Raw genomic sequence first — 142,801 nt, forward strand, 5'->3', positions numbered from 1 at the left:
AAATTATTTATTAATTTTTAATTTAAAAATAAGTTCATCATGTGCCCTTTATAAAAATTCCTTAATATACGTATAAAAATTAGGTAGCTACCATTTTTCAATAAGAGGTTGAATCAGTTTGAAAATGAAAATCATTCCCGGGTATCCGGTCGCGTCAATATGGATTGACGGACCAATGATTACACGAGTTTTCGAGAGTTCTCCTAATTTTGGAACACTTTCTTGGCTCTTTGCAGGCCATTCTTTTCAAATTAAGGCAGTTTCTTCTTATGACATTCTTGAACGATTGAATCCTAATGGGTTTGAGTTGAATCGTAATGGGCAGAAAAGCAAAAATTGCCTTTTTGAAAAAGCCATTTTAGCGCATGGCTTCAATAGCTTTTGATAATAAAAAAAAACAATGGCAAGTTGGTAAATATCGCTCCCTAAACCAACTGTGGAGATGATTTTTTATATCTTTCGACTGCTTGTATATTTCTTCTTCTTCTTCTTTGGCACAACAACCGCTGTCGGTCAAGGCCTGCCTGTACCCACTAGTGAAGTGAGCTTGGCTTTCAGTAACTTATTGTTACCATAGCAGGATAGTCAGTCCTACGTATGGGGACACGGTCTATTCGAGGCTTGAACCCATGACGTGCATGTTGTTAAGTCGTACGAGTTGACGACTGTACCACCAGACCGGCCCAATGTATATTAGTGATGGGAAAAATGAAGTCTCTGTCAGAATCGATTCCGGCTAGCTCCGAGGTTTTCTGGAATCGGATCCGGATTTTAAGTCCGGAATAAATTTCCGGAATCGATTCTGGAATCAGAATTGGCTGCGGAATCGGTGCCGGAATTGGTTCTGGAATCGGCTGCGGAATCGGATTCGGTTCCGGAATCGAAATCGGCTCCGGAATCGGAAATGGCTCGGTTTTGGCATCTACATAAGCATAGGCATTTGGGTCCAATGATGAGGCATTTGGGTCCAATGATGATGGTCCGTGATGGTCTTTATTGATAGCCGCAAAGAATCAAAATTTACTAGTAAACGATCCATTCTTATGGAGATTCCCGGACTGATTTCGCTTCTGAAATTTCTTATTTCAATTCAAGAAATGATTCTCATTCCTGATCAAATACCAATTCTGGTGTCAATCCTGATTCCTTTACCGGGATAAATTGCGATTCCCAGGACAATTCCGATTCCGAAGCCGATTCTGATTCTGGAGCCGATTCCGAAGCCAACTCTGGAATCGGATCCGAAGTCATTTCCGGAATCGGCTCCGGAATCGACTATGGAATCGTGTAGGCCCAATTCCGTGCTTCCAGCACTATTATCATATCATGAACCCGTTAATTTCTTGCATATGAAGAAAAGCACATGCTTTTTAAAACAATAATTTTGCTTCTTCAAATATGCCTCCAACTACTTAATATCATAAAACCAAAAGCTTATTTTCTAATGTTTATACTTTAATAATTTAAAATTAAAGTATAACAAAATTCAGGCAAAATTAACTGTCCCGCGACTCTCGTTCATTTACAAAATCGGTGTACCCATCACAGAAAAAGTTTGCCGATCGCTGGTTTTAGACATTAAAGTAGTTATTTAATATGATACTGACTAAAGTATTAATTTCAAATTTTAACAAAAGGGGAATTTACTCTGCATTTGATGTGTCAAAGTGGTACAATTTGCTCAAAATATCGTTATTTTTAATTTCAAAAAAGCGTATCTCATATCCTCGTAAGAGAAATACCGCGTGTCTTGGGGACTACCTGTATTTAAATTCTCTTTTTCATCCAATTTCATTTTCAATCCATCGTTGAGCCTATTCTTGAACTGCATTAACTCTGGCCAGTAATTTATTTATTTTGCTTTTAAAAAATTACTGCCCGGCAGAATTGTCGATGCGCGACAATGGTACAGCTTAATCTCAGATTTACTCGTTTTTAGTTGCCGCTGTCCGTCTTGCTCGCAATTGCTTTGGAAGTTAAGTTACTGTCTACATCGAAAATAGACGACGAAAACCCCTGCAACAACGTTTTGCACCTGCACGGCCTTGCTCGGCCAGCGCCCTCTACACGTGAGAGTGAGAATGTGATGAATATCAAAAGTCAAGTTTTTTTTTATATAATATTTCATCACGCAACTCGTCCATTTTAGAGCCCTCTGGGAGATGGAAAGCAAAAGAAATGATTTTTGATTTCCTCAGGGCACGTGTTTTGGCATAATTTAATGGTAAAAAGTGTTTTTTTTTATTTCGCACAGTCTGTCATCCGCGACCGCTCAAGGTGCGTAGAGAAAGGTTCCGTTGACAGACTGTCATTTTGGCGAATTGTTTACATTCTGCCGATTGATTGTTGCCCTTGATGAGTTGGTAAAAAAAAAACGTTTGCCTCTCTTCTTTTAAAATGATTACTAACCTCTTGCTGCTGTTTTTTAATAGCGTTTAGGGTGTTAAACTGATTTATCGTATAAAGCTTTTTTTTACACATTTTGCACAGTTGCCAACGGGGCGAAAGTTTTCGCCCTTCTTGCAACGCGCGTTGGCAGCTTGCAGCCCACCCTGACGCAAACACACACCTTGGTCGATGCAGTGACACGCCAAACTATTGTCAAAAAATCAATCCCCGCCCCCATCTCTTCCCTCGCGCCCGCGTGCTCGTTCGCATGCCCCGTGCCAACCCACCTGTCAGATGCCACGGCTGTCAAACGCGGTGGACAAAAAGGGCACAATTGCGTAAAGAAAGGAACGGAGAAGCAAAAAGGAAAACGGACGAACGTCAATGCCGTGTAAAATGGCCACTCGGACGGGCTAGGCGAAACGATAGATAGATTTATTCTTTCCCGAACCCCCCACCAAAAAAAAAAAGCAGATAAAGGAATAAACCCACCACCACCACCCCAAGAGGAACCTGTTGTGTTGTCCCCCGGGGAAAGCCGCAGATTCTGTACGTGTGCGCGCGTCTGTGTGTGTGTGTGTGCCGAAACCGTACCCCCAAACCAAAAACGTAAGTAGAAGCAGGCTGGCTGGATCTTTGGCCTTCCCGGGGTGGAAAGGGGGAAATCCAATCCTGGCAAGCCATCGCGGCCGCTCTCCCCGTCAACGGGCAGCTTCCATCCCCACGGACGTTGATGGTGAAAGGGTTGCGGCGGAGTCGCGAGCGCAAATTATCTTCCTCTTTTTTTGTGTGGCACGAACCCTCCCCCCCCCCTCCCCCTTCCTCCCATCTGCATCGAAAGGTAGACGGTGGTGGTGGGGAGGCGCCCACGCCACGCAATCCGCTTGGCCTACCTTGCGATGACATCAGTCGCTGCGCTGCGTCCGAAATTCCACCCTGTGTGTGTGTGCGTGTGCTTGTGTCTGTGTGTGTGTATGTGTGCATGTGTACTTGTACGGGTAGCTTTGGGAAGGTTTCCCTGTGCCCAGTGTCTCGTCCACCCCGTGGAACGGTCGTGTCGTGGAAAATCTCACCCGGACGGGCGTGTGTGTGCACACCTCCGTTCGTTGCAGCTTCCGGCGGCGGTGCAACCACTTGGGTAAAGTGGGCGGGAGAAAGGTGAGCGATGGAGGCACGGGTGTGTCACCATTTGCAACCAACTGTTCAGGTGTTCACCGGAGGGGGGTGGAGAAGGAATGGGAATGACAGCTTGGTCAAGAAAAGGCAGAAGCGAATCCACCCACCACCCACCAAACCTCTTTCAAAGGGGGGGAGGTGCGGAGGAGCAGGAACTGATTGGACTTTTCGGACGCATTCCACTGATGAGTCACGATTTTTCTCTCGAATGGGTGCACGTGTCTGTCTGTGTGTGTATGTATGTGCGCGTGCGTGTGTGTGTGTGAATGAGAAAGAGAGTGCGTGTCTTAAGAAAAAAAAAGAAGGAGGCCAAATGTCTTTCTATCGCAATCTTACTTTCTTTCTCACCTTAGTTGTTGTTGTTGTTGCTGCTGCTGCCGTTGCTTACGGTAAAAGAAACAAAAAATAATGGAAATTGCCTCAATGCCAAACGTTTTTTTTTTGTTGCTGTTGCAATTTATAGCAGCAACGCGCAGAAGAAAACAAAAAGCTTCCCCAGATTTGTCTAACTTTCTTTTTTTTCTCCCTGTGTTTTTCCGGTCCGCTGCTGCTGTTCTCTGGGGCGCTTTTCCCGTGCCGCAAAGGATCGTTTTGAGGGTAAACTACCTCCCGAAGTCTCCTGCCGGACGCCGTACGCCGAAAGAAACCACCTCCAAGTGTGTGTGTGTGTGTGTTGCCACCGTGCATCGAGTGCATCGTCATCAACATCAATCAACACACCTCCATCAGTAAAAAAAGACCCGAAAAACCGCACAGTAAAAAAAAAACAGCTGGTGTGCGGCGTGCGCGCGTTTGTGTGCACGCGCACGTGTGTGTGTAAGCATCCGACCCGCTTTTCCGGGGAGCGGGAAGTGTGCGTCAGCCGCATCTGGGCCTTTGTCACCTGCCTCCCCCCGAGGCAGACAGCAGCAGCCGCCGCGATCAAACAACCGCCAGCCGGAGAGTTAGCCTGGAAGACTCGCGACACCGGAAGATGGAGATCCTCACGCAGTCCCAGGTGCACGGTCTGACCACGCCGACGACCGCCGCCCGCAAGAAGGATGCCGAAGCGAAGGAAAACCTCTGGTAAGCCGGCAACCGCGAGGGGTGGTTCTGACCGTTTTTCTTTTTAGATTGCGCTTGCCGCCCCCGGGCAGCAGGCAACAACATCAAATCGAGTTTTCGACCTCCCTTCCGTACGTTTTGGGCCCGTTGCCGGTGGATGGAAAACGCCCCACATGCACGCACCCTTTCTCTTTTTCCCACGCTCCGCTTTCTTTTTACACCGGTTCTTCGCCGGCTGCTGTTGCTGTGCTGCGATTGCGGCTGCCAGATGTCATCTAGACATTTCCCGGTGGAGAGAAGCATTCGATTTTGATTCAAAACGCTCCAATTTCACCACCTACCCGCTGAGTATGCTTTTCTCACACTCGGTCGTGAGTTGTTTTGCTTTTTGCGTATTTTCCGCAGGGGATTTGTTTTATTTTTCTTTGCTGTATGCTGAGCGTGGAGACTGCAGCATCGCGGCACGAATTCGCGTGTTCACGAATTTGAAATGAAAAAATAACACATATATTAAAATTATTATTTTTTCATTGTACAGCGTGTGCTAAAACCAAGTCGAGCGATGATATCGAAAGTAGCAATACAGGTGACCCCCGCGATACGACTGTCACTTGCTGCAAAATGTCAAGAGCGTCACGAAATATTCACCAACAAAAACAATGAACATATCCGTGGTAGCTTGATGCTCATTGCTGATGCTCACTAAAAGTGCGTCATGACATGCTGTGAACCGTGCTGCCAAATGCCACTGTTTCAGTCACCAAAACTCACGACTGAAACGAACTTCAAGTCAGCTCACATACACAACTGCTCGTGCGACCAATCACCTGCTTGGTGGCATTTTGCTTACCACACAACTCTTGATCAATCACTTGGTCGTGACATTTGCTGTCGGTGATAATCACGACATTATTGGAATATACTTGGCGGATGGTCCCAAGCAGCAAAATGAGCATTGTTTCTCGCTCTGTCTGGTTTGATGGTCTGTCGGGTCAAACCGAGCGAGAAGAAACATGCTCATGTAGTTTATCGGAACCACTGGCACGCACCGCATATGATGATCACCGACAGAAAATGTCACAACTATGTTACTAACCAAGAGTTTGGTTGCACAAAATGTCACCAGGCACGTGATGGTCGCACCAATTGTTTGAGTCTCACCTCTGATCATCACAGTAGAGCTCGTGATGCTGACATGATTATGTTTCAGGCAGAATTTGTCATGACTTGTTTGAAAAAAAAAAGTCATGACATAGTGACTGATCAAGCGTTGGTCGCAAAAATGGTCACGAAGCATGCATTGATCACAGCAATCGTTTTGAGTATCACCTCTGATTATCACAATTGAGTAGGTGACGCTGACATGGATTTTGTTTCAGTCAGATTTTTTTATGACATTGACAGTTACATTTTGCAGCACTGGTTTCTAACCGAAGTCGAGGAGTCGATATCTATGACATACGTATATTTTATTTAAAACAATGTACGATAATGTATTAATTTTACTCCAAACGTCGTTTACATGATATAAATATTCAAGAGTGGGTAGTTGGAATTTGTTTTTAAATGTGTATCTAACGGTTATCGATGAGAAATCAAAAACAAAATGCATCGATTTCTTCTCAATGGCAGATTTTAATTGTTAAAATTAAATTGGTCGTATCTGAAAATCGTCGTAACTCGATGGGGGTCCTATCTCGAGGGTTGCCTGTACATCATTATTCAATTTTATGATGATTATGACTTAATGCTCATGTTTAAGCGAACCATATGCTGCAATGATGATATAAAATCATGGAATGATGTAGGCAAATTTGACCAGTAGAATGCAATTTTACGGGCTAGCCTGGTGTAGTTTTTCTTAAACGCATTTTCTCCTCAAACTAAGAAGACAAGCATGATTGATTCATATTCAATTTTGAAATAAAAAGAAGTAAACTCTTAATGCTGCTTTGTCACTAGACGTAAAGTTCATTGTGATAAGGCAATGGAAAATATTTGCTTTTTTAGCTTTTTAAAGATTTTTTTTAATTATGTTTTTAAAGACCACATTAAATATCATTTGAAACAGGTTGCCAATATTTCAACAATGTCATACAGCATTTGAACGCAACAGTTGCTCGAAAGGTGCAGCACATTTGAGGATTTGAGGTACTTTAGCAATACCAAAAACTCATCGGTGGGTCCATCCGTGGTTCAACCTCATTTCTCACTGCAATTACGAGGTAATCAGATGTATTGTAATATTTGACAAATGCCATCGACGTCATCAATTAATGATCGGTTGCTGATAGCGCTGCAGAAAGAGCCCAGTAAAGGGGAATTCGCGTTTGACCCGCGAGTCCAAAGGTAGCTTATATTGTGTATCTTTAACAAAATAGCTAAAAGGATGAAATTGAACACATACAAATAGGAAAAATGAGTCAAAATTCTTTGGCAACAGAAGTAGGAGGCCTGTATATAGACAGCTTTGAACAATTTTAACTATCGGTTTGCTTCTACCGATGTTCTATTAATGAACACACTCCTTGACGGACATTTTGAATCGAATTTAAAGGTCGAATTTTAGCTTTAAGTATCACTTTAGCATATTTAATGGACAGGGAACAGGCGGCTATCGCAACCAACACTCCATGTTTTCCGTTCTGATCGGTGCCGGAACGACGCGTTCATCCGCCGAGCGAGCGTAGTACCATCTAGTAAACGCATGCTGCATTTAAATGAATACTGTTTGCGCCACCCAACACCCACCCAGCACCAAATCAGGCCTACCGATAACGGCTGGAGGGCTGAGAGGGCGAAAGGTTAGGGAGAGGAAGCAGCAGGGAGCGTAAGAAAACACCGTACCGCACGCCAAAAAGGTTCGCGATTAATCCATCGCGAGGTAGAGATAGGTGCGTCTGTGTGTGCAATTTCTGTTTCTGTCAGCGCGAGCTGCTGTGGACAAAATAGAAACGGTAAAACAAACACCACAGACCCCATCCTCCGTGCCGTCCCGTGCCCGTGCGTCACGTGGCATCGGCATGGGTGGACGATGGCGAAGGCGCGAAAGGGGAGCTGGGTGGAAAGTTTGTTCGGACCTCGGCTGTCCGCGCCGAGTATGACTAATCCTGAAGGGAGGAGAAGGGGCCTCGGGGAAGAAGTCTTACGTCATGTTTCTCGCATAAAATGTGCCATCGAATTTGACGATACGTACATACGTACACACACACTCACACACTTCTTCTATATGTCGTCTGTGTGTTGGGTTTTGTCGATGACATTTTTCATGCGATTTTTTTTGTGTATGTTGTGTTCGTCTTTGCTGCTGCAATGTTTGCTTGCGTCGCCTTATCCCTCATTAGCATACGGAGGAGCGGTCGGGCAAACTATGATATCAGCTGGCTGCGCCGGAAGAGCGCACCAACACCACCACCACCATGTCACCTTCAATCGCTTCAGTCAAACCCATACTTATCATCTTTTTTTTCTTCATCTTGGCAAACCAGGTCGTCCATCCTGAGCGAGGTGCAAACACAGAGCAACACGAAGCTGCCGTCGAACAAATCGGTGCTGGTGCTGGGCGACAATGCGAGCGGCAAGACGACGCTGATCGCGAAGCTGCAGGGCGTCGAGGACCCGAAGAAGGGTTCCGGCCTCGAGTACGCCTACATCGACGTGCGGGACGAGTATCGGGACGGTAAGTATCGTGGGGGGCCTCCGTTCAGGGTGGCGTTTTTTAAATGTGGCCAATTTGCAGATGTCACGCGCCTCAGCGTTTGGATTCTGGACGGCGATCCGGGCCATAACAATCTGCTCAAGTTCGCCCTGAACGAACAGAACTTCCCGCACACGCTCGTCATACTGACGCTGTCGATGACGACGCCGTGGAGCTGGGTCGACCAGCTGCAGCACTGGATGAAGATACTGGACGATCACATCGCGGGACTGAAAATCGATCCAGGTAAACTGGGGGAACCGATGGTGCATTACCGTCCGGGAGAAGCAAATCTTTTGTTTTTGGGTTCTGGAAGAAACAGGATATGGCAAAGCTCTCAATTTTATGGCTTAATTTAATTAAATGACACACGCTGCAAAAAAATCACTTTTGTCAGTTTTGTTGTTACCCCTATGCCTTACGGATTCATTTGTTTTAAAATTCTGTTAAACATCATTTTGTTTAGTAGTTTTAGTAGCAAAAGTTTGAATTACAAATTGCACAGAATAAGCAAATTGTAAAAATTGTAATTAAAAATAGCAATACATGAAATTGATTTAGTGTCGTGGTACTGACCTAATCTTTTAATTCATGTAAACCCATTTTGAATTCGCCAAGAGAAATATGCAGTGCAATCTTTCTAAGGCGAATCTGCGAAAGTACAATAATAAATTAGAAACTAAATAATTGGTTAATGATACCCAGCAATACGATTGCTGATATGGTTGTTTTATCTGTTATTATAAAATCCAAGCAAGGTGAAAGCTTTGTAATTTCTAATATTAAAACTAATGGTAAAGATTCGTCAGTTAACAATCGGCAACAGAGTGCGAAAAAATGTGTTATCAGTTAAAGCGATAAAGCAAAAGCAATATTGCTTCTTGATGACTACTCTCAGGACTCAAACATTATTGTAAATATTCTGATGGTATTCTTATGGTACGAAAGCCTCAACGACCGAGAGAAAGTACATTTACGAACTATCAAAATCTGTTATGAACAAGTAATGTCACGACCGACAAAAAGATCATTAATTCCTCATGACAAAGCTTTTAGACGTTTGTTTTACTCGTAACAAGCAATAGTGTAATTATCGTACTCGTAAAAACAACAATCGAGTTTTTTAAGTGTCTGGTTTTTTTCCAAATACGACTTAAAATATTCACCGCCTGCACGATGTTTTTCAACAGCTGTCTCATTTTGTATTGACACCACAATAACCTTTCAATTCTTACATATGATTTTCAACACACCACAGCAAAAAGCTGCCAAACTCAGTCCAGAACTGATGTGGAAGAACTGAAACATTATTGTGTTGCAAGTACAACATGTCACAGCTGTTGAAAAACATCTCGCAAGCATTGAAAAATGTTGTAGACATTGGAAAATGATTCGAAAAACCCTGTAAGGGAACAGGCAACGTATTTAGCATGTTTGAGATAGACAACGACCTCAATATTTATGTTGTGGGTGTCATTATTATGTTATATTCATTATTATTGGTTACGATTTGAATAATGTTAAGAAATGATGATTTTTAACCATATTCCAATCAGAATCCAATTGTTGTCCACCTACAAAAACTTCAAATTCTATTGCACACGGTCCAACCCACTCTGAAACTGACCAATAAGAGCCCTGAAATGGTTTTTTTTTTCTATCGTACTCCAACAGTGTTTTGGACTATATGAAACGCTGTTACATTACACGTTGGTCCTTGGTTCAAACCGGAATTCCGCTTGTAGAAAGTTTCAAAATGTTCCGCTTGCTGTGTGATTTTAGTTGTGATTTTGCGGAAAGCTGCAAAATTTCACCTACTGCACGCCAATGATAAACGATTCACTGTCTGATGAAATAAGAAGCCTTTGAGCAGTGCAATAAAATAGGACCTAATTTGTAGTGCACAATTCTTAACGGTTTGACCAAAGAAATCAATTCGGCTTGATTGATGTTAGTAAAAAAAATCAAAAAAGTGTTTAAAAAAATGGAATCTGCAGCAGCAATTTTCAGTATTTAAGCGAAAACTCCTAGATTTCATCAATGTATTTTACACATTTGAAAAACAAAACAACAACATTTTTTTGTGCAGTGTGCAATAATTGCCAACATACCCAAAATAGTGTCAAAGTGTAATTCTCAAACAAACTTTTTATTAGGCAAAACATATTGCTCATGTTGGTCTTAGCGTTAACGCTCGCTTTTCCTTCCTTGCAGAAGAGAAACAGCAGTGTCAGGCACGGTTAACGACGGAATGGCAGAACTACTGCGAAACGATCGACGATCTCGATCCCGGCTCGCCAATCAAACGCACCAACCGGTTGCCGTCGGTGGACGACGAGCTGGACGCGTTGCCCCTGCCGGAAGGCGTCCTCACGACCAACCTAGGCCTCGACGTGGTCGTCGTCGTTACCAAGGTGAGTTTGGCACGGCGCACGGCACAGCTAAAACCCGCACCACTCTACCTTGCCCCTGTTTGGCTTCCCAAATTGTTCACTCCGCACCAGACCGACTACATGACCACGCTGGAGAAGGAGCTCGACTATCGGGATGAGCATTTCGACTTCATGCAGCAGTGGATCCGGCGGTTTTGCCTGATGTACGGTGCGTCCCTGTTCTACACGAGCGTGAAGGAGGACAAGAACTGCGATCTGCTCTACAAATACCTCACGCATCGGATCTACGGCTTACCATTCCGGACGCCCGCCCTGGTCGTCGAGAAGGATGCGGTGCTAATGTAGGTGGCTTCGCTTCTACTCGCATGTGCAGCTTTCACCTCACTGTCACTCCATTCTCTACTTATTCCTCTTCCCTTAGACCGGCCGGCTGGGATAATATGAAAAAGATCAGCATACTGTACGAGAACATGCAGTCCTGCAAACCGGACGACTACTACAACGATATTATTGCACAACCGCCTTCGAGAAAGGTACGCTTGCGCAAACGCTCGCATAGTGGCGCGTCTCCGGGGTGTGTGATTTTTGGTTTTCTAATGATTTTGCCCCATTTGCAGACTGTTTCGAACCGTGAGAGCGAAATTCAGACGGAGGATGAGCAATCATTCCTTGCCCGCCAGCAGCAGCTGCTCCAGCAGGGCCAGTCGCCGGCGCGCGGCGAATCTCCGCTCCGGTCGCAACCGAACAACGGTACCAAGAGCACTCAACGGACTCCGGTGGCCGCCGGTGCCCAGGGCTCACCAAAGAAGGTGAGAATGCCAGGCTGGTGATGAATTTACCAAAATTTTCCCTCATTTGCCGTCGACCACCTGATCGAACGGGACCTAATTTATTGACTCCTTCTCTCTTGCTCTTCTCTTTCTCCCCGTTCAGGTCGATGGTAAGCTTACACCCGGCACCCAGAGCGGCGAGGGCGTGCTGGCGAACTTCTTCAACTCCCTGCTGCACAAGAAGTCGGTCTCGCCCGGGTCGGCGGCGGCGGCGGCCGCGGCTGGCGGTGTCGCCGGCACCGGCAGCAGCCCGCTCAGTGCGTCCTCCTCGCCCGTCTCCTCGCTGTCGCCGCGCGTCAGCGTGCTGAACGGGACGGGCGAGCCGGTGTCGGCGAGCGACAAGCTTAGCATGCGCACCGATGCCGCCCTCGAGCTGGACCGTCTCGCCCGGAGCGTTAAGAAGGATCTGGACATCTCCGCGACGCAGTCCGACTGTTGAGAGCCGCAACCAGCCGCCACCACCACCACTACCACCACCTTACCTTACACCCCCGGTCGTGTCGGGGGACTTGCGTGATGGGTTGGGTTGATGGGCAATAAACGTCCCTCAGGCGTGTGTGTGTGTGTGCTAGGGGAGCTGTTGTGTGAGGGGGTTTTCTTTTCCCGAACTGTGCTTCTTTTTTTTCGGCTGCTTTCCATTGTTGGCTTTGGCGAGTGGGGCGGTGGTGCAGCACGGGTGAAATACTCGGGGCGCTTGTTGGGGGATTGCACCCCCGCAATGCTGATGGAGAGCGGGAGGCAGGGTCCAGAGGTGGTCGCAAAAGAGAGATGCGTAGGTGGGCTTTCTTTTTTTTTTAAGTGATTCTTTTAAATCGAGCAACCAGCATATGCTGAACGTTGTGATGCAACGAGCCAATATCGGTTCGTGATTTTGCCTCCATTTTTTTCCGTTTGGTATTTCTTTTTTTAAAGGGTTTTCACCGTATGGATGAAACCCCGTTCTAACACACTCACGGTTTCGGCGGAAGGGAGTGGTTTCATTCTTTCGCTTTTTTTTTAAATGTCTTTTTTTTTCTCTCTTTCTCTTGTCAAAACGTCGAAAAATCCCAATCGAATGAGTGTGTTGCTTATGTGCGGGGGGGGGGGGGGGGGGGGGGGGGGGGGAGGGGGAGGGGGATCAAAAATCGCCAACAAAGTGAAAGTGCACTCGCAAAGAAAACGCGTAGAATCGGTGATTATGTTTTTTTGTTGAAAAAATATCGTCTTAATTTTAAATCTGTTATTACTTCTTCGTTTTTGTTCATATTTTCACGGACGAATTTCGTCCATTGGGGAGAGTTAAGCGAGGATAGGCGATGTTGAAATTATCCGTACTACATACCCACATAGTGGCACACACACACACACATTGATACCATATGAAGTTTTTGTTTCCTCTCTCTGCTGCTGTTGAAAACCTCTAATTGGGACAATCGGAAAGCTAATTGGAAACCCGAAATCCAAAAACCCTTACTGCCAATTGGAACCACTCTCACCAGTATTAAGCGAGTTGTGTCCCGATGCGGATGTTACCACCCATCCAACGCCCACTGTAAGCCCCCTATAGCAACACTGATTGCTCTCCTCCTTGAAAATCAAAAACAAAAATACACTCACACCATTTCTCCCTACACACCTGGGGGGGAGTAACAGCATTGTGATAGACGAATATTGAGTATGTGTGTGCGCGAATGTGCGAGTGTGTGCGCGCAGGCTTGGAGGAAATTCTAGCTTAGTGCAATCGGGCTTTGCTTTTGATGTGTCTGTTGGCTTCCATCTTTTTGCACCACCCCGTTTTAAAACCCCTCCTTCGTGTGCATGTGTGTGTGTGTGAGAGTGTGTCATGCCTGCGCCAACCTTATCGCCTCAGCAGCAACCTCCAGGGAATGAAACAAAAGGGTGAAAGTGTGGAATCCCGTTAAGATATTTATGCTAACTTATGCTAGGGGAGTAGCATTCTCTTCTCACACCCCCTTTCACTCTCTCTCTCTCTCTTTATTTTGCGCGCGCTATCGACAGCTTCCCCTCCCATCTTCGCTTACCGATCGCCGCTTACACAGCAAAGAAGCAAAGAAAAGACACCATTTGGGAGGATTTCTGTTTGTTTGTTTAAAACTAACAGGGAGCACGGGCAGACGAAGCGCATTTAACACGTTTGCTTTGGGAGGACATAAACCCCCAAACCCCCCCCCCCCCCCCCACCGGGGTTAAAAGGGAAGGGAGAGAGAGGAAGGGAGGTGCAAGGGAAGCGAAAAGAAAAAAAAATAAGAGGAAAAGAAACCGAATCACAAACGCTCCGATACTAATTAAAGAATTAAAACATTAAAAAAAGCGCACCCATTTTGCACTGCAGCATAACTGCACGTGCAAAACACTGTGGACTCAAAGTGCACGAAAGTGGCGCAGAATACTACCAATAAGGGTGAAATAGAGCGACTAGGAGAGAGAGATAGAGAGAGAGAGAGAGAGGGAAAGAATAAAAAAACGAATTGCGAACGAAGCGAAGGAAGGGGTTTAGTAGTAGCGAAAACACGTACGGTTTAGTAGTTAAAGTTAATATTAATACTATACTATAAAGCAAACAGCAGCATCATCAGCAGCAGCAGATAGGAAAGAAAGATGGAGGATAAGAAAAGTGAGAAGAAGAGAAAAAAAACGAAAAGAAAGAGCGAACAAGCAAACAAGCGAGCATAATACTGCACCCAGATAACCTGCATACTGATAAAATCCTTAATACTTACTCTTAAAAAATATATATACAAACACCCACACACACACATACATACACATAGACCCACACGTACGTACGCTCGGTAAACGGATTGTCCTGACCTTCCTTCTTTTCCCCCAACCATTCAGCTTCACCAACTTTCCACGGAAAAGCGTATGTGTGTTTATGTATGTATTTGCGAGTGGGTGTATGTGTGTGTGTGTGAAATCCAGAAACAAGAAGGAAATTATATCGTCTTATTTATAATTTAACACTATTGCTGCGCTAGGCGACTAAAAAAAAACAACAGAAACCGGGTAGGGGAAGGTCGCAGGACCGGCAGAGGGAGACGATATACAACACCTCTAGTGCAGCTACTAATCAGCCGCGTGAAACGAAGGAAGGAAGAGAGTGGCCAGAAGGGAGCAGCAGAAGTAGCAAAAGGAACAGAAAAGGCAGGGTTCGAGACCGCGAAGCAACGCGCGCAGTGGATATTATTTAAATCGCGACCGAGTGGCATCGTGACCAAGGGAACGCGAATTGTAATGCTGCGAAGCTATCTACTATTGCTATTGCTACTACCCGGGCAACTACTGCGTACACGCTGCACTGCTAGGGTAGAACGGGGTGGAACCAAGACGAGAGGGAAGTTAAAAAAATGGAGGAAAAAAATCATACATGCAAAAACAAAAAAAAAAAAAACAACAGTACTGCGTGTGAGGCTGAACGCGTGGCGGACGGTGGACGAACGGGAGTGTGGCGTCCGTAACACGGAGACGTCTTCGAAAGGACGAAGCAGGTGGCAGTTTGGCGAATAAAAAAAAACAAGCGACACTAATGTACGCGGTATAACAAGCTAAAGCTGCTGAAGGATGGGTTTTTTCTTCTATTTTTTGTTTCCGATTTTGTTATAACTCCATTCAACGAAGTATTGAGGCATGAGGTTCATAAATCACGAAAGCTTCATCCCGGACATGGGCAAATCAGATTCGGAATCGGAATGAATCGTTAAAGTTATTCTATGAATCAGGATCTCTACTTTGGTAGATTCATGAATCTCCAACGTTTCGTAAAGATTGATTGATCCATCAGTGATGACTTCCTGAGGATTCATAAATAATCAACGCCTCATGAATATCTCTTCTCTGTGTTCTCTTCTCTGGCATAGCAACCGATGTCGGTCCAGGCCTGTCTGTAACACTAGTGGACTTTCAGCTTTCAGTGACACATGAATGGATATCTAGGGACATATAAATCTCGCTCTAAACATTTTCCCTTTTTAATCTATTTACTACACTTCACTACATACATCGATTTGTCAGGATTTGTCTTTAATCAATCCCATGATAACGACACGATGCTTAAAAACGATCAAAGATATCCAAACAAACGAAAGATTTGTCCTGTCTTTTTGTGTCTGATACAGTATTTGTACACGAATCTTCAGAGATTCACAATTGTTACGAGGTTCATGAATCATTCTAGATCAATGTTATTCTTCAGAGATTTAAGTCGTAGTTCTTACCGATTATATTGGAAATTCACAATCACTCATCATTGAATGTTTGAATAGTTTTGAGAGGCTTTGGCTCCAACGGAGTTCTTTCGCCTCTATTTAAATGCCTAATCACAAGCACGTTGGACCGGACAGCTTCTGTTGACTCCGAACTTTGGACGACTCCCTACGACTCCAGGCGACTCCGGATGACTTTGACTCAGAACGACTACGATCGACTCTGGACGACTTCTCACTCCAAACGAATCCGGACGACGCCGAACGACTCCGACACTACGCGGAACTAGTTGTTCGGATTTGGCCGGAATCGGATGCTCCAAAGAGCACATCACTTCTTCATACATTCCTGGACATTAGTTAATTTAGCCCGATGAAAGAGTTGCGCAACACAAGGCTTTGATAAACTCTGATATAATTCTTCTCTACGCCAGTGCTCTCCAACTTTGTTAGGCTCACGGACCATTTAGCTTCGTATATACATTTTAATCCTTGGAATTAATCTCCGACATCCAACTAATCCTGATCCTAGTATAAATACATGTAGTTATTCTTCAAGACACAACGGTCAATGAAACTTTGCCACCAATTGCATTTCCTTGTCAATTTCCTGCGATGCACGCGTGTCGAACATCTCTCAAGGTACAACAATGTTTGAGATCAGGATATAACATTGATTACTAAATCCCTGACTCTTTCCAATTTCCGTAAAAACCGTAAAAAACATTATTTGATCTCATGATTAATCTCATACATTTTTGATTCGAGTTAGAAGTCGAACGAGTCATCTTAAACGAATACCACATACCACACACACATTTGGAGGAGTTGATTGTAGTATATTTCGGTTGCTTTAATTCTGCGTATGCCCGAGTCGGACACCGGACAGACATCCGCTAGATGAAGAATATCCGACAGCTGCAGGCAATCCAGAGGGCGCCGGCAGCACTGTAGATGAGCAGCAGCGCTAGCAGCAGCTGATCGACCGGCCCGTACACGTAGTAGAGGTTGGCGAACGCGGCCAGCAGAATGATGGTCACCCCGGCGAGTAGCCCGATGCCGGCCTTGGCCGTGGCCCACCGGTGCTGACCGAGCTGCCGCTTGATGACCGCCTCCTGGTACGCGCAGGTGATCGAGTGCCCGACACCGACCAGCATGCAGCCGACGAAGATCCAGAAGTTGGACTTGGTGGTGTACACGCAGAAGTACCCGAACGACTGGAAGAACAGGCCGAACACGAGCAGCCGGCCGTGCAGCTTGCGAAACCGGAGCTCGCAGCAGAGCAGCAGCAGGGAGGCGCCGGCCCACGCCGATGAGATCACGACCACCGCCAGCAGGGTCATGTGACGGGCCCGGGCCTGCTGCTGGTAGTGGTGCACGCTCAGCCGGGGCAGGATACAGAGGAACAGCACCAGTATGCTGGTGTCGGTCGCTTTGAGCAGGGCGCAGCTGCAGCACCGCAGATCGCCGAGTGCGCTCCGGGTGGACGCCACCAGCCGGAGATTAAGGGTAGGCCGGAAGCCAAGATCGAGTGCGCGCAACAGATCGCACAGCTGGCCAAACCAGCGCCACTTCCCGTCCGTTGCGTCGGCAGTGGACTGCGTGTCGGCATCGCTATCAGTCTCGTGCGTGGTTACGCCCGGTGGGTGCGCTCCGGTAGCTGTGTCCGGCAGCTCGCCGACCGGTTCGTCCTCCTCCAGTATCATCTCCAGGATCTCGACGCCGTCTTGATTGTAGCACTTGCCTTCCCGTCGGTACAGCAGCGACTCCTCGCACTCTCCATACTCACCGCTGTAGTCAAGCGTTGGGTTCGTCAGGAACGCTGGTGGTTCACGTTTCGCTTCCTCCCGCAGTGGAGCGCTGAAGTTGGCCGGATTCTTCCACGTCAGGCTGGTGACGCTCCGGGCCGGTTCCGGGTCGTTCGGCTGTGCTTCGCCCGGTGCGCACGGCTCCTGCTTAGGCTCGAGCGGCACGGCACGGGTCGCGACGTGCGCGTAGTACGACTCGTTGCCCTTCTCCGTGAGACACACGAGCGCGTCCAGGTCGCTGCGCAGCCGACCCTTCTCGCCCGCGATTAGCATCGTCAGGGGCAGCAGGTGCAGCACTATGCCGGCCAGCAGTAGCAGCAGCGCACCGTAGATGTACCCATCCCAGGGCAGCTGCACGCAGAGCAGGAGCAGCAGCATGCTCGAGGCCTGCCCGCACGAGTGCAGAAACTTGATCACGAACATCTCCTTGCGGGCGCTAAAGATCTTGGCCAGCACCTTCCACATGCGGGAAAAGACCAGCTGATAGCCGAAGCCTGCGCGTCGACCGAGGTATTTAGGAGGCGTTTTAGGAAAGGGTGAAATCGCACTGCTGCATGGGTACACTTACCTCCGACGACACTGTACAGCAGGGCCAGCAGTAGATAGTGCGGGGTGGCACACAGCAGCGCAACGAGCCCGCTCGCTGAGATTCCAAGACAGAGGATGGCGACCCCAAGCAGTAGCTGGCGGGTGTTGCGCTCGTTGCTGAAGCGAAACAGGGCACGGTGCAGTAGATTGCAGCCGATCAGCAGCACGGGCGGACAGATGAGGTTCAGCTGTGGGTCGTTGCTTACCAGCGCGCCGAACACGTACACCGGGGTAAAGAGCACTATCTAGATACCCCAGGTACCAGTGGGGGGGGGATGTATGGGAATATGGAGAACACAGGGAGATGGTAAATGATGATGGTAGGGCTTGGGGGGAGATCTCTCTCTCTCTCCTCTGAGACGGAGACCTTTATGGCGCTTACATTCATCAGAAAGATATACAGCAGCAATCGCCACTTCGGCAGTATCAGCACGATCAGATCGAAGACGCGCGGCTCCACCATCTCGTTGATGAACGCTTCCATTGTTGTGGCAGCTGTTGTGGAAGATGGCGTCGTTCGCCGACCGTTACGAGTCCCCGAGGCTCTACTCCCGGATGTCTGATGTTACATAATTGTTTGCCACCCGGCGTCAACTGCTGCGTGTGTGTGTTTCCGGTCGCCTACGGGCATCTATTCCGTTCCGTCACCAGAACGGAACTACACGGACTGCACTGCGAGTACACACACACACTTCAAGACTTTGGAGATCCTCCGGTGACTTGACTCCGGTAGTACACTACTCAGCCTAGATGCACAGCTGGAGAACTGGGATTAGAGCTCTTCTTCTCCTCCTCCCTCCTCTGCGGTGTTGATGGAAGAGGAACTCTGGTTCAACGCACCCAACGGACGGGACGGAAAAATTGGGGAACGTGCTGCTCGCTCAACCCCGTACGGTTCTGTGCTGTATTGTCTCGGCAGGCGACACGATGTGCACAAACCTCAGGCATGGTCGTGTTGGTGTGCAAGCACACCCGCGCCCACCCGTGCCCCCCTGGTGCGCTCTTGGATGTTGATGTTGATGGATCCGTCGGCAGAGGCGGCTTATACCTCTTATCTACTTATCTTATCTCAACCTGCAGGCTCGTAACTCACAATCGGGAGCAGCACAATGGTTGTAAAGACACCGGAACCAGGGGTTTGTTTGTGTGTGTGTTTGTGAGTATCGCTCCCAGCTCCAGCATTTTGCTCGGGGAGGGTGAATCCTACCCTGACTGACCACACACACACACACACTAACAGAGCTTATCACATATCTCTTTACCGGGCTGCGGGCGGGGATTGTTTTCGCCGGACAAACATCTTCAACGGTGACGAACCTAAGCGGGGCGACCTGGGAAGCGCCTACCAACGATAAGATCCGGCTCGCCAGTTTGCAAGCAGTCGGGTGATATGAGGCCAACCTCCCATCCCCTTCCTCCTCTTATCTGCTACAGAATTGGGCGGCGGCGGGATGGTGCGAGCATTTGTGGTCCGCGGATGTTTCCGAACATTCCGATGCTACTGGAGACATTCGGCCCACACGTGCATCCATCGAGAGAGAGAGAGAGAGAGAGAGAGAGAGAGAGAGAGAGAGAGAGAGAGAGAGAGAGAGGGAGAGAGATCATCGATGGTTCCCGTAGGTCTGCTGGACGCCATGTTTTTTTTTCAGGTGTGTCGTTGGGTTTTTGAGTTTCTGACGATACTCGCGTATCGATTATCTAACGACGCCCGGGAGGAGTTGGAACCTGCTGTGCTGGGCAGCAGTGTTGAGCAACGGACCATCGGAGGTAGACATCTTCTCATTAATCTTAATCTGTGTGGGGTGTGTCGTAGGTATCTGCACTCAAGATGCAAGCCGGAGATGTCTATTCATTGCAAGGGTCTTTGATCTGATTGCTCCAGATATGGGTCTTCTTCGGCAGGCTACTGTTTTTTTACATTGAATTGTGCAAACTTTGAAGTCATCGTCATATAAGGTCCGGGTTACAGATCTTGATGTTTGCTGACTTGCTACCGATTTTGTTAACATATATGTGAATGTTTGAAAGGTAGAAGAGTTTGGATATAGCAATAGAGATGTCCTGCAGTGCAATATATGTAGATCAGCATTTTCGTAAGCACAGTGAGAGTAAGAAAAACATATTTCTGTATGTCAATTAAGGATAGCTTTCTTAAATATCACGCAGTTTTGTATGACTTTGAAAGCCTGGGCATCCACAGTAACGTCAAGATTGATTCAATGTAACTCAATTTTTCTGCTCTATTTCGGAGAAGACGCAAGAAAGCAAACAACCATTTTCTGAAATTTTACTAATAGCGCTTGGTTCAATAGAATATATATTTTGACTCGTGTTTTTTTTTGCGGCGTGAAACTCTTATTTTGGTTGCCGATTGATTACTCTCCTACCCTCCATACATCCTAGCAGTTTACTGAGTTTTTGTTTTGCTAATGGCACAATTACCTATCTAACAATTTGGGAGGAAAAGGATATTCTTCTTGGAAATGTACATCGAGCGAATAGACAAAAAGTACCCTTTGGAAACTACCAACACCGAGCTGAGAAAGACACTGAGTGGTGTGAGTAATAAGCATACTGTGTGCATACAGCTACTAAATATGATATTGACGCTTAAGTCTACGGTGCCTTAACCTAAAGACGACCGCGTGACACCTCAACCGGAACCGTGCAACACCCAAAACTGTGTTTGAACATGCTTGACTTTTTTTGTGGGAAATAAATGTTTTTTTGTTTGTGACTTCATTTTCCACTCCAAGTATGCCCGTACGCTTTTCATAAGCAAGAGGAAGCGAAGATTTAATCTAAACAAATCAAACAATTACACAGACACATTTAAAAAGCTCTACGTAGAAAAGGCGCATTCGATTGCCAGCCAGTGAGGCTAAATGTTAGTAGAGAATGGAACCACAGTTCCTAAACTAACCGGGAAAGCGGAGGAAAACGTGTAACAAATACTCAAAAACTGAAGTAACAAACAAAACACTTGAGGGGCTTTTGCACGTAATGCCTCCGACCTATCGAGGTTGACCCTCCCTGCAAGGAATGCACTCTAAACCTTAATTCGCAACCAGTACCTGGAAACAAACACAAAAATCCCCAAAAGAAAAACCTCTCTCCTTTCCCTAAAAAAAAAACAAAAAAAAGAACTAAAAAAGCTTCTGATACTTGAGCCGGTCCTCGACGTCCCGCAGCCGCTGCTGCTCCTGCAGCTTGGCCAGCTCTTTGCCGACGGCGGTTTGCAGGCCCGAGTCCAGCTCGGCCGCCCGCTCGAAGTCGGCCCGGGCCCGGTCGAAGTTCCACGCCCCGGCATGAGCCTTGCCCCGCCGGAACAGTGCCTTCACGCAGTGCGGATCGTACTTGAGCGCCTCGGTGCAGTGCTCGATCGCGGCGTAGTAGTCCCGCTCGAGCAGCTTGCACTGCGAGTAGTTCAGCAGCAGCGGCACCTTCATCTGGGCCAGCTCGATCCATTCCGGTTCGTCGGGTTTTTCCCTTAAAAAAAAATAATAATATAAATTAAATTTATATAAAAAGGGAAAGAGAGAGAGAGAGCGCGGCCCTTACTTGAGCATCAGCTGCTCGATGATGCCGGTCGCGTACGAGTAAGCGTCCCGGGCCGCGGTCAGATCGTTCGCCCGGTACGCGGCATTGCCCTGTTCGCGCAGCCGACCAACCAGTGCCCGCTTCTCGTCGTCGCTCAGCTGCCACGATTCCTTCTCGTACTCGTCCGGGCTCTCGATCGACAGGATCTCGATCGTGAACTCCAGGTCCTGCGGGTGGGTGAACAGCTCGTCCAGGTCCCGGTAGCCGATGCCCTCGTTCTGCACCGTCATGCCGCAGCAGTGCTTGCGCTCCTCGCGCGGCTTCTGCGCGTCCCGGATCGTCTTCGACACGAACGGGTACTGCTGGACGAGCGACCGGTCGCACCGGAACCGGGCCACCTCGTGCAGGGCCATCTGCTGCACGATCGATTCCCACACCTCGAGCTTAAACTTCTTGCCGAGCACCAGCTCCATCGGTTTCTGGCCGTGCGCCCGGCTGTCGTCGATCAGCGTCCGCGCCTCGTCACATTTTCGCGTCTGATAGTGAAACTTTACCTGAAAAAAAAGAAATAGAGGATTGTGGGGGAATGAAAGGGCACCAGCGGGGGGAGTTGGGTGGATTTTGCATGCGCTTACCTTCGTACCGTCCCGAAACGGGACGACCTTGGTGCCCGCATGCACAATGTTTTTCACAATTTTTGGCTCCTGCAAGGTGGAATCCATCACAACAAATATTTTGATGGACGGTGGGATAGGAGGTGAGAGTGCGGGAAACAACAAGTCAAGCTGGTCACATATACACGCACACACACACACGGACGACACAACACTACAGCTGTTTTGGTGGGATGTAGGGCTGACGAGGGCTTTTCACACGGCCTGTGGTGACATTTTCCCTTCGATTTTCTTTGGCAGGCAGACTCACACACGCGAGAGCAGTTGGACAACAAACATTGTGTGTGTGTCTTTCGCTCTGTGTGTAGCGTGGAAAGCGCTACACACAGTGCGCACGTGAGTTTGGCATTTCCACACACATTCACACTCACACACATACATACACAAGCCCAGCTTCCCTTTGCGAGCTAGAAACAACAACACAACCTATTGTTTGTGGGACGTTCTCACGCCACAAGGCTTGCTGTCAGGCGGATTGCATACCTTTCATTGGATTGCGGCGCGTCACAAAAAAATCCAAAACCAAAGTTATGCAAACCGCCAAGCAAATTTTTCACTATGCTATGAAACTGTAGCGGAAAATTGTTTCCCCGTTTTTCATTGTTTATCCCGGATTTCCCTCCTTTCGCTGACGTGAAGCTGAACTGTGTGATATAAACGGCACGAAGTGGCTGTCAAACCGAGCACCGTTTGTTATTGTTTACAGTGGCCGGCAAAAAAAGTGCTCACTACTTACAATTTTGCATTTTTTCCATTATTTCGTGAAAAATTAAGTTACAGGGTTTCACACTTTATCTCAAGACCGCGGGACCTCTTCCCGAATCTGTCTTAGCCAAAGCCAAGATTGCGGTATGATGCTTGAAATCGTTGATGATACCTGAAAACGTTGATGATACCTGAATTCATCGGATGCAATGCTGAATCTGCGGCACATTTCTCGAAACACACTGGTCCGCGCCGAGGACATGCGGTCGAATATTTTTTTACACGGATAACCTTTGTGTACATCAGTCTATTAGAAACACTCAATTATCCTTTTCGTTTTTTTAACCAAAAAAAGACAATTTAATAAAATGAGTGAATGCATATTTGTTTAATTAAAATATTTACAAATGTTAAGAAAGTAGTTTGAACTGTTTAAATAATCTTTTCTGGTAAAAACACGAAAAAATAATTCACTGTTTTCAGTACACTGATGTACACAAAGGTTATCCGTGTAAAAAAATATTCGACCGCATGTCCTCGGCGCGGACCAGTGTGTTTCGAGAAATGTGCCGCAGATTCAGCATTGCATCCGATGAATTCAGGTATCATCAACGTTTTCAAGCATCATACCGCAGTCTTGGCTTTGGCTAAGACAGATTCGGGAAGGGGTCCCGTGGTCTTGAGATAAAGTGTGAAACCCTGTATTGTGCTGCTTTATTTATTGAAACATTGTTCGTTTAATTGAAACATTGTTCGGTTTCTATTATGAATGTGCAGTACCCTACCGTGACAAAAACGAAAAGTTTGCTTTCAGAAAAAAAAAATTACACCTACACACCTAAAATCTGCCACAAATTCTCGATAGCACCAAGATTTATACTATGTGGAGGACATACAAGATGTTTTATTCGAAACGAGTTGAGAAATGTTTTTTTACTATTGATTGTGTGTTGTTGAGATTTCAGCCTGTAGGAACAAGTTTTTAACTTTCAAAACCTGTCTTTTTAAGAAAAATTCCAAAATATTCATTAAGGATGCTTATATAGGTATCAGCCCTCGTTATACCTTCGATTCACATCAGTTTTCCCGCAACTCCCGAAGAAAAACACACCCTTGCTATCACATTGCCATTTTATTAATTTACCGTTCGTTAGATGTGATGTCCTTCAAACTCCTCGCCCGATCTATAGCAAGGCTAACAGAACCAATTGGCTTCAATATGATTAAGAATATATTTGGACAGATGAGTCCAAACTAGAACTGATGTTCAAAAATATCTAGACGCGATCCAACAAACGATGATGTATGAAGGGTGCAATGTGATGACCTGGAGGAGGGTGGGGGGGGGGGGGTGGTTCTATACGATAAGTGGAGAGCATGGTCTGAATCTATGGCATAATACGGTATAATGAGAGGTAATACCTAAGTAAGCATTCTGCGTGAATAATGATCCAACAGGAAGACGACTCAAGACATAACCGAAGATTCTTTTTCATTTTGTTTTTCAATCGAATCTAATAAAACTCCTTGAATGGTCCCACTCAGCCCTAAATTTAATCCTTATTTTATTTATTTATCAAAACAATTTATCAAAAAATAAAGCAGTACAATAACTTAATTTGTCACGAAAAAAAAATACAAAATTGTAAGTAGTGGACACTTTATTTTGCCGGCCACTGTACATCCAGCTTCAGCTGTAGCTCCGCCGGGCAGACAAATCGGGCAGACAAAAATAAAGAAGAAAAACAAAGTGCATGTCTCACGATCAGTTCTACTACCTCGCGGGTGGGACCGGGCTGAAAGGGCCCCACCAACGGTTTCTATTAGTTTATTTATTGCTGTGTTTGTTTGTTTTTTTTTTTCGTCACTGTTTTGTCGCGCGCGCACATTAGAATCTATGATAAATCAACAACATCGTCTAACACATGACAACGATGATTTCGCTCCAGTGTGTGTATGTGTGTGTCTGGTATGTTTTTGTGATTTTTTTTTCTTCTGTTGGGTAAATTGCTTCACTAGTTTCCGTATGGCTAATGCTTCCCCGATTGCTTCGCCCCCTCTCTCCTCCAGGTCCGGAAAGCGCCCTCTCCCCCCCCACCTTCTCACTCACACTGGTTTGGCTCGTGCGTCCCGTTGGGTAGCGTCCCCTGCCACCTCTCCGCCGTCCGCCGGCCTCATTTTGATATGTTCACCACGTTCTGAAAGATGTCGGTACAGTCCTGGTCTAGCAGTAGGTTCTCCACCTGCTCATCCGACAGACCATCCTTTGCAGGGTCCGCGCGCTGGAAGAGAAAAAAATCGCTCCCGGCCGACTCGTCCCGCGCCACCTCCGACTCGCTGTTGCGCCGCTCGAGCGTCTTGCCGATGCGCTGGATGCCCTGCGCGAACACGTCCTTCACCCGGTCGCCCGTGTCGATGATGATGTCCAGGCTCTGGCGCCGCCCGCTGCTGGCAAACGTGGAGGAGGAGTTGGCGGAGCAGCAGCCGGCGGCTGCCGAACCGGGCGTCCCGCCCGATGCGGCCCCGCCGTGCCCGCTAGTCGAGCCCGACCCGACCACGCTGCTGCCCGTCTTCGCGATCCAGCCGGCAATGCCGTCGGTGCGGCGCAGCACACTCCCACCGATCCCCTCCGGTGCGTCGTACGTTTCCATCTTGATGATGCGCGTCTTCGCCTTCGGGCTGTCCTCCGACGACGAGTCGGTCGTTTCGTCCTGCGGCGTCGGGGCGTCCTCCAGCACGAGCGAGTTGTGCTGCGAGTAGCCGGAGCTGCTGCTGTTCGAGTTCGACAGCCGGATCTCGGTCCACTGCTCGATGTCCTCCGACGACATGTTGGTGATGTCGTCGATCGTCGGGTTCGGCGAGAACTGGTAGTTGTCCGAGTCGCTTTCCGCGCTCGGGCTCGTCTTGCGCGCAAAGTCTTTCAGCAGATGGGGACAGTCGAGCTTGTCCAGATACTTCTGCTTGATCGGGCTCGCCTTGATCGACAGCTTGGCCGGGAACTCAAGGTACTCGTCGGCACTGTCGATGCGCCGGTGGTCGGTGCCGAGGGTCGCCGGTCCCTGCTGGCCGAAGGGCAGGTGCATCGAGGCGAGCATCTTGCCGGTGGCGTGGCCGGCCGGCCCGACCGGCGGCACGGCCGACGACGAGGACGAGCCGGACCCGCCGCCATCCTCGTCCAGGCTGCTGGCCCGCCGGGCCTTCCGCTGCCGGTGGATCTCCTCCGAGATGCGCTCCAGGTTGGACAAGGCCTCGTTGTACCGTAGCTTCGATTCCGCCACCTTCGTCTCGAGCTCCACCACCTTCTGCTTCTGCTCGAGCAGCACCGCGTTGTAGTTGGCCCGCAGCTCGTAGTACGGTCTGGAATTTGGGTGGATGGAATTTTCATGAGCATTTACTCGGAACCAGTGCTGCAAAATGTCACGAGCATCACGAGATGATCAGCAACGAAACACAATCAACATATCCGTGGTAGCTTGATGCTCATTGCTGATACTCAATGAAAGTGTGTCATGATATGCCGAACGCGACACGTGAATGCTTCCGTCCAACGCGATACTCTGACTCAAAAGCTAAGCTTAATGGCGTCACAAGCATAATCATGACCTTTTCTGGCTGTGAACAGTGCTGCCAAATGCCACTTAGTGACCAACACTCATGGCTGAAACGAAGCTCAAATCAGATTACGTACACAACAGAGATGATCAGGGGTGAGACTCAAACAGTTGGTGGACCAATCACATGCTTGGTGACATTTTGTTTAGCACACAACTCTTGGTCAGTCGCAACATTTTGTGTCGGTGATCAACACGATAGTCATGGGAGTCTCATTGAGTCATTGAGTCTCACCTCTGATTATCACAGTAGAGCTTGTGACGCTGACATGATTTTGTTTCAGCCGAAATTTGCCATGACTATGTCAGTAATGTTTTGCACAACTGATCACAGTAAACAAAAAAAGTCATGACATAGTGACTGAGTAAGCGTTGGATTAAAAAATGTCACGAAGCATGCATTGATCACACGAATCGTTTAGAGTATCACCTCTAGTCATTTTTACTGAGTACGTGACGCTGACGTGGATTTGGTTTCAATCGGAATTAGTCATGACTATGTCAGTGACATTTTGCAGAACTGAACACAGTAAAAAAAAAGTAATGCAAAAATGTCACGAAGCATGCATTGATCACCTCAATCGTTTTGAGTATCACCTCTGATTATCAAAATTGAGTACGGATTTTGTTTCAGTCAGATTTTTCTATTACATTGGCAATGACATTTTGCAGCACTGGTTAGAACCCGCAAGCACAGAAACAATATTCTAGTTCAACAACTCGACAGCTCTGAGTGTACCGCTGCACAAAGCTGACAAAACAAAAACAAAACAAAAAAATACTTACAGGAACAGCAACTCGTGCTGGTAAGCAATAATGTTCATCAACAAAAGATTGCGCCGGATATCGAAACTAGCTAACCGAAGAAAACGCAAACGACAAACAAGGCGTGGGGAGGAGAAAAAGGAAAATTGATAAAAAGAAAAGGAAGGCAAAACAAAACAAAATCATAATTATAAACCTGAGAGCTACTAAATGGGAGGGCAGTCCCTTACCTGGACGCCCGGATGGCGCCCTTGAGCTGCGAGTGCAGCTTGCACACCCGGTTGTTGGCCACCTCCAGCTTGAGCTCGCTTATCTTCAGCACGTTGCGCATCTCGGTACACTCGTTCTGGCTCTCGTTGACGCGCGTGGTCGCGTGCGTCAGCATCTCCTGGCACGCCGTATCGAGCGTCGACTTCTCGCCCAGCCCCTGCTCGGCCAGGTACACCATTTCCTTTGCGGCCGCATGCACCGACTTGGCCTTGTCGAAGTTGAGCGCACACTGCTGCGTCTCTTTCGCGAGCTGCCGCGGGCGGATGAGAAGGTTTCAAGACATACATTTATTTGTTTTAATCTCTCTTCTTTTCTTTTTTTGTTATATTTTTAACTCTGTTCAGATATCCTCCTTACCTGGGATGCGTACAGCCGCGCCTCGTAGTACGGTTTCGCGGCGTCGATCGAGTTGCCGACCTTTTTCGCGACCGCCTTTATCTTTTCCGCACTTTCCCGCAGCAGCTCGCGGAACTCGTTTTTCGCTTCCTGGTAGGGGAGACAGAAAATGTGTGAAGGTTTGTGTTTTTTGTTTATTGGAAAACGGAGGTAAAATAGTAGGTGTGATCTTCACTTACGTCCAGATCGACCTCATATTTGTTGATGTTGTCGGTTGCTTCGTTCAGTTTCTCCAGCTCGATCTGTAATGGTATTGACATTTTTTGTTTTTTATTTATTTTTTAGGCGATCCAATCATATTCGACGAGAATAGTAATCGTTAATATTCGTTGGTTACACAAACTGCAAAATGAATGGTAAAGGCAACGTGTCCAGTTTTTCAAACCAGGAGAACGAATGACGGTGAAAATGAATTTTAGTTTTAAAAACTCTTCTGCTGAAAGCGAGTTTCAAAAGTTTTGGACATATCTGGACGATGTCTAGCACCTTATGGAATGCCAACAGTTCCAGAATCGACTCCAATCCGACTCCGATAATTTCGGAACTGACTGCGGAAGATAGGTCCGCCCAGGACCGTCCGAAGTCGTCTGGAGTCGTTCGGAGACGATCCGAGTCATCTGGGGTCATTCGGAGTCGTACGGAGTCACCCGGAGTCGAAGTCGTCCAGATTCGCCTGGAGTCGTCAAGAGTCACCCAGAGTCGTCCAGAGTCGTCCGGAGTCGGACGAAGTTGTCCGGAGTTGGAGTCGTCCGGAGTCGTGTGGAATCGTCCAGAGTCACCTGGAGACGATGTCGTACGGAATCGGCTGGAGTCGGAGTGTTCCGGAGTCAGCCTTCGAAACAAACGCCGAAATGCGCACGCAAAGTGAAAGATAAAAAACACAACGAAATGAAATGCCTGATCACAAGCGCGTTGTACAGGACGGCTCTAGTTGACTCCGATCGACTCTGGACGACTCCGAATGACTCCGAATAACTCCGACTCCTGTCGACTCCGGACGAGATCCGCACGACTCTGGACGACTCTGGGCGACTTCGATTGACTCTGGACAACTCCGGACGACTCCGGATGACTCCGACTCCGAACAACTCCGGATTACTCCGACTCCGAACAACTCCGGATTACTTCGGGCGATTCCGGACGGCTCCAGACGATTCCGAACGACTCCGGATAATGCTGGGCAGGACGTACCTTCCGGAGTTGGTTCAGATATTACGGGAGTAGGATCGGAGTCGACCCCGGATTTTTGCCTACTTTACTCATCATTCCAGAGTCCAGCGTCATCTGGAGTCGTCTAGAGTTGCTCAGAGTCGTCCGGAGTCGCACGAAGTCGGTGTCGCTTGGAATCGGTTGGAGTTGGAGTCTTCCGGAGACGGCCTGCGCAACAAAGGCTTGTAATCGAAATGCACACGCAAAGTGAAAGACAAAAAAGCACAACGAAATGAAATGCCTTATAACAAGCACATTGCTCCGGACGGCTCCAGTTGACTCCGATCGACTCTGGACGACTCCGAACAACTCCGACTCCTGTCGACTCCGCACGACTCCAACTCCGGAGGACTCCGCACGACTCTGGACGACTCCGGATGACTCCGCACGACCCTGGACGTCTCCGGGCGACTCCGTACGACTTCGGACGATTGCAGACGACTCCAGACGTCTCCGAATGACTCCGACTCCCTAGCAGAACTAGTGGTTCCAAGTTTTCCGTAGTCGAAATCGGACTGAAAATAGCCGTAGTTGGATCGGAGTCGTGGGAGCGTTCCAGAGCGTACATCACTATTGCAAACACATTTAAGCATCTCGGCAATGGAGTTTCTTTAAAGCTGATGCACCCGTCCTGGCTGCGCTCAATAGGGAAAAGATGCAAAAAAAAAAAAACAAACAATTTTGGCACCGATTTCTATGTGCGTTTAGGATGATCTCACTGCTCTGCCGCATGCAGCAGTGATTTGGTCAAGGCTCAGGACGTTCCTTAGATACTGCTGAAGCCTAAGGCCAGCGCTGGACAACAACCCACCGAATGTGAAAAGGATTAGCGAAGACATGCCAAATTTGCACAGACGGCCTGACGACCAGATTTGGTCGAAAGTGTCAAGGACATTTGCAATAAATGCCGACCCGGCCCATATCCTTCATTGAGAGTACCCAATGACCTTAAAACAAACATTCTAAAATTTGCACTTTACAACTGCTTTGTACGACCATCGTTATCGTATAAAAAGTAGCAAAAAAAAAGTCCTTTTGGTAGTCTTCACATTAATTAAAATTGATCCGCATAATTGCGATTACTACTCTTGGTACCAAACACATCCAAATAGCAAATATTGAGCATGTAATGCGGGAAAAAGAAGATAATTTGCTTCCCTTAACTATCCCATTTGCCTCGCATTGTCGATGAAGCGCATCCATCCCGCATCGTTACACAAATTGCATTCAATTTGAACGTGTGTTTGTGTGTGTGTATGTGTGTGTGTGGGAACTGAATTACCTGCACCCTTGGATCCACCGGAACGTTGCTGTCGCTGTCCACCGACGTCATGCTGACTCTCGCTGTGTCTCGCTCGCTGTGGTCGCAAGTCGTCGGGGGAACCCCGGAAGAGGGACTTGAGTTTGCTGCCACAAATAGGGCTTGCCGGAAACGCGCCTGTTTGATTGATGCAGCGGAGCAGGGTCGGTGGCTACGACGTTACTGCCCGTCTACGACGGTTTCGAACGCCCCGGCCCTGCTGGGACTATCGATCGGCACACGGTGCGCGTTCCCGCCGCGGCAACCCATTCAGCGGAGCGGAGCTTTGCGAAGCACCGTTTCGTGGGAGGGTTTTCCTTTTTAATTTCTGCAAATTCACCCGCGGAGAGGCGCTTTTACTGTTAGGCTACGGGGCAATCCGATCGCTCGGTGCAAATGCAAATGCAATTCACGCTGCTAGTGCTGCTGCACCAGAGCCAGAGACACACACGCGCTCACTGGTCAGCTTCTTTTCGGCGCACCCAAACTTTTGTCACTGTCTCCGCGCTCGTCTGCGTGTGTGTGTGTGTGTGGTTTTGAAAACTTTTTATCTTCGATTTTCAAAAAAAAAATCAAATCAAACAAACAAAAAACAAACGAATTGTAATTCCACACGGTCACTCACTCGCAAAAGCTTTGTGCAAAGGAATGGAAGGAACGGGTCGCTCTCCAACCCTTCTCACAACCGAGCACTTTCGCGAACGCGCGGTCGCTAGTACAACCCGATGATCCCCTTTTGTTGCGAGTTCTGCGATTGGCGAGCGATTGCCCACTGGCAATGGCGGTTGATTGCAGTGGTGCTCGCGGCGACTATTGGCCCAGCAACCGTTGGCGGGTGGCGACGGGCGACGGGCTGGCGTTATAAACAATTTCACTTCATCTCGACTTCGCCGACTTCTCACTGCACTGGGGCCCTAATTCGCCACCCTTCAGGGGGCCACGGGAGCGGTGTGCGGTTCCACCTGTGAGCACACACACACACACGCTCCAGCAACGTCTGTGGCGCGCACGCTCCCTCCTTACAGACAGGAGGGGTTGCCTTTCGCCCAACCGTCCGCACACACAGCCCCACTCTTTCAGGAAAAGTGCAGTGGAGAGGAGAGAGAGAGAGACGGGCGTGAAGATGTTTCGTGCAATGGGAGCGGCGAAGTGTTTCACCGAAAACCACCACCCACTCTGGCGGTGTGTACTCTGCACCCGGCAACATCAACACACACACTGACTTACAGCGGTTTCCCGGTCGGTCCCGGTCCCAGTCGGTCCATACTCCGTGCGTGCGTGCGTGTTGGGCCCGTGCGACCGGATCGCATGCGCGACAATTTTCGACTGCCCCAAGCGTGGCCGCGTTTAACCTTCCCGCCGCCCAGCGCCACTTCCCCGTTCGTAGGGCAAACAATTACATCATCACGGTTTGTGGATGCGTTGAGGAGGGACTGAGGGAGGAGGCGGTGCGGTACAGGTGTGAACGGTTTTCTGCGTCTCAGCCTATCAGCCCCCTTCACACACACACACACACATACACACACAGGATGGAAACAAATTGTTTGGGCGCGAACGAGGGCGCGGGCAAAGAGAAAGCGGACCAGCGAGGGATTTGTTGTGTTTGTAGTAATTTGTTTGCCGTTCAGAATGCGGTGGGGAGGCGCAGGGGGGGGGGGGGGCTGTTGGCGTTTTACTTACCTTTTTGCTTTTGAATTTGTTTTTTTTTTTTGCTGCACAACACGCAGCTTAGCACCCCGGCTCGTTTAAGAACATTCGAATTGGATTGTTCCTATTGGTTTACTGGTGAGCGCAACGGTCTTGGTTTGTTATGGTTTGATTGCATTATTCTTATCGGAGTGATGGAGGGGATGTTTTGTGGAAGCAGTTTGCTGAATCCTATTAAGCCGATATGCAGCTGACCCGATAAACCCCCAAAGGGGGCTTTTATTAAGGGCGGTTAAGCTGGGGTTTTTTTAATGTTTAAACGGCAACTACTTCCCTTTATTGGGTAATCTTTTTTTATCGCATAATTGGTGGTGGCCGTTATTGGTATTAGGAATCTTATTGGTTTTTTTTATTAATATTTTATAGATTTTTCCTAAGATATAATTCACAGGCAAATTTGTGTGTAACATTTGTAAAGCAAAAATCGAATTTAATTCACTTACAAAACAGGGGATGATTGAAAACAAAAATAGGGGTGCATGAAAGCTGGTCGTGTGAACTTTTTGAAAAGCTTTCCGATCGGGGTGCGTGTGTGCGTGCTTTTTTGAAAGCTTTCGCTCAGAAGCTTCCCTCTCCCAGACGAAGATGGTTTAGGAAATTGAAAGAAAGTACCATAGAGACGCTCCAATTCCATGCGGATAAGACTTCATTTGTAAACAATCACATTAGCAGCGAAATCGTTGATCCCGATTGCTGTAAACCCAGCAGCATCCCTTATGGGATAACGAGGCAACGGTGCTCCTATTTTTTCAAATGCCTGTTGGAACAAGAAAAATAATCAACGAAATTTTAAACGAAGTTAGATACAATGCACACACCCAAAAATGTAGTAAAACAATTAAAACCCCGTTTTTTAAGGCAAATTTATTTTTAATTTTAGTCCATAAAAACGTGTTTTTATTTTTTTATTTTTTTGTGTGTATTTTGTTTATATTTCTTTAATTAAATTCATCCAACTACACATATCTCCAGACATTGAACCGTGACATAACATTTATGGTTTTTTGAACATGGTCACTTGGATCATTTCAAGGCAAAATTCACCCTAGCAACGAATAAAAACAGGGGAGAGCTAGACCGAAAGTTGCATTTGAGAAAGTTGGTGCGAATAATGCTCGCAAAATACGGCGATGTGACGAGTATTACATTTTCATAGCCAAAAGTAAGCGACTTCAATAAAAAACGTGTAATAATAAAAAATATGGTTGTTTTTATATATTCAAGGGAGCGAGGCAACTACTGAATATTACGTCTGATGGGTTTGAAAGTGTAGCACAGAATGAACATTTACTAACTGATAACCAAGGCGTACTTCAAATAGATCAATTATCGAGAATTGATATAATTTCAAGAGCCCCACGTCCATCTTCAAACTGCTGATAGGAAGTACCGTAGTAAGTAAGTCTTCTTATTGATTTTCAGAGTCAACACACAGTTTTAGCCGTACAAGATTACTTGCGATGCCATGCAATGCAATCTGACGTGGATAGGCTTGCTTGCTTTTGAACGAATAGCCAATAATAGCTGGCATCGCGAAAGAAATAGTTTAAAGTTAACATTCGTTATAAATTAACCAGAGTCGTTAAAAATTGCTAGAATTTGGCATCGCGTACGCATTGAGTTCATTTGTTAATTTTAACGACTGGTCCTATGCCGCCGTTAAACAAACGACTGTCAAGAGCGTATGCGATACAAATTAACAGTCGTTTAATTATTAACAGGAATGAACAACAAATGAACTCGGTTAAACCAAAATGAACTTTTCGTTAAAACGACTGTTAAAAAGAGTTAATTTATTCGCGATGCCGGCTAATGTCTCTCCGTCAGATGGATACCACTCTGATTATCACAAAAACTCGTCCTTGGCTATGCACATCCCAACAGTTCTTGCCGAATACCTCTCCACCAAATAGCTTCCTGTGTGATAGCTGAAACTGCCATGTGTTCCCGTAATCCCGTAACCTTTGGCTTGCGGCGTCGAGAATGCAACCGTTGATTGTTATTGGGAATTCATGGCAACTGGATATCCAGATTGCTTCTTCACATTACCAGCGATGGAGAATGGTGGTTATTTGTTTCTTTGCATTAGTTTGCACCGAATCGTATCCTTACCAGCGAGATCACACTGTATCTAGAGGATATCTTGATATTTCTTTTTTTGTAAATTAGTCTCAAGATTTCTTGACTGTTAGTCACATGTTCTTGGATCTTATGATTTACTGGCTGTTGTACTGAATTTTTGTTTTTGTGTAAGTCCCACCATTTTTGCACTGTCTCCCAATGTTCCCAATGAGTCATTTGTGCCAAAAATGATGGGACGATTCTTACAAATTGTGGGAACGATTAATCACAAACCGAACTTTAAACAAATCTCCGTGAAAAAAAACAGCTGTTAAAACAAGTAAAATCCTGTCTATGAAGCAAATGTTATAATACAGTAGAACGCCGATTATCCGGGCAGCTCCGGACCGGGCGGATGCCGTTTAATCGATTTCCACGGATAATGGTCCAAGCAATGTCAAATTCATATTAAATTTTTAAAATTCACTGGTTTTACTAGAAATTCACATTAAAATAATGGATTAATCACAAGTAGAATATTTTTCGTATCAATAACAATAGATTTAAAATTGTCTTTTAACAAAAATGAAGTTAAAAAATATCACTAGACACTAGATTGCTGCACAACAAATGTTTTTGCTAACCGGTTCATCGCCGAAAATGTTCGCCACGACAGACCAACTGTCAAATTGATGCGCACGGTTAAGCCGCCCGCCGGTTAATCCGTCCCCGGAAAATCGACGTTCTACTGTATATCATTGTGCATGATACGGACGTCACACGAAGCGTAAACTTTGGCGTAAATTGGATTTCAGCCATACAATCCTATAATATTTTGACAGGAAGTTTACGCTTTTCCATACAAATCAAGCGTAAACTTTTTGAATTTACGTCTCGTGTGACGTCCGTAGGATAAGCAAGCATGATTTCAAAATAACGGTATAAAATGGCTCATGCTGCTCCGTACTCCCGTATCTGTCAAGCAATGTCCAGTCCAAGCGGTCCGGTGGCAGTGTTTGTTTGTTTTCCTTACCACGAAACAAGCATTTGAAAGAAAGATTCAAAGCTCATTCTAGTTAACGAAAGGGCAGAGAAGAACGCTTTGTTATTTGAATTGATTCTTCCTGACGACCGCGTGCACGCCTATCAGACTGGCTTGGTGTTTGTTTCCAAGAAACGAACACCTGAATCTGCCCGCTTGTAAACGCTGTCAAAGTTCCACCGAAAACGAATCGACACAGTCTATCTCGTTTTCTCTTCTACCGTTAACAGCAAGCGTGAAAAGGAAGGGCAAACCACAAGTTGCAGGAAAGAGAAAGCAACCGATCGCGGTTTTTTTTTTCAACCCATTCTGGCGCACGTGTTTGTACGCGAAACGTGCCGTCGAACGAACAGGTGCGGGACGGTACAGGGGACACCAGGCAAGATTGCGTGCCGCCGCGAAGCAGTGTAAACGCAAGCGCGCAAGCGAGAGAACAATCGCAACCACCGCTGCCATTGCGCTCACGCTCCGGGGATGGATGGGAGCGTTTTTTTTTCTTTCTCGTTGTGTGCGTCTAGCGGAAAGCCTGAACCCACTGCACTGCTCCCGCTCTGTCGCCCGTCGCTGTCCCTTTCTGCTGTGTACATGCGCACGCACGGCGCCGTAGAACCGTCGCGTGTGCGTGCGCTCCCATCGGTTCGGTTCGCCCGTTCTCGCCAAAATTTGTATACACGGCGAGCGAGACGGACGCAACCGTTTCGCGCGTACGTACACAGTTGAAGCCATCCGCGCGGGCCGAACCAGCAGCAAGCAGCATGCAGCAGCAGTAACACCGTCGTAGTCGAACTGGGTAAGTGCGGGTAAGCGTGTGGCGTGTGTGTTGTGTGCGTTGTTTCTGCCCATTCTGCCGGGCAGTGGTGTGGTGGTGGTCCTTTTTTTTGCTGTGTGTTTGGTGGAGTGAAGTGGAGTTGCTGGTGCACAGGACGAAGGAGCAGTTCGTTATTTTTCCCTCCTGTGTGAGAGCGAGAGAGAGAGAGAGTGAAAGAGGGAAAGAGCGAGAGGTGTGGTCGCGGTTCCTTTTGTTGTTGTTGTTGATTGGGGATGAACGACGCAAAGGAGTTGTGGATCATCAACACACGCACACACACACGCTGCTTCACTAACAGCATCCAGCTAGAGCGTGCTGTCCCCCTTTCCCCCTCCTCTTCGATCGATCAGGTTCGCCGGACCCAGCAGCAGCAGCAGCAGCAGCATGCCGTGGTTCGTGTGCTGTGGCTGCTGTCACTTTGCATCGGGACTTCGCAGGCATCGAAGCTCCTTCCGAGACGCGCGCGCGCCCGTTGCTGCCCGTTCAGCATAACAAGCAAATCCGCGGACAAAACACTTCCAACTCTGTGTGTATGTGTGTGTGCCTCTTTTATGTAAGTGTGCTTGTGTGTGTGTGTGCGTGCTCTTAAAAGATCCTTGCCCCTCACTCTATGCAAGGAGTGCTGGGCATAATGGTGTGTGCTGTTTTTGCTCCAACGAGACTGTTCGCGCATATCCACACTGCTTCCAGCACACTCCTCCCCAAAAAAAAAAAAAGAAACAGATCCTCTAGCAGAGAGCGAGAAGCGAAAAAACAACTCCTTTTTCTTCTCTGCACGTCTCTCCCCCCAAAAAAAAAAAAAAAAAAAACACAGTGTATTGCTCCCCCATCGGTTGTGTGTGTGTGTGTTGTGTGCGTCAGTTTGATTATGAGAGACCGTTTTTGTGTGGTGATGAAGAAACGCTGCGTGTTGTACACAAAACCTCCTTCCCCCCAAAGCATTATCACTCTAGCCCGCGCTAGAGAGACACAGAAAGGGAGCCATTGTACTTTTTTGTGTGTGTGTTGCTTCAGCCAATCTCCTTCCGCCATCCCGCCGCCGAATGTCTGGCTCCTGCATCTTGGGTGTTGTTACCCTGTGAATGTCTCTTGTCTGTGGCTGTGTGTGTGTGTGTCGCTACCGGTAGAGAGAACCGGATGTGTGGCGTTAGAACAAAACAACCAACCACCAACAGAATTACAAAAAATAAATAAAAAATAAACCCATCTTTCAACTCCTCCCGGCTTTGGCAAAACTTCGCTCGAGCATTGACGTCTTTGAACACGCCGCAGGACACCGGGAGTTTTCAAGTGCCTCTACACACACATACACACACACACACACACATACACATCTTAAGCAAACCCCTTTGTAGCAGGAATTAATAGAATTCGCAAGAATCGCAACAGCAGCAGCAGAAACGCGTGTCCCCCAAATCTTATACGGTAACAGGAACAGGGTCCCCGAATCTGATAGGGGCAGAGGGAACCACGTGCGCGCTTTCGATTTCGTCAAAAAAAAATGCTGATGATGCTCGTCTCTGTCTTCCTAAAAAAACTAGAAAAAAAACTAATACATTCCAATCGTGTGTGTCGGAGTGGCTCCAAATAGTTTCAAATGTCCGGCAAACGTTCTTTGTTTTGGTTGTTTATTTGATTTGGTTTGCGGCTGCGCTCGTCTCGTTCGTTTTCCAACTTGTTTGTCGTTGTTTAGGTTAGATTTCTGGAGGGATCAGTCTTGCGATTTCCCAACTGTGTAATCTGGCACCGTGCGCGTTCCGATAGAGTTAACCCGAGCACCGCGGCACGCGATGGCGAGATAGGAAGAGGAACGTTCGGAGGGTTTGACTTAATATATCTTCCATCTTCGACCACGGGTTTCGGACGTGCGAAATGGCACAAACTCCTCCAATAAATGGCTCTACTCCGTCCTGTGTGTGTGTGTGTGTGTGTGGGGCCCGAGCCCGGTGTTCGGGGCGAAGCGGCGCTGTCGAGGAGGGTTTGCTTCGGATCGCAGTGTGCGAATGTTCCTTGGCGAATCGATTTGCGACCCTGTGAATAATCGCCGTTAGAGGCGCCTTCGTACTTTCTTCCCCCTTTGTACCATCGTTTACTGTTGCTTCACGCAATCACCATCGGGTCTATCGCGGTGTGTGGCACACGTGCGACGATGCACTTGTGCCATCGCAGACAATATCCAGTGGAGTTTTGGCTGTTGCATACTCTCTCACTTCACCCCACGCCTTAACGCAGGTGCGTTGGGGTGGTGTTTTGTTCTGCCCTTTGCCCCGGAGGCCGGGAAGCAACGTGTTTTGTTCTGGTGATTAGAGCCCTTTCTTCTGTCTGGGCGGTCGCCCGTTCTAGCTCGAAACATTTTTATTGCCCGCTTACAGCTAACCCGCTCCCGTAGCGAAATGGGAAATGTTGTGAGATTTTTATGGGGCTTTACGTTTGGTTTTATTACACCAGCACCACCTACCTGAAGGGTTTTTATGCCTGTGTCGAATTTCGTATAAAATAGTTGATGTTTCTCCGGTCTCGTAGTACAGTCGTCAACTCGTACGACTTAACAACATGCCCGTCATGGGTTCAATCCCCAAATAGACCGCGCCGCCATACGTAGGACTGACTATCCTGCTATGGGGGGAATCAATTAGTCACTGAAAGCCAAGCCCGCAAATGGGTACAGGCAGGCCTTGACCGACATCGGTTGTTGAGCCAAAGAAGAAGAAGTTGATGTTTCACAGTGTTGTTTTCAACTACTATTTTATATTGTGTAGCAAAATTGAGCAGAAAATGATAGCGTTTCAACCACAGTGTTTTCCAGGAGTTCTCATAGCTGTGGGACACATTATTGACTTTTTCTTATCGGAAGTTAACTTTATATGATGGAAATTGGACAATATGGCACCCGTTTTGGACTGGCTCCTTGGAAAATGCTATTGGATTTGTCCAACAAGGGTGCCATAGAGTCCAATTTCCATCATATAAAGTGCACTTCCCATAGGAAGGATTATTTTATTTCACACCGTTTTCGATCCCAAGTGGACAATGTTAAGCTGCCTTTGAATATTCTTCAACTGTGTGTAAATATGTGACGAGCAACTTAAATACTTATGCCTGTCTTAACTTCGTTCAATCGTGTTCGGAATCAATTCCGGAGCCGATTCTTACGCTGGAATCGATTCCGATTCTGGAGCCGATGCCGGAGCCAATTCCGGAGCCGATTCTGGAGCCGATTCCGAAGTTATCTCCAAAAATCAAGAATCTATCAAGTTTCTAGAATCAAAATTTGGTTCCGGAATCGGAATCGGCCATGGGAATCGCAATTTGCTCCGGTAATGGAATCAGAATTGACTCCAGAATAGGAATTAGCTCTGGAATAAGAATCAGTTCCTAAATTGGAATAAAAAAAATCAGAGACGAAATCAGTTCGAGAATTTCCACAACAATGGATCGCCGTGAAGTGTTCACTTCCAGTTGAACAATTTTCAAAAGTACCTTAATATTGTTTACTTGGGCTCGAAAACCGGTGTAAGTTAAAAGATAAGTCTAAAATGACAAAGACGGCAAAATCGTCTTTTATCAAACACGTTTCTTGTAAGTTACAGGCACAATTGTTTAACATGGCACCCTTGCCCTAAATTCCACTACTATGCTGTTTGCAGATTCTCCCTCGAATAATTCCAATGCTCCACTTACCATTAAGGGAACATACCATTTTTTGGGGGAATCAAGGATCATACCATTTTTGGTCAATTTTGAAATGCAATATTATTATATTGTTACCACAAATCTTACTTATTCGAACTGGCCGAATGTTAGTTATGACCCCAGAACAGTTTTGAATACCAAGTAGTGGAATTATGGTTTTTATATCTGATATATGATAAAATGGCTGTCCATATAGCTTTCAGATAAACAGAGTTCAAATCAAACTCAATCCTGACATCGCAATCAGACATTTGTGACTTTGGGCTGAAAAAAATAATGATTCACGCAAGATATGTTTAAGTTTTGTCTCTCACAGTGTAAGTATGGAAACAAAACACAAAAAAAGAAAAATTCTTCTTCTAGCATTGCTCCAAGAAGTAATGTAGCAGAAGTAAGAAGAAGTAATCTCCAAACAAAAACTTCCAGATATTTCAATAGCAGATTTTTTTCTTCCATAAACCTTTCATTCGTTCATTGGTCGTTCTGTTTAAAGCGCGGATTACAGTTTCAGTGAAGTTGAACGTGAAATTTTGGAATTTTCTGCTATATTTCATTAAATATTAATCAGCATATGGCTTATCGTACAATAGTAAGGATATTCAATTGTTCAACTATCTGGACTACAAAAAAAAATTGATTTAATAAATTAAAAAAATCAATAAATTTAAAAAAAAAAACTAATGATCAATGGGGAATCACAAGGAAATGCATTTAATGCATTGCTTCAATAAGTTTTACAGTCTAAAAAGTTGGGGAATTGCATATCCTTTCTTTTAATGTGCGATAAGCTATGTTCTGATAAAACATTAATGAAATATAGCAGAAATCCTCAAAGTTAGGGCCTCGAAAGAACGATTGTGATTTGATTTCTTCATGTTGGTAGCAGACATTATGGTGTCCCGATGATTGTTGATTGTCTGGCTCTTCGTTTTGTTCAATTTCCTGCTAAACAAAAAAATAATTAGATCAAACGTTTGGATTTGGAATGATTTTTATTCCGCTTTTCACTTTCCCTGGATGAATCGCGCACTCTGCAAGGGTTGACTGCAAAAAGGCGAGTTTTTCGTCTGAGCACACCCGATGAAAACGACTGGCGCGGGATGTGGTGTATGTGTGTGTGTGTGTGTGTGTGTGTATGTATGTCTGTATGAGGCCGTTTCTTCTTTCCCTTTTTGTTTCTGTTGCCCGTTAAACTCGTACACACGAAATCGATACAAAAGGCTAGAATTATTTGTTGATGTGCCCACCCGGTTGGAGTGTAAAATGGAGGAGAAATTCAACACCCTCCCAAACACACACACACACCAATCCACATAGCTTGGAAGGATTTTCTGACCTCCAGCCAAAAACAAAAAAAAACAAAAAAAGAAATTTCGGTCGCCGCCGCAACCTTTTTGCAATCATTGGCCCTGTGCTGCCGGAGTTGGGATGGGTGTCCTTGTACGCCGTGTTCAGTATCCTTGTTAGCATGCTTTGGTGTGTCCGTGTGTGTGTGGCGGCTCCTTGTTTTGTGGGGAAGTGGAGTTTTCTTTCCCGCACCTGAGAAACGTCAAAGACGCCCCAAACTCCCACCCACGAATGCTTGCTGTTGTGTTGTCCTTGTGGGCTAGGCGACGGTTTTCGGAGGGTTATTGCTTGTATGAGCGTGTATCTGTGTGTGTGTGTGTGTGTATGTGTGGGTGTGTGAGTTGGTTCCCGTCTCCCGCTGAGGGGAGGCAACTCGGGAAATCGGATTTGTGCAAGCCTTCATGGTACACATCCGGGTAAATCGGGGTCGCGCTCCTTCTCCTTCACCGCAGCAGCACAGGAAAACTCATTAAAACGAACGTATTTGTAGCGAGTGCAGGGCGACGAAATTCCATTGGACCTACTCTAAGCAGTGCGTGGCAATGAATTAGCCAAGTGTCGTGCACCAAAATCGTCATCTAGCTCAAGGTTCTGAAGAATACCATTTCCCTTTTTGTTTTGCAGCGAGCGCACGAGTGACACGAACAACGATCGATCTCTCCTTTTCCTGTGCTGCCCAGCCGCTAAGCCGTAAACTCTTTGCACGGGTCAAGACTTTGTGCGTGCGTTACGCCCGTGTGTGTGTGTGGGTTTCAGTGTGATCAGGTGTGCACATTCCTACAACCGTTCCTATTCTGCGTAATGTCCCTTCCGCCCGATGTGTAACGGGGGTGGCGCGCGTGCTACCAGTGCCGTCGATCGCGCCGTCCTGCTGGACAGAATGTGCAACCGGGCACGGTTGACCGAACGTCTTCGTCGCCGTCTGCCACCGGTAGTAGAGGTAGCGAGCGGAACTGCTGCAACTGCAACGACACGTGCCACGGTTGCACCTGAACCGGCCGTGCCGCACCTGCCCGTCGACGGAGGCGGCTGGAGAGCAACGTGCAAAGCGGTGGTGGTGTGGGAAGCTTAAAGTGCAAACCCCGAGTGCAGTGCATCTGCAAGTGTATATTTGTGTGTGTGTGTGTGTGTATGTGTTTGTGTATGTGTTTTGGTGTGGGAGTGTGTGGGCCTGTCGGCTGTGTATGTGATATCATCATCCTTCACACTGGTGTGAACCTTCTGCGTCGCGACTCAACCAACACTCTTCAATCAACTGTAACCGAAAACAAATGACCGTGAGAGGGTGGGGTCTAAAGAAAGAAGGAGAAGGTTTAAAAGCAAAAAAACAAGCAAAGTAAAGAAAGTTCGTTCGTGAACCGGAAAACAGCTACAACCAGGCGGAACGCGGCGCCACCGCCCATCCACAGTCCCCCGCGGTGAGTAGCATCGAATTGTACGGCAATCGGGAGAACCCAAACGCCAAAGTGGAGAAAAACAGTTCGTGACCTAGCCGGGTCGTGTCACCACGGCGCTACTCGGTGCAATATATTTTCATCATCAAATGTCCTTTCTCCACCGCTACACTCCGTCTGCAGGATTGATCTCCGGCTCTCCTATCAACCGTTCAGTGCTGCTGCCGGCCCCGGGCTCGAGGGTCGTCGTGTCTCGGTGGCGCGGATGTCTTCTCAATCAACGGAAGCGGTCCGGCGCTAGCCCAAGGGGTGCCGAGGACAAACGACAACAAATAACAATCATCGGTGGGGGGGAGGCCACTCATTTCCCCGGTAAGTGTTCGTTGAGACTACTTTGGTGCGTTTTGAATTTTCCGAGTTTTGAGTTTGAGCTCGTTGGGAAGTTGATGCAGAAGCCGGGGACATTGTATTGATTTCAAGATGGTGCACGATCTCGAACGCGAATGACACACAGAAGTTCAGAAAATTCTCTGTTCGCTTTCAAAACAGGTCCAACAAAACAACCACAACCAATTCCGTGCACCAAAATGCGCGCCGGTAACGTAAATAAATGTGCTTTTGCCCCTGCTGCCGGTGTCTGCTGGCAAACCGGAGGGCTTTTTGATGGAATATAGATTTTGTTGTTATGTGCCTGGAGCAACAGCAGCACTAGCAACACCCGGCAACAGATGCGCCGGTATTTGCTTCCTTCGCTTCTGGCCTGCGCCTGGCACGGGATGCGACCGGTTTTGTTTATGCTTCGCGGAAGAGAACGACACAAAACATGCATGCAGTCGAAGAAGGCAGGCGGCGAATAGAACTGTGGAATAGAGTAGGAACGCCTGGGCAGGTTTTGGGATCAAACGCTTTGGTACTCTGTACTGTGGGGGAGAGTTTTGCTTCTGAAAGATTTTACTGCCGTGTAGAGTTCCAGTGTTCCAGGAATGTTGGTGACCCAGCGGACGCGGATAAGGTGTGGAGCCAGAGGAAGAGAGCACAACACAGCTCGTAAAATTCTTCGCCACATCGAAACCTAAACGCAACCAAGGGAAATTAGCTTCTCCGATATTCATCTCGATGATATTCAACTGAGATACCTAAATCGATGATATTAGAGGAGATAGTCTACTCGGCCCTGCAGAATTGGACCTGCGTGATGCCGTAGTTTGATTATTGTCAACTAATGTAGACATTTCAGACACTGGTTCTTGGATATCTTGGTGGTTTTTGGCGTCTACAGTGAGCCTACCCCTTACTTACTGTAATTACTTCACTGGATCTAATTATTCTTGATGGGTACATCCTGAGTGGAGTCGTAAATCCGTAATTCCGACTCCGGAACATAATCGGATTCGACTCCGCAATTCCGGATCAGTCTGGATGAGTCCGATCAAGTAGTTTAGTTTGGCGATGCAAATTCCAAATTCCAGAAATAGCGTTCTGACAATTATGGATGAGTGTGTTTCTTTTTCCATGTCAAAGAAAGCATCAAATATATACGATTCAGTATAACAGTCGTAGTGTAGTAAAATTCTTTCTAAATGAAATATTGTTTTCTTGCAATAATATTTACAGATTCGGATCAAGTCCGGATGACCTCGGTCATGTCTGAATCATTTCGGATGAGTCCGGATGACTGCGGGCTTTATTCCGTAACTACCAAACCCAAAGTCGATCCGACTTTGGAATAGTTTGGTATTTACCCATCACTAATAACTATGCAGTCCTTTGGATGCAACGCAATAAATTGTTTAGTCTGGGCAGGCTGCTTAGTCTGGCAAATCAGCTGTTGCGTCTATTAGCTCTCTACAAAGCTCAGTGCAATACCCTTTCTACCCTTCGCAAACCGTGCCTGTAACACTTTGAGATGAGTTAGCAATACGAAAGAATGCACCCTGAACATACATATCTGTTACAGATTTCATGTTTCGAAGCGTTTGACCAACATTTGCATCAACAGACGGTGTGGATAGTCGAAATCGATAACAGATCGCATTTGATTTTCGCAGCAACAAAGTTGTGAGCAAATAAAACAAGAACAAAAAATGAAAAACAAAATCTTTTGTGTACAACATAGAATAGTTTGGTTACCATATGAAGTTTCAAACGTTCAAAGTGCACAGCGGCTTGTTTTCATTGCTTGATATTTGCCCGGTATTTCCGCGTACGTAAAGAACTGGTGCTGCTGTCTACATATTTTGTATTTTCAGCAATAACAACATCTTTCATCCTCATTTCCGTTAAAGGCGCGGAAAACTCAAAAATCATCATGTGGTTCTTTTGAAAACCCTACATTTGATTTCTACAGCGCTACAACTGAGCGCTCCATAGCTGGATGCAAAACTCCATAGCTGTTTTGAATACTTCTCGAGATTGGTTAAAATATTCCCCCATGTGGCTGCAAAACTCCACAGCAACGTTGCTAACATCCCCCTAACTATTTGAAACATTCCACCGATTAGATTAAGTAGCCCATAAGATATAATATCGGTCAATATGGAGTGTTTGTTTGTGGTGGTGAAAAAGGAATTGAGCTCATTTTTAAATATTTTACCATGCATAAAGCTCTTGCAATAACTAATTTACGTTATTTTTATCATCCAATTTCTCTCACTGCAATGGAATAAATTACGATTTAAGGTAGATTTTACTTAAATTTTATAATAATAGATGTTCATTAATTTAAATTTTGTTGCATTTTATTATGCACCTTCCATTACATCGAAAATCCTATTTGATATACTAATGTCGAAATTGTCCAATAGTTTATTACGAACCTCTCTCAAGCTTTCTAAATAGCCTGAATTATATTTGAATCGGAAAACTGGCAATTTTTTTTGCAATACACTCTAATCACAATTATTCTATCAATATATTCTACCAAATAAGGATCAAAATTTTGGGATGGTTAGAAATTTATAATATAGTTAGTAAAAAAAAATGATAATTTTACAATGACGCTTCCACAAATTTGATCGTAATTCGGTAGAAAATATTGAAAGAATAATTGTGTTAAGGAAGTATGCAAAAATATTGCGAGTTTTCCGATGTAAATACATTTTAAGTCGCTATTTGGAAAGCTTGAGAGATGTTCGTCAAAAACTATTGGACAATTTGGATATTGGTATATCAAATAGGATTTTCGATGTAATGGAAAGGTGCAGAAAATGCAACAAAATTCATATTAAAGAAAAAAAATTGAAATTTAATTAAAATCAACCTTCTTCTTCCTCTTCTTCTTCTTCTTTGGCACAACAACCATTGTCGGTCAAGGCCTGTCTGTACCCTCTAGTGAAGTGAGCTTGGCTTTCAGTGACTTGATTGTTACCATAGCAGGATAGTCAGTCCTACGTATGGGGGCACGGTCTATTCGGGGCTTGAACCCATGACGGGCGTGTTGTTAAGTCGTACGAGTTGACGACTGTACCATCAGACCGGCTCCATATTGACCGAAATCATATCTTTTCAAGATATAGAAAAAAAACAGGAAAATGTGCGATGCGATTGAATGTGCTAGCCGCAGTTTAGCACTACGGGCCTATTGGGCATTGTTCTTCTTTTTCTTCTGGTTAGGCGTAACAACCCTTCCCAAGCGAGTGAAAATGTCACTTTTCGGCTGTGTTTTCGATTGATATTTCGTGCACGATTTGACAAACGAAATAGTGTACGAGATTCAGACTTTTTTCGGCACATAACTACAACCGCGTGCAATGGCATATTTGCTATCTTCATTGCACGTCTAGCGTTAGAGATTTTGAAGTTTAATAGTGTTTACATTGTTGGTGTTTATATGAATGATACGATACGAAAGAACACAACTGATTTAAATGCAAACTGCACATAATAGTCAAAAAGAAATACACATAACCTGCTTCAACGCTTGGCTTGGAGAGCGAAATGTTACGAATGGAAGAACCACACATACTGTCATATATTGCTTGTTAAATTATGAGAGTGTATGAGTTATCGTCCGAAAATTTCCGCTTGGGTTGGTGTCATGTCGGTCTGCTAAAGCGATCGAGAGTACATACTAGAGATACTGCATAGGCCGTCAGGTCAGTCCATACGAGGCGTGAACCCACGATGAGTTTGTTGTTAGGTCGTGTGAGCTGACGATTGTACCACGGGACTGGTCATTTCTGGCCCATTCCAATTCCTAATATAAAGCATTGAATGTGAAAAATGACAGATCTCTGTCGAAGATTAAGCAAGAAGTTTTCAAAATTCTACCGAACATTGGAAGACGTTCTACATGAAAATAAGAAGGCAACTATTCCATGCAATTCGTATGTTCTTCTAACGGTCGTAATATGAGGCATCAATTAGAGATTACACGCTTCTGTGTTAAAGAAAAAAAAAACAAAATGCCAAATGTGTTCTTTGAAAAACGAACCGTCGCTTGTGTAGGCACTTCTGGGAGAGAGAGAGAGAGAGAGAATGAAAGTTGCGATAAGAAGCGTAGAATCGGACACAATCGTCGTTGAAGGAGTGCTCAATAGAATACAATGCGAACGGGGCCCTTGATGGAGCGCTCTAAATGTCATCCCAGATAGGATTCGTTCTACCGTCCTTCTGCGTTCTGTTGTTGCTGCGTAGGTGTCGTAAAATGTGCCCTCCCGGACCTACCTTATCATATAGCAGCGCGGGAAAGATGCTCTCTGTCGCTCTCTCTCGCTCTCTCTCTCTCTCTCTCTCTCTCGAATGTACTCGACTTGCAAGTGTAAGCTACAAAATTCATCAACTCTTGTCTTGACACCAAGCCCTTCCCAGCTCAAGAAGAGCTCAATACAACAAACAATTGAGTGAGGCGTAGGACATGGTAGGTATGGAGAGATGCATCCCGCGCGTCCCCCTTGGCCGTGGAGCATCGCAAATGGATGCAATTTTGTTGTGACGCAAATTCATCATCCTCCAATGACACAATGGGACCCGAGGAGGTTGGGTTGTGTGGGCGCCTATACCTCCCCCGCCCTAGGGTATGACCTATTGTTCTGTCCTGCACGATAATGATAAATCTGAGCGAAGGCACCGAGAGCTGATGCTAGTCGAAACTCTTTTTTTATTATTATTATTCTGTCCAGAGCGAATCTCGTCTTTCCCTCGTCGTTGGGCAACCTGTTGGGCGGCCCGGAATTGCGCCCCCTTACCCGAGGGGGGCCGAGATGTATGTCCGATCCAATTATTAGTTTATCGCGCCGCCTCCACCTCGCAGCTGAAACCTCTGCCGCCAGAGGTCAGCCAGAGGAAACCATTTGTTCGCGCGCGTTAATTAGGGAGAGCAACAACAAAGCCATGAAGATGAATTGTGTTTTATTTACTGGTTCCGGTTTCTGTTTTGTTTTTTTTTTTTTCCCGCGCGGCCATGGGTGGGTCTCTCTGGCGCACACTACAACACAACACGGCACCGACTTTGCCCTCCGTGCGAGTGTCCGCCAGGTCGGCGATAACGAGCCACGGTGGCCATCGATAATGAGGCGCCGGAAGTCGTCGCTCCGATGCAAAATTCACTCATTAAATGTTTTCCTGAACACACACAGCAGCGAGTCTCTGGAGCTGTGCCGCGGATCTGTGCGCATCCTGCGGTGCCCAGCCGAGGAAAGTTGGGACCTCCGGACCTCTCATTCTCGAGTGTTGCGGGTGGTGTGTTGGTATCCATTATTGCGAGAATTCCTCACGAGAGAACTCCCGAACGAACTCGCGTCAGTGCGCGAACCCCAGCTATGCACCAGCAGCTAATTAAAAATGTTTACATCGATCCATTAGGTGGTTGCTTGGTCGCAGAGGAGCTGCTTCTCCCCACCTCCTACCAGCCTATACCCGCCTGCGGAAAAGGTCAATTCGGGAGGGAAAAGAGCATTCTCCGCTCAGCGTGTCGGTTTGAATACGTCAGAATTGCAGCTTGCAAAACACTTCCGCACGTGTGGATGAAGGCAACGGACACACTCCATGAAAAGTGGCGCCTAAATCGAAACTGCTGCTGTAACCTTTTGCGTTCCCCATTCCAATCTGAGAGTGAATTGGTTGCATCATCACCCGAGCTTTCAGGTGTGTCGTGAAGTTCTCGGTGTCTCGGTCCGGCAGGTTTGTGTTGGAGTTGTTGGATGGCATGAGGAACTCTTCTAACGATGATGATGATGATGGCATTATTTGCCGATAATGATCTCTCTGCTACTCTCGTCACTGGTATCTGCTAATCCTGCAACTCGCCGGCAGTTACTACACCAGTCGGGAACATTAGTAACTAACGGGCTCTGGAAGTTTTTCCATACTTCAACAACGGTGCGACCCTCAATACAAAAACTGGCCTTCAAGAAGGAGCGCTTTTTTAAGGTCCAAGAAAAACTCAAACACCAATATCTGGAGGTTCACTAAAGCGGTATCAGCAACTCAGCAGCCGAAATTCCCTTTGATCTGGAAGCCTGCTTCTTCCTGTGCAGAATTTTAATGCTCCAAAATCGGAGCAGCGCCTGTGCCCGCTCTGGTTTGCTAAATGTCTTCGACACACGATCTATCATTTTCTCTGTCCTTCCCTTCCCTTTTCCCCGTTTTGTTTGCTCTGGCATTCCGGATGGAACTATTTTTAGCGGGTCGAGTAAAGGAGAAAAAAAACAGGAGTATGGCATACGTAGCGGAATTGACCGAGATGCCGAGACATACACACACACACACACACACACACACACACTGCTCGGTGGACGTGCGGACGACGAGGTCGTAGAGAGGATCCGCAATGGTGAAACAAAAAAAAAAAAAAAGCGGAACAAGACCGTCTTCTGCTGCTGTCGCCGTCGTCGTCCCGGTTTTCTGCCTTATTGCTCCAATTTTCCATGCCCGATTAAGCGTCTGGATTGTCACTCATGTGTGTGTGTGTGTCGCTTGGTAAGGTGATCGATTCCACACCGCCGCACCTTTCCACTGCCACGTTACTCTTCCACTTTGACGACTCCTCCCAACAGCTCTAGAACTTCCTGAGGGAATGGAGCGAATCTGTTGTGGCAAGGCTACTTTGTAGCGAGCGATTTGAGCGATGGATAGAGGATTTTTTCACGCCTAAACGCGTTTGTGTGTGTGTGTGTCTGTGTGATTGTGAGTTTAATCGAGTTTTCCGGGCGACCTTGCGCCTTGACTCCAGGACGGAAATAGAACCATCTCCGGGAGCAGCGTGCGCTTAATTGTGGAGGCTCCTATATTCGCATGGCATCTGGACATCCATGACAAGCTACAGGCTTATCCTCTTTAGCACAATTAACTAGAGGGGCTGCTGAGAAAGCAAGTGGTGAGGCACAGTTGCAGGGTGTTAAATTCGTGGAGCGTTACGCACAGCACACAAAGTAACGCTAAGTAACCGGGAAGAGCTGTCCTTGCTACGCTACAAACGGAAAGGAGCAGCTGATTAGTTGATGTGTGTGTTTTAGTGATGTGCTCTCTGGAGTGCACCCACGACTTCGAACCGACTCCGACTATTGCTAGTCAGATTTCGACTCCGAGAAAATGGAACCACTGGATCCGCCCGGAGTCAGAGTCGCCCAGCGTCGTCCGGAGTCGCTCAAACCCACACGGAGTCGTCCGAAGTCGTCCGGAGTCGGCCCGAGTCGTCCGAGGTCGTCCGGAGTTCTCCAGAGTCGTCCAAAGTCGTCCAGAGTCGTCCAGAGTAGTCCAGAGTCGTCCAGAGTCGTTCGGAGTATGTTAGGAGTCGTTTGTTAGGACGACTCCGGACGACTCCAAACGACTCCGAACGGCTCCGAATGACTCCGAAAGACTCCTGGCGACTCTGAACGACTCCGCATGACTCCGACTTCCATTAACTCCGAATGACTCAGGTCGACTCTGGATGACTCCGGACGACTCCGACTCCGAATGATTCCGAACGACTCCGAATAATGCAGGTAGGATCGGAGTCGACTCCGGATTATTGCCAACTGTACCCATCACTAGTGTGTTTTTTCCTCACCGTTCTAAAGATGCCATCATTTTTCGCTCCAGTGCAGTTGGGAAAGGCTAGACTATTGCGGAAAGAGAGAGAAACACATTCACAGTATTTTCGGGGTTTCGCAATAAAATTAAGTTTGCAATCAAACCCCATTGCTTGTGGCGAAGGATGCTTGCTCCAGCGAAGAGCTTCGTTGTGTTGTCGTCGGGGTGAAAGAAAAAAAAACACAATCTTTTTCCATCAAGTGTTTTGTATCCGGTGGTATATAAAAATAAAACCGCTGCCCTGCTGTCGCCTTCTCGCACCGCCGCGCGCCTCTGTTTGCTCTGGTTTCGATCGGTTTCGATCAATCGGGGGAAAATTGTGTGTGTGTGTGGGACGTGCATGAAATCCTCCAGCGCACGCTGTTGTGTGTGCTACACCACCGTCCGCTGCATCTCGAGGCGGAAAATGCATCTCGTTTGGTGGAGGAAAACCCCGATCGATTCCACGCGCTCTCTCTCTCTCTGTCGTTAGCGTGTGGCACCTTCGGGCCGGGGGGGTAACAACGTAAACATAAGAATAAAAACCCCAACCAACGAGCCAACGAACCAGAAGATGAGACTGTTGTTCGCAACAGATACGCGTCCGGCGCAAGGCCGCGCTTTTCGCGTGACCAACCAACGCCGCGCGCTGTGTCAATTCAATTTCTCCGTTCCATTTGCTGTGTGTGGTCCCGGCTCGATGGCGAGGATATAAAAATGTTTGCAGTAGAACATACACACACAGTCCACGTGTCTTCGATTCAGCGTTACCACCTTTACCGCTGTGGGCCCCGCTGTAGCAACGGGAGAGAGATAGAGAGAGAGAGCGAGGGATGAGAGCAGCGTTAGCTAATTTGATTTGATTGATTCTGCTGTGTATTTTCAACCTGTCCGATGGACGGCGGGAAGGTATTGGACAGATGTACGTTTTTTTTTGCGCTATTTGATTGCGCTGTTGCCGGTCTATTGTTGATTGTTGTGTGCATTTGTGTGTCGGGGTGTGTTTGCGCGTATCTTGCTCCTTTCGCGCGGAGCTGTTGCTGTAACCCTTTTTTTTTTGTACACGCATCCCCGTTGGCGGCGAAAAGGATGTTTTGGTATTGTGCGCGCGTTCAGGTTCGCAGCATTAAATTGCACTTTGCGTGCGGCATTGCGAGGGACATTGCGATAAAAGAGAAACCCTGCGCCTCCTCATCATTCCCACTTTAATTGAATAATACCTTTACGGGTTGATAGTTGTAATGATTGAGGGAATGGTTGGGGACGGGGTAAGCGGGAGCTTTATTTAATTTTTTCCTTCAAACGTGATTGATCAAAAGCGTCCGAGCGTCCGGAGGGGTGGGCAGCACTGTCACGGGGTTATAATTTATAATTATTCGCACGTCGTACGAAACGGTACTCCCCTGCATTAGCATTTAGCGCTGCTGTAAAGAGGCAATTCGCCACAACCTCCCCGAACAACAGTTTGTAAGCGCAACAAATTTGATTTTTGTTTTATTATCCTGAGCTAAAATGCCGTTTGTAAGAGACAAGTTTGGTGTGCAATTGTAAACATATTGTTTTTTTTATGGTACTATCAATTACAAGTTATTGCATCCAAAACCACGCTTCAAGCGTTATTGTTGTTGACAAATGCGACTTAATGGACGAAGTAATAGGCACATCCTAGTCACGGCACCAATGGTGTAATTTGCCGTCAAGCGTTTAAATTATCTATGTGCGGAGTTTTTTTTAGCTATTATTTATTAGTCAGTAGAGACGGGCCTGACCGCATTGCTTAGGGTAGAGAGCGTTACTATCCAACGATTCCTTGGCTGGTTTTTGCTGCGTGTACATCCATACAATGTCAATCGCTTAGGCTATGGGAAACACAACGCCAATTTATTTTTGAGTATTTTGCGAAGTAAGCAATGGGCGATACAAGTAACGATCAGAAGCGATCAGAGCGTTTACGTAGTTTTTCGACTGAGTTTTTGGCTGAAGCATTGTTAAAGAATGTCAACTACGACGTGTGGGGAAATTTTTACAGTAAGTGGGCCAAACAACTGTCTAGTAGGTCTCGAAGTCAGAAGTGTCCTACTTTATGTCTGGATGTATGAAAATGTCGCGGCAACATTTCTATAAACATGTAACTGCAACTTTTTAGGGGTAACGGGTCATTGCCGGCTTATACAGGCTTTCCAGACTTACTAAGTAGTACGCAGCCGGATAGTCAATTCTTGCCTAGGCCCATACGAGACTTAAACCCAGGACGGGAATGTTGTTATGTCCTTCGAGTTGCTGATAATACCGTGGGACTCCGCAATGCAACTACAAAAAGCAACAAATAGGAATACCACTGGCATGGATAGTTTCTTGACTTAGACAGATTCAGATATTAATTTTTGGAGACGAATTATAAAGGGTGCAGTATCAGGATCTGGAATGGTGTCAGGATATGTTCCAGGACGGAAATGGAATCTTTATCAGAACCTCTAGAAACAGTTCGGGATCCGTTCCACTACCGGTAGGTATATGTGACAGGACCTCTTTGGGGTCAGGAATCAGATCCAGGATCTATACGGCTTTGGGAGCAGCTTCAAGACTGTTCAAATGAAAGCCCTGGTATGGGATCGGAATTTCACTATCGATATGGTGTAAGGATCTGTTGCAGGTTCTTGACCAATTCAGACACCTGTCTGGGATTGGAATCAGTTCCAGTACCAGGATGAACTCTGTCATATTAGAGGAATGGCTCGAGAACAGTCCCAGGATCGATGTGGGTTCGGAATTAGCTTTTTTAACGTGTCCCTTGCAGTTAAAGGTCACATGGAATTTGTGTTATTTTTTCAAAAATCCGTTGCTTGTATCCTAAAGTTATTAAATATCTCTGAAATCATCTTGCATAACCCTGTAACCGGACCATATTAACTAATACATTCAAACTCTAAACAAATCCACACATTTTTGTTGTTGTAATTTTGTGAAATATATTAATTTTCTTATTTAAATCACCTGCATGGCCTCTTTGGTGGCCTAACCAACTAAAAAACTATCCTATACTATTATATATACGGGGGCGGTCCCGTGGTACAGTCGTCAACTCGACCGACTCAATAACATGCCCGTCATGGGTTCAAGCCGAAAAAGAACCGTCCCCCCGTAGCAAGGATTGACTATCCGGTAGCGTGGTAATGAATTTAGTCTCGAAAGCCTGTATAGGCCGGCATGTCTGCGTAGGACGTTACGCCAAATAGAAGAAGAACTATTATATACTATTGTGTCTTATCAAAAGCTGGTGTCAAGACGATTATAAAAGCTAATAGGTGATTCTCGATACATGGACACCAATGGTTCATCACAGCTATAATTTTGCCTCCTAAAGTCAATCAACTTAAGAATTCCTGAGTCCTTAGGTCTTAGTGTTCTAGTTGATATATTGTAATTAATTCGGGCTAGTAGATCTGGGAAGTCAATTTGGTTTGAGAGTATTTCTGTCACAAAAACACTTGGGGCAAACCTTTATCGATATTTTAAAGATAGAATTCCCAACATTAGGTACCGTGTGTGGTACGGACGAATTGCAGCAGGGCGTGTTGCTTTATAAAGTAACAGGGTACATTTTCTTTGGACTGATTCAAGCTTATTCACCCAAACAGTCGAATTAGGGACACCATATAATTAAACAACCCGTGCCTGACTCAAGAACAACAACAAACGACATGTTGAAGGACTTTAGACAATAAAGATCGGTTATAGTAGTAGTGGTTATAATTGCCTCGTAATGAACACACGCATTTTAGATACTCGTAGGACCATTAATATAAAAATAGCAAAAATTTAAGTGGAGATGACTGCTTTGCGCAACTTCTGAAGTGCTCTTGAACGTTTTTTGAGACTCGTTTCTATTAATTTCTGTATTTGCTGCTTACCAGATAAGAACTTAGCCAAGACAGTAACGATAGAGTTAATTCAGTTTTCCTCAAGATTGTGTTTTAAAAATTAGTATAAATAGTTTGTGGACATTTGCTTAAAAAACGAATGAACCAAGTTGAAAAATCGGAGATATACACGAATTAGAGATTGAATATGGTTGAACAAATAATTACAGTCAACTACGAATGGAAAACACTTTCCAAGTTGTCCAATATTCCCAGTAAGGCAAAGGGTTAAAGCTCAGCTTTCTAATTTAACCCATGAAAGCGGGGACCACCTTTGGTATGTTATAAACATTTAAAATATCCAATATTTGCACGAAAACATTTCTATTAAAGCAATCATATATGCCTACTAATCGTCATAAAAAAAACATGCAACCCATCATCTCGCTTTTATGATTTTATGTCCACTGCATAACCAATGTGCAAATCGTTTGTAATCAACACATTTCCGAGCCGATAGTGAAGGGAAGGAAACACATTTTGCCATTAAGATGTGTTACGTTGCGTTTCTCTGTCCTCTATGGCGCTTTAAATTTTGTTTTTTTTTTTCACAATATTTTTCTTTTTATAACACAACAAAAAACGAAACACACTCTCTCTCTTTCCCTCTGTCTCTCTCTCTCTCTCACGCACAGAGGGAGGCAATGCTTTTTAAATGCAACAGCAAACATAAAGGGGGCGCCTCGTGCATTCGTCGCTTCTTTGAGTTTAGCGAAGGAAGACGAAATCTCGGGACGACTTACTGTGGCAAACATGCTACTAATGCATTTCTATGTGTGTGTATGTGTGTGTGTGTGATATTGCCGGTTAAAATCTGTTTCCGTTTTTCTTTCCCATGAGTGGATCAAGGTGTGAGTGTGAATGGGTTGTGGTAAGGGAGGCAATACTGCACAGTGTTGACAGTTGAACTGCATAATCTGTGTGCCTCTCGGATGAAGACGGTGCTAAGGTTTCACTGTTTGCTGTGAATGTGTGTGTGTGTGTGTGTCTTCAGTAAACTATTATGAAATGTTTCACTCCTGAGGCGCGGCAAGTGAGGGACGGTTAGGTTGAGGGGGATTTTCGGCTCTCCCTGGGTCGATGATGGAATGCTTTCCAGCTTCGCCCGCTCGGTGTTTTTGGCTTTTCCATGTCCATGGCCGTTTTTGTGTGTGTATTAACTTACACTTTCCTCACCTCCCCTCCTCCCTATATGCAATGCAAACAGTAACGCAGCGAAGGATGGTTTATGTTCGCTTGCTCGAGGAGCGGTGCATTATCTTCGCGCGTTGAAATATGTACTATCCCCGCCCTGAGAGCGTCTTTAGAGCTTTCGGCGATGAAAAGCGGCGAGTGGGCGAGGTGGCTGCTGCGGGGAGCTGAGGTTTAGTGTGAGGAAGCTAAATGACGCGACAAAGCGTGCAAAGTGATGGATATATGTGCATTCGCGTAATAACGTTTCCGCAGCCGTAGGGTTGGGTGGGATGGTGTTTTGTGGCGGGGAAGCGTTTCCGGACGGGCTGAGCGAGAGAGAGAGAGAATGTTGCACCGCGGCACAGCACACAGCCCAACAAATTGTCCGAATGACGATTCACGTTCTGGTCGTAAAAAAAGCTAACTATCGGTGGAGCGTTTGAGTGGAAATGGGAATGAAAAAGAGATAGAGAGAGACAGAGAGACATGCGGTTTTTTTTTATGGAGGCTAAACTGTTTTGCAGACGCTCAAGGGCTACCTCCCCCCCCCCCCCCCCATTCCTCTCAACAACTGTAAGCGCTTTTCGGTTTAACGCGGTGATGGACCGACCGGCTTTGGTCGCTGCATTTGTGGCGTGTGTCTGTTCTGTCAGTGTGCCTTTTGATTTTCAGGGAATGGGAGAGATGCACTTTGTTGGCAGATAATATAGACAGTCACACACCACATGATTGCGAAACCGACGTGTGTGTGCACTGGAATTTCGCCACGCGAAGGGCACCAGCAGCTCCGGTTTTACTGTCTTGCCCGGGCACACGTGGTAGTAGTAGCGTCATTGGGACGGACGTGCAAAGAATTCGGAGAGCTCTTGGGAGCTCGCCCGCCTCTCCGTGTTGTAGAGGAGTCACAAAATAGCGTCATTTATTTATCATGCCAGACATTAAGAGAGGAGGCCTAGAAGAAAATTGGAATTCATGATTGTGTTTTTTTTATAATATTTACTGTTATAAAGATGGCATTCTACTTTTTTTCATGCACGCAATTCTCATTCATGATGTTTTCCTCATACGATCAATTTTCTTATTGACTAAAAATCCAGCGAGAACAAGCCAACGTGTTTTTGATACGTCAAGAGAGAGATTTGATCCCACGACCTTGCATTTACCTGTACAGCGACGCATGCACTTAACCACGAACGCTCCACCGCAACGAAGCGTTGAACATCGTACTGATGGTGCTGCTGCTCCTGTTGCTGCTGCATTTCGGCACCAATAATTAGTAATTCTTTACACTTGCAATCAATCCCGTAGATCGCTCGATGGTGGAAATGGTGCAAAAAAAAAGAACGTATGTAAACGTAGATGCTATCGCAATAATTATAATCTTAAAAGCGGTTTGCAATTGTGCGCGCCATCGAGGCATCTGGCGGCATTTCATATCATTTCCTTTAAATGACCTGCTTTTCATGCCGATGGGGCGCCATTCTATCCGTTCCCTGGTGTGTGTGTGTGTGGCATCTTTCCCTCCGTCTTTCTCCTTGTCGGTGGGAAATCTAACCCTTTCTCCTTTCCATCGGCAAAGCGAATGGAAATGTTTTCCATTCTCCACCCCTCGATTTGCTTCAACTGTTTCTCGCTTAAAAAAAAAAAAAGGAACATAGTAGAGAAGAGAAGGGCGAGTGGTGTGTGGGTGTGGCCGGCGGGTGGGGGGGGGGGGGGGGGGGGAAGCCAATATTTTTAGAACGGCGTGTATATCTCTAAATCGGCACATTTTTATTTGTGAAAGGCGAACAAATTGGTGCTTTATAGCATGACACTGAACGGGCCAGCACGGCCGGAGCTGAAAGATTGTAGAGGGGGTGGGGCGAGAAAAACGGGTGTTTTTGATCGAGCGGAAAACTTTGGTATATCCCCTCTGACCTCTCTCTCTCTCACACACACTCTCTCTGGCCACCCACAAGCGAAGCATCCTTTTCCTTCAATAGCGTCGGTCCCGAGAATGCCGCAATCGACAGACAGGGAGGGGGGGGGGGGGGGCGCGTTTGTGGTGAAAGGACCGAAAAATCGGAGAAATGGAATGTTTTTGACCTGCCTCAGTTGCCGCGTACACCTCACTGTTTGTGTGTATGGGTGGGTGTGTGTCGCATAACTGTTAAATCGGTTGTTGCCGGTGGAAAGAATCGATCCGAGACGCGCTGGCCGCTCCCGTCGGTGGCGTGGAAAATGAAGAGGCAGAAGGAATTGGCAACGCACAAGGGGGACAGGTGTGTTCGTTCGCCTGTGTGTGTGTGTATTGCTAAAAGGGTCACCTGCTGCTAGTGGGTGGTACAATTTTTTAAACTAAAATCTAAACATCACACATAAGAAGAGAAATAAAAAAAAAAAATAGCAGCACCGCGAGAAGAGGTGTCCGGAAAATTAAGTTTATTTTCGATTTGCCTTTTCGCGCAGTGTCCAGCGGGCGCGCGGAGTCAGCCGTAAAAAGATGCCGCCGTTTCCCTGGCCCCTTACCATAAGCTCCGTCTGTGTGTGTGTTTGTGTGTATGGATGCGTGACGCCTGTAGGAAATGAGCATTTTCTGTGCAGTGGTACACATTTTTGGTAAGCAAATGCAGATCTTCCCGGCCAAAAGTTGTTTTTATTTTCTGCCCTACCTGAAGCGTTGTCCATCCATCTTTAAATTGGGCAACTTTTCTTCGGTGGCAGTTTTGCTTTGGGGCTGATAAGACTTGAAGTTTTCGCCCCAAACAGCAACGGCTTGTACCGTGAAGGCAATTTCAAATTTTAAAACACTCTGGAATGAATTTAATTTCAATTCTTGTAATTCAATTCCAGCATTTTCGGCTTCGACAACATCATATCATCAGGGCTTTGCAATCTTTTATTTGTTGAGCAATATCTCATGCCCGGTAATTTATTTATTTATTTTTCCATTCCTTATGTGTAAATTTTAATGAAAAATCATGTTGTAACTATAGCCGTCGTTGAAAAGAAAACTATTCCTTTAAAAGGATACAACAAAATTGTTTGTATTGTACTATAAAAAAATTGATTCGTTGAAAATCGTTTTATAAGGCCAGCATCAGCCTAGATCAAAAATAAATCAGGATCCAAAGTCATTCCCTAAATATGAATCAAATCAGGAAGGTTTTCCTGGATAAAATAAATGGATATTTGAATGTTTGCTTCTTATGATGATGATGAACCTATTACAGGCGTCCCCCGAGTTACGACCCTCTCGAGTTACGACGATTTGCAGATACGACGATTTTGATTTTGACAGTTAAAAGTTGTCATTGAGGCGATGTATTTTTTTGAATTTCTGTGCTGATAATCGTTACAAACACATTTCCACAGATTCCACAACTCCCCGGTCTTCATTAACTATGTCGTGTAAACGGCTCTTGAAGGAAAATTAATACATTATCGTATATTATTTCAAATAATATTTCATAGATTCCGACTCTTCTATTTCGGTTATAAACTTTATATTCCCAGATATTCGACATACGACTATTTCGCCTGACGCCTTGCTTTGGGACATTTTTTCGATCCCAAATACAGTCGTATCTCGGGGGTCACCTGTACAATACAGGCGGTCCCCGAGATACACGGTACCTCTTATACGCGGATTCGGAGATACACGGTTTTCTAAATTTGACAATTCTTTGAGCAAATTGTACTGATTTGACACATCAATTTTAAATTGCCAAATAATTTCCGTTTTGATCGAATGTTAAAAACTATTTCAAATGGTTTAAAACTGTTATATTCAGTCAGAATCATATCAACTAATTCATAAAGTAACTATAACCTCCCCCTACTTGCAAAATTACACGAACATTACCAATATTTTAGCTGGAAACCACGAGATTCGACTTACGCGGAAATTCGAGATACGCGGTATTTTGTGGCCGTTTTCGGTCCCCATTAACCGTGTATCTCGGGGACCGCCTGTACTCAGCGTTGGTACATGGACGTACAAAAGACCCTCACATTATTTCAATAGAAGTAATCTGCATTAGGTCGAATGTTACATTATGCTGGATTCTAAGCCTGGATATACGAATCTCAGGAAACGAACGAGCTGATAAACTTGCAAACGTTGGTAGTACCTCAAATGGAAAAAATATACACATATGTATAATCTTCAGACGAGATATGATAAAAAAATGCAAAAATGATATTGAACGCTCGTGGCAAAACATGGCCAAAAGAATTATCTAAAACATTATGTTCCATCAAATTAATCATCAAGCCATGACCAGATCTTCATAACGATAAATATCAGCAAGTAATATCAAGACTGCAAATTGGTCTTAGCAAACTAACTCACAGTCACAGAATTTCAAAAGAATCCCCAGCACTCTGCAAATACTGTGGAACAAACATCTGGACATATACTAACAGAGTGCAACGGAATGTTTAGGGAATCCTGTAATCTGAACATTAATATTGATGAAATTCTATCCGAGAACTACAAAGAATAAAAAAAAAACCATTTATACAACCAAATAATAATAATCAATTAAGATAATCAAGTTGTAGATTCGACTATTTTAGAATACATGACATGACATGATAAAAAGGGCCGAGTTACCACACAACTCACCACAGGGTAGATTTGACTAACCAGTAAAGTGTGACGCACCTGTGGTAGAAAGTTTTAAGTTTCAACTTAACTGAGGCGAAAGAGACTCTAAAAGGCCCAAAACCTCTTTAAATATTATAATAAAAACATATTACTATGCAAGTTAATTCTGATATAGGTCGGACAATTGTACAATACTATAGCGTCACAACAAACGGGTCTTTAAAATTATTCGTAACACGTTAAACAAATCCTACCATGCGATGTGTGCTTTTGATATCACAGGCGCACAATGTTCCCTAAATGTAAGCTTGCTGTCAATGTTAAACGCCTAAATCACAAACGAAACTTTAGAATCAAAGATGATTTGGGTAATCTTTTTCTTGTCAACGTTATTACTGTGCATTTCTCCATATTGACCGGCATTAGATTGCAATTGCAGCTGTTCAAGACAGTCTTGAAGTTTTATGGCAATCATCGTAGCACGAGACTGACTAGAAGAGCTTTAAGCCATCGGTGTGATAATAATTTATTACAATCAGGAGAAACGTTAACAATGTCGTTGATGAAAATGGTACAACGTATGGGAACTAGGATGCTGCCTTGAGGTACTCCAGAGACATTCGGGAAAAGTTTGGGAAAGGCTTTTTATGCATGCGTTCTAAAATCTTGCGTAATGTTCAATCCGATCATTACCATTCTGAGACATAGTTTTTACGATCATAATTTCATACGTAAAGGGCAAATCATTGTTTGTCGCCAGATTTAGTACTCCAAAAAGTAGCCGTTAAGGTAGAGCTTAGATTAAACATGATTGTTGTACCCAATCACCATAGAAAACTCTGATTCGATGGAATAATTTCATTCGTTTGAGTTGTGCTTTTGTGGATTTCATCACTATTACCTTTGGAAGAAGCTCGCGGTCGCCTTTCATTAAACAATTATTGCATTTTCAGTTTTAATATAATTTGTTAGAATAATGTAGTTTTGAAGAAATAACATAATGGAAATGTTATTTTACAAACCGAAACCCCCAAAAAACTATGTGAATATATGTATCATTGGCAAATATCGAGAGCAATTTCTAAATTGTTTTCCGATGTCAATGTTTATTTCAATACTATAATTGCAAAATCTCAATTACTCGTGAAAAACCAGTTCATACCCGGTAAATACTCAACATTTAAAATACCCGATTGGGTACATCCCCCTGACAGTAAATCTATCTTGATTAGGCCGTATGGCCCGTGCAAGATTAACCATTGAATAATAATGATAATAAATGAAACTTCTTGAGAGAGGAGAGCTGTCTGTTGAAATCGAGGACTCTGGCAGCCGTTTTAGTCTGCTATTTAAATCTTAAATTTAAACCCTTTTAATTTTCATATGTCTAGCTCCAAACCGGAGTTGAAATATGTCGGGTCGGTCTGATGAAATGTAAAAGGCTACGATTTCACTTAATATTATCGGGCGTCTCCTCTACCATTCTCGCATTTTGCATAAATGCAGTTGTAATCCCTCAAAGCGTGAGAAATGAGCGTTTTAAGTGTGTTTGTGACCCAATAAAATCATGCTATCATTCAAGTGGAAAGCTTCGCTATGCGCCATTAAATATCGCATACGCCCGGGAATACATGTGGTCAGTACGTGCGCCTAATAATATTAAAAAATATCTAGTTTTGGAGATTGACGCATTTGATCCGATCGGATTGCGCGCTTAGCTGTCATGTAAATTCCATCGCCAACAAGAACCATAAAATCTTATTAGCGCTTCCGGCGTAGGGCTTTCTAATAGGAAATGCAGCAAAGAAAGTGTTCGGCTTTAGACTGTGGCGCACAACACTTTTATTGCCAATACCGTCGTTTCCGGCGGCGATGCATAAACGCATTCTAGCATAAATCGCACGACCCAACTTGTGCATGATGGCGGCTACGCGACGGCACACTGCACATTCCGCACACACCATTTGAAGAGATAAAAATGGTAATGAAAACTTCTAAATCAAATTCAACCCCGAAGCCCCAAGCCGCCCTCAAAACACCCAGTAGTGCAGGTCGCCCGCTATAAACGCGTCGTTAAGTGAAAGTTCCTGCACTTTTACGATTTGCTCCGACAGCTTCCTGGGGCGGGGGTTTTCCTTCCTCTAAACACAATTACCGCAGACGGAAAATTAAATTTTTCTTTCGCAACACATATCCCGTGCGCCAGCTACTTCTTGCCGCTCCCAAAGCCGCAGGAAATGTAAATGCACAATTTTCGTTTGCTCTCGCAAAATCCGCCTGCGCTCGTAAAATCAAATCCATCCATCATCCGTTGCGGGAGTGTGCCCACCCCGTCGCAGTTTGCATGCGGCCTTCAGGTGATGATCATGATTTCAAGTGTAAGAAAATGTTGGAAAATTTTAACATGCTCTTCCCCTCCGCCACTGCTCTCGTTTTTTTCCCACCCGAAAAGCGAATCCTTCCTTCTTCCAGGCTGGCATTGCTAGTCAAACCGTGTGCCGAATGCCGGGATGAACCGGGTTTTGCTCGCATTTTTGCTTTCCGATGTTGCTTGCGCAAAGTTTTTTTTTTTTTTGGAAAGGCGGTTGAGTGTCGTCCCAATACTTTTTTCCTCCCCTGCTCCCTCAGAAGTTTGGTTGGAAAAGTTAAAAAAAAACCCAAAACTGTCCGTTAGAACGCGGCGGCGACCCAGGTTGCGTCATTCGCCGTCGTCTCTTTCGCCGAATGACAACGGTGCGTCAGGGGCAGCGAGTAAGAGCGAGATTCTCGGGGGTGTTGAAAGACGGCAAAAAGAGCGACTTTTGCTAAATTTTATGTGCCCTCGTTCGTGTGAGTGTGTGTGTGTGTGTGTGATTACACCTGTATGCTGCGTAAGCGGCGGAGATTTATGCGATGGAGAAATATTTATTCGAATCATCTTGTGTTTCTTTTTTAAACCACCCGAACGAGCATCCGAGTATCGTTTTATGGATATTTTGTTGGTTTTGCCTAGCCTTTGAGACGACCCTCGCCAGTTGTATCGGCTCCTCAGCACACACATCACGTTTGACATTTGCTGCTCGCGCTGCCTGAACCGCGATGAAGAGAAGCAGCGTGTTACAAAAATAACGAGCAAATTAGGCAAGCTTGTGCATTTTAAAACACAGAACGATCTTGTTTGTGTGTGTGTGTTTTTGTTTGTTTTTATGATTGCGATCAGCTCATCAATCATTGTGCTGTGCTGGGGCTGGAGCGGGAAAGACAGCAACTTTGTTTTTTTTATTACATCGCACTGTCTTTGCGTCGCAAAAATCTCCCATTTTAACGTCCCGTCCATGATCGAATGTGGTTCGTTTGGGTCGGGTTGCAAAGGATCCGGCGTAGAGCGAACTCAGGGAGAGAAGCCCTGCAAAGGAGCTACGAAAACAAAACAAAAACGCTGATGTCCAATCGCACCAAACTGGCGAAACGTTTGTTAGCAGCGAGATATGGCAGAAACGCGAGCGGAGAACCGACTGCTTATGTAATGTGTAATGTATTAATTAGCTTCCGTTGCGAGATAGAGAGACAGAGAGAGAGAGAGAGAGAGAGAGAGAGAGAGCGATAGGATGGGGTGCGTGTGTCTCATTAGCTTATCGCTTGACGGTGGGCGACGGTGACGAATCCCAACGGCGGATTGAGTGCATTCCCTTTACATCATCGTGCTCCCGTTACACCCCCTCTGCTGCTTCCACTGTCCCTGCACCACGGGGGGAGGGTTGCAATAATATGATCAACTGTAAATAGTGTTAACAGAGGAGAGGGACCCGATTGTGTGTGTGTGGCGGCTGTTGCTGCTACTGCGCCGCTCTACGTGGGTGGAAGGTTGATCGCGGCACGTCGATTGGCGCACGAAGGTTTTGACGTTGACGAGTGGCTCGACCTTCCCTTCCTCCGGTTCCTTCCCACCGCAGGCCCCTTCGCGCGCTCACTCGTGCTTTGCCGGTTTGTGGTCTGTGCCCTCGCTTTTGCGGTTTTTGTGCTACTGCTTTGTGAGAAACAGTGTGAGACAGAGAGAGAGAATGAGAGTGAGAAAGAGAGAGAGAGAGAAAGAGAGAGAAAGAGAGAGAGAGAAAGAGAGAGAGAAAGAGAGAGAGAGAAAGAGAGAGCGAGAGAGAAAGAGAGAGCGAGAGAGAGAGAGAGAGAAAGAGAGAGCGAGAGAGAGCGAGAGAGAGCGAGAGAGAGCGAGAGAGAGCGAGAGAGAGAGAGAGAGAAAGAGAGAGAGAGAGAGAGAGAAAATAATGTAATAAAAAAGGGATGAAAAAGTTTCGATAAGGACCTCCAAAAGTCCAACTCAATCGCGGACGGCTAAAAGAAAATAATACACCGCTCCAGCGTGATTTGGGGAAAGCTTCCTCTTCGGTTTGGTGCAAGGGAGAGGAGTCGTGTGCGTGGGGTGTGGTCGTGAGAAGACTTATCGGGGCTTAAGTTCTTTCACTTGGGGGAGCTCGAGATATATCGGTCTGAAGTTTGTTGTTGGGGAGTGAGACTCGAAGCAATTAGTGATGGGTAAAGTTGGCAAACATCCGGTGCCGACTACGATCCGACGCCGAACATGTTGGAACCGGATCTGCAAGGTAGATCCCAGCTCAGCATTATACGGAGCCTTTTGGAATCGTGAGAAGTCGTCCGGAGTCATCTAGAGTCGTCCTGAGTCGAAGTCGGCCGGAGTCGTCCGAAGTCGTCCAGAGTCGTCCAGAGTCGTCCAGAGTCGTCCAGAATCGTCCGAAGTCATCTGGAGGAGTTAGGAGTCTTCTGGAGTTTTGGATCATCTGGAGTCGTCGGAAGTCGTACGTAATCATCCGGAGTAGTCCGGAGTCGAAGTTGGTCGGAGTTATCTGAAGTCGTTCCGAATCGTACAGAGTAGTCCGGAGTCGTCCGGTGTCTACCGGAGTCTTCTGGAGTCGTCTGGAGTCGTCTGGAGTCGTCTGGAGTCGTCCGGATGGAGTCGTCTGGATGGAGTCGTACGAATGGAGTCGTTTGGTTGATGACACCGGTTGACTCTAAATTACTCCAGATGACTCCAAATGACTCCAGATGACTCCGGACGGCTCGATTCCGAAGAAGAAGAATTTCGATTCCTGGCAGAGCTAATGATTCCGATTTTGCCGGAGCCGGATCGAAGTCGTGAGTGCGCTCTAGAGAGCACACCACTAGAAGCAATGCCACAGCGGAAAGAGCGCTGTCCGGCTGGCTTTCGTCCATGCTAGTTGTGTGTCGGTGGGGGAGTGTGGGAGATGTTTTTCTCAATTTTCGAGTCCCCAACCATTTGTGCTCTGACGCACATAGAATCGCCATTCAAGAGTGAAAATTACAAAGGAAGGAAATAGAAAGAGCAGCAACAGCAGAGTGAAAAGCACACAGTTGTTGTTTTTGGGAAAGCGTAAGGAAAATGTTGAGAAAAAAACAACGACCCCATCCTGGAGACAAAAAAGAGAATTTTGAGGCAAAAAGTGTATTTACACTAGGCCAAACAAACACTGCTGGTGCCTTCGGTGGGTCTCGGGTTTTGACACCTTTTTAGGTCCCAAAGGGAGCATCCTGAATGAGAGGCGAAGGACAAAAATGCAAGGGAAGGGGTGGAAATGGCGCTGGATGGAAAGCTTGTCGTTCTCCAGCAAAACACCAGCAACGCCAGCGCTCCCAAAACTACGGCGATCATCGCGAATTCGTTAGGTTCGAACGGTCGGTGCGGCATCCTATCCTTGAGACGTGTGCCGCCATTAGCTGTTCGCTATCTTGCAAATTCATAATTTGTGTTTGCCCCACTGTTCCCGGTTTTTGCTTATCCATTCTGCTCGAGTGTGGTTTCAATCGTTGCTGTAAGTCGCTCCCGGGGGGCCCTCTTCTAGATGCACTAGATTTACGGACTCCTCTTGAGCGGCCGTCCAGTCCTCCCGTTCAGTTTTGCTTATCGCGCTGAAATGGGAACAGCAGGGGAGGGAGCTAGGTGGCAGCAAACTTTCAAGTGCGCTTATTTATCAGTGTGGGCGTCCGGTGTGTCCACTTGTGTGAAAATTCTACTCAACAAAACAAGACAAAAAATGACATTAACAAACGCAGAAAGATACGAAACGGCGACACACATCGCGGGGCGGTGTGTGCATTGCAATAAATCGCGTGCGAAAATCGTGCGTGAACTCCGCAACGAATTTGAAGCAACAAGAAAACACTTCTGCAGTGGCAGTTTTAGGTTGATCCATAAATTTGCGGATGAAATGACGAGAACAACAACAACCAGCGCGCAGCAGAGCGCGCCCATATTCTCTGCAGTTGTGATGCAATTAATGGGTCGCGGGTTGGTGCGCGGGAACGTTACTTGGTTTTGTTTCGGATTAATATCTTGGCCCGGGTTTAACGGTCGGTTGAGCGGGGGTTGTCAGCTCGCTCCATCCATTCGGCATGGCAACGCATCGAACAGTGTGTACCTCCTCCACTTCCAAACTTCCATCCGTACTCCATCCCAAACCCTTCGCAAAAGAGAGAGAGAGAGAGACCACGTTGAAGAATAATTATGAATAAAACCGGGCATATTGTCCATTAAGGCCCCTTCCACCTCCCCACTGGCCAGTCATCATTAGGGTGGGAGTCCCGGCCACTGGGACTTGAGCGCGTAATATTAAGGATGTTAACTAACGAAGTAACACTGTACAACCGGGTCTGTGTGTGCAGCAGCGTCAAGACGCCGAGGGAGGTCGGTCCAAAGACTTTGGGTTGATGTGTGCTGGCGGTGGCGGCGGTTGGTGTTTTGGGGTGTTGCCTCGCATACTAATGGTCTCATATATTTATATACACACACACAATTTTGAGTTGCTTTTTTTCTTCCTTCGATGCCCTCCGTCCACGCATACACACACACACACATCAACAACAGCAACAACAACGTGAAGGAGAGACGCACATCGAATCCAAATATATCACCACTCGGCAGAGCGCGCGACTCGGATAGGTCGCGTCGGCTTTGTTTGTCCTCCCTATAACTCCCGCCCCTAGACGTCCCCAGATATTGGGGGCAATGCACAAACACAGACACTCAGCTGGAGAGAGGGTGCGCGGGCGGGGTGTCTGGGGGCCTCTTTTGGGTGAAGTTTGGATATTTTTCTCTACCCTCCCACCACCCCCCGGCCAATGAGACCAAGTCCCCAGCTTTAAAACAGACAACGGGACACAACGGTTATGTGGTTGTTGCGATCACCGAAAAACCTTCTCTGCCGTGCGTCGTTGGAATGCGTGTCTTGCCAGCGATGTCTCTGTATGTTCGAGACACCGCTGTCCGTCAATCCCGTCCGAATCTGTTCGATCGATTCCGTGTCCGAGAGCCGCGTGTGTGCGGCGTCTTCTCTAGGGGCTGTGCTGCCGCCGGCGAACCAAGAATCACTCAATTTCTGTTAGGATTGCTCTCCTCCCCCACCTCTCTTCACCCCAAGGCAAATGCAGCTCACGCAATACCTGACGTGACCTCCTCGCCCAATCGCGACCGATCACGAATTTGTTTGCTAGCCTGCGGGGTCAGGTTAGGGAAATATATAGATTCTGAAGGTTGGATAAGAGCTGTACAAAACAAACAAGAGTGCGCCCGCTGCTCCAATGTTTCTTCAGCCTGTTCAGGTGGACTCTATCCCCTGCTGTTGAGGGACCTTAACTTCACGTAACTATGGCGCCGCATTTTCGCATCTTTTCTGCATGGTGCAGTACTTTGACGTGCGTGTGCGTGTGCAGTGGAGCTATTTTCGTCTGTGGTTCCGTCCAGTGCGGCGATGTGTCGTGTCCTGGCTGTGTGGGGACTGTGCCCACAAATTGTATCGATTTTAACGGGGCGGGAAACTCTAAACCAACTCCAAAACGCCCGTTCGGCGAAGAAGCAGCGCCGGGGAATTAAGTGTCTCAAGATTTCTAGAAAATGCTCAACGAAAATCACCATCCAATTCAAAGATAGTGCCATGGGAGGAGACAGTTAACAGCAGATGCGGGATTAGATGCGTGTGTATTTTTTTATGTCTTTTGCTGTGCCTCGGCTTTCATTTGCGAGAAGAAAAAAAAAACACTCAATTAACATTCAACCCGACTCGCCGCTCTTGGGTGTCGTGCGCACTAGATCGTGCGTAGATCGCAACAGCAGGGGAGGGGGAGGTTTGGTATTACATATCGCACCCGCTCTCCCCTGGTCGGAAGATCCGTGTAGTATCTGAATGACGCGACACTTATTGACAATTGTCACTGCACGAAGGGTTTCCAACGCTGTTAACGCTGAACCTCCTTTCCCTTTGGGGCGCTAAAGTGTTAATTAATAATGCGGGTCCGGGTCCGCTGTATTACAACGCGCCCTGCGCGCTTGGTTGATAATTTCGAAACAGTCTCGGACGCACAGACCGAGAAGATGTCCCCGAAAATCAGGCCAACACGCCATCGGGTTTTGAATCATTCCATGGCGTTGTTCCTGATGTTGTCGTCTTCCTCATGTAGTGTAAAATCATCCGAAGTTTAACGAAATTCCACTGTGCAATCACCCCAGCTCAGGCTTGTTGACGCTCTTTTCCGGCCTGGCTATTTTTATGAACGATATCTCATGGACGGCTGATTTCGAGTTCCGCCATTCCAATCACACCTGTTTCGAGGTTCAAGCACTGAGGCCATTTCGTTTCTTGAGGAAATAGACGGAAGTAGAGGAGGTGTGGTGGGTATTTTACGCCGCTCCTTTTCCACGTCAGCGGATGTCCACACAGAACAGGTGTGTGTGTGTGTGTGTGCACCGTTTCGGTTAATTGCATTGCATATATAGTCCACGACTACTGCACCTGAGGCCCCGGGCATATATAACCCCCTTCCGCCCTTCTGCAAGTGCGCGTACGAAGATGTGCTGAAATTCCAGCGGGGGAATACAGAGTCCGAGGCACAGCGAGAGAGAAGCTGCTGACGCAACACCCACGCCCGCTGTTGGTGGCGCGCGCGCTGTCCTTTTAAATCTATTCCTGCTCCAAAACCTTTCCCACAGGAGGTGGTGCGCTGCGCGTGACAGTGCGGACCGTTGCGGTGGTTTGGTGTGTCAACTTCACGCTGCTGACGAACCTGCCGCCGCTCGCAAGCGCTGGCGAACTTTGGGTGCACCATCTTCCAAATCGGTCGTCTTCGCCTCTTTACGAGAGCTAGAGCGACGAAAAATAGCCGTGGGGTTGGGCCTGTCAGCTTACATTATCGACGGGCCCCGGCGCGGACGGTCGGTAGAATTTTCCGACAGCCACAACAAAGCAACAAATCTGAGTGAGCTCCGCGTGAGTTGTTTGCGCCAGGGCGCGCTTGCACGGTGGTTCCTCTCAGCGCAATGGGGCGGACATTGGTGAATGGGGGTTTCACTTGACTCGATTTGGATGTATCGTTTGTCTATTTTCATTCTTCGGATGATCTTCCAGCGTGCTCTGGCACTGTTGGTGGTATCCAGATGGCGCCACTGTGTACCGACAGCTCAAAACGAATAGTGGGGAAAAATATTTATTGATAGCTGACAACAAAATTGTTGTATCAATAACCGAAATAAGTGTGAATTAATGAGATTCGTGATAAAAACCAACTTCATCTAATCATTTTTAATTTCCCAGACATACATTGCAAACGAAAGGGGGTTACACAATAAGGGAAAACTGTTCTTACTTAATGGCTTACAGTTTCAAAAGGAAGGCACCAATAGGCTGTTGAAATTTTAATATGTCGACATATTAATAACATGTGTCGACATAATGCTTATCTAGTTTCAACTGCAGAACATAGCTACTCCCGCTACTCTTCAACTGCTCCCGAACAATTCAATATCTCGCTGAATTAACCTCTATATGCTAGAATCGCGCTGCTGAATAACTGACTCTATATGCTCGAGCAAATCAACAACTTGCTGAACATGCCAATAACGTTATCAAAAATCCCGTAATTTTGTGTTTTGATAAACTTTTAATTGTAAACAAAATTCTCAATTCTTTCACCTCTACTTTTTGTTCTATAGATGCCTCTTTGCGTTATAATCTTGTACTATTATTACTAACAAATATAATTACATTAAATTTTGTTGTAGATATTTATCACTATTGAGAAATTCATCACGTTGTTTCCTTTTTCTACGTTATTTGCTAATATTTCATCAATATTATTCCATACTTTGTACGATTTTCTTTCTTTGTCGTAGCTTAAACACTGCTAAGATATGTCGTATCGTTATTCCACTACCATAGTAGCTGTCTTTTTCAGAATTAGATTGAGTTGGTCGGTAACTGTGGGTACTCTAAGTTTCTTTAATATCACTTGCTCATGGTTTTTGGAGTTTTAAAATATGGTGCTACTGTATTTTGATTAAGCGTTCCCCAATGTCCTTATTTTCCATGTCCTTAGTGGATGAAGTTTCCTCTTGTCTGGAATTCTGCTTAGCACGATAATTGTTGGCTGGCTGGTCTACGATAACATCTGCAATAAGAATTTGACACAATTCTCCACATAATCGTCTTATCTCTCAAAGTTATGGATGTTAATAAGGGAATTTTCGGATTTACTTACTTTTTAAATATCGGTATTCAACATTTTAAGCTTAATGTCCGCCCTGGAAGTACCGTGCGCCGATTCTCCCCGCACAGAGTGCAGCACCTGGGGGACAGCACATGGTAGCAATTACCCCCACACGGAGTTTGCATTATATTGCACCTACTGTGAAGGAAGTTGACCCACCCGAAAATAGCCGTAACGGCATCAACACCTGGGGCTAGGGGGGGTCTGGTAGTGGGATGCGGTCTGGGCAGTCGCAATCACAGGCGAATTTTATTGGAGAGCCGCTCAATATCGAAACCAATTGTCTTCGTTACCCTCGGGTTGGAGATCGGGTGGAAAGACGTGACACACGCACGCACGAAGAAGTTTCGAGGTCAAATGTCAAACGATGCCCATTTCTTCAATGATGATGGGTGGATTGTTGTACGGGCATTCGGCACCAACCGGTCCAATGTCAATTGGTGTTGGCGCTGTGCGCTGCGTCTTCATTCATTTACCAATTTCGATACCACACATAACAACCTTCCTCCCCCAATAGAAGTTGCGACATTAGGAAGTTGCGTCTTTTGAGAGCGAGAGAGAGAGAGAGATAGAAAAAAGAAGCCAACCATATCGCGCGCGCACACACACACACACGCCCGGACCAAACTCGTAAACAGAAACTGAAAGTGATTCCATCTTCATCCCCCGTCTTTATGATTATTGTTGGTGGTGTGTGGTGTGTCTCCGCGCCTCGTCAGACGGCGTCATCTTCCGCCTTCCGGTGGGGCCCTCCGCTCTCGTTAAAACCGACCCACAGTGGCAAAAGAAACCAGTTTCGCACGCGTCTCGTATGACGCTAATCGAGCCGCGGGGTTGCTACCGCTGCTGCTGCTGCGTCAAAGATCGATGACAGCGTTGACCCGAACACGTCAAAACCTTCTTCTAGATCGGGCGAGACACACACATAGCACACGCGTGCCACGAGTGGCGCGCCCGGCATGCTCGGTTTCGAGAAGGAATTTTGTTATTGTGTGTGGATACGCCCTGGTGGATGTGCTGGCTTGTTGTCGGGGGTGGCAAGTGCTGTGTTCCTGTCGGAGGAGGTCTGCCCATCCTCTGGCCCAGCCACCCGCAGGTCCTGAAAGTGCCAAAGTTTGCGTTCAATATTGATTTTTCAGGTGCGATTCAGTATCAGAATAGCCGGAGGTCTGGTGCCAGTTTTGCGTCAAAGCTGTGCAATTTAAAACAGGCTCAGCAAGTGGGAGTGGGAGGGGAAATGGAAATTACCTTTTAACATGCCTTTGCCCCCCCCCCCCCCAACTCCGTGGTTACCATGGCGAGGGGGAGAGGTACTCTCGTTACCACCGATTGATGTAATTGATTTCCATATTTTAATTCCTGTTGCTCGACGCACACAACCTGCTCAAGTACCCCTCGTCATGGAATGCCTTAAGCTCTCCAGCGCTCCCCATTACCTGAAACTGAGGGCAGTTCCAATTTCGATCGTTGGAGAATTCACACCAATCTTTGACAGTGATCAAAACCCAAAATCAGATCCACGGTAGAAGCCAAAGGGACAAGGGAAGATTACGTATGCAAATGTTGTTTACGGGGGAAAAAAGAGCCGGAGAGGTACGGGAGCTTGGGGTCCTATGGGGACCGCTCAATAACTGTAACCACACTGCGCATTTAAAATTTCCAATACAATCTACATTGGATTTAAAGACATACAATGTAATGATGATTGTAATGTAATGATTGATAAGGTTTTTGGTTTTGCGTATTGTGCAATGATGATTACAAGGACGCGAATTAATGGAATTTTACCAAAGTCTTCCATCAACGTAAAGAGTAAATTAAACAGTTGACTGTCATGTCGAGGTTGATTGACATAGAACGCTCTACTTGCAGAAAAAAAAACATTGATTGTTGAATCGTAGTTAGTAATTGCAGCGGACCATCGCACTACGAGCTTAGTCCGGGCAAGTAACTACCTCGTAAATCAAAGAATTGTTTTCCATGCATGTATGAGAAGTATAATAATTGGTTCTAGGGCCAAAGCAATGCTAAAACCAATACATCCATACAATACAGGGGTTTACAAGTCAATCTTTCGAATCTGCACATAATTATTCACCTCCAAGATGTTTTCAACAGCTGTCAAATGGTGTATTTATGCTTGAAAAGGAAATTTCAGTTTCAAAACATGATTTTCAACACATGACAAAGAACTGTCAAACTCGATCCAGCTTGAGTCGCGTTGAAAATCATGCTGAAGAAATAAAAAATTATGATGATGGAAATGAAACATCACATTGATGTGGATTAAAATCTTGCACGTGGTGGATAACAGCGTTTACATTAGAACCTGACTTGGAAAACTCTGTAATTCTCTAACTGGCAGCTGCTACGGATGAGGCGAATCACTAACAAAATCCACGGCTTTATGAGAGAATAGCAATTATAACAATTATTTTTTTGTTGATGGTGGTATTACTATCAGGCCCGCAACTAAGCTCTCTCTGTTTTTACAAAAAATATATCTCGCTGAACATGTCAACGCCTGCTTCCGAACAATTCAATATCTCGCTGAAAGTGTCAATTATATGCCCGAACGAATCAACAACTCGCTGAACACGTCATTAATATCATTGAAAACCCTGTAAAAGGCATATTTGTGGAGCTTTTAGATTTATGTTATTAAACGACTGTGATGAATTATATTTGTGACAGAAGTTGAAAAACATCCCACGAGAGGTGAATATCAGTAAACAGCATTGTTTCCATTTTAATTAAAAAATGTGTGTGTTTTCACTTTAAATAAAATAAATAATATACACATGCTTACAAGTGTCATGTGCATGTTACCTGTGTATATACTATTTAGCTAAATGAAGCAAAAGGCATTCGTGTTAATAAAGCTTTATTTTTTGGAAGGTTTAAGTAAGAGAGATTCATTCCACGGTGCCAGTTGTGCCCCACACTGCCATACATACCGTGCTCTAGTGCGAGAGAGTTTCCACCGGCAGAACCGGTTGTAAGCCCCCTACAGAAGAACGCATGGTAATGATGGTAGGTGATACGGTGTGCCCCGGACGATCTGCCATCGTCATCCAGTCTTGCTCTTTACGCGCCCTTCCGCGCAGTGTGTTCACGCGGCACTCGGGATAAAGCCGGAGCGATAACCTACCTGCCCACCAGACTGTCGGCGGGGATTGTACGAGCTGTGCTTAATTGATCCTTTTCGGTATCGGGAAAGCAGCGCGTTTGCTACAATCGACGTCGACGACTGTTCAAGCTTACCAGCAAGCCTGTCAGTGGCGGTTGCTGGCGGTGGTTAGAGCATCGTTAGCCGAAAGTAAATATTCGGTGTGCGTTGTGTTCTTCTCCTTGCCGGAAACTGCTCGGCGACCTCGTCGGCACCAATGTCCTACGCCTGTCGATAAGAGGCGTAGCGTGTATGTGTATGTGTGAGTGTGCATCTGTGGGCGTTTCTTCACCGAAAGCTTAGAAAAACAACACTTGAAACCATCATCATCGCCGTGTCCCCCCCTCGACACTTGAGAACAAATTGAAACAAACAAATATCTCAGTAGCTCCCGCGTTGTTTGTTTGTGTACGACTTGATCCTTGAAAAGTCTTGGAAAAGGCCCTGAACCCCGGATGTGGAGGAAATGATGTTTCGCATAAAACACACACACATGCGTTAGGAGAGTGCAATTCTGGAGCGGGTGAAGTGCGCGGGTCAAGTAGTAGTTGCGTTGGATACGCTTTCCACTGCACCCAATGAGTACTGTTGAGTCGAACTCGACCGTCTCATTTCCCGGCAGGTCTCGAGCTGTTCTGAGGTGTGTGGAGCGTTATTGTTGAAGTGTGTTACTATTCAGGTTTTTCTATTTCCTCTCCCGTCATTCAGTTTACTTATTCCATTATGACCTTTGCTCTTTTCCATTTCACAGACTTGACGCGGGAGTTGTTTGCCCAAGGATTCGCTCCTAAGAAAACAAAACCTGCTCATCGCCACAACGACAACGACAAGGTGCTCTAGCGAGAAGCGACCCACCAGTGTGTGTGTGTGTGCGTGACGTCACTAAAGCACGACGCAGCACTTTCTCTGGGCGTTTAATACCGGTCAGAATTCCGTTCCGTCAGGATGGACCACGCGGTGCATGCGGCCCGCGGCCGGCCGTGGAACAAGCTGCGCTTCGAGAACAACGAACTGGAGAGTCTGTACCAGCGCTACACGCTCAAGCTGCAGCGCTTCTCCGTCACCGGCGTGGTGGCGCTAGTGGTCATCCTGTGCGGCGTCATGGGTGGACTTAGTTTAGGCTACAATCAAGCACCGACCCTGCATGTAAGTAGCACCTAGGGAGTAGTGTTGTGCTTCATGAATCTGTCGTAACGATTCGTTCATATGAATCGTCAGGTATGAGAAATGTGATTTGAATCTTGAAACGAATATTTAAAGATTCAAGAACTTTAAGTTTATGATTTAAGATTGTGCAGATTCACGAATCTTTAACGATTATGATTCTAGCCATTGTAGCATGCATCTTCATCAATATCAAGCATTAGTTCAAACCTGTACAAGTTGGATATATTCAGTTAGTATTTTAGTATAACAACAAGATTCAAAAATCCACTCATTATTTAAAGGTGACGTCAAAATGGCCCTTAACATCGTTATTTGCTAAGCTTGTGAAATGTTTGGAGATAATCGAAGTTTGAATAAGAAAACGATAGTGTCTGAGTATGAAAATTCAAACATGACTTTGAAAAATCGTTGGAGCAGGATACATCATTTTGAGATTTATGAATCTCAAGAGATTCATGAACATACAATACGTTAACTATTGCAGCATACGTGTAGATGTGAAGCATCGGTCATCTATACAGGGTTTGCCGAGTCAATTTCCAATGTCTTCAATATGTTTCATTAATTGCGAGATGTTTTTCAACAAATGTTTTGTCAAATGTTTTATTTGCATCACAACAATGTTTCACTTCTTCCTCATGATTTTCAACACGTCTCAAGCTGAGTTGAGTTTGACTTTTTTTTATGATGCGTTGAAAATTATGTGTAAGAATTGAAGTTTTGATGCAAATACAACATTTGGTAGCTGTTGAAAATCATCTTGGAAGTGGTGAATAATGATTTGCAGATTCGAAAGATTGACTTGGAAAACCCTGTAATGCGATATTCAGGAATAAAAACTGACGTACTACTACGTACTACACGTAGTAGTATCAAAATCGCTATGAAACGAACCGGTATCATGGCGAAACAAATCTATGTTAAGGAATACTTCAGAATGAATTCAAATCGCCTTCTATTTGTCGTAAACGTCCTACGCGGACATACCGGCCTATACAGGCTTTCACGGCTTTATTCAATACCACGTAGCCGGATAGTCAGTCCTTACTATGGGGGGACGGTCCATTCCGGGCTTGAGCTCATTACGAGTGTGTTATTGGATCGTTCGAGTTGATGAATGTACCACGAAGTTGACGAATTCAAATCGCCTATATACACTGAAAAACACAACAAAAAAAAAAGGAAAACTCTTTGGACAGAGCTTCATGGATCTTCAGTTATTCCAGAATCCTTAGAGATTAATCAGCCATACCGGTGAACTCGTTCGTCGCGATCCATCATTTGGATTGGTATGTCATTAATGTTTTTGTTGTTGCAAAAGTTGCCAGATTATTGTATTTCGTTTTGTGTGATTTTACCCCTCTAAACAAATTATAAATGAATTATATTCAATTTGCCATTGATGATGACGAGCTAAAAGAGCAACTATTGTTGAAGAATATCCTAAGATCATTTAAAAAACGAATCAGATCTTTCTTTTGCAACTACCTGATTAAACGTAAGTGCACTCTCAATATTTGAGTTTTAGATTCAAAGATTCATTTCGCCTGAATGTGAATCAGTTTTTGCCCATCTCTACTTGGGAAGGGTTTTTTTTTGTAGATGAGATATCCTCTACTCCCCGCGCCATCTTGAGCGGAGGGAGGTGACTGTGATGACGCCACACGGGTGTTTGTTCTTTGTTGACATCCTCTTGGTGGAGGTTTCGCAAACAAGGTAGCCGTTTTTTTTATTTGAATCGCGCACTGTCTACCGCGTGCAAACAACATTACGGACGCGGCCATTGTACTGGCAAAAACAAACACTCGAATATAGTGGCGTGTTGTGGTTAAGAGAAGAAACTATGAAAAAAACGCACACATTAAAGTTGCCTATCTAATGCCCTATCTCTCTTTCTCCCTCTCTCTGGGTCTTTCTCGTTACAGAATGTATTTAACACGTTCATGTGCCTGCTGTTCACCGTGGTGCTGGGTCTGCTGCAGTTCCGGCTGATCCGCGACTCCCACCTGCCGTACCTGTGCTACGGCATCCTGTTCTTTACTGCCGCGTTCTGCTTCATCTCGATGCCGACGGTCGGCATCGTGTTCCCGGTGGACACGCGCGAGGTAATGGCCGAGGGCGTCTGGCAGATCGTGTTCGTCATCTTCCTGTCGTACGCGATGATGCCGCTGCAGATCTGGGAGGCCGCCCTGTTCGGGCTGATCCTTCCGTCGATCCACGTCGGTCTGACTGGGTACAACATCTACACCGGCAACTTCCAGTATCTCGCCTACCAGCAGGTTTGTGCTTTGGCACTCCCTTGCAATTGCGCTCGAGCACTAACCACCGTTCTGCCATTCTGTTTTGTTTTTGCTTCAGCTGGCTGCAAACATGGTCATCTTTGTGGGCGTCAATGTGGCCGGGTTCGTGGTGAACGTGATGATGGAGCGGGCCCAGCGGCGCGCCTTCCTCGACACGCGCAACTGCATCGCGGCCCGGCTCGAGATGGAGGACGAGAACGAGAAGCTCGAGCGGCTGCTGCTGTCCGTGCTGCCGCAGCACGTCGCGATGGAGATGAAGAACGACATCCTGTCGCCGGTCGAGGGCCAGTTCCACAAGATCTACATCCAGAAGCACGAGAACGTGAGCATCCTGTTCGCGGACATCGTCGGCTTCACCGTGCTGGCGTCCCAGTGCAGCGCCCAGGAGCTGGTGCGGCTGCTGAACGAGCTGTTCGGCCGGTTCGACCAGCTGGCGCACGACAACCACTGTCTGCGGATCAAGATACTGGGCGACTGCTACTACTGCGTGTCGGGCATACCGGACCCGCGGGCCGACCACGCACGGTGCGCGGTCGAGATGGGGCTGGATATGATCGACGCGATCGCGTCGGTGGTGGAGCAGACGGACGTGATACTGAACATGCGCGTCGGCATCCATTCCGGGCGCGTCCTGTGCGGTGTGCTCGGGCTGCGCAAGTGGCAGTTCGACGTCTGGTCGAACGATGTGACGCTCGCGAACCACATGGAGAGTGGCGGCGAGCCGGGCCGGGTGCACGTGACGCGCGCCACGCTCGACGCGCTCGGCGGCGAGTACGAGGTGGAGGCGGGCCACGGCGACACGCGCGACTCGTACCTGCGGGACAACGAGATCGATACGTACTTCATCGTACCGCCTGCGCACCGGCGCAAGGTAAGCGGGAGGAATTGGGCGAGCAGAGCGGTCCCGGTTCTAACTAATGTGAGCTTTTTTGTTCGTCCCTGCGCAGCCCCTCATGCTCAACACGCTCGGCGTACGGTCGGCACTGGGAGCGGCCAACCGGCGCAAGCTGTCCTTCCGCAACGTGTCCAACGTGGTGGTGCAGCTGCTGCACACAATCAAATACTCCGTGCCGGTACCGTTCTCGCACATGGCCACCGGCGGTCCCGGCTCACCCTACCCCAGCACGAGCGGTGGCGCAGGCGGCCCCGGTGCTGGCGGGGCCGGTTGCAGCGGTGGTGGCGGCGCCGGCTCGAGCAGCGCCGGCGGTGGTGGACTATTTCTCGACAAGAATGCGCGCAAGGTAATGACAGAGTTTTGCGGTAGCGTTCTTTTGTTGTTTTTGCCGTTTCAAACGTTCTTCCATTTTAGCGTTCTGCACAGCCGTGTGTAACCGTGTTGCGTGTTCCGCAGCTTTCAGTAATGTCCTGGTACCCTCGTGGAACCGTTCCGTTTCTTCCCTCCGGTGTACATGTTTATTTGACACTCCCGGACACGTGGTTTACCTTTACTCTCGGCTCCAAGAAAATCGCCACCCGAAAATCAATCTCACTCTGGCTGGCGAGATGATAAAGAGCGAAGAGCGCTTCGCCACTTCGGAATGGCTCCAAATCCCGTCATACAAAACCTTCCCGTTTTCCGTCCGTTGTACATGGCAATTCAGTTCGCATGTTTGTTTCGAACGTGTGTTTGTGTGTGTTTGTATCTGTCCGTCTCTGTGTATGTGTCCGTGTGTGTGTTTGTGTGTCTTTAGTGGTATCAAATTCCTTGATTGTGTAGAACAGTCCTTGTGCGCCTTTCCCGTATTCGATGTTGTACCGTGGCGTCTGTCGTTCCGTTTCCGTTTGGTGCAATACACACACACTTACAATTGTAACCCGAATACTCCGAATTTGATTTCTGCTCACCAAAAAGCCCCCTCCCCCTATTCCCCGCTCTCCTCTATCTCTCCGACACTGCTCCCTGATTGTAAATACTGTATTATGTTTATTGCTTTTTCTTTCTCTTCTCTTTAATTTTAGGATCCGGTAAGTTCCGGCAAATTATGTTTGTCACACACTCTGTAAATCGTAGCAAAGCGTCATTCTTTTCGATTGCTTGCACCGATACACTCCTCCCCTCAGTTTCCTCCTCTCCCATCATTGCTGGTAACAGAAAAAAACAACATAAAACACACACACACAACATGCGCGGGGTTTTTCATGAAACTGCTCAGTGCTGTAAAATGTCACTGTCAATAACATACAAAATCTGACTGAAACAAAATTCATGTCAGCGTGACGTACTCAATAGGGATGACTAGAGGCGATACTCAAAACGATTGGTGTGACAAAACATGCTTCGTGACATTTTTGTGACCATCGCTTGGTCTGCCACTAAGTAATGACTTTTTTTTACTGTGATCAGTTATGCAAAATGTCACTGACATAGTCATGACTAATTCCGACTGAAATAAAATCCATGTCAGCGTCACGTACTCTATAAGGATAGCTAGAGGTGATACTCTAAACGATTGGCGTGATTAATGCATGCTTCTTGAAATTTTTTTAATCCAACGCTTAGTCAGTCACTATGTCATGACTATTTTTACTGTGATCAGTTGTGCAAAACGTCACTGACATAGTCATGACAAATTTCGGCTGAAACAAAATTATGTCAGCGTCACAAGCTCTACTGTGATAATCAGAGGTGAGACTCAATGACTCAATGAGACTCCCATGACTATCGTGATGATCACCGACACAAAATGTTGCGACTGACCAAGAGTTGTGTGCTAAACAAAATGTCACCAAGCATGTGATTGGTCCACCAACTGTTTGAGTCTCACCCCTGATCATCTCTGTTGTGTACGTAATCTGATTTGAGCTTCGTTTCAGTCATGAGTGTTGGTCACTAAAACAGTGGCATTCGATCATGATAATGTTTGCTTCGGTATTAATCTCAGCTTGTTAGTCAGAGTATCGCGTTGGTCGGAAGCATTTGCTTGTCGCGTTCATGTCATGTCATGACGCACTTTTAGTGAGTATCAGCAATGAGCATCAAGCTACCACGTTCATTGTTTTCATTGCTGATCATCTTGTGATACTCGTGACATTTTGCAGCACTGAACGTCTCGCCGTTCCCCCCGTTACGCCTCGCCGTAGTATGTAGTACGTCATTGGGAGTAAGGAATAGCCTGGGGAACGCTGTTGGAGTACATCAAGACACGTGGAATGCTTCACGCGAACAAAACAGAGCTGCTAGGCGGACTTATTTCACTCTAACCAAAACCGATTGGCCGTATCATTGTGGGGGAAGAGTTGTTTCGTTCGGGTTTCGTTGAGGACACTCCACTGCCAAATTTGCCATTTCATATGCATCCTGCGCACAAAACTTCCATGTCACACTCTTTTCCACTCAGCACATAATGCATTAGTGCCCCGTCCGGCACCAAAAGGACACGACCTAACTGCATCTGCAATCCGCTTTTTAGTCGCACTCTACCCCACTCCCTCCTCTTCACTCCCTTCTTCCCCTGAGTGCTCGCCAATGTCTCAATTGTGTACACAAGCGACCCCTCTCTCTCTCTCTCTCTACACGATTCTCGTAATTCGTCCGTCCACGGTCCAATCGGCAGGTGCTCCACTTGCAGCGCATACTTCACGCTAGCCCGTACCCTGCCGTCGGTCTCCGGGGGCCAGGCGGTGGCGCTAGCAGTGCCGGTGGTGGTGGCGGCGGCGGCGGCGGCGGCATCGCAGGAGGTAAAACCGGTACCGCGGAAACCAGGGTTTCGCTCTACGACTCGGAGTTGAGTGGATCAAACGTGAGGACCTACTGCTTACTATTATGTTCATTTTGTTTCTTTTACTTCTTCTTTCTATTTCCTTCTCTCGTGTTTTTTTTAAAAATATATTCTTTCCTTCTACTGTTACTTTCCTAACCACCTCATGTCCTCTTCCCCTTGCTTTGACACACCACCCGAAGCTCCACCCCACTTTCATGCGGATTTTGATTTTGTGTGTAGATTAAGTTAAATCTAGCTCCAACCTATGCAACTGATGTGTTGCAATCCTTACATGTGTTTGATTTTCATGCATTATTTTCTGCTCTGGTTTGGTTTTTTTTTGTTTTTCTGTTTTGTTTTTGTGCTCCATTTTCGCGCTCCAAACTTAAGGCAACAAGCAATGTGCACGCATCGCTTAATTAGTAGTAGAGTCGTAGAGAGCAAATCGCCAAACCCAATGCCTGGCTTGCGTATAGACAACTCACGGCGTCTAGCGTGTAGTTGAGCTGATAGATAGTGTTTTCCCTTGTTTTCGCCCTTACTCATGTCTGTTATTCGATATCGTTTCACGTTCATCCTTCGCTCCCGGTTATTGCCCGTGAAGTCACTAATGCTCTCCCAGTCATATCAACCGTGCTCGAATTTTCCCACCATAGTTGTCTATCGGTATACAGTTCGTTTGTGTGTTTTTGTGTCATCTCCATGTTGGAATCTATTACGTAAGTCATCGTCATCTAAACATCGTCATCGAGGTCGCGCTGGTGTTTTGTTCGGAATTATCGATGGTATGTGTCTAACAATGGGATTGCTGGAACATCTGTCTCCCCTCGTTGTTTACTAGTGTCATGAATATTTTAAGATTCAATTATTCGAATCTACTCATAATCGTCACGAAGATTCAAGATTCACGAATCCTTGAAGATGCTCGAGTAGCTAAATCTGTCTAAATTTAAAGTATCTACAAGCACTTAATATCATTTTTTCATCTATCTCGGAATTTGGGGAGAATTCCTAATTTTTGAATTGAATTTCGAGGATGTAGACTAGTAGTCCACCAAATCGCAAGAAGTTTGATTCTCACCGAGACCCCGAGACCGAGACCGAGACAAGAACAGTGAGGTGGTAACATTGGCATATATTGGACTTGATAGCGCTTGACTATATCTAGAAGAAGATGACGTAGTAAATACAAAAAATAAAATCATTGCATTCACTAATCCTTGAAGAATAATTATACGACCAGAAACAGTTGAGTAATCATGAATCTTCAAAGATGCATGAATCTTTCCATGTGCGAGATATAACTCGTTGTCGTTCCATCAGAACTTACATGGCCGAATCTTGAACGCTAATTACTCAGTGAATGAAACGAGTTATGGGTCAAACGACACATCATGTTAAATCTTTAGTCTTCCTCTTTGCGGTTTTGGGCATAAAATGTGTCAAAATGTGTAAAATAATGTAGAAAATATAGGAAAATTTGCACCTCGACAGGACTGTCAAAACTAAACTTGGATGGGATAAAATCAACATTGGACTAGTAAATTTCATGCTCGACAAAATATGCAGCGCACATTGCAAAATGACTTGAAAAACCCTGTAAGCACCAATATCCTAACCTTATCTCATCCTCAAAAACATCTCACATTCGAACTGGGTTGGGTCGGCTGGTTCCATCCGTCCATACGTCGCTCAGGATACATACGCTGCATGTTAGCTGTGCTACTAGAAACGTTGATCGTGTGTTTGGGCATGTGTTAATGAGTTCGTTAGTTTTCCAAAGTCGACGATGCTTTCCGTAGAGCCTCTAGACATTTAGCGACAACTAGTCATTGCACGGGACATTGGGCGCATGCATCCCAGGAAAGAGTGTAATACACGTGTGTGTGTGTGTATGTGTATGTGTAATTAATTAAACCCGTTTTAGTGCACCTAGCCGAGAGCTGCAGAAATAGGAGATGCTGTGTCTTGTAAACTAATTCTGACTCCGCAAATCGAAAACCACCGCAATTGCCATCGCAAAATGCCGTGTTGTGTCACCTGCCCACACGCCCGCGCACACCCCTCCTGGACGATTGTGGGGACATTTTGGTTTTTGTGTTTGTTTTTTGGGGGCCATTATTTTGAACAAGGGGCAACAACAAACACAGAGCGCGAGGCATAGAGCAGCAGTGCGCTCCAAGCGTTTTCGCGCACAGTACACCATTTCCCAATATTTCCAGCACCGTGTAGCTAACATTTTGGTGTCGTTTTTGTTTTCTTCTTCTTTTCCTTCTTCTTCTTTGGTTACTCCACACACTCTTCCTCTCCAGAACAAGGTGACGGACAAGTTTAAGCGACCGTTCAAGAAGCGCCACTCGAGCGTGTACCATCAGCCGACGAACCGCGTCAACAAGTTCCTGTCGCAGGCGATCGAGGCCCGGAGCGTCGACCGGGAGAAGTCGGTGCACGTGAAGCGCATCTCGCTGCAGTTCCGCGAGAAGGAGAAGGAGCGACAGTACCATCAGGACTTTGATCTCGGCTTCACCACCGCGATGGGCTGCAGCCTGCTGCTGCTGATACTGAGTGCTGGCCTGCAGGTAAGGCTTCAGCTCGACCGATGAGGGAAGACTTTCGAGCGCGCATAATTTATTTCCTCTCGTTCCGCAGATATCGGCCCTACCACGAACGCTTATTCTTCTACTGTTGTTCCTAACGGCGTTCGTGTGGATTAGCGCCATCCTGATGCTGCTGCTAGCGGTGCGGCTCAAGTGGATCTTCTGGGACCTGTCGCAGAGCTTCTCGCTGCGGCTGGCTATTACCATCTTCACCATCGTGCTGCTGTACTCCGTCGGACAGGTGAACGTGGTAAGTAGAAATTAAGAGAAAGAGAGAGAGAAAAAAACGACTACTGGAACTGTTTATCTTTCCCAACATCCCCTGGCTAGTTCACCTGCCTGTCAGACCATCCGTGCACGACCAACTTTACCACCAAAAGCATCCCGAGCGTGGAGTCGCTCGGCTCGGTCGGTTCCTCTAGTGATATTCTGATGAGTGCGGGCGAGCTGCACCGAAACGAGCCGAACCTCTGGACGGCTGGTCAACAGCACCACCAACCACTCAACAACTACAGCCACCGGAAGTGTGCCCTGCCACAGTACATTGCCCTTTCGGCGGCCTATTCCTTTCTCTCCGTTTCGATCTTTTTGAGGTAGGAAGGGGGGAGCGTCATTTTATTTTTAATTTCACTTACGCCGCTCATCTAATGAATCTCCCGTTTTCGCTCTACGTAGATTGCCGATACTGATCAAAACGGTGCTGGTAACGCTGATGGCGCTCGTGTACTGTCTGTTTATCGAGCTGTCGCACGCCAACATCTTCGACTGCTACGACCAGCGGGTCGAGTCGGCCATCCCGCTGCACACGATCTCGGTCGCCCGGATACTGATCTTCATGATCGCGATCCTGGCGCACGGCCGGCAGGTCGAGTGGACGGCCCGGCTCGACTTCCTCTGGCAGCTGCAGGCGTCGCAGGAAAAGAAGGAAATGTCCGTGCTGCAGCAGTCGAACCGGCGCATCCTGTACAACCTGCTGCCGTCGCACGTGGCCGCCCACTTCCTGGACAACCAGTTCGCCCGCAGCAACATGGTAAGCCAGTCAGCGAGCGGGGGATGTTCATGGTTTTAGCAATCCTAGAGCTGTTACAGCTAGCGGCGGAATTTGCGTTTGGCGCGGCGGATTTCACGCGTTTTCACTCTTCAATGGCGCAGATTTTGCGGAATTGTTCAAAATGCCTATAAAATCGACTTTACTTTTACTTCTGTGTCAAACACCCCAGAATCGAAATCGATAATTCTTTTTGATTTTCGATGAAGCTTTTTCATCTAACTGCCAAAACTTTCCCAAGCCTTTTGATCAATTCTGCTGGATGACTCGACCTCTGTATTATTTTGACTTTGATGTGGACGATGCGTTTAATTCATATGCAGCTTTGAATCTGATACTCAACGTGAATACATACAGTGTGATAGTAAAAGTATTAACGAGCGAAATAAGAATGCCAATTTTGTTTAAATGCAATACGATGCAGAAAATGATTAACTACAGAGCATTCAAAATCTGACGAAGCTCATGTTCTTCCAACTGTATTCCGCTTTACTTGACACAGCAAAATCGAAGGGCCTGATTTTTTTGGCGCAGCTGATTTTCCTCTGGGGTAAATGTTAGAGGGGTCCGAAACTGCTTATCTTCCTTTAGACCACCTTGTCATGATAAGCAGGGATGGCCCAAAAATCAACCAAAGCCTTGAGCGCAAAATAAGCAGCAAGCATGATTCGTGACAGAGGATTCCAGATCGTTAATATCTGCAACTGGATTGTAGATGTGATTGCTATAAATCAATCAACATGTTTAACACCTTATTCGTGTTGAAGAATATTACCCATAAATAATAACAATTCTGATGATTTTGCTTATTTTTGAAAACAATATTTCTGCGGAACAACAAAATCTGCTTAGAAGCAAACCAAAATACAGTGAACCCTCTCTTATTTGACACCTCTCCAATTTGAAAAACCTCTCTTATTTGAACATTTTGCACAGTCCCTAGATTTCCAGTACATTTTTGTTCCTCTAATTTGGAAAACCTCTGAAATCTGTATCCCTCTTATTTGTGTATGGTGTTGCCATGGTTATTGAAAGATGTATGCTCAAATTGGCGATTCTGTTCGCAGTTTCCTATAGCAACAGTTAAGGCTGCATACTAAATTTTCTGTCTCTTTCTTGTTTGTATGGACCTTTCATTCACTTTCAACCTCTGTAATTTGAAAACCTCTCTTAATCGACAGTCCCATCGCCTCTCAAATAAGAGAGGGTTCACTGTATATCGTTCTAGAAACACTTCATCAAGTGCGGATTATCGAATGGCGTGTTGATGTGCTTTTTTAAAACTTATTATTTTTGTCTCGGTTCATGAGGTAATTATTACATTACATACATTGTCATGTTGTCCACAGAAAGCTAATAGTTAAAAAAATAGGAAGATATTTATCTTTTTAATCAAATAATACTACTTTTGATCGAACACTGTTCTTCGTATGATTTTGGTTGCCAAAAGGGCGGATTGGATTATCGATTTGCGGATTATCGAGCGTATTTGGGAAATATTAAAGAAAACACTAAATCAATCTAACACCTTTTCAATAACGATATCTTCTCGATACTAATAATGACAAAATTGTTCGTATATGCCCTTTTTATCAGCACATTTGCGATCCTGGAATTAATTATTTTACTTTTTGTACAAATCGTATGGAAAACAGCCTCCCGCATAACGTGTTTTCCGTATAACAAGTACGTCACTGGAACGGGTTAATCGTTATGAAGGGTTCCGCTGGATTTTGAGGTGGAAAGAATTTCAAAACGGTTGTGAGGAAAAAAATTGTGGATTCAAGAAATTAGCAGTATAGATCTTTTTAGGAATTCAAAATTAAAACACAACAATTTACAGTGTATTCTAGAAGTTTTCATAGCTGTGGGACACTTTATTAACTCTTGCTTAAGCCCGTGTTAGAGTCCCAGTGAAATTGAAGTGCAATTTTGGGGTTTTCTGCTATATTTCAATAAATTTTTATCCGAATATGGCTTATCGCACACCAAAAGAAAGGATATTCAATTTCTCAACTATCTAGACTATAAAGAATAGTTAATTAATAAATTAAATGCAATTCCTTGTGATTCCCCGATTTGTTCACGGCGAAGATATAATGGTCAGCGGGGAATCACTAGGAAATGCATATCAATGATTATTTTAGCACGTTTTATAATGGTGGAGAATGGGATATTATTTCTTTTGGTGTACGATAAGCCATATTATGATACATATTTAATGAAATATAGCAAAATTTCACGTTCACTTTCACACAAGGTCGTCTAAAGCGACATTTCCGTTAAATGAACTTAATGTAATGGGAATTTGACTCTATTGCACCCTTGTTGGACAAATCCAGTAGGAATTTCAAAGAAGCCTGTCCAAATAGAGTCCAATTTCCAACATATAGAGTTCCCTTCAAATAGGAAAGAGTCAAGGAATTGTCCCACAACTATTTAAAAACCTTTGAAAAATCCTGTATTGCTCTTAAGGTAAAGCAGTTATTCAAATATCAAATATAAGTTGCTTTCGTATACGCGTGGATTATAAATGGCGGCTTTCGCGGTTTTTAAAATCGATCCTTCTGTAACAGCTCTGGAAATCGTTTGTGTGATACACACCGTGCGGGCAAGGTTGTTGTGTGCGTCGCGCGCGCGCGCAGTATGTGTTAACCCTTTTAAGAACGGTGCTCTTCTCATTCCGGCAGGCGACCATGCGACAGGACCTGTACCACCAGAGCTACAGCAAGGTGGGCGTCATCTTCGCGAGCGTGCCGAACTTCCACGAGTTCTACACCGAGCTGGACGGGTCGAACCAGGGCGTGGAGTGTTTGCGGCTGCTGAACGAAATCATTGCCGACTTCGACGAGCTGCTGTGCGAGGAGCGGTTCCACGCGATCGACAAGATCAAAACGGTCGGCAGCACGTACATGGCGGCGGTCGGGCTGATCCCTGAGCACAAGATGCTCCCGTCCGAGCCGGGCTCGATGCGGCGGCTCATGACGGCGCTGGTCGACTTCGTGAAGGCGATGCGCGTCACGCTGAAAAACATCAACGAAAACTCGTACAACAACTTTATGCTGCGCGTGGGCGTCAATGTGGGACCGGTGGTGGCGGGTGTGATTGGCGCCCGGAAACCGCAGTACGACATCTGGGGCAATACGGTCAATGTGGCGTCGCGCATGGACTCGACCGGCATACCGGGCTACACGCAGGTGACGCAGGAGGTGGTGGACAGCTTGCAGGGGTCGCACTTTGAGTTTCGGTGCCGCGGGCAGATCAAGGTGAAGGGCAAGGGCGACATGGTGACGTACTTCCTGTGCGAGCAGAACGAGCAGCATCTGTTCGCGGGCGGCATGGTGACGAACGGCCTTGCTGGCGGTGGTGGAGGCGGCGGTGGGGCTAGTAGTGTCGTGCAGCAGCAGCAGCAGTCGGTGGATGCGGTCGGGTCGACGGCCGTGCTGGCGATGGTCGGCGGTACGGGTACGGGTGAGTCGGGTGGAGCGATGGGAGCATCCGGTAATGCATCGTTGGGACGCGATCGAGCTGGTGCAGCAGCGCTACACCATCAGTACATGATGGCGCCGAACGGAAACATGGCAGGATTAGTACAGCAACAGCAGCAGCAGCAGCAACAGCTCGGTTCAAACTTTCACATGAAACAACGCATGGAGATGGAAGCGGCAACGGGCAAGAATGGTCGCTGGCAGCACGATGGCGGCAGCTACAGCAGCAAGAAGGAAAGCTACAACTTTCTCGAAAGCCCCAATCTGCTACATCAGCAGCAGCAGCAGCAGCAGCAGCAGCAGCAACAACAAATGGTGCAAAATCAGCAGCTCCAGATGAAACATCTGCACAATCAGGGACAGGCGTCGAAAAACTCGATGCAATCCTTCCACTACCCCCAGTCGTACTCAAACCCCGCTCAAGCAGCACAACCGCAACAGCAGCAGCAGGTAAAGGGCGGCGTATACAAGCAGCACAACAACATCAACAACAATCACATCCTGAGCAGCAGTGGCTTTCACCACGGGCTGGAGAACTACGGCAAGCGCAACTACGACTATCACCATCACGGGCAGCCGGGGGCGGCAGCCGCAGCACACAAGCAGCAGGAGCAGCCGACGTCGTCGCAGCTGGGCGCCGGGCACGGTGTGCAGCTGCCCGCGACGAGCTACAACATACGCGAAAACTTTAACATCATCGAAAACCCGAACGTGACCGATCTGGACGAGAACAACTTCAACCAGCATCAGCAGCTGTTGCCGCTCGGGCGCGACCATCTTAACAATGGGCACAAAATACGCAACCATCACCACCATCAGCAGCAGCAAGAACACCACAACTCGAACAATCGGGGCCTGTATGCGACCGCGTCCGAAAACGAACCGCTGCTCGGCGGTGCTTCCGGTGGGAGCGGCATTATTGGGAATGCAATCATTAAACCGATACAGCAAATACAGCAGCAACAGCACCAGATACCAATGTACGAGCCACCGAGGTACGCGACGACGTCCTCCGTGTTTCCGCATGCGATCAGTGGACAAGGATACGCTTACGGCATGTCGCAGCCCGCCCTGGTGCGTCATCAGCACATGCAGCAGCAGCAGCAGCACCATCACCACAGCAAACAACAGCAGCCGGCTTACATTCATCAGCAGCAGCAGCAGCAGTACAGTCATCCGAACCATCATCATCACAACCACCATCATCACCAGCAGCAACAGCAGCAGCGCCAACAATCGGCTTCCGTGCTGAAACAGTACATCAAACCGCTGCCCAAGCTGCCGACCGAGTACGACGAATGCCGCGAGCTGTCCTCGACGGACGATCTGAGCTCCCGGCCCCACTCCCCGTCGGTCAGCTCGTCCGACGAGAGCTACTCGAAGACGACCGAGGGGGAGGACTTTGACGGCGAGCCGCAGTCACCGCTGCCCGTGTTCAGCACGGCCGGTGGAGCGCACGCCAATGCTGCCGGCGGTGGCGGCAATCCAGCCCTGCAGTATCTCTACCCGTGCGACATACAGGTCGATCCGACCTCGCCCCCGAAGCTGAGCCCGATCGATTTCGGCAACCTGCGCGACTTCGAGGTGACGAGCACGACGGCCGAGACTAAGTCGTCGTCCGCCCACAACAAGGGCGAATCGTGCAACAGCTTCGAGTACCACGAGAAGGGTGGTGGTGGCCCCGGCATGATGGCGGCACCAACAGCGGCGGCGGCGGCGTTTCCGAAATCGCCGTTCGAGCGGGAGCTGCAGCGGCGCATGAACGAGTCCCAGTCGCGCCCGCTGCTTGCGCAGTTGTCGGTGGTTAGTGGCGGAGGCGACGGACCGAATTCGGAGGATCAGCTCAAGGGTGGAGGCGCTGCGTTCGAGCAGCAGCAGCAGCAGCAGCAGCAGCAGCAGACCGCTCACGACGGCTCGCTGGAACGGGTGCGGAACGTGAACAATCTGCTCGTCGCCAAGCACCCGGGCACGCTGGAGGCGATCAAGGAGGCAACGCGCAACAAGAATCCCTCCGAATCGAGCCACCTGTAAGTGATCGGCGCGGTTTGTTTAGCGTGTCGTGGCAGTTGTTTTATGGTAAATAATGTTTCTTCTTTTTTTCGTTTTGCAGTCAAACATCTGATACCGAGTCGTGTGAGATCATCCACGATTATCGCAAGAGTGAGCTGAAGGGCCGAATGCAACACCAGCAGCAGCAACAGCTTAACCAAATGCAGCACCATCGCCATCGCAACTATCACGCGACCAAGTCGACCAACGACACGTCGTCCAACATTGAGGCGGACGAGGATATGCGCAGTGTGGGGGAGCGCCACCACTACAGCCGGCGGGAGCGCGAGCTAGACCGGGCGATCGCTCGAGATCGCGACGACGAGGAGGATGACGAGGAGGAGGAAGAGGAAGATGACGTGGACGAGGAGCAGGAGGATGAGGAGGAGGAGGAGGAGGATGATGACGACGAGGACGAAGAGGACGATGAGGACGAGGAGGAGAACGGACAGCGGAGCGGTGGTCAGCGTCGGTTGCGCGCAAACCGTCAGCAGCGTGCGCACGAGCGGCGCGAACGATGTCTGAGCAACTCGGAGGGCACCGGGTCCGCCAACCGGAACTACATCACCGACGAGCTCAAGTACGGTGCCCAGCTGGAACGGGACGGTGGTGCTAGCAGCGGCGGGGTCGCTGTAGGCGCTGCTGCCGGTGGCGGGCGGGACAACAATGGCTCATCGCACCACAACCACCAATCGCTCGACTCGAACCCGGTCGAAAGCCAGTCCGAGTGGAGCGACGACGAGTGCCGGGAGGAGGCCACTGGTAAGATGCGCTCTCTATCTGTGTGCAGCCGGGATAAACTTGCGCTCTCACTGCCGGTTTCTTTATCTCTCTCTCTCTCTCTCTCTCTCTCTCTCTCTCTCTCCCGCAGGTGGTGCCGAAAGTACCGGCTACATCACGGACGAGCCGGGGCTGGAAAACATCTCGCTGCTCAATGAGGCCGGGCTGACCGACGCGGAAGGTGCCCTGTCCGACGTGAACTCGCTGTACAACGCGCCGGACGTGGACGACACCTCGATCTCGTCCCGCGCCAGCAGCCGGCTGCTCAGTCTCGACTCGCTGAGCGGGCTGTACGACTGTGATCTGGACTCGCGCCACGAGATGGCGATCGTGAGCGCGTCGCACAAAATCACCAACAAGTTCGGCCCGGTCGGATGAGAGCAGCTGGAGCGCGTCCCGTCGCGGCACGGTTCCCGGCAGCCGCCGCCGCCACCACCAACGACGCCGCCGCCGCCACCGCAGTCCGTGTCACCGTTGGGCGAAACGCTTGCGTCACCTAAAACGCCATCAAATGCATCGTAGAAGGGATGGACTGGATAGTGCGAGGGGAAGTTGAAGCGCGAAGAGTGCAAACTGTTGTACATTAATTCTAGAGGGGCAGGTCTTTAGGGGAACTGTTTAGCGCTAAGTTGTGAGCTCACGAAGGGAAGGATTTTTTCTTTTTTTTCTTCTTCGGATATGGATAAGGAATTGAACGAGCTAATTGAGGTTTTTGTCATCATCCCACTGTTTGGTTGCTTCCTGATGCGCCTTTCGGATCCTCTACTCCAAACACAAACACCCACTTACTTGCCTTATTAGAACCTTAACTGGTCGGTGCTGCACCTCGTAGGAATCCTTTTTTGAATGTATTCCTGTACTCCCGAGTTGATATGCTGTGCCATAGACTTTTTTTTTATTTTTAACACACATTCCATCTTTCAGCTCCGTCTGTTTTTAGCGCTTACAAAATGCCTGCAACAAAGAAGTGAATCTCAACCTTTTCTTGCTACTAGTAGCTTTGTACCGTTGTGGCCTATCTGATTTCTTCCAATCGTTTGCTGGTTGTCTTTTTCCCTTCGTGATGGTTAAGCGCTGGATGATGATGATGATGGGATGGAGTGTTTTAGATGCACAAAGCTAGCAGAGGAGAGAGAGAGAGATGCTTTACGTATCTGGGCAGCCGGGGATGTAGCACGCTTCGGTGGGATGATGGCAAACTTCACGGAGGAGGAGGAAGAGGTAGTAGGTGTAAGTGGTGGCTGCAAAGCGGCATATGACGTGTGTGTAATCTCAGTGATCATATGGACATTGGCGCTCCTTTCTGGCAATGATGAGATTCTCCTTTCCTTACCAAACACAAACGTTAGGATGATTCAGTGTGATACGTGAGTTACGTGAGGGGGTGGAAGGTGATGGTGGTATTAGCAGTTAGATAGTAGCGGTACAGCTGTACAAACTAACCCGTAAGAGACAAAAAACGAGATGCAGAGAGAGAGAGAGAGAGAGAGAGAGAGAGAGAGAGAGATAGAGCGATAGCCTCTAATGTTTAGCGTTATGTACACACCGTGCATTTCTCTTTTTTTTTCTATTGTTATCTTACTATTGAATATGAATTTTGGCGAACTTTTGAAATTCCGTTTGTATATGCGTACACTCCTTATCCTCTCTTGCTCTCTCTTTCTCTCTGTATGCAAACACTCTGTTCCTCTCATTTGTCTTACCTTTTCGCGGTGTACATTGAACAGAACGCTCCCAGGATTACAAACGCTCTTCTCGGTGTAGCGGGAAGGGTGGTTTGTTGTAAATTATATCCCTTCTTAGAAGTGTTGATACATCAACTAAACAAACTATGCTGGTGCGCTAGCGTCACCAAGAGACTAATGCAGTGTAGTATGTATAAATACTTATATATATTTATATGTTGCTATATTAGTGCGACAGCTATGGTGCGTATTACGGCTCGCCCTCGAGCGCGCGCAAACACGCGTAACTACTAAAATCTCATGCAAGCTTTGGACTACTAGCATTAGACTACTTAATAGGAATGTAAAACTCTCACGCACAGATTTCCCACCACAAACACACACACACACACACATGCACGCATGTTTTGAGATGTGTCGCTTGGAAGCAGACTGATTGCCTTTTTCCCGATTCGGTTTCAAATTCAATCCCAACCTCCTCTTCGCAGTTTAAGAGCAAGCCGCCTGTGCACTAGCACAGCACTTCTCAAACACCCACCAACGCCACGGCGCGCGTCCCTACTGTCAACAAACACACTTTTTTGCTCATGAGGAAGGGGATATGGAGATGCTGACTTTAGGGGTGGCTGCGGCTCCATAGATTTCACTTGAAGCCGGCAGCACGAGAGAGAATAATGCTCCATTTGCTGTGCGAGGTGCTGGCGACAGGGGAGTGGACGATTGTTGTAGCATACCAAAACGCGAAACACCACAGAACGTTGGAAAATGAAGCGCAGCTTTTGTTTTTGTAACTATTATTTATATACTTCACTGGAATAACGAATAAAACTGTCAATAATAATCGTAATAAGACCGTACCGGTGAAATGCTCTGTTGTGCGTGTGCGTGGTAAAGTGGAAGCGAGTTGAGATATACTGGTAGTACTTCAAATTAGATCCGAGATATCGTTACTGAGCGAAGACCACACAGCGACCCATTTCCACGGAACTTTGTATGCGATGTTTTCGATGCAATTTACGATTGTATACGACACGAAAAGGGGTAGCACACAATGTTGCATGTCAGCTTGGCGGGTCGATTACGCGCAAGTTTGCATTGGAGAGCGAGCGGGAAAGTACGCACGATGAGCGAAAGAGAAACAGCTGGTTAGAAGCCGCCGCACGGTCCTCCCGCCAAAGGCCAGAACCAAGTGCGGATGCGTATTCGTAGGAAGAACGGCGCGGAGAACGCTTGGCCGGGGGCGGCCAATTCTGTCCCGGTTTGTTATGAGAAGCCATTCCTAATCTATTCGCTTCGGCTTTTAGTAGTGGCGCATACAAACAGAAGTATTTTTGTACACATCCAAGCCGAATCCTCCTAGAGCCGGGGATAGCCCGGAGTAGAGTATTTTTTTTTTTTTTTTTTTTAGTTTTATATCTCAAATATGGAGAAACGGAAGGTTTCGACTAATCACAACATAATGTACCAGCTATTTGTCGTTTGTTTATTTCTACATCTTTTCAATTAAATAAGCAACAAGAACATGATAAAATCGTTGTGAATGATGCGATAATGGAAATGTTCTGAACACATAATAACAATTATTAATAGTTGTAAAAGCTCGATCAGTGTTAGCACTGCATAAGAATGCAACGAATTCTGATTTTTTTATGATTATTTTTTTTTAATTAAATTCAAAACTCTTGTTGATTTTTTTCCAAGAGGAAATTAACGGTTAGCATGTACAATTGGCACGCATATTTATTTACCAATAAGATAATGAAGCATACGCAGCACAGCGTGAATTCTCCTGCAAGGAGTTTGAAAACTTTAAGTGAAACTTTTTATATTTTTGTTTTACTGAGTCTATAAACATATATATAAAAACACCTAGATCGTATTTGTTCAATTTGTAACATTTAAAATATGAAATAAAACATCTAAATGTACTGTTTCCTATAATTCATATTGGATTTTGTGTTGTTCTTGTATATACGTATATCTTGTTTTAGATACAGTCGTTTTCGCTAAATTTTGTCTCTAAGGTACCAAATTTTTGGCTGCGTTTCACAAATTTGGCCACTAAAGCATAAATTTTTCACAGTGCCATCAATTTTTGTCTTTAAGGCATCAATTTTTAAGTGTCAGTGTCACTTTATTTACAAAAAATAACGTTATTTCTGAAACTGTGTAAAAATAATGTTTATTTATTTATTAATAGAGTGAAAAAAGTTGGCATGTAGTTTCAGGCGTTAACAATGGCATTAGGTGCTTAAATCGTTAATTTTATCCCAGAAAACTATCAATTTACACGGTTTTTGTTTATAAAAAAAACAATTATCAAAATAAAAAACCGTGTAGAATTATCACGTTACCTGCAACAGTCAAAAATTGATGACTTACAGACAAAAATAGGTGCGTTAGAGTCAACAATTGATGCGCACTGTCAAAAAATGACGCCTTAAAGCCAACTCTTTGGTTTTGGTGGCAACGACTTTAGCAAACGACTGTGTACAAATAATAGTCAACGGGAAGTGTTATGTTCCTTTCTTTCTATGCTATTATTACTCAGAGAGGTACACGCGTTTGTAACATAAACGAACATAAAACTGTATTAACATAAAAGACGTTCTAACGTAAAATAAACGAAGACTGTTTCCCGCCGTTCCCGTTCCGTGCGCTATCCTATATTGCCCGTTGCCAAGTGCCGGCGTGTTCGCCGGTCGACCCCGTTGACCGCGCAAACGATGACCCGGATGGATTGCACGCACACATCAACCGATGATCACTCACGCGCCAACGGTGAGTTACTAGTAGCAATCCATCCGGTCCAGGTTAGCTCACAACAGGAAGGGTCTTGTGATACTGTCATCAACTCGTGCTGCTCAATAACATGCCCGTCATGGGTTCTAACCTAGAATAGACCTTCCCTACGTAACCAGGACTATCTATTCGTCTTCAAGTATACGAAGAATAATTAACATGTTGTTTACAGTAGTTCGAAGGAAATACAGGAACTTACAGCTTGGAGAGTTATTTATTTTAGGGAAAAATTTTTGCTATGGAGTATCCAAGCCGTTTAAGTTTAAGAGCAATCTTAACCTGTACACAAGCACAGCAATTCTCAAATATCAAAACCAATCCATCTTTGTCGTCAAAATAATATATTTTGTGAACTGCCATTCAAAAATTCATCTTAGACTCTTTATAAAACTGAATCTTATGCTTATACAAGTAAGAGACATTCTTATTAGGAAGACATTCGTTTTGAAGAGACAAAAAAATCGTTCCATCAGTGCTATTAGTGACACACAATATTCATAATATTAATACTCATATATTTATACTATGCAAAACAGCGTGTAATCTTACGTTTTGCAAACGATAAATCTAAGATTCAATTACAAAATATAAAATAATTCGTTATGTCATCGATCATTTTTACTGAAATTATGCATTACTACCGCTTTAAACAATCTATGCAAAATTGCCTTTAACATTATTAAATTTATAATCTACACCATCGAACGATTTTGTTATCCCAATACCTTTTCCTTGCCAGCCCCGAGAACAAGCGACCGAACCGCACGAACCGCCACCGCGGTTCGGTTCATGCATGCGTGCACTGCTCAAGCCGCGTCCGGGGGCCGGGGGCTTGCCTTCGGTTCCCGTTCGGTTCCTGCGGGGTCGGGCTGCGACTCGCTGCTTGCTGCCTGCTGCCGTGTGTGCGGTACGGTCAAACAGACGAGAGCAACCAAACCGAACGGATCGAAAACAAAAACACCCTCTGCCGGGCGCACGGTCCCGCAGCGTGGAACGCACAACGACAATCGGGTTAAGCAATAGCTCGAAGAAGCAAGAAACAAACAAAACAAAACAAAAAGAAGCAAAATTAAGGAAAAGAAAGGAAACGGAGAAACGAACGCTTGTGAACCACTCCAGTGTGTTGTTGTGGCGTGTGTGCGCGTACATGCTGCACCCAGTTTGATGTGTAAATGTTACATTTGTTCTGCGGCGGTGAGCAAAACCCCCAAACTACTACGGTGTGCCTGAGAGTGGGTGTGTAGTGCATATCTTAAAAAAACGAGATAGTGAGTAGAGCTAGTGGAAGAGTATACGAAACAGTAACGAAACCCTATTGCCGCCGGTGCAGCAGCAGCAGCAACAGCAATTGATGCGGGTGATGCGCGATGTAAGTGTGAACGGTTTGGAATTGGGCTTGCTATTTGATTGCTTCCCTGTTTGGGGTATGGGCGGCGGAGGAGGGAGGGGTGGAAGCGACAAGAATTAGTGACCAAGACAAACATACACAAACAGGAAAGTGGTAAAGAAAATTGAGCCCAGGCAAGAATCACCATTTGCTCTTACCCCCAATCAACCCTTAAAGCGGTCTTCATCTCGCGTCGCTGTCGCTGTTGGGTGGACTCGACCCGCACAAACGAGGCGAGAGAAAGCGTCCAGGGCAAGCAAGTGAGTGAGTGGGCGATCGTAAGTGTGCGTGCGCGTGTGTGTGTGTGAGTGTGCGTACCAGCGGATTTGCTCTGGAGGCAGAAAAGCCACTGGATCTGGAGGACCTTCATCCGTCAATCAAGCATAAGAGCAGCACAGAACAGATCAACAGCACACAGACGTCGCAGATAACGCGTCCATCCATCAAGCCCATCCATCAAGCATCGAGCGAAACGGCCGCCCGCCCGCCCGGCTCGGCACGTTCCGGACTGAAGTCTACTTGTGAGTTGTTGTTGTGGCAACTGTGTGTATCTGTTGCTGCTACCCCGAATGCATGCGTTTGTCTGTGTGTGGGTGTGTGTGTGTCGAGTTTGGACAGTTGTCGTTGGGCCAGAAAAAGGGAAGCGCGGGCGCGGCACTTGATCGCAAGATCGAGAAGCTTTCTTGGGCCCTGCGTTTTTTTTTTTTTTCGTTTGTTTTGTGCCGCTCTTTACTGAGCCTTCTGAGACCCGATCGTGCCCGCAGGGCCCCTTGTTTCTGTAGGGGCCGGAAGCCATGAGAAGGAAACGGGGTAAGGGCGAAGGGCTTCAACAGGAGGAGGGTACGCACGTGCGGGCAAAAGAAAGCGGCACGTACGGGAAGTACAGCAAACGGTATACGCCCTCACAACCAGGCTCCGCTTTGAGTTGGCGGCGGCAACAAGACAGCGGGAGAGAGAGAGAGAGTGGAGTAACGGTCGCTTCCGGTTGTTGTAGCACCGTAGCAGTGCCGCCATTGTGTGTGTGTGTTTTTTTTTGGACCAGATGCGTGTGCGTGTGGGTTTGCTCCCTTAAAAGGGTTCGAAGCCCCCGGAAGTTGTCGCCCTCGGGCGGGAATGGAGCAGTCGAAACTCGGCGCAAGATGAAAAGCGCTTGTTTGAGCGGGCTGCGCTGCAACAAGAGCAAGGGCTTCGTTTTTATTGTCCCTTTTCACTTCTGATGTAAAAAAAAACTACAACAGCATGTCCTTTTCCTCTCTACTGCTCACCAGAAACGTTTCATATTGCATTCTCATTACGCCCGCACTCGATCGCTCGTTACAGAACCGTGCGGAAGCTTGTTGCAGCGGGGTGAGCAGAGCGCTGCCCGCATTTGGCAATCCGACGCGGTGTTCCGGTGAAATTTCTCATTCCACACACGCAGCGTCGTAAAAAACGCACCTTAATTCAAGCAAAAAAAAAAAACAAAAAATGATCGAAAGAAAGCAGGAGCGGAAACGTTGGGGAGACACGGGAAGAGAAACTACAAAAGAAATGCCGCATTTGGCCATCCGGAAGTCGGTCAGAAGGGCACACGCTCAACCGGAAGATGGAGGGGAAGGTGGTTGGAGATGTGGGGAAGGGAGGTTGAACTTTAAAAAAACGCACAACGGGCACGCGTGTGCCGCCCCGTACGGCTTTTGGCTCACTTCAGGCGCGTGTGTGTGGTGGCCGTGTCGCGTGTCCAGAATGTCTCTGGAATGGGACAAATCAGGGGGAAGGGGGAGAGCGGGTGGTGGTGGAGAAGAGGAAAAGGAAGTTACACTGTGCTGCTAAAAACGCTGCCCAAACAAAGGTTGACAGAAAAGGTGGGTAGGATATCATCGCAGTAGCCGTAGGGAAATGTGAAATCGATACGCTGCTGCAGCACGACCGGATTGGGGCACGATAAAACGCTCTATAAGCGTACGACCGGTCGGGTGCTCGCGCGGTGTAATCGGTAAGCGCACGAACGTCGCTAAAGCGAATGTAGCAGCAAAGACGCGCACACGAGTAATAGTAATGAGATCGATTCTCGATGTGAAAAGAGAGACGAGGGAGGGTAGTTAGGTGCTTTAAAATTTATTTCCTGAAGGATGATAATGAAGCATTAGCATGGTGTGAATTTTGTGCTTAAAAAAGGGGGGCATAAATTATATGGAATTGCTTGAGATTTTTAATACAATAAATTAATGTAATATGTTTGAAGAAAAAAGAGAAGATAATATAAAATACTTTATTTCATTCATAAGGCTTGTCAGGACTGTACAAAATGTTTGATATGATTCGGGTTAATCGAATTTTCTGTTATCGGGGTTGTATTCTAAATGTTAAATGCATACCTCCTGTTGCTGTTGATGGGCGGGGGAAGCGTGGAGTGCAGCACTGCTAGATTCGGTCTAAGCGTGAACCCATTGATGTTCTGTCATTGAGTAGGATTGCCTACTTTCCAATAAAATAGCTAAGAAGGAGTAGGGTTCTACCGACCTACTGCTGCTACTCACATACTTCAAGAAATATCAATCCTAAAAGTCTGAAGGAACTGTTTAGTCTTTTTATCATTGAAATTAACATGGATAATATTAGACAATCTACAAAAACTATTCGTCTTCATTTTATATTTTTTTAATTTATTGAATTTATTTTTAATCTTTATTTTATTATTGGGAGCTTATTTTTGATCCAGTAGATTTTAGATTTTCTACTTAGTATCCTTAGTCTCCTTCGGCCTCAGACAAGGAGAATCAGGCTAAGGATAAATGTCCTTTTCTAGTATATCGTTTTATCATTATTTTCGTAACAATCATGTAATTGTTCCTACAGCAGAACACCTGTACCTTACTTGATAAGAACATGGTGTAATGATAGTGACACTCTTTCTCCACTTAGTTTATACACGTTTTGTGATATTGCACGGCTGTTTTATAGTATGTTTTGTACAAATTTCGATTACTATGAATAGGGGGGAAAACAAAAGGTTTGCAACAAAAATAGTTAAAAAAAAACACACACATTCATATGAAAATGGAAAGGGTGCAGAGACAAAAAAGTGTATAATTTATGAGGTAATGTGTCCTGCTGATTCCACAAAAAAAGTATTCTATATTTTTTTTTACTATCCTATAACATCGCAAATATCTCACCTCTTCCTGCATAACTTGAGATCTAGGCCATGCTAGCGTCCAATTGGACATATGGAAGTAAAAAAAGCACAATGAGAATTTGCAGAATTCGTCGAATTGGAATTCGAAATCGATTTATTGAAACCGACAGGATGCAGGATGTAGACTTCCGATGATAATATCTCAAATCTATCTATCTCTATCAATATATCTATCTCAAATAATGCAGTCTAGTAATTAATCCAGTACATATAAAAAGTGCCTCACCGAAAGATTTGCCAATACCGATCAGTCATCACCACACATCTGTAAACTGTTTCAGTCTTTATCGCCCGCGAAAAAAGGCGCCTGAGCACTAGCGGGCGGTTTGGGACCACTTTGAGAATCACTGCTTAACATCAACCTCATCACGGAACAATAGTACTTTTTTCTACTCTTCGTAGGAGTTGGCAACACAGGCATGTATGCTTCTCCGCCATCTCCCTCTCCCTCTCCAGGGAGTATCACAGTTTCTGGGCACCGAAATAGCAAAATTCCGGGAAGTGAAAAAGAGGATATAACGTTTTTTTCTTTATTGGTTCTCCAACGCACGAGATTTGCCGTCGTGTAGAGGTGAAGCTGCACATCATTAACACGTCTCTCAGCAATATAAACTCTGCTGCTCAGCGTTGTAAACAAACGCTAACGCAGAAAGATGGCTACCACATGTGCACAGTCTTGCTCTCTGTGCGAATTTACGGTTCGAAGGCATTCCGATGGAGCGGTACTTGCACTGGTAATTGTGGTCCGGTCCGGGTATAATTGATGCTCTGGTTGGTCATCACCGGGGGGGGTGGGGCGAGGACATTGCACATCTTGCGCAGAGCAACGCACACACTTCCGAGGTTCGAGGCAGAGGCTGGTTTAGCTGCACTCGTGCACAACAATATCTAGCACTAATTTTGCGCCCATCCCCCTATAAGCTGTCTGGTGCGCATGGTGCTGTGCATGGTGCGCATTGACGTCATTTGGTCGTCGGTTTTCTGTTTTCTCGAGTAAAGGTACGGAGAAAAATGGAAGGTTGCGCACACCAGATCTAGATCGCCCTGGGCACGTGAGGTTTTTGATGGGCAATAAAATCTGTTCTGAGCGGCTCCGTGAGCTGCGTTAGGGGTCCAGCGGCCAGCGGGGGATTTATTTAATCGAAGCAATCTCACACGCGGGCGCGGCGATACCCCGGGAGGAGGAGCGAGCTATCCTTGGCCCTTGTTTTTACAGCCACCACGATGACATGTGTTTCGGACGTGCACTGGCCGCAGTAGTTGCGCCAGTAAACAAATACGCGGCTGTATATCTCAGCGCATTCCCTGCTGCCCCCTGTTTCCGGTCGGCCTTTTCCTGGGCGATGCATGCGCCCGTCTTGGGAAGGTGTGTGCATACGTCGCTACTTTGCATACAACGGAACAGGAACGGAACATCATAAGCAGTACTTCACAACTGCAAAGGTTTAATTCGACATTGTTAGTTTTTCAAAAACAAAAAAAAAATCACAGTTCAGTTGAAGTTTAACGGATGTAAGATATTGCAAATGGGTTGAAACCCCCCCCCCCCCCCTTCCCTACACTTGCAAAGAAGCATTATTTGTAAACACTCGCACGTGATGGGCAGTGGGGAGCCGTGGGTTTGAAATACTGACAAAACAACAATACATTTGGCGGCCATTTCCATTTTGCTCGCTCGTGTGAGGATTGACTCGGGAAGGAAAAACTCCTAGTTTGTAACGCGCTGCACGTTGCAAAGCATGCAATAACACCCTTTGTGGGAGGATTGCGCAAGGGTCCGGGAGTAGGCGCGAACCCCCGGTTTTGCTTGCAGCGAACTTTGACCACCCGCTTCACCGGAACCAAACACGGCACGTCAGTCACGCTGCAGCGCGTTACCGGCGCAGGAAGTGGAGTCCAACACAAACAAACTGTTTGGAGTCACTCGAAAGTTGAAGTTGAAGGAAGTAGAAATTATGTATTCCAGCGGCAGTGTGACGGTTGTTACATAAGAGACCATTTTTTTTCCTTCTCCTTCTCTTTCTCTCGCTATTCCTGTCTCTCTCTTTTTTTCCTTCTCAATGTATCGCTCTTCTTCATTGATTGATTTTGATGAGACCTGGACGAGAAAGGCGGAACAAATTAATTGAATCGTACTTTGCTCCTTCTATTAAACTTCTCTTCCTCTTTGTGCTTTAAGATCTCTAATGTATTGCATTTTTCTGTTGCAACCTTACACCCCGTCCTCCTTTCTGCACACTTAGCGCTTTCAATCTTCACTTTGCTTCATTCCCCAACTACTGAGCTCCAAGAAAACGTTAAATTTTAGGTCTCTCTCTCACTCTCGCTTTAAAAAGCGCGACAAAGAAGGGAGTAAGATTAGATTGAAGGGAAGGGTGGCATTTAATATTCACCTGCCCATAGCGATCATCCCCCCCCCCCCTTACAATACCTCCACAACATATCCCTCGGAAACATTGAAAACGATGCGTGATCGATGCCTATCAGCGGGATGGGGCGTGGATTTAGCTGAAACCCAACCGGAAGTGGACACTAGCTCTCGTGCCACATTTGGGGATACTGGAGAGAGGGGAGGGAAGCTCCCCCTTCCTGCTCGGTTTTACGATGTGTGTGTGTGTGCCTATTTCGGTTGAGTTAATGAATGAATTTCTTTGCAACGCTCCCGAACGCTCTCCCGAACATGGACCGCCACTCTGCCACGCTTCCGGTGTGCCGCCATCTTGTCGCATTTTTAATTCAAGCCGCCCCGTTTGCTGCTTTGCTCCATCGTTCTCTTGCTCTTCTGCCTTTTCTCCTTCATTTTCTTATTTTTCTTCGTCGCCCCACAGCTCCCCACACAGCACGGCCAGATGCCGCACGGGACGGGTGGACTGTCACAGCTGGCGGGGCGTCGACGCCCGGACGGTCGGACGACAGGGGGGCGCCGGGGCAGGGTGCCGACGACGACGCTGGTGCTGCTCGCGATCCTGCTGCAGCTGATGGATCTGGGGGATGGGCCGGGCGGCGGTGGCGGCACGATGCTGGCGGAGGCGGCCTGTGAGCCGCGGGCCAGCTGGTGGGACCCGACCGTGGACGATTGCGTCCCGTGCCGGGTCTGTGCCGACCATCAGGTCGTGCTGCGCCCGTGCCAGGACTACATGAACACGGTGTGCGGCACGATGAAGGACCTGACGGCGTCGGCTCATCGCCCGTACCCCCATCTGCCCGAGGGGAACGGTAACGGGATCGTGTCGGTCGGCCGAACCCGGGATCATCACTGGAAAGAGGTAAGGATAGTGGTGGTTGTGGAGTGATATGGAGGAGCTGGAGATTTGGATGCTGATCACGGTTCTGCCTGTCTCGGTTTGTGGTTTGCAGGAGCGCCGGAAAGAGGCGGACGGAGTGGAGGGCTACCGGCGGGTCGTGCCGGCCGCCAGCACCGAGGAGATCCTGTGGGACTGGCAGGTAGCATCGCTGCTGCTCGCCATCATCGGCTGCTTGCTGTTCCTGCTCGCTGCCGCCTGCGTCGCCCTCAACCAGAGCCGTCAGTGGCGCCGCATCGAGAAGCACTTTGACGCCGGTAGGTAGAAGCGGCAACGCAACTTAAGCTCGTACTTTATTATTGACTTCCAGATAGATCCCAAAGAGCAGGAATTGTCAAATTTGAAATACTATGAGATCACCATACTATTGAACCCCAGGACCTCCAATAACTGTAATGTTAGCAATAACTCCAATGCTGGATATATTCTATAATTTGCCGTCTCTGGACTCTGTCCCTATTCTGAATGTGTCTGGGATCTCATATCAAAACGGTCCTCACAATAGAATGGCACTAGGACCTTGATATTTTGGGGGAGTTTGTATTGGACACGACTCTCCTACAACGAATTCTAGTGAATGACGACATCATAATCCTAACTAAGATATGATGAAAACAGTATCCGACATGAAGTCGATAAATAATTTATCCAGAATTATTTACCACAAATTATAGGTAGAAACCCTTTCTGCAATATCCTTTACATTCTGAAGGGATTTTGATGGGAACTGTGTATTGCGATAGTGCTATTAGATGATAGATTTACAAATGCGCAGAAGAATTAGTCCTAACTTTTGTATTGCTTTAGATTCTAGAATACATATAAATTTGCTAGTTTGCAAGAATTATGGCTTGACACAGAACCTAACACGTACAGTGTGAAACATTGTTAGCCTTACAATTCAGTATACAACACTAGCAAAGCATCTAAATCTTAAGGACCTTGCGTTCATGTCATATCGCTTCAACTCTATGCAACATCCTTGTTCAATGTTCAGTCCAGTGTTTGTGTCCTAAATATCTCCCTGTTGGCTTTATACCATGGGAAGTTATTGCTGATTGAACCATAACATCTATCTCCCGGCTACAATATCTGAACAGGCCAAAACGTACACCCAGCAGAGCAACGTGCGGGTTTGACGTCTTTCCCGAATGTATCGCATCGAGCACTGCTCCGGGAGTGCCCCAAAATAGATTGAACCCGAACGAGAGGGCATTCGACCTCCGAAACACGATACACCGATCAGTTTTGTTGTTGTTTGTTGTAGTGACGTTTCCAGCATTCCAGTAATGATTGCTTTGTTCAGGGAGCGCCGGAACACATCGCAATACGTCCGTGTGCCATAAATAGGGTTAGGTGTGAACAGATTAGTGATGACAGGCGTGTGCCAGCAGCGCCAAGCGAGAGAAGAACCAGCAGTCGCTGTGCGTATGCAGGGGGAGGAGGAGGAGGAGGGCGTAGGGGTTTTTTTGCCAAACGTTTGCCCATCTGCACCCATCTAAGACGTACACCGGATGCATAAACACACTCACACATACTAATATAACAACCAAGAATTAAAAAAAAAACAGCAAGTGAACACCCGTTGTCAAGAAGTCGGTGCAAAGTAATGATGATGGCGTAGTTGGAGCTATAGCACGTTGAGAGCACTTCCCCACCCTCTCTCTCTCTTCCTCTCTCTCTATCTCTCTCTCTCTCGCTCGTTCTGTCTCTATCTTGCGCCGGAACCATCTTTTTGGGATTTTTAATTTTAGCTCGGAACCATTAGCACCCCAAAAAATGGAAACGATTCCTGTTTCTGGTTCGCTTGAGGTGCTATGGTGTGTACCCCCTGTCGTGGTCGTTGGTAGCTGAGAGAGCAAAACAGAAGCCGTGTTTGACGGTTATGGAGTGATGCGTGTGTGTGTGTGTTTTTTTCGCTTTCGGTTACTGAGGAAAGTGTGGCGGGTTTGCAGATGGATATTGGGGTCGATTTTTTCTCCCTTCAACCCTCTCTCTCTCTCTCTCTCTCTCTCTCTCTCTCTCTCTCTCTCTCTCTCTCTGTCTCTCTTGTTCTCTGTAGGACCATCTTCTTGTGGTCGTGTCGCCAGTACGCTTACCAAACAGTCGATTGGTGCGTGCTCTAAGGGGGTAGGGTGAAGAGGGCACGATGTCTTTGCTTCCGGTTACCGGATCCTCAGCGGCAGCAATCGTTGCAGCTGGGTGCAGAGGTGCTTTGGGTTAAAAATAATAAAATGTTCAACGCGAGCTGCCACAGTATAGGAGCAACCATCGAAAAGGGAAAAGCCGTTCGCAGTTTTCATCCATTTTTCGCTTCACCTTTCTGCTTCGAACCATTTCTGCCCGCTGCGCTTCCGGTAGCGTGTGTTCTACTCTCTCTCTATCGCTCTATTCCCGCTCGTTAACGCATTGACGCATACACGCGTGTACTCATTCCTGTACGCTTGTCTCTTCTACTCGACAGATATGGAAGCATTATCGGCCCAGCTCGTGAGCCATCTGGCCAGCATGCAGCATCTCGAGAGTGGTCCGATCCTGCTGGAGAACTTTGATCACGGCCGGCTGCGCAGTACCGGTCACCATCCGATCGAGGTCCGGTGCGTCTATCTCGACCAGCTGCTCGGTAAGTACACGTCCGGGCGGTCGCTGCTGGGAATGAGCGTTCGCGGCGATATTGGAAGGAAGCAGACTAAATATAGCACGCGCCGCTTCCTGATCTAGATCCGAAATCTGGCTTCCCCGGGTGTTTCAAGAAGCAGCAACCATTTCGTCTGGACGTGGCGGCAAGGGTTTGTTGTGTTTATGCAACTTCGGTAAATTCCCCCGGCGACTCTACCGTACCCTCTTCAGGGCCGATTCATTGCTCATTAAGCCTGGGAAGGTGGAGCAACGATATGCTAAAGGCGAAGGTTTTTGGGCACCCACCGCGTTGTGGAGCACACATTGTCGCCGACCGGTACGGTGCGGTCTTGCATAATTTCTAGCCACGCCGGGTGTCTTGGCGGGCTGGAGGTCCGCAAATTCCCGCAATGCGGTCAACTCCGCGCGTTGCGGGTCGGCGTGTCGTGTCAACCACGCGCACGGTGGATTCTATTTGTTTAGTCCCTTCCCCACCCCACCGCCATTGCTGCGGTATTGTTGTGCTCATTTGTGTGTTTGGTTGCACGCGCTAAGGTTTTATAAATAAAGCACAAACCACCAAACGCGTTGAGGTACGGTGGGCGCAGACGGGCCACCGGGGGAAGGATGGGAGGGGGGAAACATGGGTACATGGGCCCTGGAGTAGAATATTTTGGGTTTTTATTATTTCGTTCCGTTGCTGCCGTTGGAATCTTGATGGGGGCGATTTGGAGCTGCGGACATCTTTGTCGTCGTCGTCCCTTTTGTGCGCAATGTATGCAATTCCCCAATGCACAATGGGCATTTGCCGGGATGAAATTCAAAAAATCAACTTTGTAATAGCGCAATTCCAAATAATAGGTTTTAATACTAAGGGTTAAACTAAGAAAAATACCAAATATGAGCTCTGTATCTGTTCTGGTTCTCTAGAAAACGCCTCTCAAAGTCGAGATTTGTTAAAAAAAACGAAGAAAAATTTTCACTTTTTTGGAAAACTTTGAACCTTTGTAACTTTTTCAAATATGAACCGATTTTGATTAGTTTAGACATTTTATAAAGGATATTTAGTCAGCTTTATAAACACATGAAAAATTTTGAGCTAAGTTAATTTTATGCAAAAATATACGATAATAACTGAAGAAACCTCCTGAAAATTTTCATCATTTTAACTTTTGACTTGATGCCATCATAAAAGTGGCGTAGAGTGGCATTGTCTCATATATGTCACATCATAGTGTAATATATATACTATCAATCTGTGAAGAAATATTCTGCGAAAGTTTGCGAACGCGAATTTTATTGAAGTTTTTTCACATCAACTTTTTCTAAAAACAGACACATGCGTAACTAGGCGGCTCCATAAGTGCCTAGTGTAGCGTATTTCGTGTATTCTACAAAAATATATTCTACGTGCTTTTGATTAACTTTCATTTCAATTACGAAGCTGTGTATCTTAGTTTCAGCTCATGTACTTATCTAATATGTAAATTTCTATTCTAACCTAACTTTATTATTAAATATAATGAAGCAAATCAGAACCAAATACCTTTTGGTCCTACTGCAGATTATAGAAGGATATAAGGAAAATAATTCTTAAATTATACGCATAACAGGAAAACGTTATGAATGCAGTAGCATCTATTGGCGTTTTGGGAGAAGAAACTCCCAAAACTCATGACAAACTAAATATAAGGATAGAGGGGAGTATGCTACAAAGCATATTTTGCAAGAAAGAAAATGCATCCAGAAGGACATTTTGTATAATGAGCTGTATTCCTCTGATTCGTTAACCAGTTCAATATCAGTAGCTACACGCACTAAAACAAAGACAGGGTTTAACTTTACAAATGAAGTAAATACTTAGTTTGTAGCTATCGTGCAATTTTGATTTTTTCAGATAGTTGTAAAACCAAGAAGGAATTTTTAGTTTTATTACCCCTTCTGAAGGCAGTATAGTACTTGGAAAGGTATTGGATGAATATTCAAAGACAAACAACATGTGCTGCTTTTCATTACGAATATGGGAAGTACTTTATTTCAATGCACCTGCTCTATCCAATTATTTAAATGCCTTTATTCATGTATTTAGAAAAGTGAACTAGACGTCAGGAGCTTGTAATAGCATCCACCTAAGTTGTGTATGTAAATTTTTAATATTTGTACTACCTGTGAGTAAAAGTGACGAGAATTAGCTACAATGTATAGGACAATGCAGAAAAAATTATCTTATTCAAAATTATTATGTTTTGTTTATATATTATTATTATCTGTTCATTATGGAACATTACAGTATATTTTAAAATGGTTTATACTATTAGCAACAAATAATACAAGAAAAAAAACACACAAAATTAATAAAACTAAGCAAAGATCCCTTAAAACACTATTTTATGTAGCGCCACCTGGTGGTATGGATGCGAACTACAAATAAAATGTTATTTACTATCATAATACTTTACTACAAACGATAAAAACTAACAATTTCTGCAAAAATAATTTTATCCCGCAATTTGTTCTAAGCTGCCCATTGTGCAATGGCGATGTGTTTTGTGAAAGCAAAACCACACAGACACACACATACACTCTACGGTTGTGCAACTCTCTCGACGAGGCTATGTGTGTGTGGGCGGTGCAAGTGTGCAGGGTGCACATTATAATTCATGCCAGGGAAGGACGGTGTCGGGAACATTGTTTGCATTTTCGACATGCTGTTTTTTGACAGCGTACGCCGGAAGAATTGTTGAGTTGCTTTAATAAGCTGGAAGGAGGTAGTTGGTGGTATGGAGGAATACGGGGGAGATACGGGGGTGTTGAATGTATAATAGTGGTTTCTCTGAAAAGAAGAGCCTTTGCGTGGGGGCTTGTATGACGGAGATCGCGGCGCTATGATACGATCAGTGCTGCAAAATGTCACTGTCAATGTCATACCTAATTCTGACTGAAGCAAAATCCTTGTTAGCGTCACGTACTCAATTGTGATAATCAGAGATGATACTCAAACAGTGACTAATACATGACAACCATTTGACATTTTAGGGAACCAAAGCTTGGACAAAGCGACTGACCAAAAGTCAGAACTTTTCTTTATCTGGTGACAGTGCTTCAAAATATAACTGACATAGTCATGACAAATTCCGACTGGAACAGAATCATGTGAGCGTCACGAGCTCTTATGTGATGATCAGAGGTGAGATTCAAACAGTTGATGCAATCATCACAGGCTTGGTGACATTTTTTTGCAAACTGACGCAAACTGACTGACGAAGACTTGGTCGCGACATTTCTTTCGGTGATCATCACGATAGTCATGGGAGATGTGCGGGGCATGCGAGTGGTCCCAAGCAACCAAATGAGCATGTTTTCAGATGATGTTGTTTCCGATTATACAATCATCACACACCTCTGATTATCACAGTTGAATACGCTACGGAGACATGGATTTTGTTTCAGTCATGAGTTTTGTAGATAGCGTCAGTGACATTTTGGAGCACTGGAAACCGCTTGGTCGGTGTGATACTTGAGATGGCACTCAGCTCAGCGTTGTCAGTCAGAGTATCAGGCTTGGCTCAAGCACTCACATGTCATCTTCGGCATGTCATCAAGCGCTTTTAACGATTATCAGCAATGATTATCACTGAATAAACGAGATGGTTTTTATTTTCGATTGTCACGATCACGTGATGCTCACGACATGTTGCAGCACTGGATAGGATGCCTGTTTTGTCTCAATTATCAAGTTAGCGAGGATCAATTCTTGCAATTCTCGGCTAAGGTCCTCCCTGGGCGCTTCCTCCAAAATGTCATCTTACGAATTTCCCACATGTTCGAACAGATCACATGTTCTAACAGACTCCTTCCTTTCTTTCGCGATCGCAGATGAGAAATGTGCCCAGAAGGCGCCCAACGTCCCGCCCAAGGCGGGCAACCTGTACATCGAGGAGACGATCGACACGTCCCGCGTCCAGTCACCGGCCCCGTCCCGCCAGCCCCGGTCGCCGGCATCGCGCCCGCCAACGGGGGCCGCTGCCACCAACAGCACCACTCCACCGCCGCTCACTCTCATCCGCCACTACTAGGGCGTACTAGGCCAGTGTGCAGCACCGCGGAGGGGAGACCCTACACTAGACCGGAAGGAAGTTGACAAATCGAGCAGCGACGTAGTGTAACTAGCCGTTGGCGCTTACCTAAAAAAAAGTGGGAACTCAGCGGGAGGGAAACGAAACGTTTATTATGCGAAGATTTTGGGGCGCACGGGAAGTGAATGCGGGCAAAAAGGGCGGGTCAGACTTAGACTAACAATTATTTAAATCTGTACAAAATCCCCCGCAAAGAGTTACGTATTTAGCTTAACTTTCCGTTCCTCCCCCCCCCCCCCCTTTCCCCACTTTATATCCTTATCCTTTCTGCTAATCCAAGCTGTCGATTATTCGGGGAGTCGAGGCGAGTGTTTAAGAAGAGGAACGTTTTAAGCAAGTTAACCCATAATGGGATGTCGAAACGCATACAGAGAGAGAGAGAGAGAGAGAAGGAGAGAGAAAGGGAAGGAGAGTAAAAAATGAGTTAGAAAGAGGAAAGAGTAAGAGAGAGATATAGTAAAGAGAGAAAGCGAAAATAATGAAAGAAAGATAAGGAAAAATGCAGTAAGATAAACCTAATCAGCAAAGATGTGCCTTTAAGTGTTAGTGTACATATACCTATACATATCCCTTAACCCTTTGCCGCGCACATACACAGCCCACAGTCTCAGCTACACCCTGTAATCTGTAGTTGGATGTGTATATGTGTGTATGCGTGTTTATGTATTAGTGTTTTTAGCGAGTCCAACATGTCGAACCAAACATGCTTAAAACAAAAAAAAAAAAACGATAGCAGCGCTGTATGAGGACGGTATGCCGTACGGGTGCCCCTAACCCTTATTTGCTTGCTTGTTAGTAGTTGTAGTTAAGCCAGTAAACTATCCGCACAACCTAAACTGTCTGTTAATGCGTCTGTTCGTCGCTGGATTCGCTTCCAACTGGGAAGATGCGCTGGGCGGAGAAACCGAAAAGGTTTACGAAATCGAAAAACAAGGAGAAACATACAGAGAGAAATAGAGAGAGAGAGAGCGAGAGAGAGAGAGAAAGAGAGAAAGAGAGAAAGAGAGAAGAGAAGAGGAATGGCGACGCGTAATGGCAAAAGAAAGAGAAGAGAAGAAAAACACAAGGCCCAGAAAACACGACGCACCACCAAACATTATGGTCACGTTCAAGTCCTTCCTTTGTTTTTATTTGTGTTCTTATACTTGTTGTTTGAATATTGCTAGCATGTTCCCGAAATTGCGTATCGATCGTTAGAAAAGGGTGAGCGACAACCGTCTTCTGTGCGCAAAACCCGACCCTATCGCTCATCATTATCATTTTCACATTGTATACTAAGCGTATACACCAAGAGAGAGAGAGAGAGAGAGACACGCACACACAGGGAGAGCCAGGGGACACGCACCGCGTGTTCCCGTGTGGGATGGGGAGGGAGGGGGCGAGCTCGCAAACGCATCGGAATGTGCCGTGGCCCGCGGAGCGAAACGGACGGACGACGAATCGGTCCTTAATCTAGATTTGGTCATGGGGTTTGCACATTGCCTGAATCGCGCAGCTTGTGCGGCGCGCTCTACCGTACGCAGTACGCTGCGTGATGAGGTGAGTGGGTGGGGAGGTGGGAGGTTGGCAACAGATAGGCTGTTGCAGTTCCACCAAAGTGCCATCTGCCGGACGCACCCGGTGCTAGTGCGGTGCGGGTCGGTTTTCGATGTTGCAACCAAATTGGACCAGCGCGTCGTCCCGGTTCGTCAATGACATGCGCTTGGTGTAGCGCGTTCCCGGCACGCCATACGCGTCGTACCTCGTACGTGAGTGGACTGTTTGAGTGGGCTACCGCCTGGAACCTCTGGAGGTGACACTTGTCACCAAAAACAAAAAACTCCACCATCTCTCTTGGTGGTTGAGGAGGTTTTTTTTTTTGGAGAAGTTGGAGAAGGAAGTATCCGAGGTGTTTTTGATACCTGTTCAAGCATATGGAATCGTTTACTGGCACTTTCGGACACTTGGAACGTTTGCTGCGGGTGTACTTCAAGCACCAGGTGTCACCCCGAACGAAGGTGTCGGGACATTAATCTTGGATCTTGGTGCCTGGATCGGCTGAGATTGCAGAGCGGTTGGCCGACCTCGAATACAAACATCAAACGTTTGAAAATTCTGTTTAAGAGCTAAAGCCAGGTTCGCTTTGATGTTCAGATTTCGTCCGAGGAGATGCATCAGATATTTCGGGGATGAAGGAAAACAGACATCCTCCAAAAAAGATAGGAGCATCTATCAAAATAAAAAAAACAACAACAAAACATAGATGTTGGCTGCTCTCTTGGTAGTTCTGATGGTTCTGACAGCAAACAGCGGACAGCTTGCAAAGTGACACCACCGGCATCGAGCCAGGTGTCGTTCGCCCATGGGTCAGGGTCAGGCTGTGTGTGTGTGTGTGTGTGGGTCCGTGCCAAGCGATGCGCTTGTTGGCAAGCGGTCAACACTGGCAGCCATGGGGACAGCCCATCGCACGTCGCGGCTCTGCCAAGAATCGAACGATCGGTGCGTGAATGATATAGCACAGTGCAGCGCAGTGGCAGCCGGGCGCGAATCGTTGTCGTTGTGAGTCGTCCATCATTCCCGCCAACGCGACAACGTGGCAGCAGCTGCACATTGCACACTGCAACAACGGCCAGCCCGAGCAGGGCCGAGACGAGCGCGCGGTAGGGCGGTTTATTTTTGTGTCGGTACGCATCTTTGCATCAATTTCAAACCTCGCCTTCAGCACATCACGGCTCCGAACGAATAAACACGGCGCACTGTTTATCTCTCCCGCTGGGTTGTGCTTTTGGGGAGGGCTAAAGTAAGGGAGTGAAAGAAAGAGAGCTGGCAAGAGAACCGAAGCGCACGGACGACGACCGTCTTCGTTGGGTATGGTTGCGGTTCTTTCCATTTTTTTTTATTCTCCACACATGTGTGCGGTGATGTATTTCACCATTCATCATACGCATACACACGTGCCCGCAACCCGCCCTTCAGAACAGTTGAAGCACGGAGCATCTGGTTTCCGGGAATGTAAATCATCTGCCCGGGATTTGCCGAGATTGAACCTCAGTCCATCGCTTGAGAAGAACGCCCGTAGAGCAACAGATGGGAATGGAAGGAACACGTACGAACCGTGGGCGCCCGCAGGCGAGTGTTGCACGCAAGGCTTTGTAAAGTTTAATGCAAGTTGAACGCTAGTTCAATGCAAGATAAGTGCAAGTTGCATGTAAATTGTATGCAATATACAGTGGAACCTCGCACAGTGGAACGAGTTAAATCCTATTTGCAGTGACCTACATGTCATGCGGGAGCGGGAGGCTCTTTTCCATATAGTTGGTGTGAGATGTCAAAAACCGTATTTTAGCGTATAGAAAATGATGATTCGTGTTCAAATGATTCGTGTCAAAATTTGACGTCTGTATGTCAATTAGTTTGTGAAACAGAGCGTCTTTTGTCAAGCAACTTTTGTGTTGTGTTGTTCCACCAAGACAACGCACCGTGCCACAAGTCATTGAGAACGATGGCAAAAATTCATGAATTGGGCATCCTTTTGAGGTCTGAGAACAAGAAAAAGTCGCTGGGGGCCAGATCTGGAGAATACGGTGGGTGGGGAAGCAATTCGAAGCCCAATTCATGAATTTTTGCCATCGTTCTCAATGACTTGTGGCACGGTGCGTTGCCTTGGTGGAATAACACAACACAAAAGTTGCTTGACAAAAGACGCTCTGTCTCACAAACTAATTGACATACAGACGTCAAATTTTGACACGAATCATTTGAAGGTTGGTACTATATAAAAAAAATATGCATTTAATACTTGCGGCGCCATCTATGTGTCAGACCGGTGACTTATCAGCCAACCTATTATTAGTTAGGGGGATCGTTAGACACGTTAAAATACGGTAATTCGTTCTAGCACAGGTTTAGCAGGTTACAGTGCTAGTGTAAAGCGCATTTATGCATCCGAAAAAATGAACAATGCCTTCACAATACTTATGCATTATTGAAAAAAAAAAAATTTGTAGTTTACTAATTCTTTGCCGTTATTGTTGAATTAATTTCTTCGCAAAAGTGGTCGATTGTTTTTGTATTTCCTATAAAAAAGCCGAAAATGACAATTTACATTGGTTTGTACAGGTGAGTTGCTAACCCCACATTTTCGTCTGGATGGTGCTCACTAGTGATGGGAAAAATGAAGTTTTCGTCGGAATCGATTCCAGCTAGCTCCGAAGATTTCTGGAATAGATTTTGGATAGTAGGTCCGGAATCAATTTCCAGATTCGGTTACGGAATCGGCTTCGGCTTTGGTGCCGGAATCGGTTTCGGAATCTAAATCGGTTCCCGAATCGGAATTGGCTCCAAAATCAGAATTGTCCTCGAAATCGAAATCGCGGTTTTGGCATCCTCATAAGAATAGATGTTTGGATAAAATGCTACTACGTATTGATAGCCTGTAGAAATCAAAATTTACTTGTAATCGATCCATTCTCATGGATGTTACCGGACTGTTTTCGTTTGCTTAACTTCTTATTTCACGAACTGATTCTCATTCCGGAGCTAACTCCAATTCTGGAGCCAATTCTGATTCCGTTACTGGAGCGAATTGTGATTCCCAGGTCGATTCCGATTCCGGAGCCAATTCTGATTCCGAAATCGGCTCCGGAATCAGCTCATGAATCGACTCAACGGAATCGGCCCCGGAATGGATTCCGAACACGGAATCGGAATCGGATAGGTCTGATTACGAGCTCCCGCTACTAATTCTTACGGAAATAAAAGAAAAAAAAAAACACTTGATTTGTCACATAATAACAACGTCAAACGAGTTTTTTATCGGCTTATGTCTAGGAACAGTTCGTTATTAAGCTATTACAGCTCTTTCACATCGGACGAATGTGACGGCTGTAGCTCAATATACAGAAATAGACACGAACTCTCGAACTTGACTGTTGAAACGACTTGTGGCCAAAAAATGTAATATGTAATGTAATAAAATAATGTTACATACAATTGTTTACTAGTGCTGCAAACATTTTCATAAATCAAAACAATTTAAAATTACCTTTTTTTAATTTGACTTTTGATTTCAACGTGTAATCGACAAAGGTCGTGTTGAGTTCACACTAGAGCTGTGCCTCAAGTACCAGGACTGTACGATTCATTCAATTCATCCTAAAGAACGAACGACCTACGTTCATCTAATCAACGTTCATCGATTCCTCATAAATCATAATGTACTGAGTTGGTCATCAAAATAACGTCCTACCCGCCGAAAGAACGAACGATTTCACATCTGCTTCCAAACAAAGTATTCTGAACACGAAACATATTGCTCGTTATGCGAATTGTCATTTAGAGTTGCTCGTTTCTCGTTGCTCGTTGCTCGTTAACAGATCATTTAGAGTTGCTCGTTTTGTGAAAAACTTGTAATAAGAGATACTCGTTATGAGAGGTTCCACTGTATACCGTACGTGTATAAAATTGCATGCAACCGTACTCATTGGATGTATCGAATGTGAAACGGATTTTTTGTAGAGCCTTTAGAACTCTGAAACGAATGATAAACGTGGAATTTTGCAATAGTAGGAAGTACGGAAGAGTTGAGTTTAGGGGACACCACCATACGATCTTTAGAAATGGCTGCTAAATAAATAAATAAAAAAGTCGATCTTTCTCAGGAGCTCAGGTGCATGGTGGCCAAAACTTTACAGTCAACAGTATCCTATCGTACAGTGCCGTGTGCATATCACAGCAAGAGCAGAAAATAAAAGAAGAATTTGCGAAAAAAAAGTTTTGTTCATGTTCTGTAAGGTTTTGTGGGGATGCCGGGAAATGTAAAAAAAAAAAAACAAATAACAAACTCGGATAACAGATTTTTTGTTGCACTGCCTAACGAAATGGATGTAAAGTCATTAAAGAATTATGATTTATTTTCTATGGAGACCCGTAGACCCGGGACCCGTAGGCTCATTCGCCCATAGCAATTAAAGAATAAAAATAGAATCCCGTAAAAACCCGTACCGTAAATAGCCTAAATATAATCAGCTACCAAAATTCGGGCCAACAACCTAAAATATTAACCTCCTATGTTGAAGCACCGATTAAATTTAATTTTCTACACATATTTTGCACCTGATGTTATAGTTCCCAATAAAATGAGAACCAAATCGTAGCATTTTTCGAAAGTTAAAATGTGGCAATTTTGTTTTGCTACTAATTTCTCATGTACTCATGGCTTTAAATGTTTTCCATCGTTTTTCTGTAAGGTTAACTTTGAAGCCCGCATCGAAACCCGTTTTTATGTGGCCGTTATCTAGACATTGATCTATTTTTTTTATTCTCCTTTATTAGCTAAATGCTGGTCAGCCATATCATTTTCCATCCAACGGAACAGATAGATCAGGGTAAATGTCTCCTATAGTGGCATATATGGTGTATCGAATTTAAGCTGCCAAGAAGCAAGTATGTGCATATTTTACCACACTTTGTTCAAATTTACAAATTGCAACAAATTTACAAAAAAATCCATTGTGTCTGTCATTTTGTACAAAAAAATCCATATTGGTGGTATGGTTGGTGCCGTATTGTGTTTTTCCAGCGTGCGTTTGAGGTCATACACAACTTGAACATGTTTGCAGAATGGACGAAATGCATCATTCCTGCTTTTACGACTAAAACCAATATAGAAACATGACTGTTTTCTGTGCTGATTAAAAATGGTTAAAATACTAACAAATTGAACAAATGTGGCCAACATTTAATGGTTTAGAGCAAAACATACCAGGATAAATAACTACAGATACTCCCCGATATACGCTATTAATGCGGACCGGAGGCAATAGCGTGTCTCGAATATTAGCGTATGTCGAAGTGAATTTCGTATGTGAATTTCGAGGTTTTCAGTCAATTTATAGCTATTTTTCGTATAATTTTGCGTGCAATTGTAGGTTTTTAAACACTGAATTAGTTATTCGATCTGATTTTAACTGAAGATTACAAATTTGTACCTTTTAAAATGGTTCTTAAAATTGCACAAAAGGGAATTGCTTTTGCATTTGCCATTTGACAAAACTTTTTGAAGAGGTGTAATTCGTATATGGTTCGTGTTTCATGATCTCAACTAATTTCCAACTCTGGTCGACGCTCAATCCAGCCTCTCAATGCTTATGAATGCATAATCTTTAAAGTTGAATTAACCACGAAACGACAAACCATATGATAAGTATCGCAGTAAATAAGATTGTTATACTGATCGAGTTTTCGCTCCCATTTCCTGCTGTCCTTGCTGTTCAACGGTTCGTCCTTTGAGCACAATTCAGAGCCGAAAGCAAACAAACAAACAAAAAACACGACCTCAATCCTATCGTGACGCTGAGTGGGGCGGCAAACGATCTCGAGGCAATCACCCGTCGACAAGATAAACGGCTGCATCAACGAACAAACTTTCGCTGCTGTGACGTGCGTGCTCCATGCGGCGTGTACTGTTTGTTTGTTGCCCGTCAATGAGTTTGTGGGGGTGACCGATTCGGTGGCAAAGTTTCATTGCGGGTGCCTGGGTGGGCCTCCTCGACCCAACTCGTGCCATTTATCTTGATTGCCGGGACAAGGAAACTCCCGGCCCCTTAGACTTCGAGTCGGCAGCCGAATGAGTGTGCTGCGAGAAGTTGACCTCTCATGGGAAAGTGTGGGATCCTTTTTTTTGTTGTATTCACCAACCTCATTTCCCCTTTCTCTCTGCCTGCGCTCTCTGTTGCGGTTACGGAATTAAATTATTTCACTATTTCGATTACAGGTCCATTTTTGAATAAATTACATCCAAGAATGTTTCTGTTGTGTGTGTGTGTGTGTGTGTGGCACACCGTTCCAGCAAAGGAGCAAACGTACGACTGGCGTTTTTTTTGTAGTTGTTGTTGCTGGCTCATGTTTGTTCCCGTGGGTGCCAACAAGGTGAGCAACCATTATGGCCTCCCCTTGCGGTGGAGAGAGGGACCAAGTGTGCACGACGGTGCAAGGGGGAAGCGTCGGAAGCTGCAAAAGTTTGACCGTTACCCCGGGGCGCGGGCAAGTGCCTGTTACTGCTTGGTCAAATAATAAATTGATCCCTGGAGGATCGGTTCGGCCGGGGCAAAAGGGCGGGCGTAATTACCAAGGGGGACGGAAAGCACTCTTGGCAGGGTAAAAAGGAGCAGCAGAGTGGGAGGGGAAAAATCGTAAAAGGTTAAAAAGTAGGTTATTTTAATGCAAACAGATACCTTTTGCCGTGCGTGTTCCCGTGTATTTCCGGCCCAAACCGATGGGCTTCGCGGCTTCTTGACCGCTTCCTTTCCCAGCTCGCACGTTCCCAGGCAACTGGAGCAAGATTTTACGCCAAACTTTTCACCCCACACCATTCGCAGGCATTGAAACTCGGGCAAAAACACACCAGAGGGTGAGGCAGGTTTCGGCAGGGAAAAACGCCATCTGGCACTGGCTTTCTGCCTTCGCCCCCCGCATTCGACTAATGCCCGGCAAGAAAACCACCCGAGAGGAAGGGATCCACGGGATAAGGATAACGCACTCGCAAACAGGCACCTTCATCATCTGTAACCCTTTCGCTTGGGAGGAAAAAGCGGGACAGCAAAGAAGCCGTTTCCTGGGAAGGAAGTAAATCTTGAGAAGATTTATAATGACATTAAAAGTGTTTTATGGCCGTGTAGGTGTGAGTCGTAGCGTCGTTGGGGGACTATGGAAAAGGGAAGTACGGTACCGATAGCGGGCTCTGGCTTTCTTCACACACACACACACACACACACACACACACACACACACACACACCCCGACCTGTTTTTGCTCTAAACACACCGGAAGGATTTCCCACCATTTTACCGAAACCGATCAGCGCGCGCAGGAGAAGGGGCGGAGGGAAGTAAGAAAACTCGTACCTCATATTCCTGGGCGGAATGAACCTTCTTATGAACAATGCCGGGGTTGACATCTTCATCCTGCTGGGCGCTTTAGCGCCGGGAGAAAGGGGTCGCTGTCAGGTGACATTTACCATTCGCCATCAATACATTAGCCGCCGCCTTTGCCGCTGCTCGGTCGATTGTGTGCGAGAGAGAACCCGTCTGTCAGTTTAATTCATACGCTGTCCTATTAGGTGTCGCTGATGGAAGGAGCGCTGGAGAGAGTTTTAATTCGCAAGGACATTTTCTTCTGGAATGGTTTATGTATGTTCACACCGTCACTGGTTGAAAAACTGAGCTTGACAGTGTATGTTGCATATCTTTGGGCGGTAAATATGCATTAAACGTAAAGGAGTTTGCTGACGAACATCGCAAAAGAGAATCGACAAGGAGATAACTTAGGAAAATATGTGCTGTAAGGTTCTTTGCATGCTGGCGATTGAACGTAACGTGCATAGCGTGCGAATGATAGTTCATATGTAAGAAACTTCCTAATCCTAATTCCGAAAAATGAAGAACGAATGAACTTTTCGAAAATTCCGAAAATTCCATTCACCATGTTAGCACTTATTCTGAACGCCCGCTAAAAGTGTCCATTTATTCTTTTTTCCTCTATAAATAGTTCCACGAGCCAGCTGAAATAAGCGGTCGATACAATTTAAAAAAAAAAACAGAGAATTTCTATCATTAGACAATTTAGAACAGCGTGCTACTTTTCTATTTGGCGTAACGTCCTATGCGGACATGCCGGCCTTCACAGGCTTTCAAGACTTAGTTTTAATTACCACGCAGCCGGATATAGTCTCCTTGCTACGGACGAATGGTCCTTTCTAGGCTTGAAGCCATGACGGGCTTGTTTTTGAGTCGTTCGAGTTGACGAGTGCACAATGGGACTGCCCCTGCGAGCGGTCTATAGAGCGTGCTATAGATATAATAAAACTACGAGCGAATGCCAGCGCTTTATCGAACCCGACATGTGTTGGTGTACAAAGTATACAATCTTCGGCAAGTACCGGAGCCCTAGATACGTCCGAAATCGTAGAATTATCTGCTGACACTGAAACATAACAGAAACAGCGTAAATGCAGTAATCAAGTGCCTAACGCATAATACTTTGGAGTCACCCAGCGTACCCAGAAACCGTATTCGAAAAAAAAATTTAGTATAATTATCTAAAATTCTAAGGTCTTCGTACAGAAGGTTGAGGCTTCAATTCTCTTCTAATTTCTACAGTGACATGCAACTAAATTCATCGTTTCTTCCTCATTTTCATTTTCTTATAAGGCCGCTAATGACCGCTAAGCATTGCAACTGCTGTTTTATTTAAGGAAATAAAGGAAATAAATTATTTAAGGAAATTAAAATGAGAGGAACATAGTATAATAACGTAGTAAAAAAGAAGAAGATGATACTCAACTAATTTACCTCAAACCTCAACTAATAATAAAGGAAACATTTGGTTACTACTTCTATTTTAATTGATCGAACAAGCGGTCGCTTCTCAACAGGCGACCACTTGTTGCAATGCGTACGTCATACGTTTCCGAATAGTTAATTTGTAGCATTCGCCTACTTATAGCTGAAAATTAGCAGGCGTTCTAAAATAAAGGCTATAAGTACATTTTAAGCATATGTAAATACTATATTTTTAATCAAACGACTTAATATAATGCTGAACAAATTAGGACGACATCATCAAATGGCACAATATGGTTGAATTGACGAATAATACTAAAGCAAATATGTACAGCAGAAAGAGATAGTTAATATAAATATAGTTGAAGTGATAAAAATAGGTGAAGTGATAATTCCTAGCCGTACCAAAAAACAGCCGTAGAACAAATTTTATATAATTAAAAAATACATAATTAAATAAATCAATCAATAAATCTAATGATAACATAAATACCTTAACTCGGACCACTGAAGGAAAGGACTACAACGATACAGACCCTCGCAATGTCATTTGAGCCACTAAATGGGAATATACTCGGACCGCTTCTGATGGATGGATCCGACGAAATGCTTGGAATCCGCACGATACAGACCCCCGCAATGCCATTTGGAACACTGAACTGGAATAGACAACCTCGAAACCTGAATGATGTAGACCTTCGCCACGCTTATAGGACCGCAAAATCATGGACTGAATTGATTAAAACCAATCCGTCCGAGTACACCCGAGATAAGGTGCCCTTCCATGGCTCAGAGAAGGAAATATCTCCCTGCCAATATGGATTGTAGCGCCATGAACTACCTGTATTTTCTACTTTTAAGCAATACGGCCTTTTTGGACCGTTACTCCTGAATAAAAAAAAAATAAATACCTTAACACTTTAGTCTGAAAATAAATCATGAAATTATTGAAAGAATAAATAAATAAATAAATAAAGAAATAAATAAATAAATAAATACATACATAACAGGGACCATGACAGGGCCGTAATAAAACATTTAAAAAATACATTGTTCGTTAGTTCATGTTTAGTTATTTTATGAATCTGTTTATTTTTTCTCTCTTTCACTCTCTCTCTCTCTCTCTTTCTCTCTCACTCACTCTCTTGTTGGCCTGCTCAGGATAGTGACATGGCCCGGTCCACAATCATTCTCCAGGATGCTAGGTCCCTGGCTGCAGCCTCTCATCCATGTAGACCAGGGGTCTCCAAAGTTTTCAGTTCGCGGGTCGCATTGCTTCACATATAATGGAGTTGATGGCCATTTTTCCGTAGTCTGTAGCTAATGCGAACATTTAAATTTCGTCTTTATACGAAAATACTAACATACAAGGTTTCCCACGATTTATTAGTTGGTTCCCACGATGTTTTGGTTCATTTGTATGAATATCCATTTACCAATAAATTATGGGAACGAACCAAAAATCTATGGAATACGATCAAAAAATCGTGGGAAACCCTGTAACGTACAAAACTTCTATAGCTTTCTATTATTTAAGCTTGGTCTACGTCTCTGTAAAACAACACTTGCATTTTCTTCTAAAATAGTCACAATAATTAACTACTTTTATTAACCCTTACAAAGTCGCCGCGGACCGCGTAATGGGCTCTCGAGGGCCGCATACGGCCTCAAAGTCACTTATGAGCAACTTACTTAACACTTCGTTAATCGAACTATTAAGTCTGATCGTTGAAAGTCGATTCCTTCCTCAGTGGATAAAAATTAGAGCATACATTTTTTGTCCCGTAATCCACAATTTACTTCAGTTTCATTCAAATAACTGCCAATGTTCTTCGCGGGCCGTATGTTTGACATCTCTGATGTAGACACTCGATCTCCGACAGGTCTCGCTTGGCCTGATCCAGCCATTGAATGAATGTTTCGAATGACACCTTCCAGGGCGATGTTGAAGAGCAGACAGGAGAGTTCGTCGCCTTGCATCTGACCCTTCGAGATTCGAACAATTCCGAAATCAAGTTCGATACTCTGATTTTGCACAGCACCCTGTTCATGGTGGCCTCTAAAAGCCAGCCGGATCAACTTCTCAGGGAAGTGATACCGCTGCATGATGTTTCATAGCTCATTCCAGGCTATGGTGTCGTAGGCCTCCTTGAAGTCGATGAACAGGTGGTACGGAGGGGTCTGGGTCTTTCGGCACTTCTGTCGGATCTGCCGTACTGTGGAAATTCTTCACTTTCTTCATTCTTCTTGGTCGGTGATGGATTTGCCTGCAACAAACCCAGCCAACAAAATTTGTAGCAGCAGACTTATTGCTCTTACAGGGGTTTTCAGGAGTTCTCATAGCTGTGGGATACCTTATTGACTCTTTCTTCCGTGAAATGAACTTAATCTACTGGGAATTGGATTATATAGCTCACTTGTAACGGAAATCCAATAGCAATTTCCAAGGAACCTGTCTAAGAAGGGTGCCATAGAGTCCAATTTCCATCAAATGAAGTTCACTTCCCATAAGAAAGAGTCAAGGAAGTGTCCCTCAACTATGAGAACCCCTGGAAATCCCTGTAAGCTCCTGAAGAAGCACGCACGCGTAAAAACTGTTGCATCATTGGATATTGTGCTCCAATACCTTCAAATAACTTTTAAAAAGTGCCATATGGCATCACTAATGACTACGCTCATACCTGACTATCCACATGAATCCATAGTTATTGCCACAAATAAGAAGAACAAGAAAATAGTCAATAATTTCAAAAGTGTTTTTATGCAAAAATAAAATCAACAAACCTGTGGAGCTCAAAATGTTTTCAACAAAAAGTGTTACGAGTTCATTAGTCAAAATAAGCGGTGGCGGATGGCGTCGAGGAATAACGCAAAATGATGAAAATGCGTTAAAATTTTTTTACTGGTAAACGATCGAAATTTTCAGCTGGAAATATGAGGCGAGTGCAAGTTTGAGTGTTTGCAGGTAAATAGGGGAAAGCGGGATAAAATGGGCATGTGGGGCAAAATAGACACCCTCTATTTAAGCATTATTTGACTACAAAGATACTTTCCAATGCTCAAAATGTAATCATTAGAGTGTTCTATTAACACCATGTAAGTTTCATAACCCTTACATTACAAATAACTAAGAAAAATGCAAAATATGATTTAGCAGCATATTGATGTAATTTTTGCCACTTCGAAAATAATCTTAAACGAGTGTCACAGGGATGCGTTGAAATTTTTCATGATATATTTTTAAAGATATGATATTTCTTTACAATTTGTCTGAAGAAAGCAAGGCGATTGAATGCGTATGTTTACTAATATAATAAAAAATACAAAAATGCTTCACGTGGGGCAAAATGAGCAGTTACGCTTGGGGCAAAATGGGCAGATGCTTTCGACATACGGCGCTTGGTGAGGCTATGGTGTTGTATTTGTCGCTTCAATAATGATAACAGGCACAGCTTCAAAAGATTCGATTTTGTAGATTTAAACGTGTAAAAACTGTTTTAATTTTGATAACATATTTTTGGAAGAATTTTAAGGGCTTTCCTGACCAGCAAAACAAAAGATAGAACGAAAATACATTTCACGAAACATGCGCCAAAGCATAGACCATTACCTTAGGCGCAGTTGTTGTGGCCCATTTTGCCCCAGTGTTTTGGAGTTTCACAGTTTGTTTACATATGCCCATTTTGCCCCAGGGCTATGCCTATTTTACCCCGCGTGTCAAAATAGCTTGCCGTAAAACATCAACTTTTATTTTACATTATATTCATTTCATTTTCATTTTTTATTATTTTTGTTTTTAAGTTGTTTTCATTCTATGTGGCAATTTTAATCCATAGATAAATGGTGGAGGCATACAATAATGAAAGAAAAATTGTGTTTTGTGGCATATCCAAAGGAATATTCAGTAAACTGCTTAACATGCCCATTTTGCCCCGCTTTCCCTTGCATAAGAGCTTTGATGCGTTGCTTATATTTTTGCCACGCTATTCCTGTACCAGCTTGTTAAGGTCGCATTTGTTGGGAATAAATAATAGTTATAAAAATCGAATTCGGTAAAAGCTCTCCGACAGTGCTAAAATAAACGCGAGGATGTATCTCTTCAAATCGATGACCAATAGAAACTTTTTATTACTTCAAGCCGCTCTTACGGGGCTCAGCAGCTTACGATCACATTTCGCTACAAAGCAAAACAAAAAACAAAAACAAAAAGAGCTTCGTAAGCCGCAAGGGAAATGCGCGAAATGCCATCACACAAATCATCCCGATAGCAGCAAACACACCCATGGCGGACCAGTTGAAGCAGGTTGGTGAAGAATGTGAAAACCCACAAATTCCCTTTCCAAAATGTTTTCGTATCTCTCTCTCTCTCCCTCTCTCTCTCTCTCTCTCTCTCTCTCTCTCTCTCTCTCTCTCTCTCTCTCTCTCTCTCGCACTTTCAGGTGGGAGGCGGCAAAGGTGAAACATCGCACACAAGCGTGCAACAATCTAGCGCAGCCGTCGCGGACTGACCGGTGGCCGTGTAACGGTGCAAAAACGCTTGGGCGCAACCCAAAACGCGGCACCGGGGCACGGTAAATTGAGTTATCGTATGGGCAATTAATTTTCCTTCTCTTCGCTCTTGCGCTTCCGCTTTCGCCGTGCCGCGTGGTTTTCCCAAAACCCATCAAACCCGAACATCGAACCGGGGCGACGAGTCGAGAATGAGCCTTTTGCCTCCCGCTTGGTTGTTCCTCGTCGCGCCGGGGGTGATTTTTCTTCCCTCCCCATTCTACACACACACACACACACCTTGCTTCCCGAAATGTCCGGCTTGCTGGTCAAACGATCGTAATTAATGGTAATCGATTTACATGTTTATTTAGCCTGAAAATAGATACACTTGAAAACACATCCTCTGAACTCGATCCCGGGAACTCGATTCCTGTTTTTTTTTTTTCTTGGTTTGTATTTTTTGTGGTGGGCCGAAAACGGTACTGATCGACCCCCCCCCCCCCTTGGAGGGAAGTGAAAGGGCTTCCGGGGTTACGAGTGGGGATGAGTTCAATCACATGCTTGCACACACGAAAAAAAAAGGTGAACCGTAGGTGATTAATTGCTAATTGCAATCGTCGGGCTGCCGATACCGATGCAAAACTCCAGGGGACACGGGGCGCACACATACAGACACGAGAAGGATTCAGCTGTGTTTGCTTGCTAGCCTTGTCTTTTTCCGGTTCCGCATCCCTCCGGGAATGGAAACTCGAACAGCACGAAGGCAACGGAAATGTGGAACAGAAGGTGAAAAACTAACATTTCTGGCCGAGAAAGGCTAATTTCTTTCTAATCTATCGCGCTGAGGCTAATCTGTTTCGGTGTCTGTTTGTGTAAATTAGGGGAAAAGAGAAGAGCAGGAGAGATGAAAGTGGAAGCTTCCCTTTGGTTGGGAAACATTTTTCTTGTGCAGCAGCTGTGGCATTCGGTGGCTTAATCTTTCCCGTTCGCTTCCTATTGATGGTTACGGCGATTAATTAAACGATTTGTTTTGTATTGTTGCAATTAGTAAGGGTTTGGTCGGTACATAGTATCGATCGTACGTATCAGTCTATTTATTTTGCTTGGAAAATATATCACAAAGTAGTTAATTTTGATGTGCCAATTGCATAGCTTTAGGCGGGTACTGACATTTCTCGAACGTTTCTTGAAACATTCACAGTAAGATTTCATTTTTCCTTACTACAAACATACACAAAAACATGTTGTTGCACCATTTTACACAAACGGGCGCTCCCTTCCATCCTCCTATCCTCTTCAAATCCCCCTGCTTCTCGCTCCTTTTCGCAAAACATAATCTTTCGCCTTTATTTGCCCACCGCGGTGCAACGCGGTAGCGGTAGAAAACAAATCATTGTGCTGATCATTTTCCCATCTTTTTCCCATCCCGCCTCTGCTGCCGCTTCTTCTACTGCTTTGCTCGGCTAAGCTCACCAAATCACATAATGAAAATGATGACAAAACATTATTTTCTTTGCCACGTTGCCGGCAGCCAGCCAGGACAAGGGGGATGGGTTAAAAAGGAGGTAAGAAAATTGAGATCGATTTCCTGCCTCGGGCAAATTTATATACATTTTTTTCCCCTTGTCTTGTGTATTTATTTTCCTTATCCCGGGTTAATCTTTGTCGTCTTTTTTTCGTTTTTCCCTCCTACACACACTCTTTCTCTCTCTCTCTCTCTCTCGCCGACCACCAAAGGTGATAAAAAATGACACTAATCTGCCCCGAAAGCGACAATTTTTCCTGGTCACGGCACCGGCAACAACCGGCCCAACTGCGGCACAGAAGGGTGGGCATGGGACGAGTGTTGATTTACTTCGCTTACTGTGCACTTACTTAGAGGAGGCCTCCTCGCTTTCTGTCCCAGTTTGCGTCGCCGTCCGAGCTTGCCAATGTGGGTGACAAAGGGAGGCGGTGTGGTAAACGGGTGATGGACGACATAAATCAGGGAATGGGGATGTATTATTTGTTCCCATTAGGCGGGCCTGTCTGCCGTGGATTTGGGCGCCTTGCCTTTGGGGGCATTTTTCCTGAGGGAGGTGGTAAACAGTTATGATTAGCGCCGGCGGGCGAAGGACATTATGTTTGAGACCTGATTTTGTTTTACGCCGCATGAAGAGGAGGGTTTTGCGGGATTGGCCGAGTAAGAGCGCTTCGAGCTGAACAGGAACAAGCGGCTGAAATGTTTGTTTTTTTTTTTTTTGTCCGTTTGGATAGTTGGTTTTAGCCGTCCAAAGCAATGGAAAGTATTTTTTATACTTTCCTCGAATAATAAGTGTTCTTAGCATTAGCACTGATCGTTAAAAAAGGCTTTGAAACAATTGATTACATAGATTTAGGCGCTTACATCCTGTTAATTTTTAAAACAGCAATTACTAAGGCCTTTTACCGACAGATTTCACGATGGCACGTTGGCAGGGCTTTTGAAGCGGTTACCTCGGGTGGAAACACTTCTAATGGTTTTCGGTCGGGTACTCGGCAATTCAAACGTCAAGCTGTTTTGTCCCTGCATCGAACTGAAGCGAATCGGTTACGGTAGCTGCAGTTTTCTGATGCTGGCTTGAACATGCCCAGTGGCTGACGGTTGATGCTTTACTACTAGTCCCTTCAATGCTTATGGAACGAAACCAAACAAATGGCTTCAGATTTAAGAATGGCGAAAAAAAGTGAAAATGGGAAAAAAGAGAGAAAATGACGGAAGTGATGGAGTGATGGAACTAGTGATGGATTACGTTGGCAAAAATCCGGACTCGACTCCTATTCGACCCCGATAATTTCGGTATCGACTGCGGAAGATAGGTCCGGCCAGCATTATCCGTAGTCGTTCGGAATCGCCCGGAATCGCCCGGAGTCGGCCGGAGTCGTTCGGAGTCAGAGTCGTCCGGATTCGTCCAGAATTGGTGTGTGTGTGTCGGAATCGTCTGGAGTCTTCCGGAGACGGCCTTCTGTAATATTCTTCTGTGCAACAATGCGTCTTGTTCGGTCGAGTGCTGATATGATAGTGCTTTATTAGATCTAAGCTTAGGCTTAGAAATTCCACATACACTTACACAATTTAAACGCTTATACTAATACTTATCTAAACTGTTGTACTACACTCACGCAGGGAAAGACAAAAAACACAACGAAATGAAATGCCTCATAACAAGCACAATGCACCGGACTGCTCCTGTTGACTCCAACCGATCCCTGACTCCAGTCGACTTCGATCGCCTCTGGACAACTCCAAATGGCTCCGACTCTGGACGACTCCGGGCGAAACTAGTGATATTTAGTTTACCGTAGTCGGATCGTAGTCGTGGGTGCGCTTCAAAGAGTACATCATTAGATGGAACCACACGCACACGTACGTCCCTCATTCCTTTTGCTCAAGCTTTACCCTTATTTGGGGAAGCAATAATCAGCCCTTTATCTGATCGTGGGATCCTTTCCGTTTTAAGTTCGAAGCCTGACATTTCAGCCTGTCAGCTGTTTGCATAGTATAGCAGTTTTCGAGCAGCTATCTAAGATGGTATAATATACAGGTGGGCTTATCCCAAGGTGTATGAATTTAGAAGGCTGATATTAATCGCTTTTGTTTCTAATTGACGATTTTAAGAGTGTTTTATGTATTCATCAAGCCTCCAGAAAGCTTGTTTGAACAAAAAATTTCACCCATCCTGTCAAAAAGTGATATTCAAATTTGGCTATAAAAATCATGCAATGAGACCACCTGAACTACATTCACTTTGATTCTGGATTCCATCACCAGATCTCTTTAATGCACCTTGGGATAAATGTAAACACCAATTTGTTTTGCCATTTTTCGAGCAGGTACTCGAATCTAATTCTAGCTTTAAGGCTAGAATAATCTAGACCAGGGGTCTCCAAACTTTTCAGCTCGCGGGCCGCATTGCTTCAAAAATAACTATGTTGGGGGCCATTTGACGCTACCTTTAACTGATGAGTGAACGTTTAAATCTCGTTTTTATAATAAAATACCAACGATACTTGTACAGTTTCGTGTTACTAAAGCTTGATTTTTGTCTAAGAAAAGTAAAAAATACATTTTAATTTTAAAAATTAATAATAACGTAATATTTATATTAACTCTGGCAAGGTCATCGTGGGCCGCATTATAAGCTCTTGAGGGCCGCATGCGGCCCGCGGGCCGTAGTTTGGAGACCCCTGATCTAGACTGAAAATTGCAGGCTAGTTTTTTGTGTGGTTTTGTATGGAGTGTTTACATGATTTCAGCCTCCAACTGTCAAACTCCATACAAAAAACTGACTAGAATCGTGAAGGGCCCCCGTATCGGAATTTGCTGTACACTGCAAACTGAACGGAATTATCGTGATTTACAAATTTGACAAAAAAGGAATGCTCTCAATGCCAGCGCCTACACGCGTGGTCCTTAACAGCCGAATTCATACAAAATCATGAAAAAGTCTGCGCCCTTTTGTTCCGGCGTCCTCGCGAAGTTTATCGAACACAACTATTCGGTTCGGCTCGGTAAACATGTGTGCGTATTAGGTAGCAGCATTTGTACTGCTTATAAGCATACCTGCCGTATGCAGCTGTGATACCGAGCGAGACGCATAGACAACGCGTCTAGAGGACATGTGTAGCCGTGAGGAAACTTTTCTGTGTCTCTTTTGCCTTGTCCTTGCCTTTAGATCCTGATGAGTGAAGCATGCATACCTGTCGGGTACGTTCGGAGTATAAGCCCTGTCCCTCTCATGTTAATGGTAAAAATAGAATCGTATGTAATCGGCTCTGCATTCGGGCGTGGGCAGGCCCGTGGGCGCCGTTTGTACGCAGACAATTGGTTCGTCGTTCGTTTTATGAGCGATCTTTCGTTTGTTTGGGTTTTTGTAACTCGCCATTAATCTTAATGAGCTATACTACTCTTTAATTGTAAAAAAAACTACGGCCAGATACACTGTGTTAAACTAAAATGACATCTTTTGAACTGTCTCACTTGAAGTCTAAATGCAAATCTATTGCATTAGACTTCAATTCTATTGCAAATCAATATCGTTCTCGAGCTTATCAACCACTTTAGCTAACTAAGCTAAATAAGAAAATGTTTCGTGTGGTTCGCTACATTACATCGTTTTTAGAGTTTTTCGTAGAGAATAGCTAATTCTTCCACACTATTCAAAGGCTTCTTTGGCGTATCGCTAGATTCGTCTACAATTTTTTTCCTTACACTGGGTGCGATCGCCAATGGAAGTTGTCAAAATAAACGACAGTTAAAAAAGACGACATCTGCTCGATTGCAATGTTTCATCGTCAAATTAACAATCGTAGTAGGCTAAGAGTCGTTTGTTTTCCAGTTAAATGAGGTGTCTCTAGTGTGCATTTGTGTATTTATGAATGTGTTTTCATGGGTTAGCATGCAATGCTAACATCCTGCAATGGTTAAAAAATATGTTGCTGAAAGACAAGCCCACTAGTGGTAGAGGCAGGACTTGACCAGCGATAGTTATTGTGCCAAAGAAAAAGAGGAAGGAGAAGAAGAAACGATTGTTGAATGAAATGCTGTACAAAGCTATAACCGTTACGCAGCCAATTATCTGTAGCCTATTTGCCCACTTTCTTCGTCCGGAGTTACAACTACTGTTGCAAGAGTGTTCAAAACTACACTACCAGGATCCATTTTGACCTATTATTTTACAGGGTTTCCCAGGATTTATTCATCAGTTCCCATGATTTTTTGGTGCGTTCCCACAATTTTTTTATCGTATCCCATAGATTTTTGGTTCGTTGCCATAATTTATTGGTATTTTCCGATTGGATATCAATACAATTGGGTCAAAACATTCTCGGAAACGGCCAAAAAATCGTGGTAATGCACCAAAAATATGCGAATCTACGAAAAATTGATAAGAACCAACCAATAAATCGTGGGAAAACCTGTAAGCCTAAGGCGGAGAAAGAATCCTCTAATGAAGCCGGTGACTCGAGAATTAAGGCTAAATATGTAATTTACACGCTATTATCCTGCGCGATCGCTTAGTCTTGATCCGCCATACATCGCCGGGAACTTCTACCAGCGGCCTGGAGTCATTCGGATCGACACGAAAGGCTCAGTAGCTACAATAAAGCATAAGCGACTCCGAGGTTGGGTCGAGCCAAAGTAGGTTCAAGGCCCGACCTGAACTCGCTGTACCAACAGATCGATGTCACTTATGCTTCATTGCACCGACTGTCCCGTACCACGGGTCGAGCATGATTTCGATACCGACCTTACGCTCAAACTGCACCCCTTGGTCGGAATCGATTCCAATAGACTCGCATTCGACTCAGTACTAGTACAAAGCACTGATACACAGCATGCCCGAACACAATTTTTATAGCTGTGGTAGTTAAAGTCCTCGTAGATACTTACTAACTTCCTTAGCCGGCGCTACTTCCGCCATAAGGTCTTGGCCTGCCTCAGGAGTGTCCGAAACCGCTCACGGTCTTGCATTTTCCTTTGTCAATCCGTTATCACAGCTTTAATGGCAGACGCCTCCACGCCATCTTACCTTCACAATTTGGGTCTACCACGCCCGCTCTGTCCTTGTGGGCGGCCTAAAAAGACTTTATGAACTGGGTCGTCCGTTTCCAAATGTACAACATGGCCAGCCCACACGGAGCCTGGCTAGCTTGATACGCTGCACCACAGTGAGGACGCCGTACATCTCGTATAGCTCGTCGTTATAACGGCTCCTCCATTATCCTTCTACACATACGGGGCCAAGAATCCTTCTGAGCATCATCCTCTCGAGCACGGCCATAAAAATTTCATCAGATTTGGGCAGTGTCCATAACCCAGAGGCGTATGTGAGTACCAGTGGCGGATCTAACGGTAGGCGGACTAGGCGGCCGCCTGGGGCCTCGTAGATCGCTATTCTATAGTATGCCGTATGGTCACAGTACAAGCGACAAGGGCCTCCGGAAGGATGGAAGTTGGGGCTCCGAAGCTGGCGAATCATTTACCCCCCAAAACACCATTTACGATTTACAGGGTGTCCTTAATCCGCCACTGCCAAAACACACAACAAAACATTGTAGCAGACCCAAGGTAAAATAACAACAAGCTATTCAGTTTCTATAGGCTAGCAATAGTCGACAATTTGAAATTCAAGTTATGTTTCAGGAATTTGTGCTCTGCAATTTTCAATTTCATGTAATGTTATGCTCCAGCATGTATTGCATGTGTTGCATGTATTGAATGTATGCCCCTGCGGTGCAATAAGCACTGTAATGTATATATTGTTAGCTAAAATCTATTTTTTACCACCAACTCATAATCGTAAAATGTATTTCCTTTGCACGGAAAACCAGTCCTAACACAACTCGTCCGAAAATGTTCTGCCTTTTGTTTCCCTCTCTCCCACTTCTGTCCATCTTACCTCTTCTTTGCTCCTAGCTAGCAGCACTAAAGCAGTCCGAGTGGAATAATATAATTCTGATAACAGCTTAATAATTAGTTTGTTAAAGTAATTTATCTTAATCTTTATGGCCTGCGCATGAACGTTCGTCCCTTCTCATCGTTCCCCCGCCTACCTTCCCCTTCTGCTCGTGCACACATCTTGAGCAAAAGGAGAGCTGTAGCAGTGGCCAATGTTTCCAGCAAGATATTCTGGCGGACACTTCCGGGCGAGAACCCTTTTTCTTGTCAAAAAGTGGCCTGCACGATGAGGCAAACTGAAGAAGGGGAGGGGGGAGGAGGCAGGGGTGGTAGGAGAAAACAAATGACCGAACTACCCCGACTATCCCATTGTGGCTCCTTAAAACAATCCCCCGATCCTCGCCTCGCCTTCTAGCTCCATTTAGCGCGCTTCCGAAGGGTAATTTGTGTTTAAACAAACTACCCGTTCCTTCGGTCTCATATATTATCATTATTAGAGCCGGAGCCGCTCCGAGCGAGCAGCAAATCCTTGGCAGCACCCCTCGCCCCCGTGTGCGTGTAGCGCAAAAGGGGTGAAAAGTAGTTTTTAAGTATGTGTTTTATAAGGATTCGAGCGAAGCCGAGTGAAGTGCCGAGCGGGGTACAGTGTCCCGGGTGTTATCACTGGCATCCTTCCCCCATTTCCACCGGGGTCCACTGGACCACGGAAAAGGACCACTTTCTAACCCTTCCATCCCCACTCACGGTTCGGGCACAGTATCACAATCGGTAAGTATAACTTAATTAAAGGAGCAAATCTGGCGCCGTTGGACACAGCAGTCACCCGGAAAGTGGAAAGTTACATTTTATGCCTTTTGATAATCCTTCCGGCCTCTTTCCCTCCCGTCAGCATGTTGCCGCGCACTTTCTTTTGTGCTCCCCGGGCTCCCTGCTCCAACGCAACGGAGACAAACCACAGCCCATGATGTATGTAATAATTTCATCCCGGCCCCAAGCAAGCGAACATCGGCTGGTGTAGAAGTGAAGGATCCTAGTTTTTTGGCGGTAAGCTTCCTCTCTCTTTCTCTGTTAAGAACTACCAAACTATGCAAAACTAGCGAAAGGGGGTTTTGTGGTAGGACTGTTTTCCTTTGCCGGTTAACACCTCGGAGACGAGTGATTTGGTCGGCAAACACGGCAAACGGTCTCTGGCCCGGCGATAAGCAGGCAGCAACTGTGTTCTGCTTCAACAACCTTCGACCAGATATCCCTGCTTCTCCTTCGTCCTCCCTCTGTCTCTCTCTCTCTCACTCTCTTCATCTAGTTTCTCATGCAAAACACGCCACACTGGCAAAGCTCGGCAGCACTTTAGATTGGCCCCGGAAGCTGGCACTTTCGCTTTTTCGCTTTTTCGCGACTACCGCCGAGTGTCTGTGTTTCTTTCCATTTCTTCCCCCCTCCCTTTGAGTGTTGGTGGTGTGTGGGTGGGGGAGCGAGCAGTTGAATCGCGAGTCAGCGAAAGGAAATTACAAACAAATGTTACGTGCACGCCTAAATCATCGCCGCTCACCGGAACTCGCCGAGGAAGGCAGCATAAATAAAAACGGCAAGAAAATAATAGATGCTTTCGTACCGGCATACCGCTTGCCAGTAGTCTCACTGATTTATGGGGGAAACTTTTTTTTGTCTGCTCGAAACTTCCCACTTGTAGCAATACACCGCTACCGCGGCCGCCAGCGAGCTACTAGCTATGGAAGAGTTATTTTTTATCACACGCACACATACGCATGATCATTGTTGGTTTGTTTTGTTTCTGTTATAGCATATGTAATATCAACGCCTAAAGATATGCATCATGCATTTTTTTCAGGCCAAATCCGTTACGAATAAATAAATAATTGTGTGAAGAATGAATAGATGATAAACAATACATAACAAACCGACTCCAAATCTTCATATTTTAAATGAAGCCAAGTAGTTTGGCTGAATTAACATTTTATTCGCACAAATTATCATATCACAAGCAATTAACCGTCTTTGCCAGGGGCGACAAGGGCGACACCGTGCGGCAGCAACATGGAAGGAAATATTCGCTTAATTAATTGTTCTGTACCTGTGAGAGAAAGGCATAACAAGCAACCTTTCTAGCCGGGTGAAGTGGCCACTCTAGCAAACGCTCATCCTCAATCATCAACTTTTATTTTCCATTTTTTGCTTATGTTCATTGAAGGCTGGTGTCAAATTGTGATAAAAGTGCTCGTTATGATGCATGTTGAATTTTATTTCACACCTCTTTCCTATTATACTCATCTCTTTTCCATGACACTGTTTTTTTCGGAATCGGGAATCATGCAAATTTCATACATTTTAGGCATAAATGTATTTTCAGTCATTTATGACTCTATGTCAGCGAAACGCCTAAATGCATGCAATTTGTTTAGTAAAATCACGTCACAACATTTTTCTACAGTGGAATATTATTTTTAGCAGTAATGTGTTGTGCTAATTAAAAAGTTATATTTATATTTAAAAAATCATCTTGTAAGTGTTAAAACTAAAGAAGACCCATTCAGCTGATTATCCCTTTGACAGTCTTGTTAATTTGGAAATATGGATTAACCATTTGTCATCAGTGTTATACCCGATTTTGAAAGATTACGCTTAATAATTGCAAAACATATGTACAAGTTATCAATGAGATTAGTGGGAATCAATTAGTCACTGAAAGCCAAGCCCACAAGTGGGTACAGGCAGGCCTTGACCGACATCGGTTGTTGAGCCAAAGAAGAAGAAGAAGATGTACAAGTTAATTTTTCCCGTTATGTTCCAGCAATACACCCTTGGAAGTGGTATTGCTTGTAGTGTCAAGTAAATTTATTTATTTATTTATTTATTAATATCATCCACTCCTTATTTATTAATGTAAGATTAACATAACATCATTATGATTATAAAAATAAAGGAAAAGCGAGAAACCAACTGAACGCAACTGCACTATCACAATAACAGAATAAACATAGTACTCACTCTTTGAACGGTAAAATAAATAGCATGCTTGTTAAATAACATTTAAATAAATCGTCAAACTAAACTATGTAAAAATGTCCTCATGCTACTTAAGCTAGTACTACAATCTACACTGTTTTCTAACGAGTTGTAAACGTTGGCTATTTGTAATAGAGGGTCATTGGCTTCGAAATGTGTGGATCTTGCTTCGATATGTAGAGCAGCTCTAGGTCTAAGTATCCTGCAAGGTGCCTGTATGTTATTTTTTTCTAGCATGGACAGGGCGTCAATAAAACCACAAAAAAGTTTTTGTACAACAGCGCCGTCATTCTCCTATGCTGTAGTGGTTCAAGTCCAAATAAGAGACACCTAACACGATACGACGGACATTCAGAGACTTGGGACCATGAGAGACGATAAAACAAAGAACGCTAAGCTTACGCTGAACTGACTCAATCCTGTCTATTTTGTATTGTTGGGAAGGATTCCACCAAATTCTGGCCAACTCAAGAATTGGGCGAACAATTGCACAGTACTAGGATTTCACACTAAACGGATCCCTAAAGTCATTAGCAACACGTAACATAAAGCCTAGCATACGGAGTGGTTTTGATAGGGTATGTTCTAGGTGGTCGTTAAAAGTTAGCGTGCTATCTAATAGAACGCCTAGGTATTTAACTAAATTAGTTCGAGGTACTGAAGAGTCCGCGAGTTTATAGTCAAAAAAAAAACAGGAGCTTTTTTTCGGGAAAGAAATAATGGAGAATTTGTTAATGTTAACACGCACAATTTGAAGTACACCACAAGTTAAAATGGTACTTTCTTGATATTGCGGGGGATTTGCCAAATGATGCTGTACTTAGTTATAATAATACATTGATATAATTTATTAATTCTAAGTGCTCTTTTGTGTGACCGTCCCGCTCGGCCGCCTGTTTCCAAGAGAGCACGATCGTCCTTTCGATCGTGCTGAGTGTCCTCTCGGCTCGCTGAGTGACCAGCCAGTTGGAGCCGAACCGTTTGGGCCAGATTACATGAGAGCGATTCGCTTTTGCATGGTCAATTCAAAACATTCAATACATAATCCGACGTTACAATCTAGACAGTAGAAATTAGTTTTCCTTCGATTTTTTTCCACGTACAACACACTTTACATTCCTTAGTTCATTTGCTTTTGTTATCTTTTACAGGACCGAGCGAGATGGCCTTATTACTTAATACTACCATATAACTTAAATCTAGCAATACATAGCATATAAGTAACCGAACAAATACATAACATAACGCACGGTACAGTACACAGCTAGGTTAAAAATGAGTCGCGTGATGCCAGTCAAAATTATCGTAATTAGCGTTTAATTTCAGAGCCATCGCAGTTATGGGATCATTTTCACTATAAGCACGACTAGACAGTTGAGTTTTAAGGGGTCGATAGTTACGAAATGTTAATTCTAGAGGGTCCATTTATGTTAATTCTAGCTAGTAGTTCGGGTGCGTCAGTCTCACCTATAATTAACTTAGACATAAATTGCTACTGAGCTACTTCTCGTATCCTTTAAAAGCGTCTCTAACCCAAACAGTAAACACCTATTAAGGTATAAATCTAATGAAATGTCTTTCAATCAAACGTACTGATCTTGATGTCATTCCTGTCGATTGTTGTTTCACATTCCATATTTGTTTCGAATTTGTTTCGCTAATTCCATTCTAAATACGATACGAGATAGGGGAAAGCGGGGCAAAATGGACACCCTCTATTTAAGCATTATTTGACTACAAATATACTTTCCAATGCTCAAAATGTATTCATTAGAGTGTTCTATTAACACCATGTAAGTTTCATAACCCTTACATAACAAATGCAAAATAAGGATTTGTAGCATATTGATGTAATTTTTGCCACTCCGAAAATAAGCTTAAACCAATGACGCAGGGATGCGTTGAAGTTACATGATTTTTTAAAGATATGATATTTCTTCTGATTATCTTTAATTTTTAAAGATATGATATTTCTATACAATTTGTCTGAAGAAAGCAAGACGATTGAATGTGTATTTTTACTAATATAAAAATAAATACAAAAATTCTACACGTGGGGCAAAATGGGCAAATGCTTTTGACATACGGCGCTTGGTGAGGCTATGGTGTTGTATTTGTCGCTTTAATAATGATAACAGGCACAGCTTCAAAAGATTCGATTTTGTAGATTTAAACATGTAAAAACTGTTTCAATTTTGATAACATATTTTTGGAAGAATTTTAAGGGCTCTTCTGACCAGCAAAACAAAAGATAGAACGAAAATACATTTCACGAAACGTGCGCCAAAGAATAGACCATTACCTAAGCGCAGTTGTTGTGGCCCATATTGCTCCAGTGTTTTGACGTTTCACAGTTTGTTTTCATATGCCCATTTTGCCCCAGGTCTATGCTTATTCTACCCCGTGTGTCAAAATAGCTTCTCGTAAAACATCAACTTTTATTTAACACTGTTTTCATGTTTTTAAGTTGTTTTCATTCTATGTGGCAATTTTAATCCATAGATAAATGGTGGAGGTATACAATAATGAAAGAAAAAATGTGTTTTGTGGCATATCCAAAGGAATATTCATTAAACTAGCCGGTCTCGTAGTACAGTCGTCAACTCGTACGACTTAACAACATGCCCGTCGTGGGTTCGATTCCAAAATAGACCGTGCCGCCATACGTAGGACTGACTATCCTGCTATGGGGGGAAATCAATTAGTCACTGAAAGCCAAAGCCCACTAGTGGGTACAGGCAGGCCTTGACCGACAACGGTTGTTGAGCCAAAGAAGAAGAAGAAGATTCATTAAACTGCTTAACATGCCCATTTTGCCCCGCTTTCCGCTACTAAGATATTAAGATACGAGTTAACACTTGAATTTCTTGCGTAAATTACGAATAAATTCATATTATTTGTAATGATATATATTTTTCCCTGATAAACACCTGAATTGTTTCGCTGTGTTTCAGTTTTTTTTGTTGAACGACGTTAGTAATTCTTTTTTTTTTGTTGATCCTCTTCCTCAGATCCTCATCCTCCTCGCCTCCTCAGGAGACGTATAAAAATTAACTGTTGTCAAACAATATACTTGATGCAAAAGTAGATTCGTCTAGTATATGACTATTTGAACACCCAACATCTCGTTATTTAGTAAACATTGTATTTACATGCTTTACCATTGGCCAAATTTTGTTGAGCTTTGAGTATTGATGCGCTGTTGGATCACACTTTTTCAAAAGAACGAAACGTCAATCAATTTCAATCATATCATTCTCGTTCCAATACATTCCAACTTAGGGTTTGCCTTCTATACCTTGGAGTATTTGAACTGCAAAAAGTAGGAACAATTCCTCTTTGATACTTTGCTCCCATTTATGCAAGTGAGAGCTCGTCCGCAGTTTTGGTGTTTGGGGGCATTGATTTGCACAACGGTTTGTGTCCGTAGTTATCCGTAGTTATGATTTCATCGTTCCAAACATATTCAAAACTTTCAACAATCGTTTCGTTATTGGTGGAATTTAGGTTAACGTTTACACGAGGATAACACAAAACGTGCGGGCGGCGATTGTATTTTATCCAAGGTCAGCTCTATAAAATTATTACACCTTTCTGCCAGTGCACGGGAATCATTTTCCAGGTCACTTTCGTCATCTGATGAATTCGAAACATCACTACCCTCAGAGTGGCTAATCAAAAGTACTTCATCACCATATAATGCTGTATCAACAATATTTTCCTTTACTTTTGGATGCTTGAGGTTATGGGACGTGCACGGATCGAGTTGTGAGATAACACTAAATCAGTAGTAAGTTTATCGCATCACGTGTGCAGTAGTCTTAACATGTCTCGAATAAAATGGATTCTTAGAAGATTCAGTTTCAGTGCGGCCAATAAAATCAAAAATGCCGTAAGCGCTCGTGAGTCATTACACAGCTCTTCCCTTACCTCAACACAAACATGTTTTGTCGCTGGTTGTAGATCTTGTGTGAAGCAGAAATTGGTGCACAGTACGCCGAAGAATAATAGACAAAGCTGAATCCCGGAAGCTTCATTTGAAATGAGGTGCAAAAATGCCTGCTCTCCTTTATTCTTTTTTAAAAACAATCCTTTTCCCCACATTCGGGGTGCCTCTTCGCCCTTTTTTCGACGTTTGATAGCAACGATGATGATGATGATGATGATGATGATGATGATGAAGCGTCCATTATTTCTGCATCCCTCGCGCCCGATTGCGTGTTTTCGTGTGCGGTATCGTTTTACTCTCGCCATGTGTTGTGTTTTTCCTCTTTTCGCGGACTTGCATTTGCACTCCATTTACGTTTCCGCTGCAATACGGCCCAATTGCACCATTGCATCGGAGCGTGTGTATGTTTGTGTTGTATGTGAGTAAGTTAAAGGGGTTGTGTGCTGGAGTGTATATGTGTTAGTGCACCAATTTCGCCTACAGCCCGTGCGGAACGCGCCGAGAATGATAATAAATCGGTGTCGCTTATGGTTTTAATTGCGCTTTATTTTCCCGCACCGTATACGTGTGTGTGTGTGACTGTTTGTGTGAGTGAGCCTGTATGGTAAAGCGGCTTTTCCGCGTGGATAATAACACTTCCGCAACGGCTTCGACGAGGGAAAGGCTGGTGGGGGGGGGGGGGGGAATGGATAGAGTTGAACGTAAATTCCATCTGACGGCCGGTGCGCCATCATCGCGGTTCGCCTTTCCGCCGAGTTTATGATGACGCCGCTTCCAACGGGAGCTGGCACGTATGCAGTGGGCACGCATGCCTGGCAAAAGGTGGGGCGCACACTGGCAGGTTGACGGGCTTGAAAACACTAATTTTAATATGATTAATGAGCAACATGTTGACAATAAATTGGTGTCGAATGCATGCGCTTCCTTTTTGCACTTCCCGTTTTGCGTTCGTGCCGCACCATCCTCCTCCCGGTCTTTTATGTTGTATGACAGCTGAAGCATGCTCTCGGCACGGATGCACTTCCCATACCCGCACCCATACTTAGAGTCTCCTCCGAGTGTGTGAGCGTGTTTGGAAAGTCGCGTGGAAACTAATTACCAATCCGTTCCGGACGGAACCTTATGTCCTGTCTTTATGCAAAACAAGGTGCCGAATGCGCACAGGAGCAGAAGTAGAACGCGTTGGCTCATTGATTTCCGGTTCCGGTTGGGCAGAGGACCTTTTTGGGGCTTTTGGTTTGGGTGGACTAAGCTTTGCCACCCAAGCGCGCTGAAGGTTGGGTGTGTTGCTCCATATCCTCTCGCGAGGAGCGGAATCGGGTGTTGGAAGGGGAGTGAGCAAAGTAAGCACCGCAGAAGATCGGCTGGCAGAGTAAGTGCAGCGAGGGGATGCAAAACGGGAAATAAATCATCACTTAATACTTAAAACTCTGTTACACCATATGGTGACAAACGCTCTCTCACTCGCTCTTCACCTTCACACTCTTCATTATCCCCTCTTCGGTGTCGATGAAGGTGGTTTGGCACAGGGACGGACGGAAACTATCTCTCTGTCGCGAGAGCGAGAAGGAGAGATTGAGATGTGGAGAGCGAAAAAGACTTCCGAGCTTGGAAACGGTCAGTTTGTTTGTGAAGCTGAGGTAATGTTGAATGGTCGGTCATTTACATGCGAGACTGTTTCCTATCTCCATAGCTTTTTGGGAGCGGGGGTCAAAGGGGTCCGTGCTAAAGGGGTCTATCGTCCTGCTTCCATCAATATTGAATAGGAAGTAGGGTGGGGCGAAATTACGCCAACATTAAACTTTGTATCAATAGTCAATAGAAACCATCTTTCAAGTGACATTTAAATGCTTAATACCAAAGCCTTTTATTAAGTTTAGGATTTATTAAAATTTATTAAGTTGAATTGTACCGTCCAATGAAATCCTGGTAAGAGTTTCATCACGAGGCATATATGTTTAAGTGATAAATTAATGCTATAATAGACGAGAGATTTTCGAGCAGTTTTCGAGTAGTTTTAAAATTGTTCAAAAACATGGAAAAACGTTGAAATCAGTGAAGGCACTTAGACTTTGATTATTTTGCAACCTTTGCAAAAATCGAGCAGTTTTCGAGCAGTTTATAAATTTGTATGTATAATATCGGCTAAAATTTTGGGACATTGTAAGCAGTTTCAATTTTAGTTATTCTGCTTCTCGATTATTTGGTGTAATTGAGTAGTTTTCGTGCAGCTTTCGAGCAGTGCAAAAGCATGTATGATTGTAGCTACCATTTATAGCTTCTTCCGATTATCGAGAACCATTAGCTGGTATCGCGAAAGAATTGGTTTAAAATTAACAGTCGTTAAAAATTAACCAGAGTCGTTAAAAATTGCTAGAATTTGGCATCGCGAACGCATTGAGTTCATTTGTTAATTTTAACGACTGGTCATATGCTGCCGTTAAACAAACGACTGTCAAGAGCGTATGCGATACAAATTAACAGTCGTTTAATTATACTGCTCGATTTTTTTCCCCGTGTTTACCTATATTCGATATCGAGCAGTCGTTAACTGTTTTGACGGTCGTTTATTTTAACAGGAATGAACAGCAAATGAACTCGGTTAAACCAAAATGAACTTTAAACGACTGTTAAAAAGAGATCATTTATTCGCGATGCCGGCTATTGTTTGCCATTTTAATGCTACATGAATCAAACTTCATTCATCCAAAATCAAACTTTTCATTTGCCCCTTCATACACTATGCAGCTTGCTGGAATCGTAACGTCACAACTTGTTTTCTTTACCCCGCTCCCGGCCACTATTGTAAGCACGAATTAACCGTTGATCGTTGATTGTGCACCGAGCATATCCCGGGATCCTTTGCATCGGTTGTTGACTCCTTTTTTGCTCCCGATGGAAACTCCCAGCAAGGCTCGAAGGAAAGGGAAACACAAATGCTAATAGTGATACGTCTACGGGGACGCATTAGCCGGGCTGGCCGCTCTTGGCGACCACCCCTTCGGTCCGGTGCCCGTGCGTGTGTGCTGATTTGTTGTTTGTTCTGGTTGGAAGCGAGCGGATGATATGATCACCGGACATCGCTTCACTTGTTTGCTTTAGCCCGGCGTACCATGGCCCGCGCTCCATCGGTGACAAATCCGGTGAAAAACGACTGCACTTCGAGCGCTTTAACTGGGCAGGGAAATTTCTTCAGAACCGAGAACACGAGCGAAACATGCCAGAAAGGATATGGCGCGTTGTCGATGAGTCGGTGGAAAGCGGAGGTGGTTGACACTGGCAGTTCGGGTAGCCATGCTCCCG

General features: G+C 45.5%; 6 protein-coding genes and 1 long non-coding RNA gene across 17 annotated transcripts; 4 read left to right on the forward strand and 3 right to left on the reverse strand.

The window, feature by feature from the left end:
* Positions 1–2,666: 2,666 nt before the first annotated feature.
* On the forward strand, positions 2,667–15,078 carry LOC120960942 (cytoplasmic dynein 1 light intermediate chain 2). Of its 2 annotated transcripts, none has more exons than XM_040384435.2 (9): positions 2,667–2,997; positions 4,149–4,629; positions 8,097–8,287; positions 8,348–8,551; positions 10,520–10,719; positions 10,810–11,039; positions 11,120–11,231; positions 11,316–11,507; positions 11,632–15,078. In XM_040384435.2, the coding sequence occupies exons 2-9, from the start codon at positions 4,538–4,540 to the stop codon at positions 11,965–11,967; spliced, it is 1,557 nt and encodes a 518-aa protein (XP_040240369.1). In that variant the 5' UTR covers positions 2,667–2,997; positions 4,149–4,537; the 3' UTR covers positions 11,968–15,078. The 2 variants fall into 2 exon arrangements, with proteins under 2 accessions (XP_040240369.1, XP_040240370.1); XM_040384436.2 differs by lacking the exon at positions 2,667–2,997 and adding an exon at positions 3,264–3,546.
* A 1,470-nt stretch (positions 15,079–16,548) lies between these two features.
* On the reverse strand, positions 16,549–19,173 carry LOC120960941 (uncharacterized). Its single transcript, XM_040384434.2, has 3 exons — positions 18,509–19,173; positions 18,107–18,371; positions 16,549–18,032 (listed from the first exon to the last, which is right to left on the reverse strand). Exons 1-3 carry the CDS (start codon positions 18,608–18,610, stop codon positions 16,627–16,629), a joined length of 1,773 nt encoding a protein of 590 aa, XP_040240368.2. The 5' UTR covers positions 18,611–19,173; the 3' UTR covers positions 16,549–16,626.
* Positions 19,174–20,401: 1,228 nt separating this feature from the next.
* On the reverse strand, positions 20,402–22,994 carry LOC120960943 (AH receptor-interacting protein). Its single transcript, XM_040384437.2, has 4 exons — positions 22,824–22,994; positions 22,302–22,747; positions 21,688–22,220; positions 20,402–21,615 (listed from the first exon to the last, which is right to left on the reverse strand). The coding sequence occupies exons 2-4, from the start codon at positions 22,386–22,388 to the stop codon at positions 21,273–21,275; spliced, it is 963 nt and encodes a 320-aa protein (XP_040240371.1). The 5' UTR covers positions 22,389–22,747; positions 22,824–22,994; the 3' UTR covers positions 20,402–21,272.
* Positions 22,995–24,814: 1,820 nt separating this feature from the next.
* On the reverse strand, positions 24,815–32,232 carry LOC120951812 (uncharacterized). Of its 5 annotated transcripts, none has more exons than XM_040370771.2 (7): positions 31,824–32,232; positions 30,579–31,147; positions 28,267–28,329; positions 28,049–28,177; positions 27,652–27,941; positions 27,443–27,508; positions 24,815–26,402 (listed from the first exon to the last, which is right to left on the reverse strand). In XM_040370771.2, the coding sequence occupies exons 2-7, from the start codon at positions 30,627–30,629 to the stop codon at positions 25,220–25,222; spliced, it is 1,782 nt and encodes a 593-aa protein (XP_040226705.2). In that variant the 5' UTR covers positions 30,630–31,147; positions 31,824–32,232; the 3' UTR covers positions 24,815–25,219. The 5 variants fall into 5 exon arrangements, with proteins under 5 accessions (XP_040226705.2, XP_049461266.1, XP_040226696.2 ...); XM_049605309.1 differs by having other exon boundaries at positions 30,579–31,669; XM_040370762.2 differs by having other exon boundaries at positions 31,222–32,232.
* LOC125906474 (uncharacterized) lies at positions 28,116–30,225 on the forward strand. Its single transcript, XR_007451838.1, has 2 exons — positions 28,116–28,206; positions 28,373–30,225. It is a non-coding gene; the product is annotated as an uncharacterized LOC125906474 (long non-coding RNA).
* Positions 32,233–35,809: 3,577 nt separating the features above from the next.
* Positions 35,810–94,534, forward strand: LOC120959989 (Ca(2+)/calmodulin-responsive adenylate cyclase). Of its 5 annotated transcripts, none has more exons than XM_040383886.2 (14): positions 35,810–36,196; positions 41,879–42,672; positions 42,832–43,020; positions 74,808–75,202; positions 77,149–77,502; positions 77,582–78,394; positions 78,471–78,764; positions 83,537–83,803; positions 83,874–84,071; positions 84,152–84,414; positions 84,497–84,851; positions 87,560–90,384; positions 90,468–91,168; positions 91,278–94,534. In XM_040383886.2, exons 4-14 carry the CDS (start codon positions 75,002–75,004, stop codon positions 91,562–91,564), a joined length of 6,558 nt encoding a protein of 2,185 aa, XP_040239820.2. In that variant the 5' UTR covers positions 35,810–36,196; positions 41,879–42,672; positions 42,832–43,020; positions 74,808–75,001; the 3' UTR covers positions 91,565–94,534. The 5 variants fall into 5 exon arrangements, with proteins under 5 accessions (XP_040239820.2, XP_049465038.1, XP_049465033.1 ...); XM_049609081.1 differs by having other exon boundaries at positions 87,575–90,384; XM_049609076.1 differs by lacking the exon at positions 35,810–36,196 and adding an exon at positions 36,210–36,767.
* A 1,952-nt stretch (positions 94,535–96,486) lies between these two features.
* On the forward strand, positions 96,487–111,425 carry LOC120953283 (tumor necrosis factor receptor superfamily member wengen). Of its 2 annotated transcripts, none has more exons than XM_040373095.2 (5): positions 96,487–97,581; positions 103,067–103,504; positions 103,596–103,797; positions 106,005–106,163; positions 110,036–111,425. In XM_040373095.2, the coding sequence occupies exons 2-5, from the start codon at positions 103,088–103,090 to the stop codon at positions 110,233–110,235; spliced, it is 978 nt and encodes a 325-aa protein (XP_040229029.2). In that variant the 5' UTR covers positions 96,487–97,581; positions 103,067–103,087; the 3' UTR covers positions 110,236–111,425. The 2 variants fall into 2 exon arrangements, with proteins under 2 accessions (XP_040229029.2, XP_040229021.2); XM_040373087.2 differs by having other exon boundaries at positions 96,487–97,042.
* Positions 111,426–142,801: the final 31,376 nt, after the last annotated feature.

The sequence above is a fragment of the Anopheles coluzzii genome, chromosome X (genome assembly GCF_943734685.1).
Source record: "Anopheles coluzzii chromosome X, AcolN3, whole genome shotgun sequence".
Taxonomy (NCBI): domain Eukaryota; kingdom Metazoa; phylum Arthropoda; class Insecta; order Diptera; family Culicidae; genus Anopheles; species Anopheles coluzzii.

What these genes read in the sequence shown, in the direction of transcription:
- LOC120951812 (XM_040370771.2), bottom strand. Translation starts at nt 30,629, where the DNA reads ATGACGTCGGTGGACAGCGACAGCAACGTTCCGGTGGATCCAAGGGTG. An exon ending in CGGTGGATCCAAGGGTGCAG is followed by an intron (nt 28,330 to 30,578) that starts GTAATTCAGTTC and finishes ATACCATTACAG; the next exon opens with ATCGAGCTGGAGAAACTGAA. An exon ending in AATATGAGGTCGATCTGGAC is followed by an intron (nt 28,178 to 28,266) that starts GTAAGTGAAGAT and finishes CTCCCCTACCAG; the next exon opens with GAAGCGAAAAACGAGTTCCG.
- LOC120960942 (XM_040384435.2), top strand. Translation starts at nt 4,538, where the DNA reads ATGGAGATCCTCACGCAGTCCCAGGTGCACGGTCTGACCACGCCGACG. An exon ending in GGGACTGAAAATCGATCCAG is followed by an intron (nt 8,552 to 10,519) that starts GTAAACTGGGGG and finishes CCTTCCTTGCAG; the next exon opens with AAGAGAAACAGCAGTGTCAG. An exon ending in GAGAAGGATGCGGTGCTAAT is followed by an intron (nt 11,040 to 11,119) that starts GTAGGTGGCTTC and finishes CTCTTCCCTTAG; the next exon opens with ACCGGCCGGCTGGGATAATA.
- LOC120953283 (XM_040373087.2), top strand. An exon ending in GGGATCATCACTGGAAAGAG is followed by an intron (nt 103,505 to 103,595) that starts GTAAGGATAGTG and finishes TGTGGTTTGCAG; the next exon opens with GAGCGCCGGAAAGAGGCGGA. An exon ending in CGAGAAGCACTTTGACGCCG is followed by an intron (nt 103,798 to 106,004) that starts GTAGGTAGAAGC and finishes TCTACTCGACAG; the next exon opens with ATATGGAAGCATTATCGGCC.
- LOC120960941 (XM_040384434.2), bottom strand. Translation starts at nt 18,610, where the DNA reads ATGGAAGCGTTCATCAACGAGATGGTGGAGCCGCGCGTCTTCGATCTG. An exon ending in TGTATATCTTTCTGATGAAT is followed by an intron (nt 18,372 to 18,508) that starts GTAAGCGCCATA and finishes TGGGGTATCTAG; the next exon opens with ATAGTGCTCTTTACCCCGGT. An exon ending in GCTGTACAGTGTCGTCGGAG is followed by an intron (nt 18,033 to 18,106) that starts GTAAGTGTACCC and finishes GTCGACGCGCAG; the next exon opens with GCTTCGGCTATCAGCTGGTC.
- LOC120960943 (XM_040384437.2), bottom strand. Translation starts at nt 22,388, where the DNA reads ATGGATTCCACCTTGCAGGAGCCAAAAATTGTGAAAAACATTGTGCAT. An exon ending in CGTTTCGGGACGGTACGAAG is followed by an intron (nt 22,221 to 22,301) that starts GTAAGCGCATGC and finishes CTTTTTTTTCAG; the next exon opens with GTAAAGTTTCACTATCAGAC. An exon ending in ATCGAGCAGCTGATGCTCAA is followed by an intron (nt 21,616 to 21,687) that starts GTAAGGGCCGCG and finishes TTTTTTTTTAAG; the next exon opens with GGAAAAACCCGACGAACCGG.
- LOC120959989 (XM_040383886.2), top strand. Translation starts at nt 75,002, where the DNA reads ATGGACCACGCGGTGCATGCGGCCCGCGGCCGGCCGTGGAACAAGCTG. An exon ending in CCGTCGGACAGGTGAACGTG is followed by an intron (nt 84,072 to 84,151) that starts GTAAGTAGAAAT and finishes TCCCCTGGCTAG; the next exon opens with TTCACCTGCCTGTCAGACCA. An exon ending in GTGCCGGGAGGAGGCCACTG is followed by an intron (nt 91,169 to 91,277) that starts GTAAGATGCGCT and finishes TCTCTCCCGCAG; the next exon opens with GTGGTGCCGAAAGTACCGGC.